We start from the raw sequence: 143654 nt of genomic DNA on the forward strand, positions 1-143654 counted from the left end.
TTAATAAGGTCACTAAGCTGACTCGGTGTCCCATTATTACTGAGGACTGGGGACAATGGTACATCAAGAGACAGAGGTGGGATACCCTGGTCAGGTGGAGTAAACAGCCTACCCCTCCCAGTGCTTGTAAACTCAGGACTAGCAGCCACTCTACTCCCAGGAGCTGACTGTACCAATGGTGTAAATGCATGGACACCCCTCCCTCTACCCACACTAACCACACCAAAATCCCCAGCATAACTCATCTTATGGACTTGAGAGTCTTCCATGGCTCAATAGAGAACTAAACTACAATGTAATTTACTGCATACAAATACAAAAAAAATGCAATAAACAAATTCCCTCAAAACATGCAAATAAACGCCAATACAATTATCTAGTGAATATGCTACATTCACCTTCACTATTTACAGTATACATTCACTTATAGCAAACCATCAACAAGTGCGCATGCGCGGGTCGCGCATCTCCTCCACATGCACAGCTCCGGTGGTCAGCTTGAGCTAACCAGTCGGCAGGTCGCGGCACCAGTTTGTAGCGTGGTTCGTTCTGCGTTGTGTAATTCTTAATGAAGACGCTGCCACAACTGATGGTCTGCTCGTTGAAATCTTTTTATTTGCCCTGCACACGAAGAGACAACACACACGTTACCCTTGGTGCAGTCACAGCTCTCCGGCACCTTGCTAGCCGAGGGTCAGGCAAAAGAGCGCCAAAAGAAATTAACAGGTGCTGCGTGCACACACTCGCTGCACAACAGCATATACAAGTAAAACTATACAGAACATAATTCTGACAAAATAAAAGACATACCTGCACACGAAGAGACAACACACACGTTACCCTTGGTGCAGTCACAGCTCTCCGGCACCTGCGCGAGCACATGTACACTCACTCAACCACTGTCGCAAGTACTTAGAAGTTACAACAGATACCCCAGTCAGTGAGCTCTGTGAAACTTGTTAACATAAATTCCTACACTGTCCACACTATAACAAACGTATGGTTGCAAAACAGTAAATTGTATAACCTTATGACGGTTTTATATTAAACAGTTTCGGAGCCAAGGACAACATACCTTGCTAGCCGAGGGTCAGGCAAAAGAGAACGATAAAGTGGTATGGGGATACAGATAACCCGCGATGGGCCAAACCAAAATATACAAAACTTTTACAATCACTTGTATGTACAATATTGGTATGAAAAAGTGTTTGTACACCAAATAAAAACATTAGCTATGCAGCTGTAATTAAATAAAAAAATACACTGAATTATTATTATTATTATTAGATTATTAACATCCCCTCTTGACCTGGCCTATTTGAATTGGTCCTTGTGTGCAATTTGGTGCGTAATCTAGGGGAACAACATCACACTGCTACATGTGCATGCAGGACATGTGGCCCAGGGGCCCTGATTCATTCTTACGCAGATATCAAATTAACATGGCATAAGTCAGGACAAAATGTCTAAAATTGCAGGAAATTAGCTTTAAAACTGCAAACATTTCTCTCCACCACATGGAAAAATGGGTAGAATTGCAGGGAAATAGCTGTAAAACGGCAAAACATTTATCTCTCTGCCCCATGGCAAAATGGGTAGAAATTCAGAAAGCTTGCTTTAAAAATGCAAATGTCCTCTACGCCCCATGGCAAAATGTGTAGAATTACAGAAAATTAACTTGAAAACTTATCTCCAGCGTCAAGAGGGGGGTCACTTAAATGTTTTGCCGTGAAGTGGGGGCCCCCCCCAACCAAATCTCACTCACAGTGTGTAAAGTACTATACTAATATTCTGTCTGTATTCCTCATCATGTCCGCTCTGTCTCCATTCTCACTGTCTACTGGTCTGAATGAAATATTCTACCTTCTAACAGATGTGGGATGCTGTGGCATGCAGTTTCACCTCTAAGGAATCAACAGACAACCAGTTGCCGTCATGAGAAGAGCTGTAATAACTACACAAAAGAAAAAGCACTATTTTTCCCGGGTGACTCGTCTTCACCCTGTTATCATCCCCTCTAAGTGTACCTCTACACCAACTTTTCACATGCTGACTGACTGAGCAGAGGAAGGATTTGTAATGCTATTCTGACTGCAAAATGTTTTCTGTCCTCTCAAACCCCCCCCCCCCCCCCCCCCCCCATTAACAGGATACTCAGGATGAAGTGGAACTGGAAAAGTGGTCTGCAGTGACGGTTCTCTCTCTCTCTCCCTCTATCTCTCTCTCCCTCGCCGCTATTTGACAGTGCTGAAGGATTTGAAGAGTGGTAACAGGCACAGGAGGTTGGTGGAACCTTAATTGGGGAGGACAGACGAGCTCGTGGTAACGGCTGGAGCAGAATAAGTAGAATGGTATCAAACACATCGAACACATGGTTTCCATGGTTTCAATTTGCGCCCTTCTAGCCATTACTATGAGCCGTCCTCCCTTCAGCAGCCTCCACTGGTAACAGGGCCGACCAGGTAGTCTGACTGTGTCTGACTGATATAAACAGTAAGTGATGCAGACAGCAAGAGGTAGAGATTAAACTTTGGACACACATTTTGAAGTTACTATATATCTGGGAATTGAAAAACATTCTAGAGTGTTGACAGTTTCCAGTAGCACAGTCTCCATCATTGGGAAATGGAAGCAATCTGGAACTACCGAGACTCTGCCTAGAGCTGTCCGTCTGACCAAACCGAGCAACCGGGCAGGAAGGAACTTGGTCGGGGAGGTGACCAAGAACCCAATGACCACTCTGACAGAACTACAGAGTTCCTTGGCTGAGATGGAAGAACATGCCAGATGTCTCTACAGCACTTTACCAATCTGGGCTTTATGGGAGAGTGAGCAGATGGAAGCCACTCCTGAGAAAAGAGGCACTTGACAGCACACCTGGAGTTTGCAAAAAGGCATGTGAAAGACAGAGCATAATGCAAAAGATGATGTGGTCTGATGAGACAAAAATGTAACTCTTTGGCCTGAATGCAAATCTCATCACCTGTCGAACACCATCCCTACCGTGAAGCAGGTTGGTGGCAGCATCATGCTATGGGGATGCTTTTCAGCGGCAGGGACTGGGAGACTAGTAAGGATAGAGAGAACAATGAATGGAGCCAAATTCTTGATGAGAATCTACTTCAGAGGTCAAACAACCTTGGACTGGGGTGGAATATTTACATTGAAACAGGACAATGACCCCAATCACACAGCCAAAGCAACACTGGAATGACCTCAGAACAAGAATGTGACGGTCCTTGAGTGGCCCAGCTAAAGTCCAGACTTGAATCCCATAACAAATCTGCGGAAGGATTTGGAGATTGCTGTTCGCTGCTACTTTCCATCTAATTTAACAGAGCTTGAAAAAAAAAATCTGCAAGAAAGAGTGGGAGAGAATTCCCAAGTCCAGATGTGCAAAGCTGATACAGACATTCCCAAAACGGCTCAAAGCTGTAATTGCTGCCAAAGGTGCCACTACAAAGTATTGATTCAGGCGTGTGAATACTTATGTATTCAATTTTCAATAACATGTTTTCACTTTTTCATTATGGGGCATTGTGTGTAAATGGGTGAGAAAAATGTATTAAATTGGGGGGAAAAAAGTCGATTTAATCGGTTTAGAATTCAGGCTGTAATGCAACAAAATGTGGAATACGTCAAGGTGTATGAATACTTTGTGATGGCACTGTGTCATTGCAGAACCTGACCAAAAAGGACTTACACTGCCGCCTAGTGGACAAAGATGAAAACTGCTTGACAAAAATGACAAATCTTGAGATAAAACGCTTTATTGAGGGCCCATTTTTTTTTTTTTTAAACGTTTAATTCTCTAATCAAATTTTTTTGCAATCCAGGATCAGATCAATCTGTCTGATTTTGAGGCGATTTCTCTGAAAATAATGGGATAGGATTATTTTGATTCAGATCACAACAATATCAAGATCACAGAACACTGGTTTTCAGTGCTTTGAACACATTTCCATCTAATGGACATCTTGTGCTACTACTTCTACACTGTCAATGGGAAACAGAGATGAGTGAAATACATGAAAGTACCTAAATAATAATAACAAAAATATTATTTACATATCAGTAAGTACATGAATTAATTTGACATTTCTCAATATAACAACTGACCAGCTACCTATACTGTGGTAAATGTAACGTAATGAACCTTTGGTTTTCAGAAAATGTAATAATGCAGATTTTCACCATCAAAACACCTTTGAAAAATGAAAAAATTAAATGTAATCCTCAAGGTCAGAATGGATTACCAAACCAAATCCCTATCGAGAGGATCAGAATCGAATTTTTCAGTTTTGAAAATACTAATTCTAACATTTAATCCTATCTGATCAGATAACTTTAGAAAAACTGGGCCCTAGGGTATGAGTGTGCCCAGCCTATACCCTGTACTCATCTAACAGTGGTTCCCAACCCTGGTCCTCCAGTACCCCCAACAATACACATTTTTATTGTAACCCTGAACAAGCACACCTGATTTAACTTGTCAACTAATCATCAAGCCCTCAATGATCTGAATGAGATGTGTTTGTCCAGGACTACAAGAACAATGTGAACTGTTGGGGGTACTGGAGGACTGGAGTTGGGCTGTTGGGGGTACTGGAGGACTGGAGTTGGGCTGTTGGGGGTACTGGAGGACTGGAGTTGAGCTGTTGGGAGGACTGGAGTTGGGCTGTTGGGGGTACTGGAGGACTAAGGTTGGGCTGTTGGGGGTACTGGAGGACTAGAGTTGGGCTGTTGGGGGTATTTGAGGACTGGAGTTGGGCTGTTGGGGGTATTTGAGGACTGGAGTTGGGCTGTTGGGGGTACTGGAGGACTGGAGTTGGGCTGTTGGGGGTATTTGAGGACTGGAGTTGGACTGTTGGGGGTATTTGAGGACTGGAGTTGGGCTGTTGGGGGTACTGGAGGACTGGAGTTGGACTGTTAGGGGTACTGGAGGACTGGAGTTGGGCTGTTGGGGGTACTGGAGGACTGGAGTTGGCCTGTTGGGGGTACTGGAGGACTGGAGTTGGGCTGTTGGGGGTACTGGAGGACTGGAGTTGGACTGTTGGTGGTACTGGAGGACTGGAGTTGGACTGTTGGGGGTACTGGAGGACTGGAGTTGGGCTGTTGGGGGGTACTGGAGGACTGGATTTGGACTGTTGGGGGTACTGGAGTTGGACTGGAGTTGGACTGTTGGGGGTACTGGAGTTGGACTGGAGTTGGACTGTTGGGGGTATTGGAGGACTGGAGTTGGACTGTTGGGGGTACTGGAGGACTGGAGTTGGACTGTTGGGGGTACTGGAGGACTGGAGTTGGACTGTTGGGGGTACTGGAGGACTGGAGTTGGGCTGTTGGGGGTACTGGAGGACAGGAGTTGGACTGTTGGGGGTACTGGAGGACTGGAGTTGGACTGTTGGGGGTACTGGAGGACTGGAGTTGGACTGTTGGGGGTACTGGAGGACTGGAGTTGGGCTGTTGGGGGTACTGGAGGACAGGAGTTGGACTGTTGGGGGTACTGGAGGACAGGAGTTGGACTGTTGGGGGTACTGGAGGACGGGAGTTGGGCTGTTGGGGGTACTGGAGGACTGGAGTTGGGCTGTTGGGGGTACAGGAGTTGTGAAACAGTGCAGTAAAAGACCAATGAGATGTCATGGTTATTCTCAAACTGAGTCCATAGCTGTCAACAAGAAACAACCAGTAGCCTGACTAATTGACATATTCCTTCAGCATTGAATGTAGGCTGTGCTGTCCAGAGCTTGTATTGAGGCACTATATTCATCTTTTCAGTGGAGTTATTCTTCAGATACTAATATATAGCCAAACACTGAGCCAACGTGTGAACATAACCAGACAGATACAAACCCCCAGCTAGACTGAACAGAAAACAGACATACAGACCTGTGTTGGGTGAGTCTGATACACAAGCTATGTACATGTGGCAGGGTTTTACTCATTGTAATATGGCATGTGCTCTGACTCCATCAAGTGGTGAAGATGAAACTTGAAACTTCCATAAAAGCTATCGGTGATAATCGTGGCGAGTATGGACAATTCATTTAAAAATGTCTCTTTCTTCAGATTATATTTGGATATTCATATTGACTACAGGTCTAACTGTGCAATTCAAAAAGTCATGTAAGTAACGTAACCTTCAAAATGGTGGGAACTTTTATCCACGCATTTTGTGAACCATTCAAGAGTTTGCCGGCATCTAATGTATGCATACTATTGTTACATACTGTATTGATACTGAGACGTTTCTGTCATATGGCCATCGACCACCTCAAAGCAGGGATTGGATGTGTCCCAACCCAGCCTGACCCACCCCAGATTAACAGAGGCACCCTGGACCCTGTCAACATCCTACATAACATGCATTAGCCTGGTACCAGATCTGTTGTCTCCTTCTATAGCCTGGTCCCAGATCTGTTGTCTCCTCTTATAGCATGGTCCCAGATCTGTTGTCTCCTTCTATAGCCTGGTACCAGATCTGTTGTCTCCTTCTATAGCATGGTCCCAGATCTGTTGTCTCCTCCTATAGCCTGGTCCCAGATCTGTTGTCTCCTTCTATAGCATGGTCCCAGATCTGTTGTCTCCTTCTATAGCCTGGTCCCAGATCTGTTGTCTCCTCTTATAGCATGGTCCCAGATCTGTTGTCTCCTTCTATAGCCTGGTCCCAGATCTGTTGTCTCCTTCTATAGCCTGGTCCCAGATCTGTTGTCTCCTCCTATAGCCTGGTCCCAGATCTGTTGTCTCCTTCTATAGCCTGGTCCCAGATCGGTTGTCTCCTCCTATAGCCTGGTCCCAGATCTGTTGTCTCCTCCTATAGCCTGGTCCCAGATCTGTTGTCTCCTTCTATAGCCTGGTCCCAGATCTGTTGTCTCTTCTTATAGCCTGGTCCCAGATCTGTTTTCTCCTTCTATAGCCTGGTCCCAGATCTGTTTTCTCCTTCTATAGCCTGGTCCCAGATCTGATGTCTCCTCCTATAGCCTGGTCCCAGATCTGTTGTCTCCTCCTATAGCCTGGTTCCAGATCAGATTGTGTTTTTGCCAACTCCACTATCATTATCACACATGACAGTTCCATATGGAGTTGCCCAGTGAGCGGAATCAGACTGGCACCCAGGCTAAGGATGCAGCTGGCAGTCAAAGAATCATCACCATGCGTCCAATGGGCAGAGCCCCTCACCATGTGTGAAGCACAGAGGCTGCAGTGTAGGCCCCTCTATTGTCTTGAGCAGCCATATACAGTCGGCTAGGAACGGCGAGAATGTGTCCTTGAACATTGATATTTGTCTTTCTCAACTCTCGCTGAGTCTACATTGTCTCAGTTTGTGAAAATGTCTTCTGAATTTATCACAGTTTAATATGGATCTTATGACTAAATGTCTGTGAAATCTACCCCCAGTGTTGTGTTCAGTCTGAGGGGAAAGGTGGAGTATGCAATGGAGTGATTGGATGAAAGGACACCATATGGCAATGGTGGAGATAAACAGGTGGGGAGTGTCCGAGGGCCTCTCTGCAATTCAACAGGCATAACTAGTTCATCTTTATCGTTCTGGGCAGGCTACACGCCCCCCCCCCCCCCCTCCCCCCCCTTTGAAGAAACCCTGTTGCCACTTCATATCGACATTGACTCATCTGCATAATCTCCCTACGGCTATTCAAAATCCTGATTTTCATCCATTACATAATTGCCTCTTTTCACCTCGTCATAATGCAGCTTAATATACAGCGGGGTCTGAAGTGATTGACACCCTTTATAAAGATGAGAAATAATGTATAAAATAAATACATTCAAATACTGAGCTATATTGTAAGTAAAAACAATTGGGAAATTATATTATTTTATAATAATATATTTGCTTAGAGAATATGATTTTGTTTAACCAAGTATTATTTTTTTATTTGTTTTAAAGGTAAGGGTCAAAATTGACACCATTAAATATTCTTATAAATAAAGTAGTTAAAAGTTTAGTATTTGGTCCCATATTCATAGCACACAGTGTCTACATCAAGCTTGTGTCTTTACAAACTTGTTGGTTGCATTTGCAGTTTGTTTTGGTTGTGTTTGAGATTATTTTAGGGCCCAATAAAAATAAATGGTAAATAATGTATCGTGACATTTTGGTGTCACTTTTATTATAAATAAGAATAGAATATATTTCTAAACACTTTTACATGAATGTGGAGGCTACCACGATTACAGATGATCCTGAATGAATCGTGAATAATGATGAGTGAGAAAGTTACAGAGGGCTAAAGATTCCACCCTTGAGACATGCTAACATCTCACCATTACCAATAACAGGGGACGTTAGCATGTCTTGGAGGTATGACCTTTTGACCCTCTGTAACTTTCTCACTCATCATTATTCACGGTTCATTCAGGATCATCTGAAATGACACCATATAGTATTTAATAACCACTCGTTTTTACTGGCCACAAAATAATATCAAACAAAAAGTAAACTGCAAATGCACCCAACAAGTTTGTAGAGTCACAAGCTTGATGTAGTCACTGTATGCTAGTGTAACAGATGTAACTTTACGTCGTCCCCTCGCCCCAACACGGGCGCGAACCAGGGAACCTCTGCACACATCAACAACGGTCGCCCACGAAGCATTGTTACCCATCACTCCACAAAGGCCGTGGCCCTTGCAGAGCAAGGGGCAACCCTACTTAATGTCTCAGAGCAAGTGACGTAACTGATTGAAATGCTACTAGCGCGTACCCGCTAACTAGCTAGCCATTTCACATCCGTTACACTAGGAATATGGGGATGAAATACTAAACTTTTGACTAGTTCACTTATAAGAATCTTCAGAGGTGGCAATAATGTTGACCACTACCTTTTTTGAGAAAAACTATTATTACTTGTTAAACAAAATCCATTTCTCTGAGCAATTATTACTATAAAATAATATCATTTCCCCAGTATTTGAATAATTGATTTTATAGTCATTATCTTTATCAAGGGTGTCAATAATTTCAGACTGTTTTTCCTATCAGTGTGGAATCAGCAGTGTTACTCTGGGAACTGGTGCTGCGGCCCCTCCTACTACGTGGTATGAATATTTCATGTTGTGTCAGGATGTATGGAGGAGGATGAGATGGGCAGATCAATAGCCACCTCCCTTCCTCTTGCCCACACCCTTCTGAAACACACATGCAATATCAGACGCAGCTCTGGACTCGCTAATAGAGAGACATAGACACTGGCACGTGCAGCTTCTGGAACCAGCACACCCTGCTCTAAGGTAAGACATACTCTCCATTACATCTGTACATATATTAAATGTATATCATATTACATATGCTACGTCTATTAGCTTATGTGGAAAGCTAGCCCATGAGCCTAATATCAGTGATATGATATCCCTGAATGCCGTCATTCAACCCCCAGTGGGGTGGTCTTCAGGGAAACCGACGTCGTTAACAAATTGGTTGAGCGCGCAATCTGTGTCAGTATTATCTATCACGGTCCATATGCCACCCATTTACTTGGACGATAAAGCCAGTTACTTGTAGTACCACAGCAGGCTGGCTGTTAGACAGCGTTACCCCAAAAGAGTGAGGACATTTTAGGAGGGGATATTACTAATAGAATGGAATATAACGAGACACTTTCTCTCCCTGGGTGGTGATTGATTACATCTAACATGATACCTCTAGGAGGAGAAAGGAAGGGCTGGATTCACAGCGAGTGGTAGAAGGGGCAAATAGAGAGAATGAAGGAGGGGTAGAAGGGGGGGATAAACAGAATGGAGGATGGTAGAAGGAGGACAGACAGAATGAAGCAGGGGTAGAAGGGGGATAGACAGAATGAAGGAGGGGTAGAAGGGGGATAGACAGAATGAAGGATGGTAGAAGGGGGATAGACAGAATGAAGGAGGGGTAGAAGGGGGATAGACAGAATGAAGGAGGGGTAGAAGGGGCAAATAGAGAGAATGAAGGAGGGGTAGAAGGGGGATAGACAGAATGAAGGATGGTAGAAGGGGGATAGACAGAATGAAGGAGGGGTAGAAGGGGGATAGACAGAATGAAGGAGGGGTAGAAGGGGAATAGACAGAATGAAGGATGGGTAGAAGGGGGATAGACAGAATGGAGGATGGTAGAAGGGGGATAGACAGAATGAAGGATGGTAGAAGGGGGATAGACAGAATGAAGGATGGGTAGAAGGGGATAGACAGAATGAAGGAGGGGTAGAAGGGGGATAGACAGAATGAAGGAGGGGTAGAAGGGGGATAGACAGAATGAAGGAGGGGTAGAAGGGGGGATAGACAGAATGGAAGATGGTAGAAGGGGGATAGACAGAATGAAGGAGGGGTAGAAGGGGGATAGACAGAATGAAGGAGGGGTAGAAGGGGGATAGACAGAATGAAGGAGGGGTAGAAGGGGAATAGACAGAATGAAGGAGGGGTAGAAGGGGGATAGACAGAATGGAGGATGGTAGAAGGGGGATAGACAGAATGAAGGAGGGGTAGAAGGGGGATAGACAGAATGAAGGAGGGGTAGAAGGGGATAGACAGAATGAAGGAGGGGTAGAAGGGGGATAGACAGAATGAAGGATGGTAGAAGGGGGATAGACAGAATGAAGGAGGGGTAGAAGGGGGATAGACAGAATGAAGGAGGGGTAGAAGGGGATAGACAGAATGAAGGAGGGGTAGAAGGGGGGATAGACAGAATGGAAGATGGTAGAAGGGGGATAGACAGAATGGAGGAGGGGTAGAAGGGGATAGACAGAATGAAGGAGGGGTAGAAGGGGGATAGACAGAATGGAGGAGGGGTAGAAGGGGATAGACAGAATGAAGGAGGGGTAGAGGGGGATAGACAGAATGAAGGAGGGGTAGAGGGGGATAGACAGAATGGAGGAGGGGTAGAAGGGGATAGACAGAATGGAGGATGGTAGAAGGGGAATAGACAGAATGAAGGAGGGGTAGAAGGGGATAGACAGAATGAAGGAGGGGTAGAAGGGGGATAGACAGAATGAAGGAGGGGTAGAGGGGGATAGACAGAATGAAGGAGGGGTAGAAGGGGGATAGACAGAATGGAGGATGGTAGAAGGGGGGATAGACAGAATGGAGGATGGTAGAAGGGGGGATAGACAGAATGGAGGATGGTAGAAGGGGAATAGACAGAATGAAGGAGGGGTAGAAGGGGGATAGACAGAATGAAGGAGGGGTAGAGGGGGATAGACAGAATGAAGGAGGGGTAGAAGGGGGATAGACAGAATGGAGGATGGTAGAAGGGGGGATAGACAGAATGGAGGATGGTAGAAGGGGGGATAGACAGAATGGAAGATGGTAGAAGGGGGGATAGACAGAATGGAAGATGGTAGAAGGGGGGATAGACAGAATGGAAGATGGTAGAAGGGGGGATAGACAGAATGGAGGATGGTAGAAGGGGGGATAGACAGAATGGAAGATGGTAGAAGGGGGGATAGACAGAATGGAAGATGGTAGAAGGGGGGATAGACAGAATGGAAGATGGTAGAAGGGGGATAGACAGAATGAAGGAGGGGTAGAAGGGGGATAGACAGAATGAAGGAGGGGTAGAAGGGGGATAGACAGAATGAAGGATGGGTAGAAGGGGGATAGACAGAATGGAGGATGGTAGAAGGGGGATAGACAGAATGAAGGAGGGGTAGAAGGGGGATAGACAGAATGAAGGAGGGGTAGAAGGGGGGATAGACAGAATGAAGGAGGGGTAGAAGGGGGATAGACAGAATGAAGGAGGGGTAGAAGGGGGATAGACAGAATGAAGGAGGGGTAGAAGGGGGGATAGACAGAATGAAGGAGGGGTAGAAGGGGGATAGACAGAATGAAGGAGGGGTAGAAGGGGGGATAGACAGAATGGAAGATGGTAGAAGGGGGGATAGACAGAATGGAAGATGGTAGAAGGGGGATAGACAGAATGAAGGAGGGGTAGAAGGGGGATAGACAGAATGAAGGAGGGGTAGAAGGGGGATAGACAGAATGAAGGATGGGTAGAAGGGGGATAGACAGAATGGAGGATGGTAGAAGGGGAATAGACAGAATGAAGGAGGGGTAGAAGGGGGATAGACAGAATGAAGGAGGGGTACAAGGGGGATAGACAGAATGGAGGATGGTAGAAGGGGGATAGACAGAATGAAGGAGGGGTAGAAGGGGGATAGACAGAATGAAGGAGGGGTAGAAGGGGGATAGACAGAATGAAGGAGGGGTAGAAGGGGAATAGACAGAATGAAGGAGGGGTAGAAGGGGGATAGACAGAATGAAGGAGGGGTAGAAGGGGGATAGACAGAATGAAGGAGGGGTAGAGGGGGATAGACAGAATGAAGGATGGTAGAAGGGGGGGATAGAGAGAGAAGGATGGTAAAGGGGACAACAAAGACCAAGCCCAATAGTACATAGAGGATCTGAGGAGCAGACATGAGGGATCACTCAGCTAGGCAGAGACACCAACACCCATCCATGAACCTCTTAGAACCAGCTGCCCTTCACAACCCACCTACATACACATACAGACAGCGGTAGCAATCTTAAAACTCCGAGGACATGAGTCATGTTCCATTCTAAGGCGTGTCCATACTCATAGCCATTCTGATAGCAACATATTGATACTAACTACTGTCTTATTTACAGCTCTCTTTCTCCATTTACAGCCATCATGTCTGACAAACCCAACATGAGGGAAATCTCCAGCTTTGACAAGACTAAGCTGAAGAAGACGGAGACCAGAGTTAAGAACCCATTGCCAACCAAAGAAAGTGAGTGAATCTTGTTAATCTAGCTGTGTGATGAATGTACTTGAGCCAGGGCTCAGCCCTGTGAGGCGTGCCATTGGCTGCTAGACGGATCACTCTTCATACTGGCATCTCTCCCTAGCAAAATGACCAGGCAACAACCAAAAAATGGGACATTATCTCTCATCCATGTAAGGGCAACTGTGTGTGTGTTCAGGGGGGAGGGTATTCTGTAAATTAGGAGACCATCTCCCCCTGTTTGGGACAGGGTACAGTACAAGTTGTCTTTTACAAGGAATCTGTGGTTAACGATTTTGGTTAATCTGTTACATATTTGCATTTCTGTTGTCAATCAACCTATTATACATACATTTTACATGGTGACAGTGATGAGTCAACATTTGTGCTTCAACTCAAGAGCTGCAATCTGTGAAAGTGACCTTCTGAGTCAGGGTGTGTCAGCCATCTCACTCAACCATTTTGCCTTAAGGGAGGATGAGAGAAGTTCATTGTATCATCCGTATCATTCAATAATGGAAATGAAATGTTTATTATTCATGAATATCAGAGATGTCTGTCTTCATTGCAAAGGGTTCAACATTTGCTTTGTTTCTCTGTTGTAGCAATCGATGAAGAGAGGAAGCGAGAGCCATCGCATTGACCAGAGTTTCAGACAAGCTACTTTAATTTGATTATCTGACCTGTCTGCCAAGAACCACCACTACAACGAGACCTAGACTTATCACACTGGTGCTCAACAAAATTAAAAAATACTAAAGCAGGGGTATTAGGATTGGCTGTTACAGTCAGAGTAGCAGGAGTTTTCAAACACTTATGGCTCAATTTGTTTTGTATGTCTCTCTGGCTACGTTCACAGAGGCAGCCCAATTCAAATCTTATTTTCACCAATCAGATCAGCTCTGAAAAATATCTGTGTTGCTGCCAGTGTAAACACCGCCTTAGTCCGAGTAATAAAGATGACATCGAGAAAAAAAAAAAGTTTGTTTTTCTTACATTGTCATGTTTTAACAGGATGTGTCCTCAAATTAAAGTACACTACAGGCCTAAAGATCAAAACCAGTATATTTTCCTCTTCAGATGTAGTCTTCTACATTTCCCAGAACCTCAGATTAGCAGCTGCAGCTCAATAAACATGGAATAGTGGCTAGCCTGTGTGCCATTCAGTGTCTGCTCTCTTGTCAACTTGTTAGGCTTGATAATGGAGTAGGTAAAAGCACAAACAGATCTGGGACCAGGCTATTGGAGACAACAGATCTGGGACCAGGCTATTGGAGACAACAGATCTGGGGACCAGACTATTGGAGACAACAGATCTGGGACCATGCTATTGGAGACAACAGATCTGGGACCAGGCTATTGGAAACAACAGATCTGGGACCAGGCTATTGGAGACAACAGATCTGAGACCAGGCTATTGGAGACAACAGATCTGGGGACCAGACTATTGGAGACAACAGATCTGGGACCATGCTATTGGAGACAACAGATCTGGGACCAGGCTATTGGAAACAACAGATCTGGGACCAGGCTATTGGAGACAACAGATCTGAGACCAGGCTATTGGAGACAACAGATCTGGGACCATGCTATTGGAGACAACAGATCTGGGACCAGGCTATTGGAAACAACAGATCTGGGACCAGGCTATTGGAGACAACAGATCTGGGACCAGGCTGAGAATAAAATTCCCACAAGTTTTTCTGCACCGTGAAAGAACATGAGGTGTATTGGTTTGCTCTAACTGTTGTGGAACGGTTAGTACCCAACGACAAGTTTCCCCCAAAATGTTATTGAACAGACTGAGGTACGTTTGCTGGGTGTGGCTTGAAGCAATGAGTGACATTTTGGGTCTTTTTATTAGGATCCCCATTAGCTGCTGCTTTTCCTGGGGTCCACACAAAACATAACAAGATATTTAGACAACACTTAAAGGGCAGTGGTTATGCTAACCATGTTCCCCACCACATTGTTCAATTGGTCATTCAGTACCGTACTGTTGCAGTTCAATTGAACATTCCAGAAAATAAAAATGTATAGAATGCCACTATGTTCAATACAATTGATCTAGTCTGTATAATATGTGAGACGCTTCACAGGCAATTTGTCACTGGATAGTGTAGAACAAACACAACTATGGACCCCAACACCAGTTCCACTTCATTTTTTTCCATTGTGCCCTTCTAATCAGGGACAGATTTAGACCTGGTACTCCAGTTGTGCAATTAAATCAATTATTACAGAACACTAACAGGTGGGAATTTAGGATTAGAGGTAATTCCCGTTGTAGACTTTTTTTTGTTGCTCCAAGACACCTCCAAGACACTCAACGAATTTTAACACACTGCGTCTGCCATTGCAAATCAATACCGTCCACGTCGCCTACATGTAAGTTGTGTGTTCGTTTTGCAATGTGTACAGCTTCATTTACATAGGCAGCCCAAATATGATTTTAAATATTTTATTGGTGTTTTGACTGATAAGAGCAGACCTTTTGCCAATTGGGCAAAAGATCAAAATTGGGCTGTCGGTGTAAACCCAGCCATAAAATGAAAGCATTATGTTCAAAAATACCTAATTAACTTAAATATGCCAAAACGTGTCAGCAACCTCAGTTGGAAAAGCGTAAATATTTTACAAGAGGATTTTAAATTAGCCATTTGATGAACACTAAGACAGTCTCCATAAGTTATGCATTAAAACAGAGATGGACACAAATTATAAACGAAAATGTTTATTTCTAACAATTTGCCAAAGACACTGGTGGAATGAAATTCCAGAGGGGCTGCAACCCCCTTGCAATATTTTAAGCATCAACTAGATGTATAAATGCCACTTAACACAGGTCAAAATTAAAATGAATCCAAAATATATTGGTTGCTTCCATCTACAAGCAGACATTTTCTAGAGACAATCTTTAATGAAATCAGATAAATCCCTTTTACATGATCGCCAATCCTACACCGAATTCCTTGTTGAAAGTCCTGTTGTCACTTGCAGTCAGAAAATAAAGTAATCTAGAAACCAGAAAAAAATTACTCAAAATTGCTTTATTTCAAAAGCTCTGACAGCTTCCGATGCTCATGTAAATCCAGTCGACATGTAAAATACCATACAATACATTAGATTCAAAGGTACCAAAAAGTACAGTAAAAATTACACTTCCATCTCTGGAAATGTGAAAAAAAAAAAAAAAAAGATAAAATAAAAAAAAAACTTGGAAAAGTGACATTTGCTTCCCCAGTTCCTCAGATGGTCTGTACAAGTGGAGTTCAAGTCTGTCATCCCAAAGGAAGGAATGAAGTCCTGCACACTGCCGCACCCCAGTCTCAAATCTGGATTACTTGAGTCCTTTAAGAGAGGAGAAAAAGGGAATTGTTGCCACACCACTTATGACACGACCCCACCACCCTGCATCAGAGCAAAGAGCTAGAGCAACAAGCATGCAAGAAGGGGATGATTAGGAAGCCAATGCTGCTGGTTAGATCGGTCATAGCATAGCATTAAGGGAAACGGCAGACATTTTGTTAAAATTTGCTGTGCATCTTTAAGCAGATCGTCTCCCATCTCCCGCTCTAGAACATTGTTTTGAACATGGTCCACCGCAACATCAACCCTTAATGATCCAGTAGTGTAGTTGTAGGGGTGCATCTTTGATGCAGATTATGCTGACAAATTTGAGGGTTTGAGGTTGTGTACTTTTAAACAAAGTTTCCTGTCCCCAACAGAACGGTATTTTCTAAATCCAATTGATGAACAGTGGATAATTTCATTCTAATCCACAATAGCCTTTCCCCTGGGCCAGACTAAATCGTGGCAAGGAATTGTTGGCATCAATGCCACAAATCTAACAGCTATATATAGGACCACAATGTTACAAGGCACTAAAATGCATACCTGCACTACATGAGATCAGTATGGCTTGTAGCTACCCTGGTGACCTCCACGTCTTGGAGTTTTCCCATAGCTTGTATTGCCCTGGTCTGCAGGAATAGAGAGAGAGGACTGAGTGCTTCTGTGCAAAGACAAGTCATATAAATCAGGTAGGCGCTTGCCAGAGGTCTGTATACTCACTGTAGTCATAGCCACCTCCATAGCCACCTCCGTAGTATCCAGCAGAGTAGTCATAGTTGCCGTAAGCGCCATAGTTTCCATAGGCCTGCTGCCCACCATAACCATAACCCTGGTTGCCATAGCCCTGGTTGCCATAGCCCTGGCTGCCATAGCCCTGGTTCCAGTAGTTATTATAACCCTGGTTGCCATACTGGTTTTGGCCTGAGGGAAACAAAATGTGGTTCCAAGTCAGACAAAGACTAAATAGTTTCACAACAAAAATTAAATAGATATTGATAGTCCAGAGATGCCAATTAGAAATCCAATTTCTCAGATCCTTCCCTGCCTTGAGTACCACACCCATCTTGCAGCCTTAGACCTGAATGTCTTCCTGCAGGTAGAACCAATTGCACACAGACCTTCTCTATGCCCAAAAAACGTCAGTGTTGAGTTAATACTCACCACCACGGCTCCTGCCTCCCCGGCCTCCTCCATAGCTGCCCCCACCACGGCCTCCAAACTGCTGCTGCTGCTGGTACACCTCTTTGGGCTGGGCGATTTTGATCTCACACTGGGATGACAAACAGAGAATGTTTAATTATACAGATGCTGCAAAGATAAATCACAGCATGGAGTACAAACATGCTAGGGCTATTTAGACAAGTCACATCTTAAGTTGAAGCATTGATTTTAGCTTAAAGCTCACACTGGACCCCCCCCATCTGTCAGAGGACACCGAATGTCAATACAATTCATTTAAAACTTAATTCTGAAATTCAAATAAGAAAATGTGTTCAAATTGATGAACCGAAGCATTCTAGTAATTTAACACCATGCAAACAGGTCTGAAACGCTTGCATGCAACATGAAAATGTCAGTGAGGATTAGAGCTGGGCGATATGGCAAAAATATTATATCACAGTATTTATATATATATATATAAATAGGGTATTTTTAGTTTTTGAATAAAAAAGTTATACATTTTCTTTATGAGTAGTGAATGATCCTAGGGTGGCAACACATACATTCTAAGTGGTTTAAAGGAGTCTCTTCATTCTGATTGTTTTATACTGTTCAATTCAACCAGAATAGATTTCAGCACTTATCCTTTCTAGGGTCCCAGGGTGCTTTATGAGTAGTGAGTGATCCCAGGGTGCTTTATGAGTAGTGAGTGATCCCAGGGTGCTTTATGAGTAGTGAGTGATCCCAGGGTGCTTTATGAGTAGTGAGTGATCCCAGGGTGCTTTATGAGTAGTGAGTGATCCCAGGGTGCTTTATGAGTAGTGAGTGATCCCAGGGTGCTTTATGAGTAGTGAGTGATCCCAGGGTGCTTTATGAGTAGTGAGTGATCCCAGGGTGCTTTATGAGTAGTGAGTGATCCCAGGGTGCTTTATGAGTAGTGAGTGATCCCAGGGTGCTTTATGAGTAGTGAGTGATCCTAGGGTGGAAACATACAGTCTAAGTGGTTTCAATGAGGCTCGCCATTCTGATTGTTTTATACGGTTCAATTCACCTTCAACCAAAACAAATTTCAGCACTTTTATAATTTCTGCATTTCCTACACTCAATTGCAGTGGTGGAAAAAGAAACCAATTGCCATACTTGAGTAAAAGTAAAGATATGTTAACAGAAAATTACTCAAGAAAAAGTCACCCAGTAAAATACTTCAGTAAAAGTATGAAAGTATTTGGTTATATTAAATTCCTTATATTAAGCAAACCAAATAGCCAGGGGCACACTCCAACAGACATAATTTACAACAAAAAAAAAGTGTGTTTAGTGAGTCCTCCAGATCAGAGGCAGTAGATGACCAGGGATGTTCTCTTCACAAGTGTGTTAATTGGACCATTTCTGTCCCGCTAAGCATTCAAAATGTAACAAGTACTTTTGGGTGTCAGGGAAAATGTATGGAGTAAGAAGTACAGTATTTTTTAGGAAGGTAGTGAAGTAAAAGTTGTCAAAAATAGTAAAGTACAGATATCCCAAAAAGTATGTAATTAAAAGTATTTTTACACCACTGCTCAGTTGAGAATTTCCACACTGCCATTTAGGGCTGCGCGATATGGGCAAATAATCTAGGACTTATTTTTAACCAAATGTTGCAACTGCGATTTGACGCAAGCGTCTCGTGGTTGAGAAACATCAAATGCACTCCTTGAGTGACAGGGGGCGGGGCTAGGTCTGTGTGGAAAGTGGCACAGAGAAAGAGCAGAGAGATGCCCCAAGTAGCAAAGTAAACTATACAAATTGACATTACACATGGCATATCACATTTAACAAACCCAAACATTCAAATACCGGTATATCATAAAATATGGTATACCGCCCAGCCCTAGTGCTGATACATTATTTCAAGCCAGGGTGCGTGACAATTTCCCAAAGCATTTCAGCAGGGAATGAAGACTATGCATGAACAAAGTTTCAATTAAACAAGTTAGCATTTCACACATAAAGGATGCTTAGCCAAATTGATATAGGATGCACCCAGCATGCACATGTCCACCAACAGTAAGTAGAAAAATAAAGACATATACATACAAGACCTTCCTTTCCATCTGTTACTTTAGTTCCACACACATTGTGGAACTTTTTCTCAAGGCATTTCTTAACAGTGGACTCTTCTTTGAACGTGATGAAGATAAAACCCCTCCTTTTTTTGAATTTGGGGTCCACTGGGAGTTCGATGGATTCAATCTAAAAAAAATAAAATAAAAGTTTGAAGAGAGACAAATTAATAAAACACACTGGGAAAATCCATAGCTACTGAAACACAGGAGGGTCATGCAGAGGTCATCATAGAACGATAGAAGGACAGTGACAAACCTCCCCAAAGGTTCCAAAGTATTCTCTGATGGTCTCCTCTGTGGCTTCTGGATTTAGACCACCAACAAAGATCTTCTTGGCTGGTTCCTTCTTCATTGCCATAGCCTTCTTTGGGTCTATCTGTCGTCCATCTAGCCTGTGTTCTTTCTGCTCAAGAACCTTCAAGATTGCCCCCAACAACAAAAAATAAATAATTGTCTACAAAGCCCAACTTCCACAAATGTAAGATATCAAAATCATGTCACCTTTCCCATGGAACACACACCTTGTCTACACTTGCTGCCGCTTGGAACAAGATGAACCCAAACCCGCGTGACCTTCCTGTGTTTGAGTCCATCTTGATGGTACAATCTGTCACCTCTCCAAATTTGGAGAAGTAGTCTTTCAGGTCTTTTTTGCTAGTGTCCCAGCTAAGTCCACCAACAAACATTTTGCTGCAGAGAAACACAGATCAGTAAGGACCGAAGACAAAGCTCATGAACTGACAACTGAGCAGCCACTTAAATTTCATTCAAGTTCAGGGGGCACACATTGTGGCTTACAAACTTGTACAGGCCAATAAAACTGGGAGTTCCCACAGCGGTTGTATCACTGCAACTCAAAACACCGATTGCATAAGTGTAACAATGCAAGCCAGTTGAAGCCCATCCCCCAAATGGGCTGGGCATGGCGCCAAGACTAAACAAAAGATATAGTCGTATTATAACAACGTTTGTGAACCAATCATACATAAACTTACCCAGCGTCATCCTCGCCTTTGCTTGCATTTATCTGTCCCCCCTCTGCCGCTCCGTTCTGAGCGTCCACTTCCTCCACAGCAGCCTCTTCCTCACAACTCTGTTCTTCTTGTTCCTCCGCCTCGGGCTGTAATGTGGATTCTTCTGCTCCATTCAGTTCTTCGGCTTCGTTTCCATTTTCGGAGGTCTCCATTAATTGCTGTTCAGCGTCGTCAGACATAGTGATCACCTACCATGGGGATAAAGGAAACGCTAGCTGGCTGTTGTTGTAGACAATCGTGCACATTCTAACGCAGGCCATAAGGCTAACCGGCTTCTCTGGCTAGTTAGCGTGTACCATTGATAGCACAATCACTTTGAGCCAACGTTTTTGATTTATATTCGAATTACTACATACGCAGTGATGCAAACTGTACAGAAACAATTCAAACGCCAGCAAAAAAACAAAACAGCTTAACAGATCTAGCTAGCAATTCAGCTAACTAACGTAGTTGGTTATTCTGTTAGTGTTCGCGGCCTGCCAGTGGTGCCTGACTTGACAAATCTAGTTAGTAATAGCTAACGTTAAGGTAATTATTTAGCTAACTTGATGGCGGGTGACATAAATCGTTGAATCACATAACGCAATACGTGAGCGGTAAACAAATACAAATGGCGCTTACCGTTTAAAATTTAGCAAGGTCCCGGAGGCTGCTTTTCAAGATGGATACTCTCCGACTCGGCGAGCTAACTCGTGGCAATCTTTATACTACCGGAAGAGAGCGCTCCTGTAAGAAGTAATTCAAGATTGGGTATCTAACGTTGTCATCATGATAAGTGTTTTCCTATTGGCTTCTTTGCAAAAAAGGGGCCACCTACTTACCGCAACTCACACGAGATGTTCCTCCTGGCAGCAAACCTAAATATTTCTTCCGGGAAGCTCCCAAACCTTCAAAACCCACAACATTGACCGTTCGATAGCCAATGGGCTCTCAGCAACGCTTCCACCGCCGCATCCAAGGAGAAGCTCACAATAGATCCACATAGCACTTTGGGGGCGATAAAACAATGGTAGCATATTCATTTAATGAAGGACCAACATTTGAATAAACTTAATTTTATTGAATTACTCCGCGACATCGTGTTGAGATTGACCAATCGAAGTTGACTATAGTTTCCACACCCTACTGGATTGACTGTTGATTTATATCGCTACCTGGCTGATCTCGGCCGGCAGTCTGCTGCATCCAAAGCGGCAAAGTAGCTAGCTACCGGCTGCGTCGCAAGACTGCAGAAATTCAGCCAGCTCCGATTGACTGACAGATAGCGAGCTAAATAAAATTAATGCTATATGTAAACTGACAAACTAGCTAACGAATTGGATTATAAATATAATTGCCGGTTCTAGATACAAAAACTACAGTTATGCTGGTGATGGACTGTCTCTTCCCACTTTGTCTGTATAGTTGCATTTTGTCCTGCTAAAGTTACCATGTCCCCCAAGGCAAGTGGTCAGGGCCGCGCCTTGACTTTCTGCCTCCCTAGGCGAGACCAAAAAATACCGCCCCTGCAAAAGTAGAATAGTCCCAGTAAGCAAAATCACGTTGAAAAGACTAAAGACTAAGATCACGTTGAAAAGTCTAAAATACGTATTTTCTAGATGTTGAAATTAGATCCAATTAGGTTCTGAATGAAAGGTGAAAAGACATATTTTTCCGGATGTTGAAAAGGCATTAAAGACATTGAAAAATACGTATTTTCCGGACGATGAAATCAGGTACATTTTCGGTTCTGAATGAAAGTTGAAAATGTAACTTAAATGTAATGTAATTTATAAACGTCTATGTTTGGCTGGTCCAGACCGCACCAAATCTGAACCAAACATAGACGTCTATGATAGGTTTGGATTTGGTCGGACCAAAAATCAATGTCCATGGATGTGATAATCAAAACCAATCCTAATGAGAGGCTGCCTAATGAGAGACTGCCTAATCCTGCCTAATGAGCGGGCCCGGCTAATCCTGCCTAATGAGCGGGCCAGCTGAACAAGTGGTTCATAACAATGATGTTCATCTATTTTTAATAAATCTGAATTGTTGATTATCAGTTCATATGGCTTGAGTTGTCTCCTAGTAATAAACTTCCTGGTTGAGGTGTTGAAAATATGAATACATTGAAGGCCCAGTGCAGTCAAAAATGTGATTTTCCTGTACTTCATATATATATATATATATATATATATATATATATATATATATATATATATATATCCACACTGAGGTTGGAATAATACTGTGCAATTGTGAAAATTATGAAAATGCCCTTTTAGTGTCAGAGCTGTTTGAAAAGACGGCCTGAAATTTCAGCCTGTTTTGGTGGGATGGAGGTTTGGGTCTGCCTGGTGTAGAGCCATCTCCACCATTGGCTCCTAACTATAATGGCAAACAAGGAATAATAATTACTTCCTAATTTGGCCAGAACTCTTATTCATTGTACAGCAGGTTTGCAAGTCACAAAAATAAATACAATTACATTGTAGTATTGATAAATACTTCATTACCTCTTTCTCTAGCCAAGCGTGTCCCTCTCCAACTCCCCCTCCTAGTTAACCTTCTCTGTTGTTTATTATTTTGTTGTCATGGAGGACTAATTGGGCTGATTGCTTCGAGTTGAAAAATAAACGCTGCTCTCGTAGAACGGCATGCTTTGAGCACTACAGAGAGTGCTAAATGCCATATGCTGAATTTGCTACAGGCCTATTGTTTACATTTTTGTTGGTGACACTTTCAATATCTTGGTAATTTACAGCCGTTTAAGTCTATCAAAAGTGTGCCAGTTTGCACATGTCTATTAGGCCTATGAATAAAAAAAATTAAGCACAAATTAGATTGAGCAACAAAGCCAAACTTGTGGTCTTCTTAAATGAAACTTGTTTTTGACAGTATGTGGAGCACAATATTACGGAGGAGTTTAGAAGGGAGGAAGTCCTCAACCTTTTATTCCATAGGCTGGGATCCACACTATGCAGCTGTTGTAAGAGTGAATTTTACACGGTCTTGTCCACTAGTCGCAAAAACAACGAATGATAGGCAGTTTAAACTTATTTAATTCAACCATTGTTGAGTTAAAATAAACATACATTTGTGAACAGCCATCCACAACAATCCAAAAAGCGCAAATAGCTACATGAGAGAACAGCAGGGTGATTCACATCAATGCGCTATGTAGATATCAATAATAAGTGAAATACGTATCGCCCGTAGACTACACCACTGATGTCATTCTTACCCCAAGATTTTATACAAGTTGGATAATCATTAGACGTCGACAGCAGTCGCACCATTGGAAGACGTAGCTTGGACAATATCCTATAAAAGCCTATTCCTGCTCCTTTCCAGCGATCCATCAAACGCATCATAGTGTCATCATAGTGGTCTCTGACTTGTGGTCAGACTTGCTCAGGTGGAAAACTTAAACTTGTGCCTTTTTCAATGCTTATTTGAATGTCAAGAAAACAGAAATGTGGCCCAGATTTTTTCCCCCACAAACATCCGTTCTGAAATTACAAGTAATCCTTTTTAATTATTATCTATTTTTTCAAAAGTATCTGTAATCAGATTACAATATTTTTGCTGGTACTTTAATGGATTACAGCTAAAAAAAAATGTAATCCGTTACATGTAACCGTTACTTCCTAACCCTGCCCCTTATGACCCCAAATTTACTGCATTGGTATCAGAAGTGCCATGGCACTATGGTGTGATAAAAGTGTCTGCTAAATGAATAATGTTATGTGGAAATGAACACTTGCAAAGCACACTGGGTATTATTCTAATGATATCCAACCCCAAACAAGGCCAACACAAATTATTTGGACAGTAAGCATTTGAGCCAGTGGGTACTGAGGGAACATAGGGCTGAGGGGAACATAGGGATGAGGAGGAACATAGGGCTGAGGGGGACCATAGGGTGGACCCAGGTCGAAACCACCATGCCAATGATAAAACTTTAGCTCTATTTCTGTATCTGAAAACAAGCAATTCTACTCGTAAACATATCTAATCCGCTAACTAGCTTGCTTAGTTTACATGTAGCGTGGTGGCATTTAGCTTGCTAGGGTTAGGGTTAGTGGCACTGCGGCAGGCAGACTGCTACTCCTCGAACTGTAACGAATGTCGTCGGGAGAAGAAGAAGAGGACCAAAGTGCAGCGTGGTACGTGTCCATAATACTTTTAATAAATACAAACACTGAACAAAAGCACGGCAAACGAACAGTTCTGCAAGGTGCAATACACAAAACAGAAAACAACTACCCACAAACACAGGTGGGAAAAGGCTACCTAAGTATTGTTCTCAATTAGAGACAACGATAGACAGCTGCCTCTGATTGGGAACCATACCAGGCCAAACACATAGAAATACAAAACATAGAACAACATAGAACATCAGACATAGAATGCCCACCCAAACTCACGCCCTGACCAACCAAAATAGAGACATAAAAAAGGAACTAAGGTCAGGGCATGACATGAACGCGGCGGTGAAAGCGTGGCTATCGAACGGCCAATGGCGTGAGGCGTGGTTCTTGATGGCTTGGGAGCTTCCCCGAAGGAATATTTTGGTTCTCTGCATTCCTGCTGGGATGAAATCAAATTGATTTTGCCACAACAGCAAATTGAAACATTGTAGCCAGCAAAGTAACATTATCAAATACATTTTTAAAGTTAATTTACTTGATAATTTTCTCCTCTATTTATTAGCTATTTTTACATTCATGATTTAGCCAATCCCTGTTGACGTACAATACATGTTGAATTTGTTTATTTGTTAAATAAATGTTTGAATTTATAATGTCAATGCTGTGTTGTAACCATCTGACACTGAGTGAGGTGCGATGTGTCATACAATTGAAGTAGGAAGTTTACATACACTTAGGTTGGAATTATTAAAACTAATTTTACAACCACTTCGCAAATTTCTTGTTCACAAATAAAGTCGGTGAGGACATCTACTTTGTGCATGACACAAGTAATTTTTGCAAAAATTGTTTACAGAGACAGATTATTTCACTTATAATTCACTGTATCACAGATCCAGTGGGTCAGAAGTTTACATACACTAAGTTGACTGTGCCTTTAAACAGCTTGGAAAATCCCAGAAAATGATGTCATGGCTTTAGAACCTTCTGATAGGCTAATTGACATAATTTGAGTCAATTGGAGGTGTACCTGTGGATGTATTTCAAGGCCTACGCCTGAAGGTACCACATTCATCTGTACAAACAATAGTACGTAAGTATAAACACCATGGGACCACGCAACCATCATACCGCTCAGGAAGGAGATGCGTTGTCTCCTAGAGATGAACGTACTTTGGTGCAAAAAGTGCAAATCAATCCCAGAACAACAGCAAAGGACCTTGTGAAGATGGTGGAGGAATCAGGTACAAAAGTATCTATATCCACAGTTAAACCAGTCCTATATCGACGTAACCTGAAAGGCTGCTCAGCAAGTAAGAATCCACTGCTCCAAAACTGCCATAAAAAAAGCCAGACTACGGTTTGCAACTGCACATGGGGACAAAGATTGTACTTTTTGGAGAAATGTTCTCTGATCTGATGAAACAAAAATAGAACTGTTTGGCCATAATGACCATCGTTATGTTTGGAGTAAAAAGGGGGAGGCTTGCAAGCCGAAGAACACCACCCCATCCGTGAAACACGGGGGTGGCAGCATCATGTTGTGGGGGTGCTTTGCTGCAGGAGGAACTGGTGCACTTCACAAAATAGATGGCATCATGAGGCAGGAAAATTATGTGGATATAATGAAGCAACATCTCAAGACATCAGTCAGGAAGTTAAAGCTTGGTCGCAAATAGGTCTTCCAAATGCACAATGACCCCAAGCATACTTCCAAAGTTGTGGCAAAATAGGTTACCGAACACAAAGTCAAGGTATTGGAGAGGCCATCACAAAGCCCTGACCTCAATCCTATAGAAAATGTGTGGGCAGAACTGAAAAAGCATGTGCGAGCAAGGAGGCCTACAAACCTGACTCAGTTAAACCAGCTCTGTCAGGAGGAATGGGACAAAATTCACCCAACTTATTGTGGGAAGCTACCTGAAATGTTTGACCCAAGTTAAACAATTTAAAGGCAATGCTACCAAATACTAATTGAGTGTATGTAAACTTCTGACCCACTGGGAATGTGATGAAAGAAATAAAAGCTGAAATAAATCATTCTCTCTACCATTATTTTGACATTTCACATTCTTAAAATAGTGGTGATCCTAACTGACCCAAGACAGGGAATTTTTACTAGGATTAAATGTCAGGAATTTAGCTCTTCCCCTGTGAGATCTACTGTAAATTGCTATCCGGGCACCAGGTGGCGCCATTTATTACTTTATCGTTTTGAATCCACCCTGAACTTCAAGTACTGGTTGTAAAAAAAAAAAAAAAAAAACTTTTTTTATATCATTCTGGTTGGTTAGGAGTGGAACAGTACCATTATGAGAAACACGTGGGATAGCAGCATCTCGAATGTTGGTAGAAATAGATGACCTCTTAACAGCTTCGCTTATTATTCAGGTGATGGAGGGTACCAAGCTCATTAATAGCTAGAGCCCAGAACTCAGGGATATTAAAGCCCCATTCAGTCTCCACACAGCCAGTAATACCAGTATACTGTCAGGACAGACATTACGTGTACCTAATATCTGCTCAGAACACAAGCAGCCTTCCTAATGGTAGACTACAGTCACATCCTGCAAAATTAATAGGCATATTCAAAAGTTTCTCTGTTAAACTCTCAGAAAATTATTGTAATGTATTTAATTCCTGCTCAGTTTCAACTGAACTGTTCTACAGCCAAGTGCTGGTCATTTATGAACATTTGAACATCTTGGCCATGTTCTGTTATAATCTCCACCCGGCACAGCCAGAAAAGGACTGGCCACCCCTCATAGCCTGGTTCCTCTCTAGGTTTCTTCCTAGGTTTTGGCATTTCTAGGGAGTTTTTCCTAGCCACTGTGCTTCAACACCTGCATTGCTTGCTGTTTGGGGTTTTAGGCTGGGTTTCTGTACAGCACTTTGAGATACCAGCTGATGTGCGAAGGGCTATATAAATACATTTGATTTGATTTGTTGCTCTCTGAATAACTGCATGTATTGTTTTCCTGATGAAACATGGCTATTTCAAGTGAATATGATTAGACTGAAAAAAGTGTGCAACATAGGCTCAAAGAGCACTGGGCAAGACAAGACTTTAAATACACCAAATGTTTTACTTTGATAGAAACACACACATATTTACACTTAACAAAAATATAATTGCAACATGTAAAGTGTTGGTCCCATGTTTCATGAGCTGAAATAAAAAAATCACCAGACATTTTCCATGCGCACAAAAAGCTTATTTCTCTCAAATTTTGTGCACACATTTGTTTACATCCCTGTTAGTGAGCATTTCTCCTTTGCCAAGATAACCCATCCACCTGACAGGTGTGGCATACGAAGAAGCTGATTAAACAGAATGATCATTACACAGGTGTACCTTGTGCTGGGGAAAACATGGAGTATTTCTGTCTGTAATAAAGCTCTTTTGTTGGGAAAAACTAATTCTGATTGGCTGGGCCTAGCTTCCCAGTGGGTGGGCCTGGCTGCCAAGTGAGTGGGCCTATGGCCTCCAAGGCCCACCCATGGCTGCACCCCTGCCCAGTCATGTGAAATACATAGATTACTGCCTAATTCATTTATTTCAATTTACCGATTTCCTTATATGTAACTCAGTAAAAATCTTTTCAATTGTTGCATGTTGCTTTTATATTTTTGTTCAGTGTACATATACTCAACAGCAACTAAACTCCACATTTCTTTGCCAAATGGTCATTATTCTAATCATTTTGCAGTTATTTTAATAGGTGGATTGACCAAGCTAGAAAAAAGTGAGAATTAGCAGGGGATTCCCTTGCACACTGTGAGGTGGAGTGGAGAAGCCTCCATCTCAAACCCAGGACCTCCTGCTACAGCCCAGCCTCAGGCCCCCTACCGTCCTCATTAGCAAGAAGCAGCTGGCTGCTGGGTGGGTCGAGGGAAGCTTGGGCCTGGGGAGGGAGAGGGAAGCTTGGGCCTGGGGAGGGAGAGGGAAGCTTGGGCCTGGGGAGGGAGAGGTCAACCTGGAACGTCCTAACAAAATGGATGGGTTGACAGATTCATCCGCTGGTCTTAAATGTTTTTTTTTCAATTGTTGCTGGTTTGTTCCCCAGAGAATTCAGTTGTTCAGAGGCAGGTATGGTTTAGGACACTACAAGGACCATTATTATTTTTTAGATAAAAAAAAAAAAAACTTTATTTAACTTGGTAAGTCAGTTAAGAACAAATTCTCACTTAAAATGACGGCCTACCGGTGAACAGTGGGTTAACTGCCTTGTTCATGGGGCAGAACAACAGGTTTTTACCTTGTCAGCTCGGGGATTCGATCTAGCCACATTTCAGTTACTGGCCCAACGCTCTTAAGCACTAGCTAACTGCCACCCCAATTAAGGTTGTGTGAGATAAAAACATTGATGTGGTCAGACAAAAAGACAGTAATTATAAAATGGTGTACATTTTTTTGTAATAAAAGGCACATCATTTAACAACAGTTCTGTGTACGATGGATCACAACTCATTTTCTTTGGATCAGTGTGCAGCTTTGGAATCGTTCTATATGATTTTTTTTTTACCAGTTCCATTATTTTCTCGTATAGAGTGGTCTGGGGTACCACAGTCAGTCACCCGAACTCTCAGTTTGGTCACATACCAAACAACATCTAATGTAAAATATCTTCCTCTAGCCTGAGTGTCCTCCAAGGATCCCAGTTTCACCTCAGCAATCTGTGGAGCCTGCCATAGCACTAAACTGAGTAGGAGGATGTACTGGATCACACACCCCTGAAACACACAGAGAGAGGTACAGTAAGATAGAGACCCAGGGAAACAGTATCAGACATGAAAAAGTTTTCTGTCTGGAACACAAAGGCAACTACTAGACGGTATCATGCATGTGAAACAATTGCTTTGCAGATGACTGATGTGAGTAATACAGGTCGGAAATCATAGAGAGAGATGACAGAAAAGCTTATCAGGAAGGAAGGAACCAACTCTTATCTCCTGAGATGGTGGGTCTTCTATCACGACTCATAAACACAGGCCCACAGACTGAAGAGGATTGTGAGGTATCTGAGATACTACACTTACAAGATACTAAACTTAAAACACAATGTTGCCTTTGTCTGTGGAGGGAGCCTTGCCCTCTCACTGTCTGTTTCCCTTTTAACCTAATCAAGGACCTGTACTGATTGTGTGTGTGTGTGTGTCTGTGTTGTCTATCCGGGTGTGAGGAAGAGCAGTTTCTGAGAGGAAGCGTGTTGGGATGATTCAGAGGAGTTATGAAGGGGACAAAGAGAGCCTCTGTCCAGGCATGGCCTTGAGTAAGCATCACGATCATGTGTCATGACTCTGTTCGGCACCAACGCTAGCGAACACAACGACCAAACACACTCCAAGAGCTAGTCCACTGCCAGCCTCAAACCCGCATGTGCACACGTACACACACGCACACACTTATTTGGCTTTGCATCATACTTCCAGAACATTAAAAAAGGTAGGATGTAGAACTGTATGGCATATAACAACCCAAATAGTATCAAATCTAACCTTGGCGCCAAGAATCAAATCTCACGTGCCAGTAACAAGACATTTATTTAATCGTATCACAAGAGACTAACTCAAACCTACCCCTCACAGTGCTGGCATGTTTAGTCGAAAAACATACAAGCAGAACATACATCAACCATATACCCATATGAAACCATACATCAACCATATGAAACCATACATCAACCATATGAAACCATACATCAACCATATGAAGCCATACATCAACCATATGAAGCCATACATCAACCATATGAAGCCATACATCAACCATATGAAGCCATACATCAACCATATGAAGCCATACATCAACCATATGAAGCCATACATCAACCATATGAAGCCATACATCAACCATATACCCAAATGAAACCATACATCAACCATATGAAGCCATACATCAACCATATGAAGCCATACATCAACCATATGAAGCCATACATCAACCATATGAAGCCATACATCAACCATATGAAGCCATACATCAACCATATGAAGCCATACATCAACCATATGAAGCCATACATCAACCATATACCCAAATGAAACCATACATCAACCATATGAAGCCATACATCAACCATATGAAGCCATACATCAACCATATGAAGCCATACATCAACCATATACCCATATGAAACCATACATCACTATAGTACCTGCAGTGAGTAGCTCTGCGTTCTTCCTGTCCTTTGTGATGTAGAGGGCTGTCATGAGGAAGAAGAGCCCACCCAGGACCCCTACGAAAGGGCAGAGCAGGAAACTGTACTCCAGACTACGGAAACTCCACGTATGAGAGTCAGGCTGGTATGTACGCAGAGCGTCTGAGATCTACAGACCGATAGGGGCATGAAAAGAGGCAGTAGTCACAGGGGCCTGACACGATTCCATATTCAATTTAGTCAAATCAATGATAATTTAATGAGAACATTTTTTTAAATTGAAATTGACCTCAACCTTGATGATCACTGGTTACTGACGTACACACGCACGCAGGTTAGCGTTTTTTGTCATGAATGTTGTTCTGGAGGCAGAACTTCTGAGTGGTCACTAGCTGGCATAGCCACAAAGTCATCAAATCTGATTTTTGACCTAACCCTAACCACACTGCTAACCCTACTGACTAACCCTTACCTTAAATTAAGACCAAAAAGCTCATTTTTGTTTTCATGATTTCTTACAATATAGCCAATTTTGACTTTGCAGCTGGCCCATCTAGCAAAAATCGCTCAGTTCTGCCTCAAGGACAAGACTCATCCCAATAAATGTCAATCTGCGACATACACACCATACTGTAGGCCTAAGAGTTTTGATTCAACCATGAATGACAGTCTTACAGCTCCTATCAGGTAAGGGCTTCCGGCATCTCCTAGGAGATGACAGACCATGATTTGCAGAGCTTCAGCTGTAGCTCTCCTGGTTGGCACCACCACATACTGAGAAAAGAAGGAATACATCCAGGTGAACTCATTAACTTATAAATACACTGCAATATATATATATATATATGAGGCTTTGTCACATAAGTAGAATCAAGAACTAGCTTGCTCAAGTCAATTCTTTGGCTGCAGGGTTGGAAAGGTATATAGACTTTGTCACACAGGAACATATGCCTAACTCACTGAGACTGTTGGGTTAATGTAATGTCCCATCTGAAGAGTCAAAAGATATCAGTGAATCAAACTCACCAGTAGGATATCAGCTAGAACGGCCCAGTTCAGTGACAATAGAGTCTCCCCAATGCCGATGAACACCTGAGCAGAATGAGACATTTACAGGTATCCAAAACAACATCTGGTCAACGTAACATTTGTTCAAAAGCATTTTGGCAGCTCCTAGTGAGAGCAGGACCTCAATCAAATTCATTTCTGAAGTATTTTGTCCATCAGCACTTGTCACAAAGTGATTTTTTACAGTGCCCTGGCAACCCCAAAGAGCAAGCAGAATAAGCTAAAGAGCTGAGGTCATACATAAGTGGCAGGGATGCTTGTAGACGCCAGTACGATGGCGCCGAAGAAGCAGGGGGCGGAGCTGAGCATGCCCACAGCACAGATGAGGGGGTCTGCGTTGGGCACCCTGTCCCTCAGTCTCCTGGAGATGGTGCTGCCCAACGAAACACCCAAAATACCCGTCACCACCGTCACCACCCCGAAGATGTAACTGGACAGAAAGATTTTTTTAAAACAGTTGAAACATGTAACTAAAGTGTTATTGTTTTAAGGAATTCAAGCGAAGAGAATGAAAAGGTCAGAGTTCAGGCAACAACAAAAAAAGGCTTTCATTCATTTGTTCATTCATTTATTTGTTCATACCTGTCGGAGGTGTCGCAGGGTGGCTGGATGCCCTGAGTGACCCGAGCTCGGCTCAGGAAGGTGGGTGTCCAGAAGGCCAGAGCTCCAGTCAGAAAAGCCATGGCAGTAACTCCCAGAGACGACCACACAAAACTCTTACTGCATGGAGAAACAAACAGAGATATTAAACAAACAGCATTCACTAAGTTGGTGAGTTATATTTTGGAGAATGTTTCACAGCTTTGTCATTCTATTTTTTATTTTAAAAATAATTTTATACATTTGACATGTTATGGAAAATTCCATAAAATCCTGAAAGTTTCCAAAATTCCAGTAGTTTACTGGTAAACTTTGAAAGTTACCAGTAATATACCCTTCCCTTGTAACCCTACTGCATGGGGCTAGGGGCCTCCCACCAACTGTTTTTGTTTTTGTTTAAAGGAACTCAGTCGGGGTCTTAACTTAGTTAGACAAAGGTGTAATTTTGAAACGTGGTTGTGCATCAGCAGTTTTCCTCTTGTTGTGTCAGTCACTGCCAGTCACTCAATTAGCCATGTCAGTCACTGCCAGTCACTCAATTAGCCATGTCAGTCACTGCCAGTCACTCAATTAGCCATGTCAGTCACTGCCAGTCACTCAATTAGCCATGTCGGTCACTGCCAGTCACTCAATTAGCCATGTCGGTCACTGCCAGTCACTCAATTAGCCATGTCAGTCACTGCCAGTCACTCAATTAGCCATGTCAGTCACTGCCAGTCACTCAATTAGCCATGTCAGTCACTGCCAGTCACTCAATTAGCCATGTCAGTCACTGCCAGTCACTCAATTAGCCATGTCAGTCACTGCCAGTCACTCAATTAGCCATGTCAGTCACTGCCAGTCACTCAATTAGTCATGTCAGTCACTGCCAGTCACTCAATTAGCCATGTCAGTCACTGCCAGTCACTCAATTAGCCATGTCAGTCACTGCCAGTCACTCAATTAGCCATGTCAGTCACTGCCAGTCACTCAATTAGCCATGTCAGTCACTGCCAGTCACTCAATTAGCCATGTCAGTCACTGACAGTCACTCAATTAGCTATGTCAGTCACTGACAGTCACTCAATTAGCCCATGTCAGCTAAAATGTTTTAGATTGCGAGGCAAGTTAGTCTAGCCAGCTATCTAAACCTGGTAGTAATCCTGGCTGAATTACCGACCGGGCAGGCAGGCCCCAGACCTCCTGAGGGCCCCCATTGATTTTGTTAGTCCCTCCCATCATATTAACATGGCATAAATCATAGCAAAATGTGTATAATTGCTGGAAATAATCTTAAAACTGCAAAATGTGAAAATACACTACATGACCAAAAGTATGTGGACACCTGCTTGTCAAACATCTCATTCCAAAATCATGGGCATTAATATGGAGTTGGTTCCCCCTTTGCTGCTATACAGCCTCCACTCTTCTGGGAAGGCTTTCTGCAGAGACTTGATTCCATTCAGCCACAAACGCATTAGTGAGGTCGGGCACTGATGTTAGGCGTTTAGGCCTGACTTGCAGTCGGCATTCCGATTCATCCCAAACGTGTTAGATGGGGTTGAGGTCAGGGCTCTGTGCAGGCCAGTCAAGTTCTTCCACACCAATCTCAACAAACCATTTCTGTATGGACCTCGTTTTATGCACGGGTGCATTGTCATGCTGAAACGGGAAAGGGCCTTGCCCAAACTGTTGCCACAAAGTTGGAAGCACAGAATTGTCTAGAATGTCATTGTATGCTGTAGCAGCATTGTATGATTTCCCTTCATTACCCTTGGTTCGGCTTAACCCGAACCATGAAAAACAGCCCCAGACCATTATTCCTCCTCCACCGAACTTTACAGTTGGCACTATGCATTCGGCCAAATAGCATTCTCTTGGCATCCGCCAAACATAGATTCATCCTTCAGACCGCCAGATGGTGAAGTATGATGCAACACTCCAGCGAACGCGTTTCCACTGCTCCAGAGTCCAATCGATGCGAGTTTTAAATCACTCCAGCTGTAGCTTGGTATTGCGCATGGTGATCTTAGGCTTGTGTGTGGCTGCTCGGCCATGGCAACACACAATTGGCCCATTGTCGTCCGGGTTAGGGTTTGGCCGGGATAGGCTGTCATTGTAAATAAGAATTTGTTCTTAACTGACTTGCTTAGTCAAATAAAGGTTAAATAAAAAATACAAACCACTTCGCGGCTAAGCCGTTGTTTCTCCTAGATATTTCCACTTCACAATAACAGCACTTACAGTTGACCAGGGCAGCTTTAGCAGGGCAGAAATTTTACGAACTGGCTTGTTGGAAAGGTGGCATCCTATGACAGTCACTGAGCTCCTCCTCCATTCTGCTGCCAATATTTGTCTATGAGGATTGCATGACTGTGTGCTCGATTTTATACACCTGTCAGCAACGGGTGTGGCTGAAATAGCTGAATCCACTAATTTGAAGGAGTGTCCACATACTTTTGTATATACAGTGTAGCTGTAAAATTGCTATTTTCTCTCTCCACCGCCAAGAGAGGGGTCACTAAATGTTTTGCCCACGTGGTGTGTAGGCCCTGAAAAGGCTACTGCCGGCCCTGAGTCGGAGACACAGTATTCAATCAAGGAGACAAGATGCATTATGTGTTCTCATTTTGTCCCACTTTTTCAGAAGGTACTTGACGTCCTCCAGGTAAGAGGTGTGCTCTATGGTACTTCCTCCATGGGCGTCAGAGGCCCCTCGTGGGGGGTTGGGGCACAACACAGCCAGCAGGAGCAGACCCAGGGAACCCAGGATGGGATTGAGCTGAGACAGACAGATGGACAGACAGAGATAGCGACAGACAGACAGACAGGGAGAACGGCAGACAATTATGAGTCATCAAACCAGAGAGAATGTCTACTGCTCTTGCTCTCTGTCGCCAGGCAACAGGACTCAGGAGGGATGACATGATTTCATCTGCTTCTTCAGATAGTACTACTACTGTCCGATCTCAAATTACATTATTTCGTGACAGACCCTGCTTGTGAACAGCTGCAAGAACACATCAGGGGTCTAAACATTATGCCGATCCTGTGGGAAAAGTTTTGTCTGTTACAAAACGTTTCGCATCAGAAACCGTTCACTCCAAATGGAAAACGCAAACAAAAGTTTCTATTGAACAAATTAAGGTATTTGTTGGTCCCGCCCCGTTTCATTCCGTTTGGTTCTTACACGGTAAATGGTTTTCGGAATGAATACACACCTGATGAAATACTGAGAAGATAAATGTGCCACGGTGTGTGGATTAGAGGTGTGTTATAAAGATGTGGTGTCCCAACATGGGAACTGGAGGTATGCTGCTTAATTTCAATAGAATACGTTGTGTTTCTGGGACTTACCCGTAAGGCCCAACGCCAGTCTCCAGTGGCATTGGCAACAGAGGATCCTATTATGTATCCCAGACCACTGAAAAACACAAACAGGAGGACATTGACATTGGAATGTGAACTAGCCTAATGCCCAAAAGAAATGCTAGTGCCCAACGTTCTGTTTGGTTGCAGAGAGACTTATTTTAGACTTTGTTTGCTTTCTTTCTCCAGTGTGATTCCCCTTGCCTGGGACTTGATTATTTTGCTATTTTGCAAAACCACTAGAGCAAGATACAGTGCACACTTCACATGCATGAGTCTGAATTCTCCCCTATTCCACGTGGATCTGGTCAAATGTTGTAGTGCACTAAATAGGAACAGGGTGCTATAGTAGTGCACTATATAGGGAATAGGATGCTATAGTAGTGCATTAAATAGGGAATAGGGTGCTATAATAGTGCACTAAATAGGGAATAGGGTGCCATTTCAGCCACACTCCATTGGTAGTGTGTTGAGGGCACCATGAGGATTATTTTTTTTTTTTTTATTATTACTTTAAAAAAAAAAAAATATCCCATTTTCTCCCCAATTTTCGTGGTATCCAATCGCTAGTAATTACTACCTTGTCTCATTGCTACAACTCCCGTACGGGCTCGGGAGAGACGAAGGTCGAAAGCCATGCGTCCTCCGAAGCACAACCCAACCAGCCGTACTGCTTCTTAACACAGCGCGCCTCCAACCCGGAAGCCAGCCGCACCAATGTGTCGGAGGAAACAACGTGTACCTGGCCCCCTTGGCTGGCGCGCACTGCGCCCGGCCCGCCACAGGAGTCGCTGGAGCGCGATGAGACAAGGATATCCCTACCGGCCAAACCCTCCCTACCCCGGACGACGCTATGCCAATTGTGCGTCGCCCCACGGACCTCCCGGTCGCGGCCGGCTGCGACAGAGCCTGGGCGCGAACCCAGAGACTCTGGTGGCGCAGTTAGCACTGCGATGCAGTGCCCTAGACCACTGCGCCACCCGGGAGGCCCCACCATGAGGATTATTAAGCTACGGTGTGGAATCTGACCTTCCAACAGGGATGAAGATGTAGAAGGCAGAGATCATGACGGTCCTCTTGGCTCCAGAGAACAGGTCTCCTATGATGGTAGGGGCGATGGTGGAGTAGCTGGCCTCTCCTGTCCCCACCAGGGCTCTCAACAGCACCAGCAGCCAGAAATACTGACAATGCAACAATACTGAAACTTTACCAGTCCATTCCAGGGGTGAACGACTGCCCCCTCTCAGTGAAGCCATGAAGATAAAAGACCAACCACTCCACAAATGTCTTATTAACAAACTAAAGTTTTGGCATGTCGGTTAGGACATCTACTTTGTGCATGACGCAAGTAATTTTTCCAACAATTGTTTACAGACATTTCACTTATAATTCACTGTATCACAATACCACTGGGTCAGAAGTTTACATGCACTAAGTTGACTGTGCCTTTAAACAGCTTGGAAAATTCCAGAAAATGATGTCATGGCTTTAGAACCTTCTGATAGGCTAATTGACATCATTTGAGTCAATTGGAGGTGTACCTGTGGATGTATTTCAAGGCCTACCTTCAAACTTAGTGCCGCCTGGGAGCAATTTCCAAATGCCTGAAGATACCACGTTCATCTGTACAAACAATAGTACGCAAGTATAACACTATGGGAACACGTAGCTGTCATACTGCTCAGGAAGGAGCTGTTCTGTCTCCTAGAGATGAACGTACCTTGGTGCGAAAAGTGCAAATCAATCCCAGAACAACTGCACAGGACCTTGTGAAGATGCTGGAGGAAACAGGTACAGAAGCATCTATATCCACAGTAAAACAAGTCCTATATGGACATAACCTGAAAGGCCGCTCAGCAAGGAAGAATCCACTGCTCCAAAACCGCCATAAAAAAGCCAGACTACGGTTTGCAACTGCACATGGGGACAAAGATCTTACTTTTTGGAGAAATGTCCTCTGGTCTGATGAAACATAAATACAACTGTTTGGCCATAATGACCATTGTTATGTTTGGAGGAAAAAGGGGGAGGCTTGCAAGCCGAAGAACACCATCCCAACCGTGAAGCACGGGGGTGGCAGCATCATGTTGTGGGGGTGCTTCGCTGCAGGAGGGACTGGTGCTCTTCACAAAATAGATGGAATCATGAGGCAGAAAAATTATGTGGATATATTGAAGCAACATCTCAAGACATCAGTCAGGAAGTTAAAGCTTGGTCGCAAATGGGTCTTCCAAATGGACAATGACCCCAAGCATACTTCCAAAGTTGTGGCAAAATGACATAAGGACAACAAAGTCAAGGTATTGGAGTGGCCATCACAAAACCCTGACCTCAATTTTATAGAAAATGTGTGGGCAGAACTGAAAAAGCGTCTGCAAGCAAGGAGACCTGCAAACCTGACTCAGTTACACCAGCTCTGTCAGGAGGAATGGGACAAAATTCACCCAACTTATTGTGGGAAGCTTGTGGAAGGCTAAATCAAATTTATTTTTAAGCCCTTCTTACATCAGCTGATATCTCAAAGTGCTGTACAGAAACCCAGCCTAAAACCCCAAACAGCAAGCAATGCAGGTGTAGAAGCACGATGGCTAGGAAAAACTCCCTAGAAAGGCCAGAACCTAGGAAGAAACCTAGAGAGGAACCAGGCTATGAGGGGTGGCTACTCTAAACGTTTGATCCAAGTTAAACAATTTAAAGGCAATGCTACTAAATACTAATTGAGTGTATGTAAACTTCTGACCCACTGGGAATGTGATGAAAGAAATAAAAGCTAAAATAAATCATTCTCTCTACCATTATTTTGACATTTCACATTCTTAAAATAGTGAAATAGTGAAAAAAGTCATTCTCTCTACTATTATTCTGACATTTCACATTCTTAAAATAAAGTGGTGATCCTAACTGACCTAAGACAGGGAATTTTTACTCGGATTAAATGTCATGAATTGTTAAAAACTGAGTTTAAATGTTTTTGGCTAAGGTGTATGTAAAGGTGTGTCGAGCCTGACTGATCTACAAATCACCTTGCATCATAAATAACTACTAAATATTATTTGTAGATCATTCAGTCACAATTTACCCATGATACACCACGATTTTGATGCTCTCGAACACGGCCAATGTTTTACTTACCGATTCTGTGACAAAAGAGCTGCCCAGAGTCATCACCACCCACACACTCAGCCCGCCAATCATGATGAACTTCCTGTTGTAGCGGTCGCCAAGGTACCCAAAGATTGGAGCCAAAATAATGAAACTGCAGATGAAAACTGTAAACGCATTAACAATTTAAGTGTGTTTACAGTTTGCAATATCATGAGACAGGATTATTCCTGTGAGAAGTAGAAACCTAAGTATTGGTGGAAGTCGAAGGCTTATTGTTGTCCATTAGTTTACTTCAACTAGGGTTAAGGGGGAAATAATAAAGAAGGAAAATACACAGTACTAGTCAAAAGTTTGGACACCTACTCATTCAAGGGTTTTTCCTTTAAAAAAAAAATAATAATTCTACATTGTAGAATAACAGTGAAGACATCACAACTATGAAATAACACATTTGGAACCATGTAGTAACCAAAAAAGTGCTAAACAAGTCAAAATATGTTTTATATTTGAGATTCTTCAAAGTAGCCACCCTTTGCGCAGTCTTGGCATTCTCTCAACCAGCTTCATGAGGTAATCACCTGGAACGCATTTCAATTAACAGGTGTGCCTTGTTAACAGTTAATTTGTGGAATTTATTTCCTTCTTAATACGTTTGAGCCAATCAGCTGTGTTGTGTCAAGGTAGGGGTGGTATACAGAAGATAGCTCTACTTGGTAAAATACCAAGTCCATATTATGGCAAGAACAGCTTAAATAAGCAAAGAGAAACGACAGTCCATCATTACATTAAAGACATGAAGGTCAGTCAATACGGACCATTTCAAGAACTTTGAAAGTGCAGTTGCAAAAACCATCAAGTGCTATGATGAAACTGTCTCTCATGAGGACCGCCACAGAAAAGGAAGACCCAGAGTTACCTCTGCTGCAGAGGATAAGTTCATTAGATATACCAGCCTCAGAAATTGTAGCCCAAATAAATGCTTCACAGAGTTCAAGTAACAGACACATCTCAACATGGGGTTCCCGAGAGGCACAGCGGTCTAAGGCACCACATCTCACTGCTAGAGACATCACTACAAACCCTGGTTCGATTCCAGGCTGTATCACAACCATCCGTGATTGGGAGTCCCATAGGGCGGCGCACAATTGGCCCAGCGTCGTCTGGGTTAGGGCTTGGCTGGGGTAGGCCGTCATTGTAAATAAGAATTTGTTCTTAAAACTGACATGCCTAATTAAAATAAAGGTTACATAAAAAACTGTTCAGAGGAGACTGTGTGAATCAGGCCTTCATGGTCAAATTTCTGCAAAGAAACCACTACTAAAGGACACCAATAATAAGAAGAGACTTGCTTAGGCCAAGAAACACAAGCAATGGACATTAGACCGGTGGAAATCTGTCCTTTGGTTTGATGAGTCCAAATTTGAGATTTTTGGTTCCAACCGCCGTGTCTTTGTGAGACGCAGCGTAGGTGAACAGATGATCTCCACGTGTGGTTTCCACCATGAGGCATGGAGGAGGAGGTGTGATGGTGCTTTGCTGGTGACACTGTCTGTGATTTATTTAGAATTCAAGGCACACTTAACCAGCATGGCTACTACAGCATTCTGCAGTCATACGCCATCCCATCTGGTTTGTGCTTAGTGGGACTATCATTTGTTTTTCAACAGGACAATGACCCAACACCCCTCCAGGCTGTGTAAGGGCTATTTGACCAAGAAGGAGAGTGATGGAGTGTCACGATCGTCTTGACGTGAATGAGAGGACCAAGGCGCAACATGACTTGAATACATCTTCTTTTTATTTCAACGACGAAGATGAACACGTAACACTTATACAAACTAACAAAAACAACAAACGATCGTGAAACTTAAAACGCAAGTGCACACACACACTACTTACGTACGACATATACAATGACTCACAAACAGCTAAAGCCTATGATCGCCTTAAATATGGTTCCCAATTAGAGACAACAGAAACCAGCTGTCTCTAATTGAGAACCCATTCAGGCAACCATAGACTCTCCTAGAAAACTCCACACAACATAGACACAGCTAGATACATACACTCAACACAAACCCATACACTACCACCAACACCCCCTCTACCATATAATACCCCAAACACACACATACCCCATGTCACACCCTGACCTAACTAAAATAATAAAGAAAACAAATAATACTAAGGCCAGGGCGTGACATGGAGTGCTGCATCAGATGACCTGGCCTCAACGATCGCCCGACCTCAACCCAATTGAGATGGTTTTGGATGAGTTGGACCGCAGAGTGAAGGAAAAGCAGCCAACTAGTGTTCAGCATATGTGGGAACTCCTTCAAGACTGTTGGAAAAGTATTCCAGGTGAAGCTGGTTGAAAGAATGCCAAGAGTGTGCAAAGCTGTCATCAAGGCAAAGGGTTGCTACTTTGAAGAATCGCAAATATTAAATATAGTTTGATTTAACACTTTTTTGGTTACTACATGATTCAATGTGTTAATTCATAGTTTTTATGTCTTGACCATTATTTTTACAATGTACAAAATAGTAAAAAGAAAAACCCTTGAATGAGTAGATGTGTCCAAACTTTTGTCTGGTACTGTATGTACAGAAAAATAAATATATGGGGATTGGAAATGATGCCAACTATTACATTGATAGAAACCACAATATGCAATATTACAGTTTATCTAACCCCTAAAAAATGTTAAATTAAAATGATGTTTCACAGTATGCAACATCATGAAACTGGATGATTCATTTTGTCGGAGTGAGGAACTGAGTGAGTAGTAAAGCATACTACTATCTCCTCATGAAGGCATTCAAAACAAAATGCCTGCCATCATGACACTACAGTTTTATTTACCAGTAACTGCAGCCACAATGCAAGAAAAATGTTTATGTTGATAATAAAATACACCACAGTCAGGAAAGCATCGTTAAAACTTTTGACAAATACTGCTGCACTATGCTTCTGACTGAAAAGCCTAGGGGTGAAAACAAAAGGGTCTCTGAGATAGTCTAATGTTGTTGCCTAAATCAGCTTGTATTGGTTAAGTCTACCTCAGTGCTGCGTCTCCACAATGCCTTCATTATATGGCCCAGTCAGTGTTAGAGTAAGAGGTGCTCTGTTATCCGACACTCGTCCTGGTCCACAGGACCAGATGGTCATTAGGATTCAGTCGGAGGCAGATAAAGTATGAATGTCGCCAAAATACTTGATCTCAGTGAAGAACGCTGGACAATATGTTACATGTGACGACGCAGAACTAAAATGGACATGATTAGGAGATGTGGTAAAAACACACATGTATAGACCCTTCAGAACGTATTCACACCCCTTGACTTATTCCACATTTTGTTGTGTTACAGCCTGAATTCAACATGGATTACATAGATTTTTTTTCTATCACCCATCTACACATAATACACCATAAAGTGAAAACATGTTTTTAGACATTATTGCTAATTTATTGAAAATGAAATACAGAAATATCTCATTTACATAAGTATTCACACCCCTGAGTTAATACTTTGTAGAAGCACCTTTACAGCTGTGAGTCTTTTTGGGTAAGTCTGTAAGAGATTTCCAACACCTGACCTGTGTTCGAATACCCATACTAACATACTGTATACTACATACAATTAGTTAATTTTAGTATAGCACTTAACCGGTCTACCGGAAGTTGATGCCGTTGCTATGCAACTTCTTGCTAGCGTGTTAGCATAACAAATTACTAGCTAGACATCGTATGACTTCATTAACAATGTCCATTGATAACGCACAACGACTATACCACTTCGCTAAGCTAAGAAAGACACGAATAATCAAGTTAATAAACGTTGGGTAGTTAGCATATAGGTAGCTAGCTAATATAATGGTACATACAAGCAACAGCTGTAATGATATACTATGCAGTTCCTAAAGCTAGCATAGCTAACAAATTGTCAGCCAACGTAACATGAAACGTACAGTAACATATTTGGAAAGTCATTACTTTTTTTATTACATTGCGCAACATTTTATAAACATTTGTCATAATTAGTTAAAGCAATGTATTTGTATCCAATCTCGCCGGATTTCGACTGCATATTGTAATGACCTGACGAGATCATAAAAGAACAACTGTCCAGACAGAGGCTTGAGTTTACGAATGGACGGTTTATTAAACCAACTTTACACAGGCTACTGTTTGGCCGTAGCCCACGCCAAATAAATGAAAGATAACCCACAAACCAATCGTGACCTTCTCTTGTGAAGCCCAGACGTAAGAGAGAGAACAAAGGCAAAACCTGGTCTTAACTTCCAATGCTCCATCCCCCTGCCCAACCCCCCTCCACGCCACTCCGCCAACCACCAGGATGCCCGGCATCAGAACATTCCAGGCATTCCCGTGATTGGCAGATAGCAGGTTGACTGACATGTCGGACCCCGCGAACACAACCACCTACTAGCCTAACACATAACACACAGCTGTCTGTGCGGGTCGCTACAATATTTTCCGCCATTTTCTTCAAATCTGAAAAGGTTGTGAAGCCACGCCCATCTTCTGGAGAATTGCATTATGGACCCTAAAAGCACAGAAATAGTGTCCACTGCTTGTATACTTCAAATGTTGGCATTTAATCCTAGTAAAAATCCCCTGTCTTGGGTCAGTTAGGATCACCACTTTATTTGAAGAATGTGAAATGTCAGAATAATAGTAGAGAGAATGATTTATTTCAGCTTTTATTTCTTTCATCACATTCCCAGTGGGTCAGAAGTAGGTCAATTAGTATTTGGTAACATTGCCTTTAAATTAGATGATGCCATCTATTTTGTGAAGAGCACGAGTCCCTCCTGCAGTGAAGCACCCCCAAAACATGATGCTGCCACCACCGTGCTTCACGGTTGGGATGGTGTTCTTCGAATTGCAAGCCTCCACCTTTTTCCTCCAAGCATAATGATGGCCATTATGGCCAAACAGATCTATTTATGTCTCATCAGACCAGAGGACATTTCTCCAAGAAGTACAATCTTTGTTCCCATGTGCAGATGCAAACCGTAGTCTGGCATTTTTATGGCGGTTTTGGAGCAGTGGCTGAGCAGCCTTTCAGGTTATGTTTATATAGGACTCGTTTTACTGTGGATAAAGATACTTTTGTACCTGTTTCCTCCATCATCTTCATAAGGTCCTTTGCTGTTGTTCTGAGATTGATTTGCACTTTTTGCACCAAAGTACATTCATCTCTAGGAGACAGAACGTGTCTCTTTCCTGAGCGGTATGCCAGCTGCGTGGTCCCATGGTGTTCATATTTGTGTACCATTGTTTGTATACAGTTGTGGCCAAAAGTTTTGAGAATGACACAAATATTAATTTTCACAAAGTCTGCTGCCTCAGTTTGAATGATGGCAATTTGCATATACTCCAGAAATATATGAAGATGGATAAGATGAATTGCAATTAATTGCAAAGTCCCTCTTTGCCATGCAAATTAACTGAATCCCACAAAAACATTTCCACTACATTTCACTCATGTCAGTGAATCTCTCGTTAACACAGGTGTGAGTGTTGACGAGGACAAGGCTGGAGATCACACTGTCATGCTGATTGAGTTCGAATAACAGATTGGAAGCTTCAAAAGGAGGGTGGTGCTTGGAATCATTGTTCTTCCTCTGTCAACCTTGGTTACCTGCAAGGAAACATGTGCCGTCATCATTGCTTTGCACAAAAAGGGCTTCACAGGCAAGGATATTGCTGCCAGTAAGATTGCACCTAAATCAACCATTTATCAGATCATCAAGAACTTCAAGGAGAGTGGTTCAATTTTTGTGAAGAAGGCTTCAGGGCACCCAAGAAAGTCCAGCAAGCGCCAGGACAGTCTCCTAAAGTTGATTCAGCTGCAGGATCGGGGCACCACCAGTACAGAGCTTGCTCAGGAATGGCAGCAGGCAGGTGTGAGTGCATCTGCACGCACAGTCAGGCAAAGACTTTTGGAGGATGGCCTGGTGTCAAGAATGGCACCAAAGAAGCCACTTCTCTCCAGGAAAAACATCAGGGACAGACTGATATTCTGCAAAAGGTACAGGGATTGGACTGCTGAGGACTGGGGTGAAGTCATTTTCTCTGATGAATCGCCTTTCCGATTGTTTGGGGCATCCGGAAAAAAGCTTGTCTGGAGAAGACAAGGTGAGCGCTACCATCAGTCCTGTGTCATGCCAACAGTAAAGCATCCTGAGACCATTCATGTGTGGGGTTGCTTTTCAGCCAAGGGAGTGGGCTCACTCACAATTTTGCCTAAGAACACAGCCATGAATAAAGAATGGTACCAGCACATCCTCCGGGTGCAACTTCTCCTAACCATCCAGGAACAGTTTGGTGACAAACATTCCGCTTCGCTCCACAGGTAGTATCACATTTCACTTCATTTCATTACAGTACAACGGTTTGATTTGTTTGATCTTAGCTAGCTACATAGCCGTCTTTGTATCAAAGATAATTTGTATAGTTTAGAGCAATTATCTAGGTTAGCTAGCCAGCTATTTTCGTCCTTTTAACGTAACGTAACGTAATCAACACTGCTAGCTAGCCAGCTAGCCACCGAATAGCAGCACTGTAGAAACTATTACATTCAACGGAACAACGGAACGACTTGATTAGTGTAGTGTTAGCTAGCTACATAGTTGTCTTTGCTGTCTTTGTATCTAAGATAACTGTGGAGTCTAGAGTAATTTCGGTTAGCTAGCCAGCTATTTTCGCCCGCCGCGTTGCCGTTCTCCTACCTAGTCAACACTGCTAGTCAACACTGCTAACACTGCTAACACTGCTAGCTAGCCAACTTCTACCGAATAGCAGCACTGTAGAAACTATTACACTACAACGGAACGATTTGATTAGTGTAGTGTTAGCTAGCTAGTGTTAGCTAGCTACATAGTTGTCTTTGCTGTCCTTGTATCTAAGACAATTGCGTAGTTTAGACTAATTATCTAGCCAGTTATCGGGGTCACCTAGCCAGCTATCGAGGTTACCTAGCCAGCTACACTTTCAAACAAAGTCAACAACGCAGCCACTGCTAGCTAGCCTACCTCAGCAGTACTGTATCATTTTAATCATTTTAGTCAATAAGATTTTTGCAACGTAAGCTTAACTTTCTGAACATTCGAGACGTGTAGTCCACTTGTCATTCCAATCTCCTTTGCATTAGCGTAGCCTCTTCTGTAGCCGGTCAACTATGTGTCTGTCTATCCCTGTTCTCTCCTCTCTGCACAGACCATACAAACGCTTCACACCGCGTGGCTGCGGCCACCCTAACCTGGTGGTCCCAGCGCGCACGACCCACGTGGAGTTCCAGGTCTCCGGCAGCCTCTGGAACTGCCGATCTGCGGCCAACAAGGCAGAGTTCATCTCAGCCTATGCTTCCCTCCAGTCCCTCGACTTCTTGGCACTGACAGAAACATGGATCACCACAGATAACACTGCTACTCCTACTGCTCTCTCTTCGTCTGCCCACGTGTTCTCGCACACCCCGAGAGCTTCTGGTCAGCGGGGTGGTGGCACCGGGATCCTCATCTCTCCCAAGTGGTCATTCTCTCTTTCTCCCCTTACCCATCTGTCTATCGCCTCCTTTGAATTCCATGCTGTCACAGTTACCAGCCCTTTCAAGCTTAACATCCTTATCATTTATCGCCCTCCAGGTTCCCTCGGAGAGTTCATCAATGAGCTTGATGCCTTGATAAGCTCCTTTCCTGAGGACGGCTCACCTCTCACAGTTCTGGGTGACTTTAACCTCCCCACGTCTACCTTTGACTCATTCCTCTCTGCCTCCTTCTTTCCACTCCTCTCCTCTTTTGACCTCACCCTCTCACCTTCCCCCCCTACTCACAAGGCAGGCAATACGCTTGACCTCATCTTTACTAGATGCTGTTCTTCCACTAACCTCATTGCAACTCCCCTCCAAGTCTCCGACCACTACCTTGTATCCTTTTCCCTCTCGCTCTCATCCAACACTTCCCACACTGCCCCTACTCGGATGGTATCGCGCCGTCCCAACCTTCGCTCTCTCTCCCCCGCTACTCTCTCCTCTTCCATCCTATCATCTCTTCCCTCTGCTCAAACCTTCTCCAACCTATCTCCTGATTCTGCCTCCTCAACCCTCCTCTCCTCCCTTTCTGCATCCTTTGACTCTCTATGTCCCCTATCCTCCAGGCCGGCTCGGTCCTCCCCTCCCGCTCCGTGGCTCGACGACTCATTGCGAGCTCACAGAACAGGGCTCCGGGCAGCCGAGCGGAAATGGAGGAAAACTCGCCTCCCTGCGGACCTGGCATCCTTTCACTCCCTCCTCTCTACATTTTCCTCTTCTGTCTCTGCTGCTAAAGCCACTTTCTACCACTCTAAATTCCAAGCATCTGCCTCTAACCCTAGGAAGCTCTTTGCCACCTTCTCCTCCCTCCTGAATCCTCCTCCCCCCCCCCCTCCTCCCTCTCTGCAGATGACTTCGTCAACCATTTTGAAAAGAAGGTCGACGACATCCGATCCTCGTTTGCTAAGTCAAACGACACCGCTGGTTCTGCTCACACTGCCCTACCCTGTGCTCTGACCTCTTTCTCCCCTCTCTCTCCAGATGAAATCTCGCGTCTTGTGACGGCCGGCCGCCCAACAACTTGCCCGCTTGACCCTATCCCCTCCTCTCTTCTCCAGACCATTTCCGGAGACCTTCTCCCTTACCTCACCTCGCTCATCAACTCATCCTTGACCGCTGGCTACGTCCCTTCCGTCTTCAAGAGAGCGAGAGTTGCACCCCTTCTGAAAAAACCTACACTCGATCCCTCCGATGTCAACAACTACAGACCAGTATCCCTTCTTTCTTTTCTCTCCAAAACTCTTGAACGTGCCGTCCTTGGCCAGCTCTCCTGCTATCTCTCTCAGAATGACCTTCTTGATCCAAATCAGTCAGGTTTCAAGACTAGTCATTCAACTGAGACTGCTCTTCTCTGTATCACGGAGGCGCTCCGCACTGCTAAAGCTAACTCTCTCTCCTCTGCTGTCATCCTTCTAGACCTATCGGCTGCCATCGATACTGTGAACCATCAGATCCTCCTCTCCACCCTCTCCGAGTTGGGCATCTCCGGCGCGGCCCACGCTTGGATTGCGTCCTACCTGACAGGTCGCTCCTACCAGGTGGCGTGGCGAGAATCTGTCTCCTCACCACGTGCTCTCACCACTGGTGTCCCCCAGGGCTCTGTTCTAGGCCCTCTCCTATTCTCGCTATACACCAAGTCACTTGGCTCTGTCATAACCTCACATGGTCTCTCCTATCATTGCTATGCAGACGACACACAATTAATCTTCTCCTTTCCCCCTTCTGATGACCAGGTGGCGAATCGCATCTCTGCATGTCTGGCAGACATATCAGTGTGGATGATGGATCACCACCTCAAGCTGAACCTCGGCAAGACGGAGCTGCTCTTCCTCCCGGGGAAGGACTGCCCATTCCATGATCTCGCCATCACGGTTGACAACTCCATTGTGTCCTCCTCCCAGAGCGCTAAGAACCTTGGCGTGATCCTGGACAACACCCTGTCGTTCTCAACTAACATCAAGGCGGTGGCCCGTTCCTGTAGGTTCATGCTCTACAACATTCGCAGAGTACGACCCTGCCTCACACAGGAAGCGGCGCAGGTCCTAATCCAGGCACTTGTCATCTCCCGTCTGGATTACTGCAACTCGCTGTTGGCTGGGCTCCCTGCCTGTGCCATTAAACCCCTACAACTCATCCAGAACGCCGCAGCCCGTCTGGTGTTCAACCTTCCCAAGTTCTCCCACGTCACCCAGCTCCTCCGCTCTCTCCACTGGCTTCCAGTTGAAGCTCGCATCCGCTACAAGACCATGGTGCTTGCCTACGGAGCTGTGAGGGGAACGGCACCTCAGTACCTTCAGGCTCTGATCAGGCCCTACACCCAAACAAGGGCACTGCGTTCATCCACCTCTGGCCTGCTCGCCTCCCTACCACTGAGGAAGTACAGTTCCCGCTCAGCCCAGTCAAAACTGTTCGCTGCTCTGGCCCCCCAATGGTGGAACAAACTCCCTCACGACGCCAGGACAGCGGAGTCAATCACCACCTTCCGGAGACACCTGAAACCCCACCTCTTTAAGGAATACCTAGGATAGGATAAAGTAATCCATCTGACCCCCCCCCCCCCCACCCCTTAAAAGATTTAGATGCACTATTGTAAAGTGGCTGTTCCACTGGATGTCATAAGGTGAATGCGCCAATTTGTAAGTCGCTCTGGATAAGAGCGTCTGCTAAATGACTTAAATGTAAATGTAAATGTAAAACAATGCATTTTCCAGCATGATGGAGCAACTTGCAATAAGGCAAAAGTGATAACTAAGTGACTCGGGGAACAAAACATTGATATTTTGGGTCCATGGCCAGGAAACTCCCCAGACCTTAATCCCATTGAGAATTTGTGGTCAATCCTCAAGAGGCGGGTGGACAAACAAAAACTCCACAAATTCTGACAAACTCCAAGCATTGACTATGCAAGAATGGGAGGCCATCAGGATGTGGCTCAGAAGTTAATTGACAGCATGCCAGGGCGGATTGCAGAGGTCTTGAAAAAGAAGGGTCAACACTGCAAATATTGACTCTTTGCATCAACTTCATGTAATTGTCAATAAAAGCCTTTGACACTTATGAAATGTTTGTAATTATACATAGGTATTCCATAGTAACATCTGACAAAAATATCTAAAGACACTGAGGCTGCAGACTTTGTGAAAATGAATATTTGTGTCATTCTCAAAACTTTTGGCCATGACTATAGATGAACGTGGTACCTTCAGGCGTTTGGAATTTACTCCCAATGATGAACCAGACTTGTGGAGGTTTAGACCTTGTGGAGGTCTTGGCTGATTTCTTTTGATTTTCCAATGATGTCAAGCAAAGAGCCACCGAGTATGAAGGTAGGCCTTGAAATACATCCACAGGTACACCTCCAATTGACTCAAATTATGTAAAGTAGCCCCAGAAGCTTCTAAAGCCATGACATAATTTTCTGGAATTTTCCAAGCTTTTTCAAGGCACAGTCAACTTAGTGTATGTAAACTTCTGACCCACTGGAATTGTGATACAGTGAATTATAAGTGAAATTTTATAATTATAAGTCTGTAAACAATTGTTGGAAAAATTACTTGTGTCATTCACAAAGTAGATGTTCTAACCGACTTATCAAAACTATAATTTGTTAACAAGAAATTTGTGGAGTGGTTGAAAAACTAGTTTTAATGACTCCAACCTAAGTGTATGTAAACTTCCGACTTCAACTGTATATCCATGCTATGACCAATAAGCATACTACATAGTCAATTTACATAAAAAATAGTACGGTTAGTGCGAGTATTCGAACCCAACATTTTCCCTTCAAGCTCTGTCCAATTGGTTATTGATCATTGCTAGAGAACCATTTTAAGGTCTTTCCATATATTTTCAAGTTGATTTAAGTCAAAACTGTAACTCGGCCACTCAGGAACATTCACTGTCTTCTTGGTAAAGCAACTCCAGTGTAGATTTGGCCTTATATTTTAGGTTATTGTACTGCTGAAAGATGAATTCATCTCCTAGTGTCTGGTGGAAATTAGACTGAACCAGGTTTTCCTCTAGGATTCCGTATATTTTTTTATCCTGAAAAACTCCCCAGTCCTTAACGATTACAAGCATACCCATAACATGATGCAGCCACCACTACGCTTGAAAATAGCGAGAGTACATTTACATTTAAGTCATTTAGCAGACGCTCTTATCCGGAGCGACTTACATTTTTTACCTTTTTTATTTAACTAGGCAAGTCAGTTAAGAACAAACTCTTATTTTCAATGACGGCCTCCAATGAGAGGTCTTCATGGTGCCGCTGCTTGGTGGTGCCCCTTGCTTAGTGGTGTTGCAGACTCAGGGGCCTTTCAGAACAGGTGTACATATACTGAGATCATGTGAAAGATCATGTGAGTAAGTAATTTTCTCATTTCATATTACCAATTTGGACAATTTTGTGTATGTCCATTACATGAAGTCCAAATAAAAATCAATTTAAATTACAGGTTGAAATGCAACAAAAAAACGCAAAGGAGGATGAATACTTTAGCAAGGCACTGTATTATGAGTCCATGCAACTTATTATGTGAGTTGTTATGAACATTTTTACTCTAGAACTTATTTAGGCTTGCCATAACAAAGGGGTGGAATACTTATTAACTCAAGACATTTCAGTTTTTCGTTTTTAATTAATTTGTAAAAATGTACAATTTGACATGATGGGGTATTTTGTGTAGGCCAGTAACCAAAAATTCTCAATGTTTCAATCCATTTTAAATTCAAGTTGTAACACAACAACATGTGGAGAAAGTCAAGTCGTGTGAATAGCTTCTGAAGGCACTGTAAAATCAGATAATCTGAGATGGTATCAATGCCTATTGCACAGGAAGTGAAGTAATCGTTAATCTATTTTCTTCCTGTCTTCCTGTAATGTGAGGGTATCTGTAGTCTGCACCTTCAGCATAATGTGTTTGTGGTTGTAAACACATTAACAGAAAAGGGTGTGAAGTGAATGTACATTTGAATCATCATATACCTGTTTGTAGTAGTCCAGACGTGCTGTCAGTTATATCAAAGAACTTCTGGATACTGAGAAGGACCCCTGTGAGATAAAAAGAGAAACAGTATTTCATTAGTTAGTACAAAAGGGACCCTCCAATACTTATCAGCATCAGAAATGCCCAGTGGTGACCTGTCATTCAGGGCAGGTAAGGCAGCTCCAAAATGCAGGTGTTTCAGCCTAGCTCAGTGCTTTTTGTGATGGTGGGGCAGCCCTTGGAAAATAAGGAGCTTAGGTGTTGGTAATGTGCTCTAATAATTTGGTCTATTTATCCCTCTTAATTTCCCCTACTGTTTTGACTTGGTGGTGCACATGTAGCCTATAACCTGTTTTAGAGAAATGTAATCATTGAATTTTGTAAGAGCTTTCATTGTCTGCGTATAAGCCCCCTTTATTTATCATTTGTTCAGCCATATCAGCTATGTTTTTTCAAAAGGCAGTAAATGAGGCTGAATTAACTGTTCCATTGCCAGACAAGGCTCCGCTGACAGCCAGGTGTAGCAGTGGTAAGATGTTGGGACTGCTGTTGGGACAGCTTTATGTAGGCCCTAACAGTTTGTGGGCACCGTTTGTCACTGTTGTAGTGCAATTAATGTTTAGTGTTGTGTTTCTACACCTGCATTACTAGCTGTTTGGGGTTTTAGGCTGGGTTTCTGTACAGCACTTCGAGATATTAGCTGATGTACGAAGGGCTATATAAAATAAACTTGATTGAACTTGATTGATTGATTGTGTTTTGGCTTTGCTGGCATGCCTCCCACTTTATTACATTGTTTTGCCCCACCAAGATTTACATGCTAAAATCGCCACTGGAAATGCCCATGCATTATCTAAAACAAAACTAACTGCAATGCATCCAACAAGTTTATAGAGTCACAAGCTTGATGTAGGTTAGTGGCAGGAAACTTAGCAGTTGTGAGCGTTTTGGTCAGTAAGCGAAAGGTTGCTGGTTCGAATCCCTGATGTGCCATTGTGCAAGCGCTTGACTGAAAAGTGGCCAGTGCCACCACAAAAAGCGGACGTTGCAAGCTTGACTGCAGGGGTTAGCTGTTTTCAAGAGAAGTGCTGAAAGACTCTCACCTGCGATTGTGTATCGGTCCATGTAATTGATTAAGTTGACATAACAGAGCACAGCTACTGTTATATAGGAGCGTCGTGGAGAGAGGACTGTTGTCTCCACTGTGGATGGTTCATCAGTAGGAAGGCTGTCAGCTATGGAACCGTAGCGTGTGGAAGTTTCATTGGAACCTGAACTCAGACGAGTCTTCTCTCCATCCTGCAGAGACATCACTGACCCATTCGTCTCCATGGCTCCCAACCCTGAGATCTGAACAAGGAAGGTAACATATGAAGAGGGTGACACAACCGGAGGGGTGGGACAAACTGGATCAACTCCCAAATTCATATATGGAGCTATAGATACAACTGCATGTATTGCAGATTGCACTTTTAAGGTGGACATACAGCCTCTGACTAAGAGTGACATGCTCCTCAGAGTTCCGGTGATGAGAGACTATTGTTGTATCACATTTATTCATAGATACCACTGGTAAAAATCAAGAGTGTGTATGTGACGTCTACAGGTTTGAGTCTAGCTAATCTCAGGTAACCCAGGCCGTATGTCCCCTCCCCTTCAAAAATTCGAAAGATGCTAACACCTGTGAAATCATGATTTGTCCAAATAACCAGTGACGGAAAAACCCAAACACCGGAACCAATGCTGCTCATTAGCACACACATCCCGTTCCTTCCTGACAAATTCTACGGTACCAGTTATGTTTAAGTAGATCTGTCCACGAGGAATTAGTCTACCATACTCTGGCCCTCAAACATAAATTTAAGATGAAATCTCAGTCATAATTGAGTTAATGGGAATAGACTGAGAAAGTAAACAACAACATCTAGGAGACTGATTCAGGGGGCGTGGCTTCTCATTATGCCCTGATTACTTTACAATTTGTATGATATATAATATGTTATGAATTGCAATTCATACAATATGTTACGATTACAATTTGTTTGTCGCTAACATTAGCTAGGTTGCTAACGCTAATGTTAGCTAGCTCTAGGGGTTAAGGTTAGGAGTTAGGTTAAAGGGTTAAGGTAAGGGTTAGCCAACATGCTAAGTAGTTGCAAAGTAGCTAAAAAGTAGGTAGTAAGTAGTTGTAAAGTTGCTAATTAGCTAAAATGCTAAATATGTCCGTGATGAGATTCGAACTCGCCAGCTTTGGGTTGCTAGATGTTCGTCTGACCAACCACTTCTTATGTAACCATACAATTAAGCAATAAGGCCCAGTGGGTGTAGTGTATGGCAAATATACCACGGCTAAGGGCTGTTCTTATGCATGATGCAAAGCGGAATGCCTGGATACAGCCCTTAGCCGTGGTATATTGGCCATATATAAACAAACCCCGAGGTACCTTATTGCTATTATAAACTGTTAACCAAAGTAATTAGAATGGTAAAAATATACCTGATATACTACAGCTTTTTAGCCAATCAGCATTCAGGGCTCGAACCACCCAGTTTATGATACGTAACATATCATACTAATTTGAGTATACCGGATTTACGTTTACTATGTTATGTGTAGTCTATGGGACCAGTCTGATCCACTCTATTTAACCACCCTAAAGTAACCTTCCATGAACGTTTACTATGTTACGTCTAGTCTATGAGACCAGGCTGCAGTCTCTGGTCATCCTTTAAGAGGGCAGTGCACAGACCTTTCAGGGGTCAGGTGCTCAAAATGAAAGACGCTCTATAATTCAATTCAATTCAATTCAATTCAAGGGGCTTTATTGGCATGGGAAACATGTGTTAACATTGCCAAAGCAAATGAGGTAGACAATACACAAAAGTGAAACAAACAAAACGAATTAACAGTAAACATTACACATACAGAAGTTTCAAAACAATAAAGACATTACGAGTGTCATATTAAATATATACAGTGTTGTAACAATGTACAAATGGTTAAAGCACACAAGTTAAAATAAGTAAGCATAAATATGAGTTGTATTTACAATGGTGTTTGTTTTTCACTGGTTGCCCTTTTCTTGTGGCAACAGGTCACAAATCTTGCTGCTGTGATGTCACACTGTGGTATTTCACCCAGTAGATATGGGAGTTTATCAAAATTGGATTTGTTTTCGAATTCTTTGTGGATCTGTGTGATCTGAGGGAAATATGTGTCTCTAATATGGTCATACATTGGGCAGGAGGTTAGAAAGTGCAGCTCGGTTTCCACCTCATTTTGTGGGCAGTGTGCACATAGCCTGTCTTCTCTTGAGAGCCATGTCTGCCTACGGCGGCCTTTCTCAATAGCAAGGCTATGCTCACTGAGTCTGTACATAGTCAAAGCTTTCCTTAAGTTTGGGTCAGTCACAGTGGTCAGGTATTCTGCCACTGTGTACTCTCTGTTTAGGGCCAAATAGCATTCTAGTTTGCTCTGTTTTTTTGTTAATTCTTTCCAATGTGTCAAGTAATTATCTTTTTGTTTTCTCATGATTTGGTTGGGTCTAATTGTGCTGTTGTCCTGGGGCTTTGTGGGGTGTGTTTGTGAACAGAGCCCTAGGACCAGCTTGCTTAGGGGACTCTTCTCCAGGTTCCTGCGCATATCAGCCAACCAGACCGTATATTGATGAAGATGTATGCTAAATCAAGTGAAATCAAGTGTTATGCAAATGTTATGCTGCTGTGGCAGTACTGTTGATATTTAAAGTAGGTTGCTAGCTACACACACTCGACCGGTGAACGCATCTCTCAAGCCATGCATGTTTGGATAACGGTGCAATCTCCATACATGGCAAACTTCTACAGGGCAGATCAACCAGTGCAACCAACGGACGGGGTGGGGGGTGGCGAACTTGACAATGACTTGTGGGCAGTGGGTTCCAAACAACAATTACAAAAAATGTATACAAAAAAATACTTGGAGGGAAATTACACCACCTCCCACCCAAAAGGGCACTTTGAAGACTGGAAGGACAAAGAGGCATGTGCTCTGGCGAAGCCGGTTGACTCACCTTACTTGTAGAGAAACGCCAATGTCATCCTCCTCTCTTTCATGTTGACAAAACGGTCTATCTTGCTCGCTAGCCTAACTTCCATTCATGGGCAATGTAAGCGAGTTAACATAAGCTTTCTACATTTAGCTTCTGGACATATCCTCTCAGGCCAGGGGCACAACAATGTATGAATTAATGGTTGGATCAGAATCATGTTATAATCACTGGCCAGTACAGAGAATGAAGTAAAACCACAAGTCCAAATCCCTATCTCCATACATGGCTAATTTAGGAAAGGGACAATTTTAGCTAGCCAGCCACCGGAGTACAACAACACAACGAGATGTAACAATTCAAGTTGTTTCTGTCAACGACGTATGCTCTGAAAGCGATTTGATAGGAGAGACGCCAAATAAACTTCCCTTGACTTTTTTTTATTTTCGCCAGGACCATTTACAGTTGAGTTTGCTCAGTTCAGCTCAATGCTGATTGGCACATTTTTATACTTTTTTTGTCAAGACAGTATCAGATAGATGGCCCACATGTAGAGAGAAAGAGGGGCGCTGTTTAGCTCGCTATAATGCTTTCTCCTATGAGATACTTTACCCTGCCTTCATGTACATATCTACCTCAAATACCTTATTATTATCTATCCTGATGCCTAGTCACTTTACCCTGCCTTCATGTACATATCTACCTCAAATACCTTATTATTATCTATCCTGATGCCTAGTCACTTTACCTTGCCTTCATGTACATATCTACCTCAAATACCTTATTATTATCTATCCTGATGCCCAGTCACTTTACCCTGCCTTCATCCTCAAATACATCTTACTCCTGCACATTGATCTCAAATCAAATCAAATTATTAGTCACGTGTCGAATACAACAGCTGTAGACCTTACAGTGAAATGCTTACTTACGAGCCCCTAACCAACAATGCAATTTAAATAAAATGAATAGAATAAATAAATAAATGCGAATAAGAATAAGAAATGAAAGTAACAAGTAATTAAAGACCAGCAGTAAAATAACAATAGCGAGACTATATACAGTAGGGTACCGGTACAGAGTCAATGTGCGGGGGCACCGGTTAGTCGAGGTAATATGTACATGTAGGTAGAGATATTAAAGTGACTATGCATAGATGATAACAACAGGGGGGCAATGCAAACAGTCTGGGTAGCCATTTGATTAGATGTTCAGAAGCCTTATGGCTTGGGGGTAGAAGCTGTTTAGAAGCCTCTTGGACCTAGACTTGGCGCTCCGGTACCGCTTGCCGTGCAGTAGCAGAGAGAACAGTCTATGACTGACATCGCCTGGTATAGAGGTCTGGGATGGCAGGAAGCTTTGCCCCAGTGATGTACTGGGCCATACTCACTACCCTCTGTAGTGCCGTGTGGTCAGTTGCCATACCAGGCAGTGATGCAACCAGTCAGGATGCTCTCGATGGTGCAGCTGTAGAACCTTTTGAGGATCTGAGGACCCATGCCAAATCTTTTGGTTTCCTGAGGGGGAATAGGCTTTGTCGTGCCCTCTTCACGACTGTCTTGGTGTGTTTGGACCATGTTAGTTTGTTGTTGATGTGGACACCAAGGAACTTGAAGCTCTCAACCTGCTCCACTACAGCCCCGTCGATGAGAATGGGGGTGTGCTCGGTCCTGCTTTTCCTGTAGTCCACAATCATCTCCTTTGTCTTGATCACGTTGAGGGAGAGGTTGTTGTCCTGGCACCACACGGCCAGGTCTCTGACCTCTTCCCTATAGGCTGTCTCATCGTTGTCGGTGATCAGGCCTACCACTGTTGTGTCAACGGTAAACTTAATGATGGTGTTGGAGTCGTGCCTGGCCATGCAGTCATCTGTGAACAGGGAGTACAGGAGGGGGCTGAGCACGCACCCCTGAGTGGCTCCAGTGTTGAGGATCAGCGTGGTGGATGTGTTGTTACCTACCCTCACCATCTGGGGGCGGCCCCTCAGGAAGTCCATCATCCAGTTGCAGAGGGAGGTGTTTAGACCCAGGGTCCTTAGCTTATTGATGAGGGCACTATAGTGTTGAACGCTGAGCTGTAGTCAATGAACAGCATTCTCACATAGGTGTTTATTTTGCCCTGGTGGGAAAGGGCAGTGTGGAGTGCAATGGAGACTGCATCATCTGCAGATTTGTTAGGGAGGTATGCAAATTGGAGTGGGGTTTAGGGTTTCTGGGATAATGGTGTTGATGTAGTCATGACCTTCCTTTCAAAGAACTTCATGGCTACAGACGTGAGTGCTACGGAGCGGTAGTCATTTAGGCAGGTTACCTTAGTGTTCTTGGGCACAGGGACTATGGTGGTCTGCTTAAAACATGTTGGTATTATAGACTCGAACCGAGAGAGGTTGAAAATGTCAGTGAAGACACTTGCCAGTTGGTCAGTGCATGCCTGTCTGGCGGACGGCTCTGAAGGCTCATGGCAGACGGGCGGCTTTGCAGGCTCAGTACAGACGGGCGGCTTTGCAGGCTCAGTACAGACGGGCGGCTTTGCAGGCTCAGTACAGACGGGCGGCTTTGAAGGCTCAGTACAGACGGACAGTTCAGACGGCGTTGGGCAGACGGGCAGTTCAGGCGCCGTTGGGCAGACGGGCAGTTCAGACGGCGTTGGGCAGACGGGCAGTTCAGACGGCGTTGGGCAGACGGGCAGTTCAGACGGCGTTGGGCAGACGGGCAGTTCAGGCGCCGCTGGGCAGACGGGCAGTTCAGGCGCCGCTGGGCAGACGGGCAGTTCAGGCGCCGCTGGGCAGACGGGCAGTTCAGGCGCCGCTGGGCAGACGGCAGACTCTGGCCGGCTGAGACGCACTGTAGGCCTGGTGCGTGGTGCCGGAACTGGAGGTACCGGGCTAAGGACACGCACATTCAGGCTAGTGCGGGGAGCAGCAACAGGACTTACAGGACTCTGGAGGCGCACAGGAGGCTTGGTGCGTGGTGTAGGCACTGGTGGTAATGGGCTGGAGACACGCACCATAGGGCTAGTGCGTGGAAGAGGAACAGGGCTTTGGAGACGCACAGGAAGCCTGGTGCGTGGTGTAGGCACTGGTGGTACTGGGCTGGAGACACGCACCTCAAGGCTAGTGCGGGGAGCAGGAACAGTGCGTACAGGGCTCTGGAGACGCACATTAGGCCTAGTGCGTGGTGCCGGGAACTGGTGGTACCGGGCTGGGGACACCCATCTCAGGGCTAGTGCGGGGAGAAGGAACAGGGCATACTGGACCCTGGAGACGCACATTAGGCCTAGTGCCGGAACTGGTGGTACCGGGCTGGGGACACGCATCTCAGGGCTAGTGCGGGAAGCAGGAACAGGACACACCGGGTTGTGAAGGTGTACTGGAGACCTGGTGTGTATAGCCGGCATCAAATCTTCCGGAAATGTAACACAAGTTTCAGGCTGAGTACGAGGAACTGACACAGGTGGCATCGGACAGCTAACACGCTCCTCAGGAAGAATGCCATGCATACTCTGCCAAACCAACAACTCTCTCTCTTCACTCTCCTCCAATTTCGTCAACAACTCCTCGAATGTCTCATAATCTCCCCTTCGTTCACTCTCCTCCAATCTGTCCAATAACTCCTCGACAATCTCAGACTCACCCCTCAACTTCGCCGACTGCTCCAAGTGCCCCCCCCCCCCCCCCCCCCCAAGATTTTTTTGGGGCTGTCTCTCGGGCTTCCTACCGTGTCGCCGTGCTGCCTCCATCTCTGCCTTAGGGCGGTGATATTCCCCTGGCTGTGCCCAGGGTCCTCTCCCGTCTAGGATTTCCTCCCACATCCAGGAGTCTTGACATCGCTGCTGCTGCTTTTTACCACGCTGCTTGGTCCTGGTTTGGTGGTTAATTCTGTCACGATCGTCATAATAAGCGGACCAAGGCGCAGCGTGAGAGACATACATCTTCCTTTTATTAGACGAAGACGTAACACGAAACACTCTTACAAAAACTAACAAAACAATAAACGACCGTGAAGCTATAAACGAAAGTGCACACACAAGCTACTAACGTTCAACATAGACAATTACCCACAAACACCTAAAGCCTATGGCTGCCTTAAATATGGCTCCCAATCAGAGACAACAATAAACAGCTGTCTCTGATTGAGAACCAAACCAGGCAACCATAGACTTTCCTAAACCTCTCTACTGAACACAACCCCATACACTATACAACACCCCCTAAACAATACACACACCCTCAACTAGACAAAACACACAAACATCCCCCATGTCACACCCTGACCTAACTAAACTAATAAAGAAAATCAATATAACAAAGGCCAGGGTGTGACAATGTTACTATTTTTATTTGGATTATTCTTTTTTAACTCAGCATCGTTAGGAAGGGCTTAGACCCGTTGTATTTGGCTCATGTGACAAATAAAATGTTTCACCGCCCCCCAAAAATGTCATTGGACACTTCTATTTTAATCAATGCCAAAATATGTTAAATCTTGTTTGAGGAAGCACTGCAAATCACCCTTGTGATACAGACCAATCAGAATAGTGGGAACTAATTTTAAAACGCTGTAAACCGGATAAATGTGGTTGTTAGATGAAGAGGAAGGAAGAAGAGTTTAGCAATCGTCTACAATGTGTCTCAACGTACAATAGTATTTGGCTGCATCAACGTTCTACAGATACACCAGCCTCCTCCTCCTGGGTTTCTGGCAAAGAAGCAACCATAGTTGCATCACTATGTCATTCAGGACACAAGGTGTGTTGTTAAACATGCAATTTATGTTGTAACAATGGTGGCCAGAGTTCAAAACGGTTTATGTTTATCAAAACTGTTTATGTTTAACTTTCCTGTGTTTGTTATAGACTTTTCTGGGCTGATAACCTCTGAATATAGTAGGAGATCTGATTGATGGGATGTCCTCTGTGTTTCAAGCTATTGATGTAGAGCATGTAAACAGAAGGCTCTGTTAGGCCTAATGGTAGGATGTACTTAGAACTCGATTCAATCTAAAATGGTATTCAAAAGAATCTGGGGCAAGATATAATTGTTTGAATCTTGTTGTCCTCGACGTATCAGCTATTTCAACACCTCAGTGATTTGCAAATAATATACATTGACATTTTACTAATATTGACATAGTTCACTAACATCATACCGTGTGTTATAAATATGCAATGTAAATCACACATTGTTATGCTTTTTAAAATGATAGTTGCAGTAGTTGTTTACGTCAACAGTAGCAGTAAAGTCTGAGAGAATCTGTCAGGTCAATCCCAACAATACAGCAATTATGTGTGCAGCTTCTTCTTCCCAGAGCAACATACTACAATACAATGTCATTGTTCAGACATAAACACACCAACAACTGGGCAGTGGTGGAAAAAGTATCCAATTGTCCTACTTGAGTAAAAGTAAAGATACCTTAATAGAAAATGACTCAAGTAAAAGTGAAAGTCACCCAGTAAAATACTACTTGAGTAAAAGTCTAAAAGTATTTTGTTTTAAATATACTTAAGTATCAGCAGTAAATGTAATTGCTCCAATATACTTAAGTATCAAAAGTAAAATTTCAAGTGTAAATCATTTCAAATTCCTTATATTAAGCAAACCAGACGGCACATTTTTCTTGTGTTTGTATTTTACGGATAGCCAGAGGCACACTCCAACAGTAGCAGTTAAGTGAGTCCACCAGATCAGAGGCAGTACTACCGCCTCTGATCTGGTGGACTCACTAAACAGAGAATATCCCTGGTCATCCCTACTGCCTCTGATCTGGTGGACTCACTAAACAGAGAATATCCCTGGTCATCCCTATTGCCTCTGATCTGGTGGACTCACTAAACAGAGAATATCCCTGGCATCCCTACTGCCTCTGATCTGGAGAACTCACTAAACAGAGAATATCCCTGGTCACCCCTACTGCCTCTGATCTGGTGGACTCACTAAACAGAGAATATCTCTGGTCATCCCTACTGCCTCTGATCTGGTGGACTCACTAAACAGAGAACATTCCTGGCCATCCTACTGCGGGATGACCAGGGATGTTCTCTGTTTAGTGAGTCCACCAGATCAGAGGCAGTAGGGGTGACCAGGGATATTCTCTTGACAACTGCAAGAATTGGACCATTTTCCTGTTCTGCTAAGCATTAAAAATGTAACGACCACTACTGGTTGTCAGTGAAAATGTATGGAGTAAAAAGTACATTATTTTTCTTTAGGAATGTAGTGAAGTAAAAGTAAAAATTGTAAAAAAATATAAATAGTAGTAGTACCCTAAAAAAACTACGTAAGTAGTACTTTAAAGTATTTTTACTTAAGTACTTTACACCATTGCAACTGGGTATGTTTTTTAAACATGATATAGCCTACACACACGGACATGGGTTCTGTAGTTAGAATATAACTTACTTTTGAGTTTGCTTGACATGACAGGTCAAAAACGCAGTTGTAGAACTCAGCGTAATGGCAACGTCAACAGTAGGCTACTTTAACCCATACGAACAGACTGAATTAAAAATAAATCAAATTGATCTTACATTTTGGTTAATGAAGTCTTGAAATCTTGAACAGGTCATTCCATGTTGTTTCTAGTGATGATGGGAAGTCACCGTGTGTGTCTCCGAAGCTGAGACAGAGAGCATGCAGGAAATCCTCCTCAGGCTCAAACGGTTATATGCTACTGGGATATTAAGTTAACAGTTAGCACAGGGGCCAGCCCCCTCTGGGTTGGGCATATGCAATCACACAGTTCTTCACTGTGATGCAATGTTGAAAACGAGCCAATGGCCACTTTGGAAACGAAACCCATTGCTATCTCTTACTGCACTCTACATACAATACTAAATGTTTGGATCCAACAGCTCAATCAATTATCTATTACCATGAGCCAAATACAAGGTAATTTTGAAGTACAAAAAAGCCTGTTGTCATTCAACTGGCTTATAATGGTTTAGGCTACTTCAACATATAAGTCGAGTGGACTAGTTGTGCATTCAAAATGTTAGGATTTCAAAGCCCTCAAAATACAGAATGGACTTGGAGCAAACACTAAGTGACACAACAGAATTTGGGATACCTTTTCACAGCCCAGATATCCTAACTGATTGAACTTTATATATCCTGCAAAGCAGTTACCAGGACAACATAACAGGCCATTATGCAACTTTGAAATGAAATAACACAGAGAGACAGTGCTGCTGTTTGTCTGTAGCCTTTGGACACAACCGTGAAGTTGTCGAAATTATATTGCATGTTGTTCACAACAATAAGCCTGGATAATGTGTGATGCCTCGTCTAAATTTCGATTTGGCAGTCAGTTAAATGTCTTGCACTCAAACAATATCCTTCATTGCCTTCTACTATATAAAAAAAAATATATTACCTTACCAAAAAGACTATTAGAACCACCCTTGTCTCTGCCACCTGCAAAATCTTGTTCATTATTTGTCTGTCTTTTTAACACTTTTGGCTGTAGAGGAGTAAAGAAACCTGATCTGTTCTGGAAAATGGTAGCTGTCTGTTTAACACCAGTATATCATGTCCCCTCTGTCCCCGCTTTTTCTAATCATACCTACAGTACAGTCAAGTGTGACAATGTATCATGCACTTACCCAAGCTTGTTTGAGAGATATGATCACTGACCTGCATCTTCTCCTCCATCTACTGGTGAAAATAGATGCATTGCATTTCTGGGTACTCTAATCCTGGGCTCTGTGGACAGACATACAAGAGGGATAAGAAAATGCTTGTATTAATGCACCTTTATGAAGAGGACTGGCCAGCCATCAGAGCATGGTTCCTCTCTAGGTTTCTTCCCTCTCTGGAGTTTTCCCTAGTCAATTGCTCCTGCGTTGTTTGTTCTTAAGGGTTTTAGGCTGGGTATCTGTAAAGTACTTTGTGACAACTGCTGATATAAAAAAGGCTCTATAAAATACATTTGATTGATTGGCTAGAAAAGTAAAACAGTGAATTCTCAGTTACAAAATTACTAAAATGCTTGATAATCAAGGTGAAATAAAGATGTGTAACATCTAAATAAACTACAATTACCGCATGCCCATTTAGAGAAACAGTATAATCAAAACCGACCAAAGTTAATTACATGATTCCGGTTTACTAGTTTGAAACAGGTTTAGGCCTACAGTAAAACATATTGACTAAGTTGTACACAAATATCCCAGTTGTCACTTTCTAAAGTGCTACAGTGTTTTCACAGAGCTTATAGTCGCTGACTGATTTTTAAAAAATTAAAAAGGTTGCTGAAAATGTGTTAGGAGGGCCCTCTCAATAAACTGCTTAGTCCTAAAAGCCATCAAAACCTGGACAAACACGACATGAATACTTACATTTGAAAGTTATTATTGCAGATTAATCAGTGTGGTCATCGGAATGGAACCCATGGTTGTGGTCCTGATGTATGGAGGATCAAACCTGCCATATTTATAAATAAATACATGCACCCATAAATACATGAATAAATAAATGCACATATAAATAGATACATAAGTAAATGAATGCACACATAAATACATCATTAATTATTTCAATAAAAATCAAATTTTCATTCATTTATATTATTTCTTAATTTATTTATATATGTATTTATTCCTCTAATATGATAATGAGGGGGTGTCAAGCTAACGTATATGGGTGGTATCTAACACACCATTGGGTAGACCCCATTCCTGCAGTCAAATGACCAAATCGCCCCCTAGTGGCCTCATGGGTGGAATGATATTCATATTTTTCATAATTTCATAATTAATCAGCATAAAAAATTGAAACATCTGGTGTTTCTATATCAAACGTTTTGTTATATTTAAGTCTTCTGTTTTTGCTTTGTCATTATGGGTATTGTGTGTATATTGATGAGGGGGGGGGGGACTATTTAATCCGTTTTAGAATAAGGCTGTAACATTGCAAAATGTGGAAAAAGTCAAGGGGTCTGAATACTTTCCGAATGCACTGTATGTCTTAACGGTGAATGTGGTACAAGAGTTGATGTTATTAGATGGGTTACATCCTGCCTGGAGCTCATACTGGCTTCTAACTCTATTGCATCTATGTGTGAATGTAATGTAATGAATGATTCTACTGTTGGAAGTGATCATTTCCCAATTTCGTGTACCCTAAACTTTGATGTTACTATTCCAGATTTTTATTTAACCTTTATTTAACTAGGCAAGTCAGTTAAGAACAAATTCTTATTTAAAATGATGGCCTAGGAACAGTGGGTTAACTGCCTTGTTCAGGGGCAGAACGGCAGATTTTTACCTTGTCAGCTCGGGGATTCGATTTAGCAACCTTTCGGTTACTGGACCAACGCTCTAACCACTAGGCTACCGCCCCTACACTCTAACCACTAGGCTACCTGCCGCCCCTACACTCTAACCACTAGGCTACCTGCCGCCCCTACACTCTAACCACTAGGCTACCTGCCGCCCCCCAGATAGAGTACCATTTAGAAGATGGTGATTTCATAAAGCAGACTGGGAAAAGTTTGGTGAGCATTACTTAAAGTCTGTTGGACAGTTTGTCTTTAGAGAGGCCGGGTTGATGTGCTGCTTTCTGTGACCTCTGATTTTGAGTGCTGCGAATGTATATGTGCCAGTGAGTGAAGTGGGTGAGAAAAGGAAGGTGGTTCCTTGGTGGACTGAAGAGTGCACTGTGGCTATACGAGAACTAAATAAGGTTTACAGAGTGTTGCGTGCAAATATGACTTCTGAGAATCTAGTTGATTTTCAAAGGAAGAGAGCTTTAGTACGTAGGGTCATTAAGTCTGTCAAGAGAAATGCATGGAGACAGTTCTGCTCTACAATAGGCAAGGGTACTGAGCTGGGGGATGTATGCTCTATGTTGAAGAAGAGGACTGGAAGATGCTCGACTTCCAGTTTTGGTTATGGATAAAAAAATGTCCGGGATCTGATAAAGAAAAAACTGACTTGTTGGGGGAGACATTTGCTAGGATACATGGTGAGGTGACTTTGGACGATGTATATAAGCAATGCAGGTGTGAGATTTTAAATGCTTATGTTAATGTGTATAAGAAAAGGGATACTGTTGACTCTTCTTTGGTTGCTGGTTTTACCATACATGAGATGTGTTCAGCCTTAATAGGCTGTGGATATACAGCCCTTAGGTCGTGATCAGTTGTGCTACGCAATGTTTAAGCATCTACCTGATGAGGTCATACATGTTCCCCTTGGATTATTTAATAAGATTTGGAGTGAGGGGGGTTATATCTTGTGGTTGGAAACATGCAGTAATATTACCTTATGTAAAGCCTGGTAAGAACTCTTCATGGTGCTGATAGTTATAGACCAATAGCACTGACCTCTAACTTGTGTAAACTGATGGAAAAGATTACGGTCAACAGATTGTCATATTTCCTGGAACATGAAGGTTTATTGAGTCAATGTATAAGTGGATTCCATAAAGGTAGATCTACTTTGGATGCATTAGTAAAGATAGATCTACATTGGATGCATTAGTAAAGGTGAGTAATGAAGTTGAAAAAAACTCTGGTCATGAAAGAAGTAATGGCTACTGTCTTTTTTGACATTGAAAAGGCTTATGACACTATATGGAGAGAAGACCTACTGATTAAGATGGAAAGACTTGGTATTGGTGGGAGATTATATAACTGGGTTTTGGCCTTCTTATTTAAATCGCAATTTTCGAGTTAAAATAGGATCCATTTTATCTGATGTCTATGGAGTAGACAATGGTATTCCTCAAGGCAGTGCTATCAGTCCTACTTTGTTCAACATTATGATTAATGATGTGGTTTTGAATGTAGGTAGGGGAATTGAGGCTTCCCTATATGCTGCTGATGGTGCAATTTGGAAGAGGGGAAGGAATATATCTAATGTGATCAAATCTATTCAATAAACTATAGTGGGTGTTGAAAGATGGTTTATTGACTGGGGTTTTAAATTGTCAGTGGCGAAGTCTTGTTCTATGTTCTTCACAAAGAAGAAAGTTACTGATAATATACAGTTGTTTCTGTATGGACAGCCTATGGGGAGGCTTTCTAAGTATAAATATTTGAGTCTATGGTTCAATGAGTGATTTACACGGAAAATCATGAAATAAATGTTCAAACATAGTGTAAGAAGGTGGTGAATCTTATGCGCTTTGTCTCTGGTTATGAACGGGGTGATGATAAACAGTCGTGGATGGATATTTAAAGAGCTCTGATCAGGACGACAATTTATCATGGGTGTATAGTTAATGGAACAAACGGTGAAGAAATGGCTTCACAGGCTGGACAAAATCCAGTATATAGCCTTAAGGATATATGTTGATGCATTTAAATCAATGTCTGTATGTGCCTACTAGTGGAGACAGGTGAGATGCCTTTGGATATTATATATTTTTTTAATACCTTTATTTAACCAGGTAGGCCAGATGAGAACAAGTTCTCATTTACAACTGCGACCGGGCCAAGATAAAGCAAAGCAGTGCGGCAAAAACAACAACACAGAGTTACACATAAACAAACGTACAGTCAATAACACAATAGAAAAATCTATGTACAGTGTGTGCAAATGTAGAAGATTAGGGAGGTAAGGTAATAAATAGGCCACGGAGGTGAAATAATTACAATTTAGCATTAACACTGGAGTGATAGATGTGCAGATGATGATGTGCAAGTAGAGATACTGGGGTGCAAAAGAGCAAGAAGATAAATAACAATATGGGGATGAGGTAGTTGGGTGTGCTCTTTACAGATTGGCTGTGTACAGTGATCAGTAAGCTGCTCTGACAGCTGATGCTTAAAGTTAGAGAGGGAGATATAAGTCTCCAGCTTCAGTAAGCTGCAATTCGTTCCAGTCAATGGCAGCAGCGAACTGGAAGGAAAGGCGGCCAAAGTAAGTGTTGGCTTTGGGGATGACCAGTGAAATACACCTGCTGGAGTGCGTGCTACGGGTGGGTGTTGCTATGGTGACCAGTGAGCTGAGATAAGGCGGGTCTTTACCTAGCAAAGATTTATAGATGACCTGGAGCCAGTGGGTTTGGCGGCGAATATGTAGTGAGTGTAACCGATGTGAAATGGCTAGCTAGTTAGCGGTGGTGCGCTAATAGCGTTTAAATCGGTGATGTCACTCGCTCTGAGACCTTGAAGTAGTTGTTCCCCTTGCCCTGCAAGGGCTGCAGCTTTTGTGGAGCGATGGGTAATGATTGCTTCGAGGGTGGCTGCTGTCGATGTGTGCAGAGGGTTCCTGGTTCGAGCTCAGGTAGGGGCGAGGAGAGGGACGGAAGCTATACTGTTACACGAGGACCAGCCAACGAGAGCATAAAGGTCGCAGTGGTGGGTAGTATGTGGGGCTTTGGTGACAAAATGGATGGCACTGTGATAGCAAACTAGATGTAGTCTGAGTAGAGTGTTGGAGGCTATTTTGTAAATGACATCGCCGAAGTCAAGGATCAGTAGGATAGTCAGTTTTACGAGGGTATGTTTTGCGACATGACTGAAGGAGGCTTTGTTGCGAAATAGGAAGCCGATTCTAGATTTAATTTTGGATTGGAGATGCTTAATGTGAGTATGGAAAGAGAGTTTACAGTCTTGCCAGAAACCTAGGTATTTATAGTTGTCCACATATTCTAACTCAGAACCGTCCAGAATAGTGATGCTAGTCGGGCAGGCGGCTGCGGGCAGCAATCATTAGCATTTAAAAGCAGTTGGAGGCCACGGAGGCAGTGTTGTATGGCATTGAAGCTCGTTTGGAGATTTGTTAACAAAGAAGGGCCAGATGTATACAGAATGGTGTCGTCTGCGTAGAGGTGGATCAGAGAAATACCAGCAGCGAGAGCGACATCATTGATATATACAGAGGAATGAGTCGGCCCAAGAAATGAACCCTGTGGCACCCCCATAGAGACTGCCAGAGGTCCGGACAACAGGCGCTCCGATTTGACACACTGAACTCTGTCTGAGAAGTAGTTGGTGAACCAGGCGAGGCAGTCATTTGAGAATCCAAGGCTGTTAGAATTATAGTATGCTCAGATTCTCTGTCTGGATTAAATAGTTGATCATCTGGTAAATCTAATAGGTGTGATCTACTATTGGAGGTATTAATGTTATTATGGAGAATTGAGAGAATATGTGTATTAGTGAGATTCTGCTGGGTCCCAGCAGATTTGGGTGTGGAAGGGAATGAAACTGTAGACCAGTTAGCTAAAAGAGCTTTGAAACAAGATATAATTGATATTAATGTTCCACTGAGCAGAGGTGAGGACAAATGTAAGATCAGAGCAATTTTGATAGATGTGTGGCAGAAGAGATGGGACTCTGAGCCCAAGGGCCAGCATTTATATGTCTCACATAGAAAGGTGGACAAAGATTGAAAGGTCAGATTAGGAAGGAAGAGGTGTTGTTTGCTCGATTGCGCTTAGGACATTTTACATTGAACATGTCATTACATCTGGTTGGCAGCATGTGAATGGTTTGTGTCTGGAGTGTATGCTCGATGAAATATAGCATGTGTTGCTATATTGTTGTAAGTATTGTATAATTACAGTATGTTGCAGAGAGGGAAAGTGTAGGATCATTGAGGTTGGAAGGGTTTTTTGGGGTGGGGGAGGGTCTATTAGAAGTTAGAAGGGCTCTTTATTACTTTCTTATAAGTACTAAATTAGGTAGGAGGATTTATAAATTATTATTATTATTTTCAAGCAAAGTGTAAGCGAGTTATACTCCAGTAAAGTAGGTGGCGGTAATGTAACATGTATTGGATGCCAACCGCCGTTAAACCTAATCAAAGAAGATGAAGAAGAAGAATTGTAAACCGTGATTGATCACACACTCCAGCACAGTAGGTGGTGGCATGCACCTTTAACGTTTGTTTGCGTACTGCTGTTATATCGAAGAAGAAGAACTGCACCGGCGCTGTCGTTATTTATTGAAAATAAATAGCTAGCTAATTCTCTCTCCTCGCAATATTAACATTTGTCATTTTGTAATCCAAGTTGTAAAAACATGACGGAGCCTCAGGCAGCACTGTTACTCAGGAGACAGCTGGCAGGTAATTTATAAACTGGTGGCTAACGTCAACTAATTTAACGTTACCTAGTTATAAACGTTATTTTTCGCTTGTCGGGTTGCTATGTTAGCTAACGTTAGCTAATCCATCTCATTTGGCCCACTTGCGGCACATGTAATCTTTGTTTCGGCTTTTACTTTATCGATCTAGCTACTATCGTGTATATGGTGTGAGATGTGACATCTTGGCATACTTCGTTTTGATAGTTGAATATAGCGAGTCAAATAAAATATGTGGTCTAAGCCCCCTGTTGTACCAACGTTACTAGCCAACAAGCTAAATCTAACGTTACAGTTGGCAGTAATTTAGCTAGCATTGCTACAATATTTTCTATCTTTCAACCAAGTTTGGGGTAATATTTAGTCGTTCGGTGGCTAGCCATCCAAATGTATGTTGGGGGTAACGTCCACGTTGTTTAAAGATAAAATTGTTATTGTGGACGCGAAATGGTTCAACTTTAGCTAGCTAACTAGATAGCAAGCTAAACGTAACGTGTAATATACTATCCCTTTGTTTTGAACGTGATGTCGATTGCTAGCTAACGTTAGCAGACACACGTCAACTGCCAGTTGGTGGTCATTGGACAACTGTCAGCTTGATTTTAAATTAAGCAAAGGCCGTGCAGGAGTTTAACTGAACCAGCCGTTATTTTTCCCTTCATGCAGAACAAATTGTCTCTTGACTGTAAGGCAGCATAATGTCTAGTCAACTAGGCATGGCATAATCCCTGCACACCACCGATTTCCATGATTAGCGGCTCGCTAACTACCTCAAATAACCGAGGTGCCAGGTGTACGTTCAGAAATGTACCTAGCTAGCCTAATATGGTTGTATCTGTCAAACTTAAAATGACCTATTCAGAGTGATAGATACCATGTTATATCGTTCGATTTTTTTTATGTTGAAGGGGGATATGAAATCAATTGTGTACAATAGCCCATGATTTCACCATGATATCTTATTTCAATTTTCATACACATGTAAAAGTTAGACATGCATAAACAAACACTGCTGCTCCTAGCCAAGTAAAATTAAACTCCACGATGTACTTGACTTCAACGAAGTTGAGCGGAGACGAGTGTGTGGACTGTATCTCCGACTACATCGAGTCGCCTAAGGTCGAAACTTAAACCCTTACCGTGTACATATGTTGGTACTCCGTAGCGGTGTGCCTTAATTTGTTTGCTGTACAACCACCGTCTGTTTCCTCGTATCGACTGACAGCGACTGGATGTAGTCTGAGGGACACTGTATCGTTGAGTTTTACTTGGCTATGCTGCACCTTGCCAAGGTTTCTCAGCTGAGGGAGAACAGTTCAGTCTAAAGCCCCATGTGGCTGTGTTCCAGAGGCCTTCGCTGGCCCTAAACATGATCGCCAGGGTTGCTGTTCAAAGGGGATGTACTACTTCAGAACGTACACTACCAGTCAAAAGTTTGAACACAACTACTCATTCAAGGGTTTTGCTTTGGGCTATTTTCTACAAATATTAAAAATAATAGTGAAGACATAAAAACAATCAACACAACGAACCATGTAGTAACCAAAAAAAAGTCTTAAATCAAACTATATGTATATTTGAGATTCTTCAAAGTAGCCACCCTTTGCCTTGATGACAGCTTTGCACACACTTGACATTCTCTCAACCAGCTTCACGAGGAATGCTTTTCCAGCAGTCTTGAAGTAGTTCCCACATATGCTGAGCACTTGTTGACTGCTTTTCCTTCACTCTGTGGTCCAACTCATCCCAAACCATCTCAATTGAGTTGAGATCGGGTGATTGCGGATGCAATCTGATGCAGCACTCATCACTCTCCTTCTTGGGCAAATAGCCCTTACACAACCTGCAGGTGTGTTGGGTCATTGTCCTGTTGAAAAACAAATGATAGTCCCACTAAGCACAAACCAGATGAGATGGCGTATGACTGCAGAATGCTGTAGTAGCCATGCTGGTTAAGTGTGCCTTGAATTCTAAATAAATCACAGACCGTGTCACCAGCAAAGCACCATCACACCTTCTCCTTCATGTATCATGGTGGAAACCACACATGTGGAGATCATCCATTCACCTACTCTGCATCTCACAAAGACACAGCGGTTGGAACCAAAAATCTCAATTGGACTCCTCAAACCAAAGGACAGATTTCCACCGGTCTAATGTTCATTGCTTGTCCTTTTAGTAGTTGTGTTTTTTTTGCACCAATTTGACCATTAAGGCCTGATTCACAGAGTTTCCTCTGAACAGTTGATGTGTCTTACTTGAACTCTGAAGCATTTATTTGGGCTGCAATCTGAGTTGTATTTAACTGAATGAACTTATCCTCCAGCAGAGGTAACTCTGGGTCTTCCTTTCCTGTGGCGGTCCTCATGAGTCAGTTTCATCATAGCGCTTGATGGTTTTTGCGACTTCACTTGAAGAAACTTTAAAAGTTCTTAATGTTTCACATTGACTGACCTTCATGTCTTAAAGTAATGATGGACTGTTGTTTCTCTTTGCTTATTTGAGCTGTTCTTGCCATAATATGGACTTGGTCTGTTTCCAAATAGGCCTCCTGTATACCACCCCTACCTTGTCACAACACAACTGATTGGCTCAAACGCATTAAGAAGGGAATAAATTCCACAAATGAACAAGGGGCACCTGTTAATTGAGATGCTTTCCAGGTGACTACCTCATGAAGCTGGTTGAGAGAATGCCAAGAGTGTGCAAAGCTGTCATCAAGGCAAATGGTGGCTATTTTGCAGAATCTCAAATACAAAATGTATTTTATTTAACACTTTTGGGTTACTACATGATTCCATATCTGTTATTTCATAGTTTTGATGTCTTCACTATTATTCTATAATGTAGAAAATAGTAAAAATAAAGATAAACCCTTGAATGAGTAGGTGTTTCCAAACTTTTGACAAGTACTGTATATACACCCTGGATTGCTGATGCTATGTATTGGCTGTTGATTGGCTTTGAAGCCACCAGTCAGCCATAGTGTGTAGATGTTAATAAATGCATTACTATAGCTTAAAAAAAATGGAGTGCCAGGATGGCTGCCACTTTGGCTTCAATACAGCGCCCCCTATCAGTCCACGATTTATACACATCATTGGTACTACATCAGTTTCCCTTTGTCTCCTCGCTCACCCCCATTAACAGCAGTAGTCGTAGTCACTCACCACCATTAACAGCAGTCGTAGTAATAGTCGCTCACCCCCCAGTAACAGCAGTCGTAGTAATAGTCGCCCACCCCCCCAGTAACAGCAGTCGTAGTAATAGTCGCTCACCCCCCCTAGTAACAGCAGTCGTAGTAATAGTCGCCCACCCCGACAGTAACAGCAGTCGTAGTAATAGTCGCCCACCCCGACAGTAACAGCAGTCGTAGTAATAGTCGCCCACCCCCCCAGTAACAGCAGTCGTAGTAATAGTCGCCCACCCCCCCAGTAACAGCAGTCGTAGTAATAGTCGCCCACCCCCCAGTAACGGCATTCGTAGTAATAGTCGCCCACCCCCCAGTAACGGCATTCGTAGTAATAGTCGCCCACCCCCCAGTAACAGCAGTCGTAGTAATAGTCGCCCACCCCCCCAGTAACAGCAGTCGTAGTAATAGTCGCCCACCCCCCCAGTAACAGCACTCGTAGTAATAGTCGCCCACCCCCCCAGTAACAGCAGTCGTAGTAATAGTCACCCACCCCCCCCAGTAACAGCAGTGGTCACTGTTTACTGCTCTGCTTTGAGGTGAAGGTGGAGCTGAATAAGCCCTGATCAAGTTAGTGTTTATGAATAATTGCTGTATTTAGAATGCTTGACTAGTTACTTACACAATAAGAGGTGTGTTATTGGACCCATTTTAATATGCCCTCATTAGGTTGACTTCACTGTTGAGATGGTTGTTTCGTGAGGAAATGAAATAGTTGAAATCCACATACCAAGTTGAGTCTTTTAGGACCAGAGCCCAGGATGTGTCAGATGGGTACAGTTGTTTGACTGTGCTGGTGTTTCAGCACAGTAGGAGACGGGTTGCCACAGCAACAGCACATCTAAACCACGGTGAACTTTTGAGTTCAGTTTAAACTGCTACTTAGGAAGCTGTTTATTTGGTTTAATGGGCACTTTATAGGGATATCACTTTATATATATATATATATATATATAAAAAAAAAAAAATAGGGTTAAGGATGATTTGTGGAATATAAGATTTATGTTCACAGAGGAACATTTTCAGTCTGAGAAGGCTGACTCCAGCATTTCCACATACTGATTAGTGAGATGGATGTCTCACTTTATTGATTGGATAGAGTTGAAAAGTCAAACATCACCGTAGGACGGCACTGTCAAACATCACCGTAGGACGGCACTGTCAAACATCACCGTAGGACGGCACTGTCAAACATCACCGTAGGACGGCACTGTCAAACATCACCGTAGGACGGCACTGTCAAACATCACCGTAGGACGGCACTGTCAAACATCACCGTAGGACAACACTGTCAAACATCACCGTAGGACGGCACTGTCAAACATCACCGTAGAACAACACTGTCAAACATCACCGTAGGACGGCACTGTCAAACATCACCGTAGAACAACACTGTCAAACATCACCGTAGAACAACACTGTCAAACATCACCGTAGGACGGCACTGTCAAACATCACCGTAGGACGGCACTGTCAAACATCACCGTAGGACGGCACTGTCAAACATCACCGTAGGACGGCACTGTCAAACATCACCGTAGAACAACACTGTCAAACATCACCGTAGAACGGCACTGTCAAACATCACCGTAGGACGGCACTGTCAAACATCACCGTAGGACGGCACTGTCAAACATCCCCGTAGAACGGCACTGTCAAACATCACCGTAGGACGGCACTGTCAAATATCACCGTAGAACGGCACTGTCAAACATCACCGTAGAACAACATTGTCAAACATCACCGTAGAAAAACACTGTCAAACATCACCGTAGAACAACACTGTCAAACATCACCGTAGAACTGCACTGTCAAACATCACCGTAGAACGGCACTGTCAAACATCACCGTAGAACGGCACTGTCAAACATCACCGTAGAACGGCACTGTCAAACATCACCGTAGAACGGCACTGTCAAACATCACCGTAGGACGGCACTGTCAAACATCACCGTAGGACGGCACTGTCAAACATCACCGTAGGACGGCACTGTCAAACATCACCGTAGGACGGCACTGTCAAACATCACCGTAGGACGGCACTGTCAAACATCACCGTAGGACGGCACTGTCAAACATCACCGTAGGACGGCACTGTCAAACATCACCGTAGGACGGCACTGTCAAATATCACCGTAGAACGGCACTGTCAAACATCACCGTAGAACAACACTGTCAAACATCACCGTAGAAAAACACTGTCAAACATCACCGTAGAAAAACACTGTCAAACATCACCGTAGAACTGCACTGTCAAACATCACCGTAGAACTGCACTGTCAAACATCACCGTAGAACAGCACTGTCAAACATCACCGTAGAACTGCACTGTCAAACATCGCCGTAGAACGGCACTGTCAAACATCGCCGTAGAACGGCACTGTCAAACATCGCCGTAGGACGGCACTGTCAAACATCGCCGTAGGACGGCACTGTCAAACATCACCGTAGGACGGCACTGTCAAACATCACCGTAGGACGGCACTGTCAAACATCACCGTAGGACGGCACTGTCAAACATCACCGTAGGACGGCACTGTCAAACATCACCGTAGGACGGCACTGTCAAACATCACCGTAAGACGGCACTGTCAAACATCACCGTAGGACGGCACTGTCAAACATCACCGTAAGACGGCACTGTCAAACATCACCGTAGGACGGCACTGTCAAACATCACCGTAGGACGGCACTGTCAAACATCACCGTAGGACGGCACTGTCAAACATCACCGTAGGACGGCACTGTCAAACATCACCGTAGGACGGCACTGTCAAACATCACCGTAGGACCGCACTGTCAAACATCACCGTAGGACGGCACTGTCAAACATCACCGTAGGACGGCACTGTCAAATATCACCGTAGGACGGCACTGTCAAATATCACCGTAGGACGGCACTGTCAAACATCACCGTAGGACGGCACTGTCAAACATCACCGTAGGACGGCACTGTCAAACATCACCGTAGACACTGTCAAACATCACCGTAGACACTGTCAAACATCACCGTAGACACTGTCAAACATCACCGTAGAGACACTACTATTTTTTGTTGTTGTGTATTTCAGATGGAAAAAACTGTTCATGTTTTCTCTTGATTTCCCAGAGCTGAATAAGAACCCAGTGGAGGGATTCTCAGCAGGTTTGATAGATGATAACGACCTCTACAGATGGGAAGTCTTAATAATCGGCCCACCAGACACATGCTAGTAAGTCTGCCAGCCCGGTTCCACTCTGATTTTGCTGTGTTGATGAGTCAGCTGGGGAGTATTTGGATGTGGGGATGTATTTTAGTGGTACGCGGTTCAGCTATTGCTAATAACCCATCTGTCATCTCTGGTTCAATCTCGATGCAAAGACGTTTAGGGACCAGGGAGAAAATGCAGCAGGCTTAACTCCCCATAACCATGGGGACTGCGGGTTATGAGTCAACCCGAGCACCACTAATGTATTTGTCATGTACAACAGTTGTCTGTCAAAATTTCTGGATCTTACCAACCCCTGCTATTTGACCATAACGACAGGCATTTCTCTCTGCCCTACTGTTCACAGTGAAGGTGGTGTGTTCAAAGCACATCTCACATTTCCCAAAGACTACCCTCTCAGGCCACCTAAAATGACATTTATCACAGATATATGGCACCCTAATGGTACGTATGGGTCAATTGTACTGGGTATGTTTTTCGTTTTTTTCTTAGAAGTGTTAGTACCTTTTTTTGGGGGGGGGGGGGGTCTGTTTTACTGTTTGGGAAATGTCAGCTATCCCTCTGGAGGATCAGTTGTGTTTCTCAGTAAAGTAAAGATTTTTTGGGGAATGCACCAAAATCCTTGTTTTACACACACACACAAATAAATGGATGTGTTCTATTGAAACCTTTTCATGTAACAAGTCTAATTTCATGTCTCTTGTCCTGTTTGCAGTTGACAAGAACGGTGACGTATGTATATCTATTTTACACGAGCCTGGTGAGGATAAGTACGGCTATGAGAAGCCTGAGGAGCGTTGGCTACCCATCCACACAGTGGAAACCATCATGATTAGTGTTATCTCTATGTTGGCAGACCCGAACGGAGACTCGCCTGCCAATGTCGACGCTGCAGTGAGTCTCATTTTCACCTGAGGGGCCAAATCACTGGTTTAAGCTCACACGGATTAGTTCTTTATACGTAGACAATCAGGGGATTGTTGTTTGGGACAAAAGGAGTAAATGGTGATTTCTATTCTGTCTCTTTAGTGCACAGAATTCTGAATATATTCTGAATGTTCCAGGTTCTCAAACATCAAATGTGCCTTTTTGTGGAGAGCAGAACTGTGGCATCTTTTAACTGAAATGTTTTTGCACCTTTGATTTCCCCTGCAGAAAGAGTGGAGGGAAGACCGACACGGGGAATTCAAAAGAAAAGTGGCCCGTTGTGTAAGAAAGAGCCAAGAGACTGCCTTTGAGTGAATTTTATCAAGCTGCTTCTAGCTTCACTTTTTCAGGGTAAGAATAGTGGACTTTGGTCTTTTACAAGCCATGTCTTGTAATTTTGAAGAGGTCCCAATGCTATTATACTGCATCTCTGAGTCACTTATCCAACTATTCAGACTGTGTTCATACCTGTTGGATTTTCTGAAAGACACTATACTGGACGTGTATTACAGTATATCAATATGTTCTAAGTTTCAAGATCTTGTCTTCCACAGGTCTCCAATTTGAGAAACAACATGGCACTGTTTTCCTGCACTCTACCACCCGATTGCCAGGCTCGTCTTCATTGCATTTGGCAGAAACCGTCTGGCAACAATAGGCTGCAATAGGACTTAACAGCTGTTACCACATGCTGACCGAAAACCGCCACGCAAGTGCCAACTCAAAAACAACAAAACAGAAGATGAATAACACGTTTTTTGAAGTCTATGAACTTTTCAGGAAGAGATTGTAAAGACCTGTATATAGCACAGACCTACAACTGGATAATATATCAACTGTTCCTACCCATCCAGCAAGACACATAGTACCAAATAAGTAGTCCTTCTGTAGGTAGAATTTGAGCCCTGTAAGTTATTGAAGTTTTTAGTCCTCTTCCCCATTCAACATCCACTCTAGTGTGTATTAGTATAGGTATGTTACAGGTTGCTTTGATGGACAGGAAGCCTTGAAGAAGGCAGAATGGTAAGAATGCGTTGCTGTTGTAGAATCCCACTGTGGGAGAACAGCGGCGTTTGGTTCTAGAATGATCGGAGGATCAGGCCAAAATGGCAGAGGGTGCACTAAAATAGACACGTCATGTAGCATGCTTGTCATGATGGGTCCTTCACCCTTAGCACTTCAGGAAAATTTGCTGTAAGTCACCGTTTAAAAAAATATATAAGGTTATAGAGGCAAGTCTTTTATTTTGGATTTTAACACCATTACCCCCTACCGGGGTGGACATGTACCCCGAATTGATCACATACCCCATTTGTTAAGTTCTGGTGTGTTTCTTTGGAGATGAACATGGCCGTTACAAGTCATGCATTCACAAATTGAGCTCATAGTTAGGTTTTTAATTATACATTTTTCAAAAGTGCCTCCTATTAAATTGCTTGGCAATTGCACCCTGTATTGAACCAGAGTTAGTTTCAGAGAAGTCAGAGAAATTGTTAACTGCTTAAGTGTTATTTTATAACCCTTCACACCAGTACAATGTATAATCAAAAATATTGGTAACCATTTGGTGTAGCAATAACCTTCCCCAGGTGTGTGGTGTACGGTCTTATATTTGTTTTAATATTCTGATGAGATTTAGGGTGGCGTGGGGAGCTATTTCTCCTAGATTCACCTTGATGAAGCAGATTAATTTACAACGCTTGATTTCCTTTGTGTGGTGTCCTAGGTAGGATTTGTTATGCATGCTTTAACATTAGGTTTCCATGCTGGTAGTGTCTGGGTTTTGATTTAAAATGTATGTTTGTGCCATGTTTTATTTTCCCTTCTTCTCCCTGAACCTCGATTTCCCCTGGTGTATTATTTTATTCTGGCTCTGATGGACTATTGCAGTTTACTTGCCTAATGTACAAAGACAAAATACTGATGTATATTTTTCATGTTATGAAAATTGTCACCTTGTGTAGTGAGTTATTTTAAAATATGATTCCCTTCCAATAATTGTTGGGGTGTTTTCTTTTAATGAAAATCCTATGTACAATGTTTTGTCATATTATCAGACATGTACTTCTTTGTTACACACATGATCTTACTGCCTAGCATGTTCTCATGTGTATCATGTGGTGTCTGAATCCCTAGGTCAGGGTATCCCAAACTTGGTCCCCCCCCCCCCCCCAGTTCTAAACAGCTGATTCAGGACAGAGTTTGGGAAACCCTGCCTGAGGTGAAACATGTATTCATGTAGTGTATGTGGACACCTGCTCGACAAACATCTCATTCAGAAATCATGGCCATTAATATGGAGTTGGTCCACCCCATTTGCTGCTATAACAGCCTCCACTCTTCTGGGAAGGCTTTCCACTAGATGTGGAAAATTGCTGCGAGGACTTGCTTCCATTCAGCCACAAGAGCATTAGTGAAGTTGGCACTGATGTTGGGCGATTAGGCCTGCCTCGCATTCGGAAACTCCAATTCATCCCAAAGGTTTTCGATGGAGTTGAGGTCAGGGCTCTGTGTAGGCCAGTCAAGTTCTTCTACATCAATCTCGACAAACCAATTCTGCATGGACCTTGCTTTGTTGATGGGGGGCATTGTTATGCTTAAATAGGAAAAAGACCTTCCCCAAACTGTTGCCACAAAGTTGGAAGAACAGAATTGTTTAGAATGTTAAGATCTTCCTTCACTTGAACTAAGGGGCCTAGCCAAACCATGAAGAACAGGTCCAAACCATTATTCCTCCTCCACCAAACTTTACAGTTTGCACTATGTATTCGGGCAGGTAGCGCTCTCCTGGCATCTGCCAAACCCAGATTTGTTTGTCGGACTGCCAGATGGTGAAGTGTGATTCATCACTCCAGAGAATGCGTTTCTACTGTTCCAGAGTCCAATGGTGGCAAGCCTTACACCACTCCAGCCGACGCTTGCCATTGCGCATGGTGATTTTGGACTTGTGTGTGGCTGCTCGGCCATGGAAACCCAATTCACGAAGCTCCATATTAACAGTTCTTGTGCTGACATTGCCTCCAATGTAGTGAGTTTTGCTACTGAGTACAGATGATTTTTACGAGCTTCAGCATTCGGCGATCCCGTTCTGTGAGCTTGTGTGGCCTACCACTTCGCAGCTGAGCCGTTGTTGCTCCTAGATGTTTCCACTTCACAATAACAGCACTTACAGTTGACCAGGGCAGTTCTAGCAGGGCAGACATTTGACGAACTGACTATGATGGTGCCACGTTGAAAGTCACAGCTCTTCAGCTAGGCCGTTCTACTGCCAATGTTTGTCTACGGAGATTGCATGGCGGTGTGCTCAATTTTATACATCTATCAGCAACAGGTGTGGCTGAAATAGCCGAATCCACTAATTTGAAGGGGTGTCTACATACTTTTGTATATATAGTGTATCATGTAGTTCTCACACAACACATTAAGCTAGATTTAGCAAGTATCCATGACTCATTGTTATCCATTAACAATTGAATACTGTCACTTGGCACAAAGGTGTGAATAGTGTGTGTGTGTGTGTTAGTAGTTTCTCATATTCAGAAGAAAGCCAAGTGGCACTTTTACACACCATGTGAGGTGTTGTGATTGCCACAGACTTATTCACTTTCCCCACATGAACTGCTGGCCAGGCAGAGATCTCAGAAAAGCAGGTTTCAGGGATCTGTGCCAAGAACAGGCTCCAGTCTAGACAATGCAAGGACCACTTAACCTTATGCCCAGCAAATGTCTCACGCTTTTCAACCAATCACAAATTATTATGAAGATCATTCGTAATAACATGTAGGTATAGCTAAACACAAGTACCTAATGCATGCATTCCCATAAATCTGAACAAGTGGAATTGATCTGAAACAATATGCAAGGTATATTTACGATGTCAATGCAGATTTGTATTATTTCACAATGCATATCAGTCAAAGATGCCAGTTACTTTTTAAGGCAACTTTGGAAAGATGCTGGTACACCTGTCGAATAGAGAATTTACTGTCACCGCCCACTTTCGGCTTTGTGATCTCGCGATAGCAAACCAAAAGCCACGGAACCATCATGGCTGAAGGTATGTGACTGATTTGTTGAATATTTTTACGCCCTTTCTTTATTAGAATCGAATTAAATGCATTATTTGAATGGCTATACTGTATTTGATTGAATTGGGATTTGTAATGTTATAAAACATAGACGACTGTCTCCCCTTCGTCTTGTACAGTTAGTTGCTAATTTTCACTTGCAACTAACTAGCTAGTCGGGTTCTACTATATCTATGGTCGGGTGGCATGTTGTTGTGTTGGGCGGAGAAGGCAACTAACGTTGGCTAGTTTAGCAGGCTAGCCACTTAATTCGCCGGGTGGTTGGACTCAATGAACGGGATTGGTAACTAAAGAAAGCAGAATTTGCTAACGCAGAATGCATAAGGAAGGTGATTATTACACGCGATCATTTAGCTAACGTTAGTATTTTTGTTGATTTAGTAACTTAACAAATCGACCGAGGACGGGTTCATTTTTATGATGAGCATTACGTTACAATGTACCGTTAGTTAGCCAGCTCGCTAGCTAACTTTGGCTACAGTACCATGCTAGATAGTTAAATTAAACATTGTAACCAAATGCAAAATTGCTGTTGTGTTATTGAGCACGTATTTTTATTGTAACTAGCGAAAATGTTTGGGTATTTGACGGGTGTGATATATCAATTTGGCTTCAGTCAAGATGAATTGGTTACTCGGCAACAAATGTGCTTGCTTTGACAGCACGGTCAGTGTCTCGATCATGTGTTGTTTAGATGTGACTACAGCCAGTTTAAACATTTTTACATTCAGCTGTGTGTGGTTGCAACCTCATCGAAGAGTGAATGTAGAGTTGGCCTACAGTACTAGCTTGCTACTCGGTATAAATTATAATGATATACCAGTTGGTGTGTGTGCTGCCTTTTAACTGTTGCACGCATTGATTTCGTTTAGTATTTCCCAAATGTTTTAAAGTCAGTCAATCATTTATCACTAGCTAGATTGCATAAGCTTGTCACTCTTCCATTGTGGTCCCAAGTGCTGTGGACACTTAGAGAAAGCTATATTTTTATTGGTCCTATAAAGTTTTTATTTTAAAGATGTCTTAAAGTGCTGAGTTGGAAGGTAAGAAGCTTATAACATGCACAACATTGGTAATCATATCCTCCCTTTTCAAAATGAATGGAACATTGTGAATGAAGTGTGACAATAAGTTGCACTGTGGTAATATATGTGACTCAGAAACAGTTTTTCGTTAAACAGCTCAGCCTATCTTGCTGTTGCAGCAGTGATCCTTTCCTGTGGCCGTTGGTCAGGTGGTACTGGCAGCCGTCCCTTCCCCATGACAATAGCCCAATGACTGTATATGAAGCTGTAGCCAGTCAGCTAGTTAACCCTCTGACCCGTGGGAGGGCAAAGTTATGTGCTGTCTCAGCATTCAGTCTTCACTCAAATGTAAGCAGAAATGGGAAGGAAATGGGAGCGGGAAGTTATGTGCAGTCCTGGGTTGAGTGGGCTCTGACACGTAATAAGCCTGAAAGAGAAACATCCCCAGGAACCTGCCTTGAGAAATACTAGGCATCCTTGAAACAATACAACCCTGATTTGGGTTACTATAGCAAGAGAAAATTAGACGGGTTGTTTTTACTGTTTGGTTGCACAAGGTCTATTTTTGTTAATTTCATAATCTGAACAAACAACACAAAGCATTGTGAGCCAGAATGTGCTTAATGCAACTCTAATCAAGCATAAGGCCTAGCTCTTTACTAGTTTCCTTGTTCTCTTCACCTCCTCCGTTTGCCTCTCTACCTCTCCCCTCACTCCGTCTCTTCCCTCTCTCTGTGACAGAGGAGGTGGCCAAGCTGCAGAAGCACCTAGCCCTGCTGAGGCAGGAGTATGTGAAGATGCAGCAGAAGCTGGCTGACACAGAGAGGCGATGTGCCGTGCTGGCTGCTCAAACCTCTGGCCAGGGCTCCACCAACACCTTCGGAACCGGGGCAGGAGACACCTTCATCAGCCGTCTGCTGGACATCGTGGCCCAGCTCTACCAGCAGAACCAGTACAGGTGAGGGGGACAGGAGGGGAGAGGTGTGATATAATGAATGCAGCAACATGTGCTGTTGCCGTGGTTACAGTCAGAAAGAGGACCTGCTGGTTTCCCCCCCCCCTCCTTTTTCTTGATGTGGAAAAGCCAAGAAAAGGAAAAATTGCACTTGATGTGATATTCATTGTTTTATTAATTGATGTCATATTCATTGTTCAATGACACCCCAATGATCAATTATTTCCAGTGGTTATACCAAGGTCTTAGATTCTATGATTCACAGCTTTCTACAGAAATCCTGGGGAAATATATGCAATACCTAGTTACTGTAGTTATGGACATGGGCTATATTCTTTCTCACTTATGTTGTGACTGTTGCCGTGTTTGTAGTGATCTGAAGGTGAGGGTTGGAGAGATGACACTCAACGCTCACAAGTTTGTACTGGCTGCTCGCAGTGATGCCTGGAGCCTGGCCAACCTGGCCTCCACCTCAGAACTGGACCTGTCTGGTGAGTTGAGCACCCTCCCTGCTGTCACATTACCGGTCACAATGCACCAGCATGTACCCCCCCCAAAAAAAGATGGGTTCACTGTTTTCACAGTTTTTGGAAAATGTGCTACAAACTGTCTTCCAACAACTGCATTAAAAGCAGTTTATTGATAGTGTAGCTATAGTTAAGTAAAGTTATATTTCATTCCACTCTGGGTCGTTAACACTGTCTTCGACCATGCTGGGTGTTCCAGATGCCAAACCGGAGGTTGCCATGGCAATGTTGCGCTGGGCCTATACAGACAACCTGGAGCTCAGCGAGGACGATGCCTTCCTCATCGACCTGATGAAGCTGGCCAACCGCTTCCAACTGCACCTGCTTCGAGAGAGGTAGGCAGGGGCTGCCTGACACACACACTGTCCGTGTTTGAGAGAATCAGTTCTGCCCAGTCGCTGATGACCTTGCCTCGTAGATGACAACTCGTTACGGTTTGTAGATTAGTTGGTGACTGCACTGTTACCGACTGTCATCTAAAACAGTCCCTCTATGCTCTTTGTGTTTTCCTATCCTCTAGGCTATGAATGCAGTGTACAATATCTTTCATTGACATCAATGTCCTCAAATATTGCTTTTGTTCTCTTGGAAAAGGTGTGAGAAAGGGGTGATGTCATCGGTGAACGTGAGAAACTGTATCCGGTTCTACCAGACGGCTGAGGAGCTGGATGCCACAACCCTCATGAACTACTGTGGAGAGATCATCGCCAGCCACTGGGTGAGTCTCCGCTGTTCAACTGACTGTCCGCTGTTCAACTGACTGTCCGCTGTTCAACTGACTGTCCGCTGTTCAACTGACTGTCCGCTGTTCAACTGACTGTCCGCTGTTCAACTGACTGTCCGCTGTTCAACTGACTGTCCGCTGTTCAACTGACTGTCCGCTGTTCAACTGACTGTTCACTGTTATTAGCTAGCTAGCTAATAAATGTACTGAGTAAGAGCAAACGTAGCTAGCTAATACAGCCTGATAATACCAGTGATGGTGTAGACCTAAATCAGCATGTTGTTTGTGCAACAGTATCTTCCAAATCAAAGAAGAATATGTTAGCTATATGAATGAGGTAGATAAGAGAACATGCAATGTAGCCAAAGCTTATAGAGTCCCTTCGGAATCACTTATCAACACTTTAGTTCCTACCCTGTCACATTAACTCGTCCCTGGCATTTTAATTCGTTGTCATCTCAAACAACACTGTATTCAAAGTGCCCACTATTATATACTAACTATGTAATTAGAATAGTCATTCTATTTCCATGATGCCAACATTTTTGCTCTAATTCGCAAGTCAAATCGCAGTTGCAACATTTGGTTAAAAAGAAGTCCTAGATTATTTGCCCATATCGTGCAGCCCTACGTGGCAGTGTAGAAATTATCTCAATTGAGCAGTGGTGTAAAGTACTTAAGTAAAAATACTTTTTTTTTTATATATCTGTACTTTACTATTTATTTTTTACTATTTTACTTTTTTTATACTTTTACTTCACTGCATTCCTAAAGACAATACAGTACTTTTTACTCCATACATTTTCCCTGACACCTAACAGTACTCGTTACATTTTGAATGCTTAGCAGGACAGGAAAATTGTCCAATTCACACACTTGTCAAGAGAACATCCCTGGTCATTTACTGCCTCTGATCTGGAGGACTCACTAAACACACACGCTTTGTTTGTAAATGATGTCTGAGTGTTGGAGTGTGCCCCTGGCTATCCGTAATGATGTCTGAGTGTTGGAGTGTGCCCCTGGCTATCCGTAAATAAAAAGAGAATGGTGCTGTCTGGTTTGCTTAATATAAGGAATTTGATATTTATACTTTTGATACTTAAGTACATTTTATCAATTACATTTACTTTTGATACTTAAGTATATTCAAAACCAAATACTTTTAGACTTTTACTCAAGTAGTATTTTACTGGGTGACTTTTTCTTGAGTAATTTTCTGTTAACGTATCTTTACTTTTACTCAAGTATGGCAATTGGTTACTTTTTACACCACTGCAATTGAGTGTAGGAAATGCAGAAATTATAAAAGTGCTGAAATTTGTTTTGGTTGAAGGTGAATTGAACCGTATAAAACAATCAGAATGGCGAGCCTCATTGAAACCACTTAGAATGTATGTTTCCACCCTAGGATCACTCACTACTCATAAAGCACCCTAGGATCACTCACTACTCATAAAGCACCCTAGGATCACTCACTACTCATAAAGCACCCTAGGATCACTCACTACTCATAAAGCACCCTGGGATCACGCACTACTCATAAAGCACCCTGGGATCACTCACTACTCATAAAGCACCCTAGGACCACTCACTACTCATGAAGCACCCTAGGACCACTCACTACTCATGAAGCACCCTAGGATCACTCACTACTCATGAAGCACCCTAGGATCACTCACTACTCATAAAGCACCCTGGGATCACTCACTACTCATAAAGCACCCTAGGATCACTCACTACTCATAAAGCACCCTAGGATCACTCACTACTCATAAAGCACCCTGGGATCACTCACTACTCATAAAGCACCCTGGGATCACTCACTACTCATAAAGCACCCTGGGATCACTCACTACTCATAAAGCACCCTGGGATCACTCACTACTCATAAAGCACCCTGGGATCACTCACTACTCATAAAGCACCCTGGGATCACTCACTACTCATAAAGCACCCTAGGACCACTCACTACTCATAAAGCACCCTAGGACCACTCACTACTCATAAAGCACCCTAGGATCACTCACTACTGATAAAGCACCCTAGGATCACTCACTACTCATAAAGCACCCTGGGATCACTCACTACTCATATAGCAAATGTAGAGCTTTTATTATTCAAAAACAAAAAATCCTGTCAAATATCGGCCATTTTTTTTGTATTTAAAAAAAATAGTGTGATATAATATTTTGGCTATATCGCCCAGCCCTACTTTCACCTGGTCTATGTCATGGAAAGAGCATGTGTTCAGAATGTTTAGTGCACTGTGTATATATCTTTATAAAAAATTTCCATCATATTTTGGGCCACTGCTGCTAAATGAATATAGGATAAACACTACACTGACTATCCCAACTGTAGACAGGATTATACTGTCATCATAACTGTCCTTTACCTTGTCTAAAGATAAATAGATTTTAAAACGCCTTCAATGGAATTGATTAATAATTTGATCAATCGAATTGATCAATAATCTATCAGTTGTACCCAACAGCTGAATCTCGAGATGGTATCAGTACGTTCCCCATGGAAACAAGTAATCTGTTCTGTATCCATTTGTCTAGTCTCTGGGGGTAATATACCGTGTCTTTTTAGTCCTGAGCCCAGACTGGAGTTATCTCTCTTTTCTCTCGCCCTGCGTGTCAAGAAAACCCATCCTTTTATAACCTCGTAAATCCCTTCGCTCGTCTTCCGGAGCCCTGTGATTCTCAAGGTTATGTTTATGACTAGTACTCAGGAAATGACTGGTCATCTTCAGCCACCTGACTGACTGACCGACCGACCGACTGCTTTTAGTGCTGATGCTCAATCTGTTGTGTCATTCTACCTTTATTACTCGGGCATAGACTTTGATTAGAGGTTTGGAGTGAGGAGGAGATGGATCTCATTTCAATAGGAATACAATTTCACACCTTGGAAGTGTTTTCATTAAAGACAGACAACTAGTGCAATGTTCTAAATGCCTGTATCGCAAAAATCTAGGTTTTTATAATTTTTTTATGTTTTTATACGTGTTTTTGTCTCGTCTCCTTCATTCCTTCTGTGCTGTGACACCAAGCCCCTCCTCATGTGCTGTGTGCCCTGTGCACATTCCCACACCAAGCCCCTCCTCATGTGCTGTGTGCCCTGTGCACATTCCCACACCAAGCCCCTCCTCATGTGCTGTGTGCCCTGTGCACATTCCCACACCAAGCCCCTCATGTGCTGTGTGCCCTGTGCACATTCCCACACCAAGCCCCTCCATGTGCTGTGTGCCCTGTGCACATTCCCACACCAAGCCCCTCCTCATGTGCTGTGTGCCCTGTGCACATTCCCACACCAAGCCCCTCCTCATGTGCTGTGTGCCCTGTGCACATTCCCACACCAAGCCCCTCCTCATGTGCTGTGTGCCCTGTGCACATTCCCACACCAAGCCCCTCATGTGCTGTGTGCCCTGTGCACATTCCCACACCAAGCCCCTCCTCATGTGCTGTGTGCCCTGTGCACATTCCCACACCAAGCCCCTCCTCATGTGCTGTGTGCCCTGTGCACATTCCCACACCAAGCCCCTCCTTCCATGCTGTGTGCCCTGTGCACATTCCCACACCAAGCCCCTCCTTCTATGCTGTGTGCCCTGTGCACATTCCAACACCACCACCAAGCCCCTCCTTCTATGCTGTGTGCCCTGTGCACCTCCCCACACCACCACCAAGCCCCCCCTTCCATGCTGTGTGCCCTGTGCACATTCCAACACCACCACCAAGCCCCTCCTTCCATGCTGTGTGCCCTGTGCACATTCCAACACCACCACCAAGCCCCTCCTTCCATGCTGTGTGCCCTGTGCACCTTCCAACACCACCACCAAGCCCCTCCTTCCATGCTGTGTGCCCTGTGCACATTCCAACACCACCACCAAGCCCCTCCTTCCATGCTGTGTGCCCTGTGCACATTCCAACACCACCACCAAGCCCCTCCTTCCATGCTGTGTGCCCTGTGCACATTCCAACACCACCACCAAGCCCCTCCTTCCATGCTGTGTGCCCTGTGCACATTCCAACACCACCACCAAGCCCCTCCTTCCATGCTGTGTGCCCTGTGCACATTCCAACACCACCACCAAGCCCCTCCTTCCATGCTGTGTGCCCTGTGCACATTCCAACACCACCACCAAGCCCCTCCTTCCATGCTGTGTGCCCTGTGCACATTCCAACACCACCACCAAGCCCCTCCTTCCATGCTGTGTGCCCTGTGCACCTTCCAACACCACCACCAAGCCCCTCCTTCCATGCTGTGTGCCCTGTGCACCTTCCAACACCACCACCAAGCCCCTCCTTCCATGCTGTGTGCCCTGTGCACCTTCCAACACCACCACCAAGCCCCTCCTTCCATGCTGTGTGCCCTGTGCACCTTCCAACACCACCACCAAGCCCCTCCTTCCATGCTGTGTGCCCTGTGCACCTTCCAACACCACCACCAAGCCCCTCCCCCTGCCGTTCACAACAACAAAGACAAAACATAATCTGTTCCTCTCTGACAATAAGCCGTTTCAACTCGCTATTTGCACTTGAGGTTATGTCCATCATCATCCTACGAGCACGGAAACACACTGAGATGTTATTTTACTATAATAGAGTCGTACTTTGTAACGATACCCTTTTTTTGTTTCAATTCCCCAAAATGTACAACAGCGCCGACCCTACTAAAACGGCGGTATCAGTCAACATGATTGTGAATATTTTATGCTCCGTTTCTGTTGCGCGCGGCGTTGAGTTGCCACGTACCGCTAGCAGCGTTTTAGACCAACACCGTCGTGTTCTAGTTGTCTCGTCTGTGTTTTTATAAATGTGCAATGAGCATAACTAATACATTTTATATAAGGAACTGACAAGTCGTTCTCATTCTGAGAAATAAGCAGTTTATCCAAGTAGGCCACTTGATTTCAACATCGTTGTTGTGCAAACAGTCGGAGACGAGGGTGTATTCATAACACTTCTAGTTAGTTAGCTAGAAAATAGATAATTGGCTGAACTTGAGATGTATAAAGATTAGCTGGCTAGCAGGTGGGCTTGTGCTTGAGAGATTGTTTATGAGAGCTGTGTATATTTTCTATAAGGCCTGCTACAGGAAGTTAGTCGTTATTAGTGAATGTTCATGGTTCTGGTTACATCTGTATCAAAAAACTGCATTTTCACCATCTTGAAAGCCAAGATCAGTGAGTATTGCAAAAAAAAAAAAAGCAGGTTAAACTATTTTGATTAAATTATTAGTGCGTCTTAGAGTTTATAGGCTTATATTTAATCTCGGTATAATTTTACATTATTCCAGACTCTTTGAAATGCAGTGTATTGACCTTTTAATTGTTCAACAAAGTGTATTTAGAGAACTGTTATAAAATAAATCGAGAGATATTAAGTGTATATATATATATATATCTCGTGAATCGCCTATAAGTTTGAAAAAATCTAGATATGGAATTTTGTCCATTTTGAACTTAAGGAAAATATAAAGAAATTAAGTATTGAAACAAAACCCACATCTACCTGTCTTAATATAACACCATCTAGAAGTATTATATGGGACAAGACCCCTCCTTAAGACCACTTTTTAATGGGAATGTCTGTTCTAGAAATCATATTTCTATAACCTAGATGACGGAGCATTTTTTTTAAAATATATCTTTGTCTCGACAGGATGACCTGAGGAAAGAGGACTTCAGCACTATGAGTGCTCCGCTCCTCTACAAGATGATCAAGTCTAAAACGGAGTTCCCACTTCACAAAGCCATCAAGGTCGAGAGGGAAGATGTGGTCTTCCTCTACCTCATTGAGATGGACTCGCAGGTGAGCGACACCTACGCACGTTCGCCTCGGGAGGCCACCCTGAAGTATGTTCAGTGTAACAGGTTTCACTGAAGACCAACGTCCTGTTATCTCATCTGGAGCAGGGCCTGTATTCAGAGTCTGTTGGGCGCTGATGACAGATCAGTGTTGCTAACTAGACGGTCTTCTTTTTACACGTCTTTCTATCTACACGGAACAAAAAATATTACATGCAACAATTTCAAAGATTTGACTTGAGTTACAGTTCATATGAGGAAATCAGTCAATTGAAATAAATGAGTTAGGCCCTAATCTCTGGATTTCACATGACTGGGAATACAGATATTCGTCAGTTGGTCAAAGATACCTTAAACAAAACAAAAAAAAGTAAGGGCGTGGATCAGAAAACCAGTCAGTATCTGGTGTGACCACCATTTGCCTCATGCAACGCGACACGTCTCCTTCGTATAGAGTTGGTCAGGCTGTTGATTGTGGAATGTTGTCCCACTCCTCTTCAATGGCTGTGTAAAGTTGCTGGATATTGGCGGGAACTGGAACACGTTGTCATTACACGTCGATCCAGAGCATCCCAAACATGCTCAATAGGTGACATGTCTGGAGAGTATGCAAGCCATGGAAGATCTGGGACATTTTCAGCTTCCAGGAATTGTTTACAGATCCTTGCGACATGGGGCCGTGCATTATCATGCTGAAACATGAGGTGATGGCAGCGAATGAATGGCACGACAATGGGCCTCAGGATCTTGTCACAGTTTCTCTGTGCATTCAAAGTGCCATTGTCAGGTCAAGACCCTGGTGAGGACAACACACAATCATATGAGCTTCCCTGAGACGGTTTCTGACAGTTTGTGCAGAATATCTTTGGTTGTTTGAACCAACAGTTTCGTCATCTGTCCGAGTGGCTGGTCTCAGATGATCCCACAGGTGACGAAGCCGGATGTGGCGGTCCTGGGCTGGCGTGGTTACATGTGGTCTGTGGTTGTGACGCCGGTTGGACGTACTGCCAAATTCTCTAAAACAATGCTGAAGGAGGCTTATGGTAGAGAGATGAACATTAAATTCTCTAGCAACATTTCTAGTGGACATTGCTACAGTCGGCATGCCAATTGCACACATCCTCAACTTGAGACATCTTTGACATTGTGTTGTGTGACAAAACTACACATTTTACAGTGGCCTTTTATTGTCCCCAACACAAGGCGCACCTGTGTAATGATCATGCTGTTTAATCGGCTTCTTGATATGTCACACCTGTCAGGTGGATTGATTATATTGGCAAAGGAGAAATGCTCACTAAAGGGATGTAAACAAATTTGTGCACAAAATTTAAGCGAATGGAACATTTCTGGGATATTTTATTTCCGTTCATGAAACATGGGACCAACACTTTACATGTTGCGTTGATATTTTTGTTCAGTGTAGAGTGGAATACATGTTCTTCTATTCTCCACTTGCCTAGTTGCCTGGGAAGCTAAATGAACTGGACAACAATGGGGACTTGGCCATGGACCTGGCTCTGTCTGGTAAACTAGAGAGTATCGCCACAACACTGGTCAACAACAAGGCAGATGTGGACATGGTGGACCAGAGTGGTTGGAGTCTTCTGCACAAAGCCATCCAAAGAGGTAAGGGGCGCCGCACATTCCCTACAGTATGTCATGTACTATATTGCTTCAGGCTCAACGCTGGGCTGGAGACAATAACACAACTCTCCCTATCAACGCTCAACGCTGGGCTAGAGACAATAACACAACTCTCCTTATGAACGCTGGGCTAGAGACAATAACACAACCCTCCCTATGAACGCTGGGCTAGAGACAATAACACAACCCTCCTTATGAACGCTGGGCTAGAGGCAATAACACAACCCTCCCTATGAACGCTGGGCTGGAGACAATAACACAACTCTCCTTATGAACGCTCAACGCTGGGCTAGAGACAATAACACAACCCTCCTTATGAACGCTGGGCTAGAGACAATAACACAACCCTCCTTATGAACGCTGGGCTAGAGACAATAACACAACCCTCCTTATGAACGCTGGGCTAGAGACAATAACACAACCCTCCTTATGAACGCTCAACGCTGGGCTAGAGACAATAACACAACTCTCCTTAGGAACGCTGGGCTAGAGACAATAACACAACCCTCCCTATGAACGCTGGGCTAGAGACAATAACACAACCCTCCTTATGAACGCTGGGCTAGAGACAATAACACAACCCTCCTTATGAACGCTGGGCTAGAGACAATAACACAACCCTCCTTATGAACGCTGGGCTAGAGACAATAACACAACCCTCCCTATGAACGCTGGGCTAGAGACAATAACACAACCCTCCTTATGAACGCTGGGCTAGAGACAATAACACAACCCTCCTTATGAACGCTGGGCTAGAGACAATAACACAACCCTCCTTATGAACGCTCAACGCTGGGCTAGAGACAATAACACAACTCTCCTTATGAACGCTGGGCTAGAGACAATAACACAACCCTCCTTATGAACGCTGGGCTAGAGACAATAACACAACCCTCCCTATGAACGCTGGGCTAGAGACAATAACACAACCCTCCTTATGAACGCTCAACGCTGGGCTGGAGACAATAACACAACCCTCCTTATGAACGCTGGGCTAGAGGCAATAACACAACCCTCCCTATGAACGCTGGGCTAGAGACAATAACACAACCCTCCCTATGAACGCTCAACGCTGGGCTAGAGACAATAACACAACCCTCCCTATGAACGCTGGGCTAGAGACAATAACACAACCCTCCTTATGAACGCTCAACGCTGGGCTAGAGACAATAACACAACCCTCCTTATGAACGCTCAACGCTGGGCTAGAGACAATAACACAACCCTCCCTATGAACGCTGGGCTAGAGACAATAACACAACCCTCCTTATGAACGCTCAACGCTGGGCTAGAGACAATAACACAACCCTCCTTATGAACGCTCAACGCTGGGCTAGAGACAATAACACAACTCTCCTTATGAACGCTGGGCTAGAGACAATAACACAACCCTCCCTATGAACACTGGGCTAGAGACAATAACACAACCCTCCCTATGAACGCTGGGCTAGAGACAATAACACAACCCTCCTTATGAACGCTGGGCTAGAGACAATAACACAACCCTCCCTATGAACGCTGGGCTAGAGACAATAACACAACCCTCCTTATGAACGCTGGGCTAGAGACAATAACACAACTCTCCCTATGAACGCTCAACGCTGGGCTAGAGACAATAACACAACCCTCCTTATGAACGCTGGGCTAGAGACAATAACACAACCCTCCTTATGAACGCTGGGCTAGAGACAATAACACAACCCTCCTTATGAACGCTGGGCTAGAGACAATAACACAACCCTCCTTATGAACGCTCAACGCTGGGCTAGAGACAATAACACAACCCTCCTTATGAACGCTGGGCTAGAGACAATAACACAACCCTCCTTATGAACGCTGGGCTAGAGACAATAACACAACCCTCCTTATGAACGCTGGGCTAGAGACAATAACACAACCCTCCTTATGAACGCTGGGCTAGAGACAATAACACAACTCTCCTTATGAACGCTCAACGCTGGGCTAGAGACAATAACACAACCCTCCTTATGAACGCTGGGCTAGAGACAATAACCCAACCCTCCTTATGAACGCTCAACGCTGGGCTAGAGACAATAACACAACCCTCCTTATGAACGCTCAACGCTGGGCTAGAGACAATAACACAACTCTCCTTATGAACGCTCAACGCTGGGCTAGAGACAATAACACAACTCTCCTTATGAACGCTGGGCTAGAGACAATAACACAACCCTCCCTATGAACGCTGGGCTAGAGACAATAACACAACCCTCCCTATGAACGCTGGGCTAGAGACAATAACACAACCCTCCTTATGAACGCTGGGCTAGAGACAATAACACAACCCTCCCTATGAACGCTGGGCTAGAGACAATAACACAACCCTCCTTATGAACGCTGGGCTAGAGACAATAACACAACCCTCCTTATGAACGCTGGGCTAGAGACAATAACACAACTCTCCCTATGAACGCTCAACGCTGGGCTAGAGACAATAACACAACCCTCCTTATGAACGCTGGGCTAGAGACAATAACACAACCCTCCTTATGAACGCTGGGCTAGAGACAATAACACAACCCTCCTTATGAACGCTGGGCTAGAGACAATAACACAACCCTCCTTATGAACGCTCAACGCTGGGCTAGAGACAATAACACAACCCTCCTTATGAACACTGGGCTAGAGACAATAACACAACCCTCCTTATGAACACTGGGCTGGAGACAATAACACAACCCTCCTTATGAACGCTGGGCTAGAGACAATAACCCAACCCTCCTTATGAACGCTGGGCTAGAGACAATAACACAACCCTCCTTATGAACGCTGGGCTAGAGACAATAACACAACTCTCCTTATGAACGCTCAACACTGGGCTAGAGACAATAACACAACTCTCCTTATGAACGCTCAACGCTGGGCTAGAGACAATAACACAACCCTACTTATGAACGCTGGGCTAGAGACAATAACCCAACCCTCCTTATGAACGCTCAACGCTGGGCTAGAGACAATAACACAACCCTCCCTATGAACGCTGGGCTAGAGACAATAACACAACCCTCCCTATGAACGCTGGGCTAGAGACAATAACACAACCCTCCTTATGAACGCTGGGCTAGAGACAATAACACAACCCTCCCTATGAACGCTGGGCTAGAGACAATAACACAACCCTCCTTATGAACGCTCAACACTGGGCTAGAGACAATAACACAACCCTCCTTATGAACGCTGGGCTAGAGACAATAACACAACCCTATCAACGCTCAACACTGGGCTAGAGATAAAGCGTGTTGAGGGTAAGGCTCACCCCAGTGTGTGTTCTGATTCTCCACACGTGCGCCCTAAAGCAACTGCGCCACAGGCGGCTGGTGGAACCTAAATTGTGGAGTACGGGCTCATAGTAGTGGCTGGAGTGGAATAGTATTAAACACATGGTTTCCTTGTGTTTGATACCATTCCATTCACTTCATTCCAGTCTTAATTATGAGCCTTCCTTCCCTCACCAGCCTCCTGTGATCTTTACATAACCAGTCATTGAATGGAGATGTAGATCATGTTTCCCCCTCCACTCATCCCTTTCTTCTCTCCCTCCGCCCCCACAGGTGATGAGTTTGCCTCCACTTTCCTGATCCGCCACTCGGCCCAGGTGAACGCGGCCACGGTCGGGGCGGTGGAGACCCCCCTGCACCTGGTGTGTTCCTTCAGTCCCAGGAAGCACTCTGGGGACGTGATGAGTGGCATGGCCCACATCGCAGAGGTTCTGCTCAAGACCGGGGCCAACCCCAACATGCAGAACAGCAAGGGGAGGTGGGTAGTCTGGAAAGGACCTCCCGGGTGGCGCAGTGGTCTAGGGCACTGCATCGCAGTGCTAGCTGCGCCACCAGAGTCTCTGGGTTCGCGCCCAGGCTCTGTCGCAGCCGGCCGCAACCGGGATGTCCGTGGGGTGACGCACAATTGGCATAGCGTCGTCCGGGTTAGGGAGGGTTTGGCCGGTAGGGATATCCTTGTCTCAGTATGTAAATGTAATAAAATGTATGCACTCTACTGTAAGTCGCTCTGGATAAGAGCGTCTGCTAAATGACTAAAATGTAAATGTAGTCATCCTGATTTAAATGACCTCACCTGGTGTGATATATAACAAAAGTCTATTAAAATCACTGTTTATGATTTTGATTGTTCTTTAACTTGAAATCGGGCCTCTAATCTTTATAGAGCATCTGCCACTGGTTCCACAGGGGTTAAAGTTCTCTTCTGTCATATGGATTCTTTAATTTGATTTTCAATGTTGAAAAGGACTGGAATTGTATTAAACTGCGAGTTTGACCATGTACAAAATAAATCCCCTTTCCCTAAAAGCATGATGGTCAGGACATCTGACATGAAATGAGAGGTTAACCTGGCCCCAGACAATGGATCTGAGATCGACTTAAGTTTCAGTCATGGTAGTTAGTCTGCTTTAACCCCTGCTGAATGCTTTGATCAGTTTGTGTGTGAGTTACCTGAGTTTTATTTTTCTTCTAATTGTCCCAATACTATGGCGCTATGTATTGTTTTTGTTTCCCAGAACTCCTTTGCATGAAGCGGTGGTGTCGGGGAACGAGCCTGTGTTCAACCAGCTCCTACAGTGCAAACAGTGAGTTAAAACAGGAATCCCTTTACTAAACACTAAGCCATTGACCTGACTTTATAAACACCCTGAGTAGCTGCCTCTACTTCCTGGTGTAATATTGTCACCTGTCCCCCTTTTCCTCCTGTGCCTCTCTCCTCAGGTTGGACCTGGAACTGAAGGACCATGAGGGTAGTACAGCTCTGTGGCTGGCCCTGCAGTACATCACCGTGTCCTCTGACCCCAACGTTAACCCCTTCGAGGACGATGCTCTGGTGGTGGAGAACGGAACATCGTTTGATGAAAACAGCTTTGCAGCCCAGCTCATCCAGAGAGGCAGTAACCCAGACGCACCAGACACCGCCACAGGTACTGTTCCAAAACTTTAAAAGTGTTTATTTAACTAGGCAAGTCAGTTAAGAACAAATTCTTATTTAAAATGATGGCCTAACAAAAGGCAAAAGGTCTCCTGCGGGGACGGGTGCCTGGGATTATTAAAATATATATATATATATATATATATATATATATATATATATATATATAAATAAATATAGGACAAAACAAACATCACAACATAGAGAGACTGTAAAGATTTGGAAGATCTTTCTTGCTAAAAAAGGTTATAACCATAAAAGTTAACATCAATATTCAAAACACTCTTTCTTAACCACCTCTCAGTAATGACCAACACATCTGGATTGCAGCTGTGAACCCACACTTTCAATTGATCCATTTTAGGTAATAAGCTTCTAGTGTTAAAACGTGCAGAAAACCCAGGCTTTTACGAGAGCAGAAATCAGTGAAGCAGGTATCAGAGCACAAGTCAGAATTGGGGCTAACAACAGTAGATGGGCCAGGGTGTACATTCACATTTCCAGATATCATCAACAATAATACAATCAAGGCACGGCAGAGGACAGAGAGAGGTCTGCAGTGTTGATTTATGACATCTGAATGTGCATCAGATGGCAACAAGATCATATTGTACAGCAATTTCATCAGGTAACATGAATACAAAGCCGGCGAGAGGTGGTTAGAATAGGATGGGAGGCCAAAAGTCTGTGTAACCAATAGAGAGGTAATGTGGGAACAAACCTAGTCAGTCCCACGGTTGGGTAAAGAAAGTTTGTAGTCAACAAAGTATTCAGGAGTCATGAGGAAAATTGCGCAAGAAAAAACTAAAATGTATAACGACTTGGTGCTAGCCATTGTAAGTTCAGAGTCACTCGCCCCAACAGTGCGTGTGTGCTGGAGGCAAGCCAAAGCTCGGGAAAGAGCGTTGAGTGTGGTGGAGGTACCTGTACCAAACGGGCTAGGGCAGACGGTGAACAGATCGCCAGGTGGAATCCAAGCAGCAGTGCAGCAGGCAATGGGAGTAGGTGTCACATCCACTTGGGAGAAGCTTATATTTCTGGAGTCAGATTTCTTGTAGAAAATGCCAGTGAATGATCTCTGAACAGCAGGAGGCGGCTTCAGAGGACGCTTCAAAGACCCCTGACACTTGTTGGGTCCAGAGGACTTTTACTTCACACCTTTAGTGCTGATTGAATTTGTATCTGGCTCAGTTCCAGGTTGGAATAGTGTCCTCAGGTCTCTGCTGTTTGTTGGCTAGAGCACCCGCCGTACATCTTGGAAAAATAAAACCTTGGAAGCAGCAATCGCTCTAGATCAAAACTTCAAACCTACAACCTCATTTTTACCAAATTAACCGGAGAGAAGGCCATGCTGTGGAGGGTAGCATCCTGAAAAATCTATGTTTATCTATCTTTTTGTAAAAAAAACATGTTAAAAGATGTTAGAGTTCACATTAAGCTGTGTCTCTCTCTGAGGGGGGGGCGTTTATATATGTCGACCTGAGAATACAATACAGAAATGTCTAATTGAAGGGAACACACTAAATGTCTACATGTTTATGAATGATTTGTAAATTGGATGAATGATACAACAATGGAACGGGCTCTCGAGTGGCGCAGCGGTCTAAAGCCCTGCATCTCAGTGCAAGAGGCGTCACTACAGTCCCTGGTTGGAATCCAGGCTGTATCACATCCGGCCATGATTGGGAGTCCCATAGGGCGGCGCAACAATTGGCCCAGCGTCGTCCAGGTTTGGCTGGTGTAGGCCGTCATTGTAAATAAGAATTTGTTCTTAACTGACTTGCCTAGTTAAATAAATAAATGCAAAATGTATAAACAATAGGGAGACCAGTACACTACTATATTTACTATCTTTGTTATTCTTACTCTTTTTCTGTCTTCTTCCTTTTCTCCATCCATCCCTCCTCAGAGAACTGTCTACTGCAGAGGGCAGCAGGTGCAGGCAGTGAGGCTGCCGCCCTCTTCCTGGCCACACATGGGGCAAAGGTCAACCATGCCAACAAATGGGTACGTTACGTTGTCCTGCAACATCACGTGATGCAGCACAGCTCTGCTAGTTGATCACAAATGACTACTTCAGACACTACAGTGCAATTGGGAATCATAAAGTCTACTGCTTCAAACTGTACTGCATCACAAAGTACTTCTTCAAACTGTACTGCATCACAAAGTACTTCTTCAAACTGTACTGCATCACAAAGTACTGCTTCATACAAGCTGTAACCCTCCTCTATCCTCCTCTGTCTCTGGTTGTCTCTGTCTCAACTCTGTATATCTCTTTCTACCCCCCCCTCTAACTCCTCTCCTCCCCCACAGGGTGAAACCCCTCTCCACACGGCGTGTCGCTGTGGTCTGGCGGGCCTGACGGCAGAGCTGCTCCAACAGGGAGCTAACCCTAACCTGCAGACCCAGAAGGCCCTCCCCGATGAGGCCCAGGGGGTGTCCCTACAGAGCCCCCTCCACATGGCCATTGCACACAACCATCCTGATGTGGTGTCAGTCATCCTGGAGCAGAAAGGTGTGTTAGTTAGTGGACAGTAGGCAGCATCTCCATGTTAATAAGACCAGGGGATGGATGGATGAATAAACATGATTTATCCCCGGAGGGAAGTTGGATTTGTTACCTGCTTACTGACAATGTAATTTCCTGGTGTTTCCAGCCAATGCTCTTCATGCCACCAACAACCTGCAGATCATCCCAGATTTCAGCCTCCTAGACTCCATGGACCAGACGGTGTTGGGCCTAGCCCTCTGGACAGGTAGGCTTCATTAACACTACACTCATATCAGATAGGTAGCTACTAGGTACGTCAGTGTGGAATATCTGGCCGGTGCTCTCACACTTGACATGCTTTAAAACATGCCTTGTAATGAAGGGCACACACCACCTCTTCCTTTTCCTCCAGTCTGGCATGCCATGGATATTAAATTGTATTTGTCACATGCGCCGAATACAACGGGTGTGGACCTTACAGTGAAATTCTTACAAGCCCTTAACCAACAATGCAGTTTTAAGAAAACATTTTTAAAAAGTATAATTAAATTTAAAGCGTGGCAGTAAAATAACAATAGCGAGGCTATATACAGGGGGCACCAGTTAGTCGAGGTAATATGTAGGTAGTGTAGAGGTAGACCGATTAATCGGCAAGGCCGATTTAATTAGGGCCGATTCCAAGTTTTCATAACAATCGGTAATCAGCATTTTTGGATGCCGATTACATTGCACTCCACGAGGATACTGCTTGGCAGGCTGACTACCTGTTACGCGAGTGCAGCAAGGAGTCAAGGTAAGGTGCCAGCTAGCATTAAACATATCTTATAAAAAACAATCAATCTTAACATAATCACTAGTTAACTACACATGGTTGATGATATTACTATTTTAACTAGCTTGTCCTGCGTTGCAAATAATCAATGTGGTGCCTGTTAATTTATCATTGAATCACAGCCTACTTCGCCAAAAGGGTGATGATTTAACAAAAGCGCATTCGCGAAAAAAGCACAATCGTTGCACGAATGTACCTAACCATAAACATCAATGCCTTTCTTAAAATAAATACACAAAAGTATATATTTTTAAACCTGCATATTTAATTAAAATAAATTCATGTTAGCAGGCAATATTAACTAGGGAAATTGTGTCACTTCTCTTGCGTTCATTGCACGTAGAGTCAGGGTATATGCAACAGTATGGGCTCGTTGCGAACTAATTTGCCTGAATTTTACATAGTTATGACCTAACATTGAAGGTTGTGCAATGTAACAGCAATATTTACACTTACGGTTGCCACCCGTTAGATAAAATTTGGAACGGTTCCGTATTTCACTGAAAGAATAAACGTTTTGTTTTCTAAATGATAGTTTCCGGATTTGACCATATTAATGATCAAAGGCTCGTATTTCTGTGTTTATTATAATTAAGTCTATGATTTGATAGAGCAGTCTGACTGAGCGGTGGTAGGCAGCAACAGGCTCGTAAGCATTCATTCAAACTTAACTGAGTTTGCCAGCAGCTCTTAAACAACGCTGTGCTTCAAGCCTATCAACTCCTGAGATTAGGCTGTTAATACTATAGCGCCTATTAGAACATACAATAGTCAAAGGTACATGAAATACAAATGCTATAGAGAGAAATAGTCGACGCGTCATAATTCCTTAAGTTTTAGGTTGTAGTTATTAAACTGGGAATATTGAAGAACTGGGAATATTGAACCACCAGCTTTCATATGTTCTCATGTTCTGAGCAAGGAACTTAAACGTTAGCTTTTTTACATGGCACATATTGCACTTTTACTTTTTTATTTTTTAAACCAAATTGAGCATGTTTCATTATTTATTTGAGACTAAATAGATTTTATTTATGTAATTATATTAAGTTAATATAAGTGTTCCTTGTTCATTCAGTATTGTTGTAATTGTCATTATTACATATATACACACACACACACACACACACACACACAGTTGAAGTTGGACGTTTACATACACATCAGCCAAATACATTTAAACCCAGTTTTTCACAATGCCTGACATTTAATCCTAGTAAAAAATCCCTGTTTTAGGTCAGTTAGGATCACCACTATATTTTAAGAATGTGAAATGTCAGAATAATAGTAGAGAGAATGATTTATTTCAGCTTTTATTTCTTTCATCACATTCCCAGTGGGTCAGAAGTTTACATACACTCAATTAGTATTTGGTAGCATTGCCTTTAAATTGTTGAACTTGGGTCAAATGTTTCAAGTAACCTTCCACAAGCTTCCCACACTAAGTTGGGTGAATTTTGTCCCAAGTCAGGTTTGTAGGCCTCCTTGCTCTCACACAAGCTTTTTCAGTTCTGCCCACAAATTTTCTATAGGATTGAGGTCAGGGCTTTGTGATGGCCATTCCAATACCTTGACATTGTTGTCCTTAAGCCATTTTGCCACAACTTTGGAAGTATGCTTGGGGTCATTGTCCATTTGGAAGACCCATTTGCGACCAAGCTTTAACTTCCTGACTGATGTCTTGAGATGTTGCTTCAATATATCCACATAATTTTCCTCTCTCATAATGCCATCTATTTTGTGAAGTGCACCAGTCCCTCCTGCAGCAAAGCACCCACACAACATGATGCTGCCACCCCCGTACTTCACGGTTGGGATGGTGTTCTTCGGCTTGAAAGCATCCCCCTTTTTCCTCCAAACATAACAATGGTCATTATGGCCAAACAGTTCTATTTTTGTTTCATAAGACCAGAGGAAATTTCTCCAAAAAGTATGATCTTTGTCCCCATGTGCAGTTGCAAACCGTAGTCTGGCTTTTTTATGGCGGTTTTGGAGCAGTGGCTTCTTCCTTGTTGAGCCTTGTTCCTTGTTTTAGGTTATGTTTATATAGGACTTGTTTACTGTGGATATAGATATTTTTGTACCTGTTTCCTCCAGCATCTTCACAAGGTCCTTTGCTGTTGTTCTGGGATTGATTTGCACTTTCCACACCAAGGTACGTTCATCTCTAGGAGACAGAATGCGTCTCCTTCCTGAGCGGTATGACGGCTGCGTAGTCCCATGGTGTTTATACTTGCGTACTATTGTTTGTACAGATGAACATGGTACCTTCAGGCGTTTGGAAATTGCTCCCAAAGATGAACCAGACTTGTGGAGGTCTACAATTTTTGTTTCTGAGGTCTTGGCTGATTTATTTTGATTTTCCCATGATGTCAAGCAAAGAGGCACTGAGTTAGAAGGTAGGCCTCTAAATACATCCACAGGTACACCTCCAATTGACTCAAATTATGTCAATTAGCCTATCAAAAGCTTCTAAAGCCATGACATCATTTTCTGGAATTTTCCAAGCTGTTTAAAGGCACAGTAAACTTAGTGTATGTAAACTTCTGACCCACTGGAATTGTGATACAGTGAAATAATCTGTCTGTAAACAATTGTTGGAAAAATTACTTGTGTCATGCACAAAGTAGTTGTCCTAACTGATTTGCAAAATTTTAGTTTGTTAACAAGACATTTGTGGAGTGGTTGAAAAACTAGTTTTAATGACTCCAACCTTAGTGGATGTAAACTTCCGACTTCAACTGTGTGTATACATAAAAAATCGTCCGATTTAAACGGTATCGGCTTTTTTTGGTCCTCCAATAATCGGTATCGGTATTGAAAAATCTTATTTGGTCGACACCTAGTAGGTAAAGTTATTAAAGTGACTATGCGTAGTAGATAATAAAAAGAGTAGCAGCAGTGTAAAAGGGGGAGGGGTGTCAATGCAAATATTCTGGGTGGCCATTTGATTAGCTGTTCAGGAGTCATATGGCTTGGGTGTAGAAGCTGTTTAGAAGCCTCTTGGACCTAGACTTGGCGCTCCGGTATCGCTTGCCATGCGGTAACAGAGAGAACGGTCTATGACTAGGGTGGCTGGAGTCTTTGACATTTTTTAGGGCCTTCCTCTGACACCGCCTGGTATAGAGGTCCTGGATGGCAGGAAGCTTGGCCCCAGTGAAGTATTGGGCCGTACGCATTACCCTCTGTAGTGCCTTGTGGTCGGAGGCCGAGCAGTTGCCATATCAGGTAGTGATGTAACCAGTCAGGATGCTCTCGATGGTGCAGCTGTAGAACCTTCTGAGATTCTGAGGACCCATGCCAAATCTTTTCGGTCTCCTGAGGGGGAATAGGTTTTGTCATGCCCTCTTCACGACTGTCTTGGTGTGCTTGGACCATGTTAGTTTGTTGGTGATGTGGACACCAAGGAACTTGAAGCCTCGTTGATGAGATACCTCCTCTGTTTGGCTGGCTATGTGCAGCCAAAGGTTTTCTAGTCATGATAGTTCAACTCCGAGCCATGTATTTAGTATGAATATAAATGTATGGCTCTGTTCCAACCTAAAAAAGTCCATAGATGTAGTCCATACTGAATTCTAGCAGAAGCTCCCCTTCCAAGCTTTGCCTGTGCTTTGCCCCCAAACCTGCTCGTCTTGGACTCTGCTCGTCTTGGACTCTGCTCGTCTTGGACGCTGCTCCTCTTGGATAGATCCAGATACACAACAACAGTTGTGAAGTCAAGCATCTGGATTTTTAAAGGGTAGTTTGGTCTCACTGAATCCACAGCATTTACAGTCTGCCTGTTTGTGTCTCTCGTCTGTCCCTTTAGGTATGCACACCATAGCAGCCCAGCTCCTGGGTTCTGGGGCATCCATCAACAACACCATGTCCAACGGTCAGACCCTGCTCCACATGGCCATCCACAGACAGGACAGCAGGAGTGCTCTGTTTCTCCTGGAACACCAGGCTGACATCAACGTCAGGTAAATAAGTCACAGATCAGGACCAGCAGCAGGACCATCATAAACCAGCAGATGCATTTTTCAATTCTTTATTTTCCCTACAGGGGGATTTAATTTTGCATCTGTTTTAAAAGTCATATGACATAAACAACAGTGTAGTCTCATAAACAACAGTGTAGTCTCTGAATTATACAATAATGCGGAGATATACAGTAGCAGGGATTTTTCTGCCATTGTAATCCTTGGGTGGGCCACCTAAGTGTTTTTTTCGGGTTGCTAAGTCAAAACTTTTTTCTGACATAATTTTTCGGAATGGAAAAAAACGCTTTCAGTGTGAATTTAAATGACTAAAACGAGATATGAAGTATGTAGAAAAGATAATGGACCTATATATTTTTTTTAATAATATAATCTTTGACAACTAACAATCAACAAAATAAAAGCGAGACAGTCGGGAGAATAGAAAAATCCAAAAACAATGAACTTAGCAGTATGTTTGAGCAAAAGAACCCAGCGTTAGCCATGGCAAAATGCATAGAATAGCCTTTAAAACATTTACTCTCAGCTGCATTGCAAAAATGTGTAGATTTATTTGTGTTAACCAACCTCCAGACGAGCTTCAATGCCATACAACTCTCCTTCCGTGGCCTCCAATTGCTCTTAAATGCAAGTAAAACTAAATGCATGCTCTTCAACCGATAGCTGCCCGCCCATCCAGCATCACTACTCTGGACGGTTCTGACTTAGAATATGCGGACAACTACAAATACCTAGGTGTCTGGCTAGACTGTAAACTCTCCTTCCAGACTCGCATTAAACATCTCCAATCCAAAATTAAATCGAGAATCGGCTTCCTATTTCGCAACAAAGCATCCTTCACTCATGCTGCCAAACATTCCCTCGTAAAACTGACTATCCTACCGATCCTTGACTTCGCCGATGTCATTTACAGAATAGCATCCAAAACTCTACTCAGCAAATTGGATGCAGTCTATCACAGTGTCATCCGTTTTGTCACCAAAGCCCCATATGCTACCCACCACTGCGACCTGTATGCTCTCGTTGGCTGGCCCTCGCTTCATATTCATCGCCAAACCCACTGGCTCCAGGTCATCTATAAGTCTTTGCTAGGTAAAGCCCCACCTTATCTCAGCTCACTGGTCACCATAGCAGCACTCACCTGTAGCACGCGCTCCAGCAGGTATATTTCATTGGTCACCCCCAAAGCCAATTCCTCTTTTGGCCGCCTTTCCTTCCAGGTCTCTGCTGCCAATGAGTGGAATTAATTGCAAAAATCACTGAAGCTGGAGACTCATATCTCCCTCACTAGCTTTAAGCACCAGCTGTCAGAGCAACTCACAGATCACTGCACCTGTACATAGCCCATCAGTAAATAGCCCATCCAACTACCTCATCCCCATACTGTTATTTTTGCTCCTTTGCACCCTAGTATATCTACTTGCACATTCATCTTCTGCACATCTATCACTCCAGTGTTTAATTGCTAAATTGTAATTATTTTGCCACTATGGCCTATTTATTGCTTCCTTCCCTATCTTTCCTCATTTGCACACATTGTATATAGACTTTTTTATTTATTGTATTATTGACTGTATGTTTGTTTATTCCATGTGTAACTCTGTTGTTGTTTGTGTCACACTGCTTTGCTTCATCTTGGCCAGGTCACAGTTGTAAATGAGAACAAGTTATAAAAAAAAAAAACATTTATTTGGCCACACTGACGGGCCAACCGGGATCATTGTCACGTCCACCACTTAAGCCTATTTTTGGTCCAGAAAAAAACCTTGCGGAAACACAAGTCATAGGTGATTTGACCTGATATGCCCTGTAGTGTTACACATTGGATAAATATCCCTGTGAGTATAAGTAAGCAGGAGGTGTATAAAATGTGTCTCGCTCTCTGCAGGACCCAGGAGGGAGAGACGGCGCTGCAGCTGGCCATCAGTAATCAGCTTCCCCTGGTGGTGGACGCCATCTGCACGCGGGGGGCGGACATGTCCGTGGTGGACAAGAGGGGACACCCCCCTCTGTGGCTGGCCCTGGAGAATGGCCTCGAGGACATCGCCTCCACACTGGTGAGACCTGAGGATAGGAGGGGGAAGAAGGGCCGGTAGAGGAAGGGTGGTGGAGGTTGTGGTAATGGGAGCCTACAGATGAATGTAAATAAGTGACCATGGAATACTATGATAGTTGTATGTGAGAGCCTTTGACTCAGTTAGTCAGGAGTCAGGTCGGGTTTGACTGGGATCTGTTCCACAGTTGTTGAATATGTTGTCTGCTTGTCCCTGCCTCTGTAGGTCCGACACGGTTGTGACGCCACCAGTTGGAGCTCTGGTCCCTCAGGCTGTCAGCAGACCCTCCTCCACAGGGCTGTGGATGAGAACAACGAGGTCACCGCTTGCTTCCTCATCCGCAGGTCCGTCTAATCACACTCAACCCTCCTTTATCAAATTAACATCTTTTTTTATTATGGACAGTGTCGCCGATGTGCCTCACTTTCTAACGCACTCATCCCTTTCCATGGACTCACTGCAAATTCTTGTTTGGCTGTTTAGCAGAGTTTGGGTCTGGTTGATAATCCGGCTCAGATGTTGTTTTGCTGCTAATTCAAACAGTTTCTTTACTTTCATTGTCATCTATAGAGTTTGGCCAACTTTTCCACTAGCCGCTCGCCATGTTAGCACCTTTTTAACGTTCCATTTATCAATTCTTTATTCATGGTAAGAGTGATAATTCTCCAGATTACAGTTTAATCTAGTTTAGGAATCTATCTTGGTTTAATCTAGTTCAGGAATCCATCTTGGTTTAATCTAGTTCAGGAATCCATCTTGGTTTAATCTAGTTCAGGAATCTATCTTGGTTTAATCTAGTTCAGGAATCTATCTTGGTTTAATCTAGTTCAGGAATCTATCTTGGTTTAATCTAGTTCAGGAATCTATCTTGGTTTAATCTAGTTCAGGAATCTATCTTGGTTTAATCTAGTTCAGGAATCCATCTTGGTTTAATCTAGTTCAGGAATCCATCTTGGTTTAATCTAGTTCAGGAATCTATCTTGGTTTAATCTAGTTCAGGAATCCATCTTGTTTCGGAAAGAGTCTGCAAGAGGGAGGTGGTCCCGTGTGGCTCAGTTAGTAAAGCATGGCTCTTGCAACGCCAGGGTTGTGGGTTCGATTCCCACTGTACAAAGCTGTCCCAGCCCACACAACCTCTTGGCATAGTGCTGATATGTGGGTCTAGTCTAACCCTGTGTGTGTCTGTAGTCGTTGTGATGTGAACAGCCCGCGGCGTCCAGGCCCTAACGGGGAGGGGGGTGAGGAGGCCAGGGACGGACAGTCACCCCTCCACCTGGCAGGCAGCTGGGGGCTGGAGGAGGTGGTACAGTGCCTTCTGGAGTTTGGAGCCAACGTCAACACACAGGTACGTCTCGCTCGCTTACTTAGGACTTTTACTCCTCCTTGGCCAACAGCTTTTCAACATATCCAGTCTCACTGACTGTCACTCCACGGGTCAGTTTCACCAGTTTCACCAGGCAGTCACTTCCTCTAAGCACAGTCATCTCACACGGTCATCCCTGTGATAGATTCCTCCACTCAGAGTTGTGATTTAAAAGCATGATTAACTGTTGAGTGAGGAGCATCTCCTGTCCGAGCCCGTTCCTTGTGGCTAATATGAGCTGTGTAACCCAGGACGCAGAGGGCCGAGCTTCAATCCACGTTGCCATTAGCAACCAGCACAGCGTCATCATTCAGCTGCTCATCTCCCACCCGGACATCCGTCTGAACGTACGTGACCGCCAGGGCATGACCCCCTTCGCCTGCGCCATGACCCACAAGAACAACAAGGCTGCAGAAGCCATCCTCAAGAGAGAGCCAGGGGCTGCCGAACAGGTGAGACACACACACACACACACACACACACACTGCTTCCTCTCTTGGCCCATTTACTACAGTGTTCTCCATCTGACACTGTTTATATGAACCAAAACTTCTCCCAAATCCTTCACTCTCTTTTTCTCCACTCAGGTGGACAACAAAGGGCGTAACTTCCTGCACGTGGCGGTGCAAAACTCTGACATCGAGAGTGTTCTGTTCCTGATCAGTGTCCAGGCCAACGTGAACTCCCGGGTGCAGGACGCCGCCAAGCAGACCCCTCTACATCTAGCTGTTCATGCTGGCTCCGAAATGATCGTCCGTAACCTGGTAATGACACCCTGCTTCCTCATCTGGAGCTGAAAGGGTTTCTCACCAGTGACTGGGTAACACTAGGGCTGGGAGTTGCTAGGGACCTTACGATACCATCGTATCGGCCCCTGCGTATCACGATACGTAGGGGCCGATACGATATGTATTGTGATTCTCACCATTCTATATGTATTGCGATCTGATGTTCCAAACATATTGCTCACTATATATTTGCTGCAAAGAGAAGAGAGAGCTTTGAGAAAATGAGGTTTTGATCGGTAATTGAAATAAAAGTAGTGAAAATATGTTGTCTCACACAAGCTATAGGAGCTATAGGATGAAAAATACTGGGGTTTTGGTGCAGGTACAGCAGACTAGTGCTAGCTAACGCTACATAGCAAAAAAACGATAATCGTATTCAAAAGTATCGATATAATATTGCAATATGTAACTATGGATTTTTCACACATCACTAAGTAACATTGTTCTAGTTGTACAGTGGTTGCTCCACTCAACGTTTTGTGAGTATGCTGCGGGACTTACAGGTCATTTGTGGATTAGTACGGTACCCTGCGTCACCACTTCATTGTTCCAGACCACCACAAGGGGGTGTTAGAGCACTGACTATGCTTTTGGGTCCTACTGTGTATCTAACTGACAATGAATGGGTGACATAAACCTAAATAGAAACTGATAATTGTGCACGACTTCAGTATTACTTACTAAAACTGTTGTTGCACTAAGGTTTTATTTTTTTAGGATTATTTTGCTCTTACTGTAGTACTGTAGGCCACTCCCGGCCGTTCACGTTGTACAGCGCCTGAGTGGGGAAACAGTCTAAGACACTGCATAGCAGTGCACGCTGTGTTGCTACAGATGCTGGTTCAATACCCGTGCCGGCCGTGACTGGGAGACCCATGAGATGACTAGGTTTTTGGTTTCTCTCCCTCTAAAAACAGAAATAAATAATTCTAAATAACAAACTGGTTTTATTTACAAGTTAGTAACAATGTCTCACCCCATGTTCAAGAATGGCTTTTTTCTCCCTCATTTTACGTTATTTGAAAACAAAAGAATCTCCCAAATATATATATATATATATATATGTATATATTTTTTAAACAAAGCGATTATTATTAATTTACAATTGTATAAAAGCTCCTTGGATATTCTCACAGATATATTATTAACCCTGTTATTAGCAGGAGTGGAGTGGAGCACAATGGGATTGCCTTGAGGTTCTCCAGCTGTATCCACTGAAAGCACGTGAGGTTCAAGGCACGAGGGCAGGGGGCACAGGATAGGCCGCAGGAGCAACGCACAGAAGACCCACTTAGCCCATGGGGAAGGGAGGAGGAGGAAAGGGGAGGGGAGTGGACCGCCACACTGGGTAGCACAGAACAACACTTTAAGGGGCATTGCACTAATAATGGCATTGACTAGGGAAACGTTCCCGCTGTTCTTAGTGCCAGTCTGGACATTCAAATTAAAACAATGTAACTAATAGTGGCATCTTCATGCTTACATTAATAAAATAATGATAAACATACTCTTTCAAAATGCCAATGTTTATTTAGTTATGGATCCATAACGAATTACTATGGGAATAAATATCAATGAATTACAGATATATTGGAACAAAGTTGTCTAATGAAGGTAACAAATTGTTACTTAATGGAAAATACTCTTTCAAACACACATGGTCACGTTGTACAGCGCCATTATGGCTAGTAGCAGGTAGCTGGACAATAGACTTGCCTAGAAGGAGAATTCTATTGTCAAATGTATTTTTTAGTTAAGCTGGTTGTATCACAACTGGCTGTGACTGGTTGCTATTTCAACTTAAATCCACCAGAAAAAGAAAAAAAACAAATAATACAACAAAGTATTATGTATCACATCCAACTGTGATTGGGAGTCCCATAGGGCAGTGCACAATTGGCCCAGCGTATCTCTCCCTCTAAAAACATAAATGTTTTGGTCTTTATTCAGATTACAATCGCTCACTTTCATTTTTTTGAAAACGAAATGACCTCCAAAATATTGTTATATATTAAAAATATCGTTACAAAAAATCGTTATATATTAAGTTGATGGCACAGTCATATAGACCGGTACCTACATAAGGCTGAGTGACTCACTCATTCATGGCTTTGGATCAAAAATAAATAAGTACCAACATTCTTTCTGATAGTCTTTTAATAAAGAAATGTTTTGGTTATCCTGACCTGGACACCATGTACATTATTATAATATCCCATTATGGGCTACTAGCAAGACAATATACCTTTACCAACACCTCTCTGTGTTTTGATACTTTGTAGATGGGGCCTCCCCAGTGGCGCAGCTGTCTAAGTCAGTGCAATGCAAAATGCGTTGCTACAGATGCAGGTTTGATACATGTGCCGCCACCGGGAGACCCATGAGGCGGCTTTTGGTTTTAATTTAGAATCCTCCAATTCTCTATATGTAATTATTGTTGGAGAGTCACATCATATTTTTCAATATACTGTAGGCCTACCGTAGGCGACATGAGTCTCATTAGTGATGAGTAATGTGCTGTTAAAAGTGGTGTAGGTCTTATTTATTTAAAGAGCACATTGAAGTTAGAAGCAATAGCCTATTTTAGCATCGTTTCGCGCTGCTCTGAGACAAGCATGGGGACTGGTCTTGATAAATCAATGAGATTGTTATTTTCACTGAATCTCCTTTTGGGTATCGGTTAGACTACAATTAGGGTGTAGAAATGTTATGCTCTTAGTGTGATTATACCCCGATGAAGACAGCTTGGCTGTCGAAATGTTGGATATTACATTTTGCATCTGAGCTCCTAGAGTGTGCGGCTCTCCTTTATTTTCAAGTTTTCTACTCCGCTAATCAGCACCTCGCCTAAATAAGTGTGCGTTTATTTTTCTTCTAGAATGCTTTTAGTGTAACCTTTATTTAACTAGGCAAGTCAGTTAAGAACAAATTCTTATTTACAAGGACAGCCTACTCCTTCCTCCCCATCGGGGAATTGAACCCCGGTCTCCCACGTGCCCGCATGACACGTGGATTCTTTAGCTAAATAGCCAAGTACTGTAGCCTACTCCTTACCGTCACGTTGTACAGCGCCATATGTTCCATTCCATCCTAACGGAAACCCAGGGTTTTACATTTTTCTTGGAATAGAAACACTAATATTAAACAAATGAATTAAGCAACATTTCTTAAAATCAGTCCCATATACTATGTTCTTACAAAAAAGGTTTTTAAATTCTCTAGTACAACCACTATTGAAGGCTATCAAATGCTTCTCAAAGATGCCCTCTGGTGGTCAAACTAGCACTAACTAGCATTAATGCTACCAGTGGTTGGCATATGATTCTGCAGCACCATGCAAGCTGTTTCTGCAACTTTTAAAGGACGAACCACTGTAGCTGTTCTTCTGTCAGGATAGCTGACTGTCTGTGGGCTCTTTTAACAAACATAACGGTGGACTTCTGGTGCTCTCACGTGGCGCTATAGCTCCGTGAGTGACAGTAATATTTTTTGCTATTATCACAGCGGGAATCATGGGTAAAATAGCTGGCGGTGGCGCGAAAGGGCTGTTATATATATATTTTTTTTTTAAATAAGCTGTAGGTGTAACGAGGGCTCGACCACCTTCTGGTCAATCAACGTGCTCCATGAATACGGCGCGTAGTGGTCTCAAGTTGGTTGTTTTTGACGGTCGTTGTATTGCCATCAACTCCAATGTCTTAGAGCCACACGTCTGTCTGGGACTTAGCAGCGGTGTTCAGATGGTCAGATGGTGAAGCGTTTAACATGACCCGGAACCACGTTAATATCCTCTTATGAGATACGCAACTATAAAAGAGAGAACCTGGAACGCAACGTGAGTGTGTGTGTGTGTGTGAGACTGGTGTCTGACTCTAGTATGTCCACTGCAGCTGCTGGCCGGGGCCAAAGTGAATGAGCTGACCAAACACAGACAGACCGCTCTACACCTGGCAGCCCAGCAGGATCTGGCTACTATCTGCTCTGTGCTGCTGGAAAACGGAGTGGACTTCACCGCTGTGGATGAGAATGGCAACAACGGTACAGGGCCCGGTTTCCCAAAATCTTTTTTATGGCTAAGTTCATCGTTAGAACCTTTTTGAAGGAGCATCGTTAAATCTCAGAGCTGTTTGCCAAAACCATCGTTATTAACGTTGCACTTGAAAAGGCTTGTAATTTAACGACTGACTCAGACCACTCGTAGAACAGATACGTGTGTCATTAGGTGCTTTTTTTTTTTGTCTTCAGCGTCACTTTTATACACACACGATCTCCGCTAAACACAACATTAAGATGTTTCTGTCTTTCTGTGACCTCTGACTTCAGAACGAATGACTACAAATACAAAAGTTGGTCAGTGTCTTTGCGATTGTTACAAACAAGCCAATGACATGAACATGTTTCAAATGAACCAAGAGGACTATTAAAAGATAAACACTGTGCAGGCTACATAGATCTATATATTGAAATACATTTCATATTCATTCAATTGAGTTTTATTTAGCTCTTTGTACGCTACTATAATTTTTGTCTCAATATATTTAATGATGTATAACGTGATCAATGATGTGTCAAATCTTAAAATAAGCCGCTTCAATATTTGCAGCCGTAGGTGATAATATCTCTCTAGGAGCTGATCTGTCGTCAGTATTGTAGAATAATTCTAATATTAAGGTAAGATTAGAAAGGGAGAAAGCTGATCTGAGAGCAGTGCTTCTTTCCATCCTATCAGTATCGACACATGCCTCAACGACGCACTATGCGAACCTTCTGTCCGCGTGGCGTTTTGGGAAACAAATGTTACATCTTCGAGCGTTGTAGGAAAGATGCCTTGTTAAAATAAGTTCCGTCACTATTGGGAAACCAGGCCCTAAGCCGTAATGTTAGAAGGGGCTGTTTCAAGCCACAGAACTACCCTCCTTACAATGATTCTTTACTACTTAACTGTCCTCAACTCTGCTGCACAATTACCCATGCTGAAAGAAAACCAGAACAGCAGGATATAATATCACGCGGCTACATGGTTTGATTTCAAAACAAGCACATCCACTCACTGGATGTGCTCACCTGACTTTTCAGTGCGATAGAATCCTCCTCCGACGCACTCTGCCTAAAAAAAAAAAAAAATCACAGACAGTCTTGCATAGTTAGATTTGTTTTGCATTGAAAGGGGGCTGATTATTAGGTTGATTCAATCACAATTCCCATAGTAGTATAATAATAATTCCCCGTTTCAGTAGTGGGAAACGTTGATAGTGTTAACAAAGAAACATTCCTGATTTATCAGTTCAGCACCCCTAATCTGTTGTTTAGGATACTAATCTGTTGCTTAGGATACTAATCTGTTGTTTAGGATACTAATCTGTTGTTTAGGATACTTGCCTGACAAATATGAGCCTTTTCAACTCTAGCGTACATCAAGTTGTCTCGCGCTACAGAAACGGGAGATGTGATGGGCTTCTGCCCCTTTGGGCTGTTCTGGCTTACTGACTTTAAAAAAAAACTCCTTTTCCCTGTTTTTCTCACGGTTTTGTTTTCTCTTGTTCTGTCCGTCCTCAGCTCTGCACCTGGCCGTAATGCAGGGTCGGCTTAATAATGTGCGAGCCCTTCTCACAGAGTCCAACATCGACGCCGAGGCCTTCAATCTCCGGTACGCTCCTGTTCTCATAACTTCAGCCATGATGCTGCTCTTAATGGCCATTACACAAAAGGTTTATTGTGTTTTTATTGACTGAACACTTGTCTGTTTTGTTAGGGGCCAGTCACCGATGCACGTCCTGGGGCAATATGGGAAAGAGAATGCGGCGGCCATCTTTGAGCTTTTCTTGGAGTGTATGCCTGAGTACCCTCTGGACAAAGTGGACAATGAAGGGAACACGGGTAGGTAGGAGAGCAGGGTTCTGCTTCAATCTCTATCTGACTGATTGGATTAAGGCCCCTTTGGGTTTAATGTTTCTGTGCTGACTAACAACTTGCTTAGTTAGTCTCAAATGTTTGACCCGTATAAGCCATTATAATGATATTTATTTATTCTCTTTATCTAACCAGGTAAATTATTTGGGAGCACAATCTCTCTTATCTCAAATATACTAAATGAAAGGAACCAAGAGGTATATGTTCTAGAGAATAACATCAATTATATTTTTTGTTCCTCAGTTCTGTTGCTGGCCTACATGAAGGGCAATGCTAACCTGTGTCGTGCCATCGTGAGGTCCGGTGCACGTATGGGCCTCAACAACAACCAGGGAATCAACATCTTCAACTACCAAGTAGCCACCAAGCAGCTGCTCTTCCGCCTCCTAGGTTAGACGCTCGGTCCGTGTACACACCTGGAATAGATCTGCTGTTGGCGTTACGTACAGTAGTTCAGTGTAGAGGTCCTACAGTACAATAGTTCACATTAGGTCACCTGCTTTGACATATCAGTTAGGTATAGAGAAGAGTTGGATCCTTGGAATAATCCTGATTTTATTGACCCTCGGTCAGTACATTTTGAATAGGTATTTTTAAGAGGATGGTGGGGCCATTCATCACTATGTGTTTTGTGTGTTTTTAGATATGTTGTCCAAAGAGCCTCCGTGGTGTGATGGGTCAAACTGTTATGAATGTGCTGCCAAGTTTGGAGTCACCACAAGGAAACATCACTGGTAAGTACCGGAAAAACAGTTTCTTAATGAAGACTGCTTTAGTCCTTCGAGAGAAGTGAAATTGTTAGTTCCAAGTCCTGTTGTCTTTGACAAGTTATTATATCAGACCTTACTCACCAAACGTTCTCTCTGCTCGTCTTTCTCGCCCTTCTCCCTCTTCTTCCTCCCTGGCCCCCTCTTGTCCTCCCTCGTCTCACCCCAGCCGTCACTGCGGCCGCTTGCTCTGCCATAAGTGTTCTATAAAGGAGATCCCCATCATTAAGTTTGACCTGAACAAGCCTGTGAGGGTCTGTGATGTTTGCTTCGACGTGCTGACTCTGGGTGGGGTGTCCTAATGCAGTGGACAGCCTGCTCCTCCATCCTTCTCTCCCTCCATCTTCCCACCACCCTGACACCATAGGCTGGGCAACAACAGGAGATCGGGCGACACGGCAGTGGCAGCCAGGGCTAGTTATTGGACAGAGTTACAGACAGACCACAACCTCTGTACTATTCATTCCAGTCTATCAAAACATGTTAGCTAATGTTCCAACAGGACTTAAGAAGTAGAATATAAAAACATTATACATGTTTTTTTTAATCAAATTAATCAAGTAGTGAAAATTGGATCAAATGAAAGTAGCTTGCTTGGCTCAATGACTCCTGGGCTGGTTGGGGCAATGTTAATTATATTGTCATGATTTGACCCGATATCATTCATCAGGTGTTTGAAGGAATCTTGAAAATCAGTGATGAATGTGTGATGGTGTCAGATTGAGTCAGTGATGAACGTGTATTGGTGTCAGATTGAGTCAGGGATGAACGGTGTCAGATTGAGTCAGTGATGAACGTGTATTGGTGTCAGATTGAGTCAGGGATGAACGTGTATTGGTGTCAGATTGAGTCAGGGATGAACGGTGTCAGATTGAATCAGTGATGAACGTGTATTGGTGTCAGATTGAATCAGTGATGAACGTGTATTGGTGTCAGATTGAATCATGAGAATCAGTGATGAACATGTGATGGTGTTAGAGCCCTAACCCTGGTCTCGGTTGAGAGCAGACCAACAGATGAACAGCATGTGAGCAGCAGCAGCCTCACTGGCCTTCTCATCAAAGTAATCCGTCGCTGCACTGTGCAGTGAGACAGGAAACAGCAGCCTCACTGGCCTACTCATCAAAGTAATCCGTCGCTGCACTGTGCAGTGAGACAGGAAACAGCAGCCTCACTGGCCTTCTCATCAAAGTAATCCGTCGCTGCACTGTGCAGTGAGACAGGAAACAGCAGCCTCACTGGCCTTCTCATCAAAGTAATCCGTCGCTGCACTGTGCAGTGAGACAGGAAACAGCAGCCTCACTGGCCTTCTCATCAAAGTAATCCGTCGCTGCACTGTGCAGTGAGACAGGAAACAGCAGCCTCACTGGCCTTCTCATCAAAGTAATCCGTCGCTGCACTGTGCAGTGAGACAGGAAACAGCAGCCGAGCTGGCTGCCCTCTTAAGACCTGCCCTGCGTTACAATCAGCTGACCTTTGTCCCGAAATGTGCACTTGTTCACTTCCCTTCATGGATTTAAAATTGAAAAGGACTGCTATAAGAAATGTTAATTTGCTGTATTTTCTCTTTACTGTTGGCTGTGTGGCTGGTTCTATATGAACTAGAGACGGGTTGGTTGGATTTTAAGGGAATGGAGTTGAGACTATTTTTCATATACAAAAAAGACATCTATTTGAATTAAATGATTAAAATGTTCATGAAACACTAATTGGGTTAAATATATTGCTTAATTAACTCTCAATACTTAGTGAGATCTCTGCGGGAGATTTATATTCACATGATTTGAAATGTAACGGCATAAAACAACCTCCATACGTGTTTGTAGACCACGTGGTAAAGAGATTTAGAGCATCAGTAAGTGGGACTAGGCACTCAAACTATCACGTGAGGTCAATGCATTTTCTATCAGGACTGGAAAGGATGAGAATATCTTTACCATTGAGGATTTGTTAGTCACAAATGCTAAATAATTCTTGCTTTGAAATTTTACTTATAAAATACCTATTATGCTTACGCATGTCATTTAATTTGTAGCCTATAATTTTGTATTATCTTATAATCATTGTGAATTGTGTCTGTTTCCCAGACCACCAAAGTGTACATTCCAATTCCATGTAATCTGGGTCTTTAGTAAAGTCTTCTTGTTGTTTGGGGGGGGGGGGGGGTTGTTATATGTAACATGCTCCAATTGGTATTGCCTCAAGTGTTGTCTTGACCTGCCAGGCTAGTTTCCCAGACCCAGATGAGTCCAGGACAACAAAATCAAAAAAGCACTTTCAATGAACATGTTCAGGCCTTTAGTCCAGAAATAGGTTTGATAATCTGCGTCCAGGAAACCAGCCTGTATGTTTTAATGCGTCTGGATTTCAAAACCTAACAGGTGCACTTTATCAAAGATCACATGACATTTCTGACATTAGGGGAGAGAATGTGAGAGGAGTTGGTGACCGTTGGTCCGTCAGTGGTCCACTATAAGCATTGTTAAATTGTACAGAAATGTATAATATTTTTGACCACTACAACTGTTTTGTACTTAATGCAGTTTGTGCTCTTTTTTTTTGTCACTGTGACAAAACTGAAATGTTTGCCTCTGTTAATCTTTTCTGAACATTGTGTTCTCTCTATGCTCAGACATCTAGCCCATTTCTTCCTTCCGTGTCCTTTTTAGAGAAAAGGGAGGACGACTTTTCATAAAGTTAATCAAAAATAAAACACAGAATCTTGTTTTTTTTTACTCTATTTTTCATACAAAACAACAACAAAAAACGTATTTCCAAGATGATGTTTCAGTAGAACTTCCTGGTACACGTCTGTCCTTATTGTCTCCACCACAACTTCATATCCCATCTGACAATTACCAAAACACGTATGTAACATCAATTTAATTTTTCTATGTACAGATATAGTAGTAAACATTTCCCTTCTATTCCTAGTTATTAGAGTGTCCAGTATTTGTGCACTTGCAATTAGTTGGCATACTGCACATTAATTACACAGAACTTAAAAATGTACATGCATAAAGAACTAAACAGAAACGAATCAATGTAGGTTATTTTCAAACTGGCATAAATCAAATACCCAGCAATTCTGATTAGGACACCTTGGGAAAGTCCCTGAGTTGTAAATAACAGTATATAAGCCATTCTATAGTCCTTGTGCAAGAGGCTCAGCCTTCCCAGAGCCTCCTATTGCCTACCCCCCGCCCTTTACTCTCTGACAGGACATGAGTCAGCGTGAGGGGGGCAGTCCTCATACTCCTGAATGTTAGGGTTTTCCAGTGTGGAGGAATTCTGGACACACACACAGCGAGAGCGGCCCGAGCCAGGAGAGAACAGCTTCCTGGGTACGCCGGCCCAGTCTCTCTGCACTCCACCACTAAGGAGAAAAGAACACACAAATCAGAGGTTCATGCTTAAAAACACAGTTCATTCCCTAATAATACTTCCAGACACTCTCTGTAATGCAGCCTTCCCCAAAACTCAGTGCACGTTTAGTTTTTTGCCCAAACTACACAGCTGATTAAAGCTTGATTACTTGAATCAGCTGTAGTGCTAGGGGGGGGGGGGGGACTAAACGTGGGAAACACTGCTATAATGGCTGTGAATATTCTATCCAGTCTGTTTTATAGCAGGCAACAATACATATTTATATGTTAGCACCCCCAAGTGTATAATATGTTTCAGTCTGGGAACGTTTGACCTGCACAAGTTGCTCCACCACCACATAGGCTAGTAAATACAATGGGCGTGTTTGAGCGCATCAAATCCATGGTGCATTGTGACCGATCTACAAAAATAATAAATGAGCAGTTACTCATGATGCAAGGTGATTCGTAGAGTCGCAGGCTGCAATGTCGAACAAGCCCAATGTTTCTCTGTGTACCATGATGTCAGTACCTCTTGGTCGAACACCAGACCCGTCCTCTCCTGTCAGCGCTCCACTCTGAGTTGCAGGCTGGGAGGTGTTGCTTCTCAGCCTGGGCTTGGTCCTTGAGTCTCTGCCCCTGCTCCAGGGCTGCCTCCACCTGTAGCAGGGCCTCGGTGGGCTCTCCACTCTCACTGTAGAACCGTCCCACCAGTCTGCCTGTAGCACAGGGGACTTTAATCTCACACTAATGGATTTACCTTCATTATACTGTCAATGGATTCTCTGTATATGCCTGTATATGCTAATGTCTAAGTGAAAATACATTACACATTTTTTTATGAAGTCCCTTGTAGACTAAACCATATCACGGGCATGGATCGTTTCCCCATTCTGAGAAAGTATGTATTTAAAAGGTTTAGTCTGCAAGGGAATTTATACCGAAAAAAAAGTGTATAATGTATTTTCAGTTGTATAATGTATTGAACAGGTACTGGGTGCAATAATATCAACCGTGTGACAAATGTTCATTGATCAAATGGACCACGGATCCTCACGTAAAGATACCCTGGCCTGGCATGCAGTCATTGGGCTCATTTGAGTGGTAAGTCAAAAGTAACCGAATGTAGACGAAAGTAGAGGGAGTGAAGTCGGGGAAGCTACACTTTGGAAGGCTTGACAAAAGTGATCCGCTGGAACACACTCATTGTATGATACGGACCTACAGGCGTGTAGTCCTTGTGATAGAAGGCCAGCCAGTCATACAGGGACACCACCTGAGCAGGGGACAGACTCGACACGTCATCTGTCAGACCAGTATCTGTGAAGTCCCCAGTGACAAAAGCCAGAGAAGCGTCTTTACCTTAAACAGGGGGAATAGAAAGCAGCATAAAATGTATTCACATGTCTGACAAAATCTGTGTCTCTTATTTTTAAGTGTATGGAATGTTATATAATCTACAGGCATGTTCACAATTAAGAGATCCGCTGTTAAGGACCCTGGCACGTAGATTTAAAACAATTTTTAAAAAATCACCTGCAAAGAAACTATAACCACCACCAGGACCATAATGCTTCATCCCCTTTTCTACATCGAACACCTGTCCTAAAATGGCCAGATAAAGGCCCTTGCTGTCCTCCTCTCCGCTATACAGCGATAACTCATCTTTGATTATGAGACGCGCAGGTGGAACTGTCGATTGAGGTGCAGCGCCAGTAATGTTGGCCCAGTCCTGACGCAGTATTAGTATTGCCACTAATACAAAAATAAACGAAATGATAAACCCTCGCATTATGTCTATGGCTATTATTCCTTGTTATTTGCCGTTACTCTTTGACCAATGTTCAGTCATTGACAAAATGTATCACCGATTCTGTTGTTTTGTTTTTCCGGGTATGCATTTCATTACACAGCACATGCTCACATCCGTGCAGATATACGAACTTCTTCTTCTTCTGTATTTTTTTTTTTTTTTTTAAGATGGCGGTTGGCAACGAAAAAGGGAATTACCGCCAACAACCGGACTGGAGTGTAAATCAAATTAACCTGCCAAATAACCCTTCACTTATTAAAAAATACAATACAAAATTAAATCCACCACCCCATTCCACTACTTTGACCCTCTACACCAGGCCAACAGCCTGGGAGGACGGGACACTACCATTCAACACTCCCTGTAACTGCTCTGCAGCAAAATATTGTAAACCCAAGTAATTCTCTGCAGCTGCCACCACATCACCTATTTTCTATGATTTTACAATCCATTTCTGCGGTACAGATGATAACCATGACAATGAACGCTAAAAAGCCATCCTTACTGAAGCATATTTCATTCGTATGTCTGCTATTTATACTTCTGATCCCCAGCAACATGAGCACCTCTGCAGTTAACTCATACCGCTTATTTGGGGCGGCAGGTAGCCTAGTGGTTAGAGCGTTGGACTAATATCTGCAAGATTACAAGATTGAATCCCTGAGCTGACAAGGTAAAAATCTGTTGTCCTGCCCCTGAACAAGGCATTTAACCCACTGTTTCTAGGCCGTCATTGAAATTTAGAATTTGTTCTTAACTGACTTGCCTAGTTAAATAAAGGTAAAAAAAATGTTTTTTACTGAAACGACACATACCTTTGTCCCTCCTCCTGCACACTTCTCATATCTAAGAATCTCCTTCCTACACACAGATGCAAAATAAACATACGCTTGACACCTCTCTTACCAAGGCCCTTCTCCCCAGATTGCTCAATTTGGCCGGGCGGCCAGCTCTCGGAAGAGTCTTGGTGGTTCCAAACTTCTTCCATTTAAGAATGATGGAGGCCACTGTGTTCTCGGAGACCTTCAATGCTGCAGACATTTATTTGTACCCTTCCCCAGATCTGTGTCTCGGAGCTCTACGGACAATTCCTTTGACCTCATGGCTTGGTTTTTGCTCTGACATGCACTGTCAACTCTGGGACCTTATATAATCAATGGAAACAGGATGCACCTTAGCTCAGTTTCAAGTCTCATAGCACAGGGTCTGAATACATATGTAAATAAGGTATTTCCATTTTTAAAATGTTAATACATTTTCTTCGTTATTATGGGGTATTGTGTGTAGATTTATGAGGATTTGTATTTATTTAATCAATTTAAGAATAAGTCTGTAACGTAACAAAATGTGGAAAAAGTTAAGGGGTCTGAATACTTTCCGAATGCACTGTAGATGGAAAAGGTAGCGAGATACCCCATTCGCTCTTTTTTTCTGGTTCAGTGATAGTCAATGAACTTAGTAGACCAGACCCAGGCCCTATTGCATTGGTATCTATGGGAGACCCACCCCATTAAGAAGACTGGAACTGAAAATGTTTTTCAATGGTAAACAGTCTGAGTGAACTATCATCTATCCACCATTTTTGGTTTGGATTGGTGTCAAATGGACAAAGAGCGCCCATTCAGCAATTGCACATTATAATCATTAGTGAATCTGAGATTTTTTGTTCTGAACAATCTCTTTGTACTACAGCTATATCATGAATATTTTAATTTTATAGTTACATCAAATATTTTTGTCCATATGCATCTGCTCTAGCAATCCTTAATCCGTTTATTATTGGGCCTAGAATGTAATGAGTTCACCATGGCTGATCGGTCAAAGCCAATGATGTATTTAAACCCTGGATTGCTGATGCTATGTATTGGCCAATGAGAGGCTATGAAGCCACCGGTCGGCCATTTTGGTACTCCCCAGTAGGAGCAGTCCTCCATAGGAATGAATGGAATTCTACTGTATTTCAATTCAATGTTTCAAGGACAACATTACATTTATTGCTTTTTGTTGTTGTTGTTTTTGTAGTGGGGACAGAAACATTAGTAATCTCATCAAATGTATATTTCAAGGAAAATGTTTTTATATATTTTTTTTTTTACCTGTTTAGCTCACGTAATATAATTTACAAGTTTGCATTAAGGGTTTTCATAATATAATAAACATGTCAAAACGAATGTAGACATTAATAAATGCATTTAAATAGCTTCCAATAATGTTTTATAACGGTGATGGAGTGCAAAGGTGGAGGCATGGTGGCTTCAACACCTCGCCCTTTATTAGACATCTAATGTATATATATATATATATATATATATCATCCCAATCATTGGTAAATGAATGGGTTGTAACACCAAAAATAATTCAATGATGAAGCCTTTATGTGCTTGTTTTGATTACATAAATGCTTCAAAATTCCCAAAAGGTGATGAAGGTTCTCATAGAACAAAACGTAGGCTATAAGATCTCCTAAGCCTGTGTTTACCACAGACCTTATTTTCTGCATTTGTCCAAAACCTCTCCAAAAATCAATAGGAGGGAAGAGGCGAGGAAGAGAGGGTGTGATTTGGGTGGGCATTCTATGTTTTGTATTTCTTTGTTTTGGCCGGGTATGGTTCTCCATCAGGGACAGCTGTCTATCGTTGTCTCTGATTGGGAACCATACTTAGGTAGCTTTTTCCCACATGGTTTTTGTGGGTAGTTAATTTCTGTTTAGTGTTTTCACCTTACAGGACTGTTTCGGTTATTCTCGTGTTTATTTTTGTTCTAGTGTTCAGTTTTACTAAAACAAGCATGAACACTTACCACGCTGCGCTTTGGTCCGATGATTCCTCTTCTTCAGACGACGAATACCGTTACACTTCTCCAGCATGAGGCGTTTTGTCGTTTATTTCGCTTACCAAGTGAAGAGTTTTTGTATGGAGTTCAATATGCAGGTTTCCATTGACCCAGGTTTATTCGACAAAAGTAATTGAAGAAGTAAAAAAACACTGTAACGTGTAGGCCTAATGGAAACGGCAGATAGGCTATAGGATAAATGTTTTCGAAAGATCAACAACATTTTTATCCGTTCTACAGGGGTGGATTTTTCTTTTATCGAACTTTCGTTATTGCCACAAATGACATGGAAACGGAGTTTTTTGAATAAATGATAATCGCCGAATAATTGTGAAGGTACGCGGGGCACTTGATGTCAACACGGAGCCGGACAGTAACCACGTTTCCATCCACAGTTGTCATGCCAGTGAAGTTATAACGTGCAGTTTATTATGCTACAGATAAAATAAGTTAGGATGAACTTGGTTGGTGAAAGTGCACGGTGATCTTGATGCTTCTTTACAATAAATATCGAGGGGTTTTGGAAACAAATAAAAAATATATTCTAGCTCTTATCCATAATAATGACATCGCGTAGACTAGTTTACCCGCACTGTATATGTCAAAACCAAAGTAGTCACTTCTGCTATTTAAAGCAACAGTTTTGGGAGAAAATTATCCGTAGAGTTGTAAATACAATGAAAACACATTGAATTTTATATTTTTATTAGGTACATGAAAACTTAAGCGAAAAAGTACAGTTTGTGTGCACTACGTCATCACGCACAGATTTCTATCTGCAACACGGCAGTTTGGTGGAAACAACACTGGTGCGAAAATGCGAATAACAATGGAAGTGGTTGAAGTGTTTCTTTCACCCATGTAGGCAAATTGCGCATAACAATGTTGTCGACAGCCTGTATGCCCTCCCATCCATCTGTTTCATGTATCTGGAGCCAGTGAAAGACACCATGGATAGAATGAAATAAGTGACTATTTACTCGATTACATATTTGCCATATTGTAATAGTTCTCGCGTGCCAACGTACCGCCATGTTTAGTGCCACTGTGAAACGTACACTCCTGTAGATGTGTAATAATGGGATAGTGATACTTTCCAGCCAAACAGAAAAGCAAGGCAAAGCAATTCAGGCATTATTGAAAGTCAGGAAAGACCTTGTTCTGCAAAGAAACATTAATTTTAAGAGTGAACGGTTAGGTGGAGAATATCGAACCTCTCTGAAATTAAAATGGAATGGCCTTCCCTTCAGCAAAATATATTTCACCTAAACCCTCCTTGAACGCTTGAAAAAAAAAATGGTGACCCTCCACTCTACCCCAAATAATAATTAAAACATAAAAAAATGTACAGCAGAGAACATGTCTACCATTTACCCTCACTTCTTGGACAGACCAGAGCCTTAGATATATAGTTTTACAAACCGTTCTTCATCCTGTAAGCATTAGCTTCTATGGCAACGCAGGAGTGTTGGTATCACACAGGGCTGCGTGAGAGAAGGCTGTGGGTTCGCAGACCGTCGTGGACAAGAGTAGGGGTGGAAACATCTGCTTTATAGAAAAGGCATTGCATGAATCTATCAATGTCTTTCCAGGGTATTTTACACTTTGTTTCTAGAAAAAAGCTTTGCGGACCAAAGCGCTTTTATACATCACTTTATATAATCTGATCGGTTTTATTTTATTTAAAATCTTATGGTAACAAGGGCCTGTTCTTCTTGCCATTTTCTTTAATAAAAAAAAAGTAGGCATGTGTCATACCCTCTCAATTCGAGTCTTGGTTTGAATTTAACAGCCCTTCACTGACACAGCCATATGTTGATCTTATCTAGGGTGGCAGGACCGGACCTGACGAACACAACTTTCCTCCAATTTTATTGAGGTGGAATTTCTTCATTTAACCAGGCAAGAACACATTTCTATTTACAATGATGCAGCCTAGATTCGAAACAGGTATTGCAGAGACACCTCTCTGTACTAAGATGCAGTTTCTTAGACCACCGTGCAACTCGGAGGCCCAACCTTTTCCTGCTGAAAGTGAGCCGCTGTTGTTGGAAAGTCAAAACTGTCCCAACTCTTTGGAGCAGCTCGCGTTGCTCATCAGCCACTTTGTCCTCAAGAAGGCTCCACCTTGAGGCCATCTTACTCTGTTTCGGAGAAAGAATCCCCTCTCGGCAGGCACACTGGAAACGAAGATAATCAACATCTCCTCCAATGTCGCCCAGTCGGGATACACTTAGCTGAAGTCTGTGATGAGGACATGGCGTTTTTTTTGAGTGAGTAACAATATAAACACATCCGACACTAATCTCCAAGAAACTCGAGGATTTATTATCCAATGAAGAATTTGCCTTTGAAGTTGGAGCACATCAACTGGTATTTACATCGATAAAATAAGAAGCAAATTTTGCAATGGATTTTTTTCTTCCCCTTGGTTCAATTTGGCAAGCAACAATTTTATTTATCGGCGTTTTATTCGATTTTTTTGGGGGGGGGGGGGGGGGCTCTGATGTGTGCTCTCATAAAAGCTCACACGCACACATATGTACACTCACATACATGTACTCATGCACACACACAGACCTGCCCCCCCAGTGTGGTGAAGGTTAACGTAGCTTCTGCAACACAGACCTGGCCCTCCAGTGTGGTGAAGGTTAACGTAGCTTCTGTCACATAGACCTGGCCCTCCAGTGTGGTGAAGGTTAATGTAGCTTCTGTCACATAGACCTGGCCCTCCAGTGTGGTGAATGTTAACGTAGCTTCTGTCATATATAGCTGGCCTCCCAGTCTGTGGGATAAATAGGTTCATCCCACCTGTTCACCTGCTAGGCACATTCCAGGGCCAGGGCTCAAGGCTGGGAGAGGCACGTCTGCCATCTGTCACCCAGCACAGCACCTGGCCCCTGTCACCTAGCAAGTACACTAATATTATCTCTAGCTTGATGGTGGGGAGAGAGAGGAAGGGAGAGGTGGGAGGTGTAGAGAAAGAAAGATGTAGAGTGGATGAAAAGACAGATGGAGAAAGTGGGAGAGAGCAAGGGAGAAAGTGGGAGAGAGGGGAAGAGAGCAAGGGAGAAAGTGGGAGAGAAAGTGGGAGAGAGATGGAGAAAGTGGGAGAGAGGGGAAGAGAGCAAGGGAGAGAGTGGGAGAGAGATGGAGAAAAGTGGGAGAGAGGGGAAGATAGAGGGAGAAAGTGGGAGAGAGATGGAGAAAGAGGGAGAGAGGGGAAGAGAGCAAGGGAGAAAGTGGGAGAGAGGGGAGAAAGATGGAGAAAGAGAGTGCCTGAAACCTTGGATGGGTGGGTGGGCGACCAGCTGCTCTTTAACCTGACTTGAATTGCATGTGCAGCCAAACAGAACAGGATCCACTCAACTTAAAGTCACATAACTTCAGTTGGTCACGCCTACATTGACTTCTGACAAATGGAATCATTTTAACATGAGCTGTCACGCTATCTGGCGTGAGACAAACTATCACATTCACTTATTTAAACCTGAGCAACCTGACTGACTATAAAGGCTCTAGATTAGACCAGCTCCCTCTCTTCTCCCCACTGAATGAATGTACCTCAGGCTGTCAATCAAACATTGAAATTACATCTGTGGGCCTGTCACAAAGATGGGTCTCCACTGCTGGCTGCAGGGGAGATGAGGGGAAATTAGTCTGTCTGGGTGTCTGGTCTGGACTTACAACTGTGTGTGTGTGTGCGTGTGTGGGGTTATAACTAATGTGGATGTGTTGATGTTTTCCTGAGGTGGTAGTGAGACTCTGGGAGTGTTATTCTAGTAGCAGGGGGGCAGTAGTGTTATTCTAGCAGCAGGGGGGCAGTAGTGTTATTCTAGCAGCAGGGGGGCAGTAGTGTTATTCTAGCAGCAGGGGGGCAGTAGTGTTATTCTAGCAGCAGGGGGGGGCAGTAGTGTTATTCTAGCAGCAGGGGGGGCAGTAGTGTTATTCTAGCAGCAGGGGGGCAGCAGTGTTATTCTAGCAGCAGGAGGGGAGTAGTGTTATTCTAGCAGCAGGGGGGGGAGTAGTGTTATTCTAGCAGCAGGGGGGGGCAGTAGTGTTATTCTAGCAGCAGGGGGGCAGTAGTGTTATTCTAGCAGCAGGGGGGCAGTAGTGTTATTCTAGCAGCAGGGGGGGGAGTAGTGTTATTCTAGCAGCAGGGGGGGCAGTAGTGTTATTCTAGCAGCAGGGGGGCAGTAGTGCTACTCTAGCAGCAGGGGGGGCAGTAGCGTTATTCTAGCAGCAGGGGGACAGTAGCGTTATTCTAGCAGCAGGGGGACAGTAGTGTTATTCTAGCAGCAGGGGGGCAGTAGTGTTACTCTAGCAGCAGGGGGGGGGCAGTAGTGTTATTCTAGCAGCAGGGGGGGGGCAGTAGTGTTATTCTAGCAGCAGGGGGGGGCAGTAGTGTTATTCTAGCAGCAGGGGGGGGGCAGTAGTGTTATTCTAGCAGCAGGGGGGGGCAGTAGTGTTATTCTAGCAGCAGGGGGGGCAGTAGTGTTATTCTAGCAGCAGGGGGGGGCAGTAGTGTTATTCTAGCAGCAGGGGGGCAGTAGTGTTATTCTAGCAGCAGGGGGGGGGGTAGTGTTATTCTAGCAGCAGGGGGGGCGGTAGTATTATTCTAGCAGCAGGGGGGCGGTAGTATTATTCTAGCAGCAGGGGGGCGGTAGTGTTATTCTAGCAGCAGGGGGGCAGTAGTGTTATTCTAGCAGCAGGGGGGGCAGTAGTGTTATTCTAGCAGCAGGGGGGGGCAGTAGTGTTATTCTAGCAGCAGGGTGGGCAGTAGTGTTATTCTAGCAGCAGGGGGGGCAGTAGTGTTATTCTAGCAGCAGGGGGGGCAGTAGTGTTATTCTAGCAGCAGGGGGGGGCAGTAGTGTTATTCTAGCAGCAGGGGGGGCAGTAGTGTTATTCTAGCAGCAGGGGGGGCAGTAGTGTTATTCTAGCAGCAGGGGGGGCAGTAGTGTTATTCTAGCAGCAGGGGGGCAGTAGTGTTATTCTAGCAGCAGGGGGGCAGTAGTGTTATTCTAGCAGCAGGGGGGGCAGTAGTGTTATTCTAGCAGCAGGGGGGGGCAGTAGTGTTATTCTAGCAGCAGGGGGGCAGTAGTGTTATTCTAGCAGCAGGGGGGGCAGTAGTGTTATTCTAGCAGCAGGGGGGGGCAGTAGTGTTATTCTAGCAGCAGGGGGGGGCAGTAGTGTTATTCTAGCAGCAGGGGGGGGCAGTAGTGTTATTCTAGCAGCAGGGGGGGCAGTAGTGTTATTCTAGCAGCAGGGGGGGCAGTAGTGTTATTCTAGCAGCAGGGGGGGGGGGCAGTAGTGTTATTCTAGCAGCAGGGGGGGGGCAGTAGTGTTATTCTAGCAGCAGGGGGGGGCAGTAGTGTTATTCTAGCAGCAGGGTGGGAGTAGTGTTATTCTAGCAGCAGGAGGGGGGGGGCAGTAGTGTTATTCTAGCAGCAGGGGGGGGGCAGTAGTGTTATTCTAGCAGCAGGGGGGGGGCAGTAGTGTTATTCTAGCAGCAGGGGGGGGGGGCAGTAGTGTTATTCTAGCAGCAGGGGGCAGTAGTGTTATTCTAGCAGCAGGGGGGCAGTAGTGTTATTCTAGCAGCGGGGGGGGGGCAGTAGTGTTATTCTAGCAGCGGGGGGGGCAGTAGTGTTATTCTAGCAGCGGGGGGGGCAGTAGTGTTATTCTAGCAGCAGGGGGGGCAGTAGTGTTATTCTAGCAGCAGGGGGGGCAGTAGTGTTATTCTAGCAGGGGGAGGGAGGCAGTAGTGTTATTCTAGCAGGGGGAGGGAGGCAGTAGTGTTATTCTAGCAGCGGGGGGGCAGTAGTGTTATTCTAGCAGCGGGGGGGCAGTAGTGTTATTCTAGCAGCATGGGGGGGGGTAGTGTTATTCTAGCAGCAGGGGGGGCAGTAGTGTTATTCTAGCAGCAGGGGGCCAGTAGTGTTATTCTAGCAGCAGGGGGCCAGTAGTGTTATTCTAGCAGCAGGGGGCCAGTAGTGTTATTCTAGCAGCAGGGGGGCAGTAGTGTTATTCTAGCAGCAGGGGGGGCAGTAGTGTTATTCTAGCAGCAGGGGGACAGTAGTGTTATTCTAGTAGCAGGGGGACAGTAGTGTTATTCTAGCAGCAGGGGGGCAGTAGTGTTATTCTAGCAGCAGGGGGGGGGGGGCAGTAGTGTTATTCTAGCAGCAGGGGGGGCAGTAGTGTTATTCTAGTAGCAGGGGGACAGTAGTGTTATTCTAGCAGCAGGGGGGCAGTAGTGTTATTCTAGCAGCAGGGGGGCAGTAGTGTTATTCTAGCAGCAGGGGGGGGCAGTAGTGTTATTCTAGCAGCAGGGGGGTGCAGTAGTGTTATTCTAGCAGCAGGGGGGGCAGTAGTGTTATTCTAGTAGCAGGGGGGCAGTAGTGTTATTCTAGTAGCAGGGGGGGAGTAGTGTTATTCTAGCAGCAGGGGGAGGGGGGCAGTAGTGTTACTCTAGCAGCAGGGGGGCAGTAGTGTTATTCTAGCAGCAGGGGGGGGGGAGTAGTGTTATTCTAGCAGCAGGGGGAGGGGGGCAGTAGTGTTATTCTAGCAGCAGGGGGGCAGTAGTGTTATTCTAGCAGCAGGGGGGCAGTAGTGTTATTCTAGCAGCAGGGGGGCAGTAGTGTTATTCTAGCAGCAGGGGGGGGGGGGGGAGTAGTGTTATTCTAGCAGCAGGGGGAGGGGGGCAGTAGTGTTATTCTAGCAGCAGGGGGGCAGTAGTGTTATTCTAGCAGCAGGGGGGGGAGTAGTGTTATTCTAGCAGCAGGGGGGGCAGTAGTGTTATTCTAGCAGCAGGGGGGGCAGTAGTGTTATTCTAGCAGCAGGGGGGCAGTAGTGTTATTCTAGCAGCAGGGGGGCAGTAGTGTTATTCTAGCAGCAGGGGGAGGGGGACAGTAGTGTTATTCTAGCAGCAGGGGGGGGAGTAGTGTTATTCTAGCAGCAGGGGGGGGCAGTAGTGTTATTCTAGCAGCAGGGGGGGCAGTAGTGTTATTCTAGCAGCAGGGGGGGCAGTAGTGTTATTCTAGCAGCAGGGGGGGCAGTAGTGTTATTCTAGCAGCAGGGGGGCAGTAGTGTTATTCTAGCAGCAGGGGGGGCAGTAGTGTTATTCTAGCAGCAGGGGGGGGCAGTAGTGTTATTCTAGCAGCAGGGGGGCAGTAGTGTTATTCTAGCAGCAGGGGGGGGCAGTAGTGTTATTCTAGCAGCAGGGGGGGCAGTAGTGTTATTCTAGCAGCAGGGGGCAGTAGTGTTATTCTAGCAGCAGGGGGGCAGTAGTGTTATTCTAGCAGCAGGGGGCAGTAGTGTTATTCTAGCAGCAGGGGGGGAGTAGTGTTATTCTAGTAGCAGGGGGGCAGTAGTGTTATTCTAGCAGCAGGGGCAGGGGGGCAGTAGTGTTATTCTAGCAGCAGGGGGGGGCAGTAGTGTTACTGTAGCAGCAGGGGGACAGTAGTGTTATTCTAGTAGCAGGGGGGCAGTAGTGTTATTCTAGCAGCAGGGGGGGGGGGGTAGTGTTATTCTAGCAGCAGGGGGGGGGGGGGCAGTAGTGTTATTCTAGTAGCAGGGGGGGGGCAGTAGTGTTATTCTAGCAGCAGGGGGACAGTAGTGTTATTCTAGCAGCAGGGGGGGCAGTAGTGTTATTCTAGTAGCAGGGGGACAGTAGTGTTATCCTAGCAGCAGGGGGAGGGGGGCAGTAGTGTTATTCTAGTAGCAGGGGGGGCAGTAGTGTTATTCTAGCAGCAGGGGGAGGGGGGCAGTAGTGTTATTGTCACGCCCTGGCCTTAATATTCTTTGTTTTCTTTATTATTTTAGTTAGGTCAGGGGGTGACATGGGGAATGTTTATGTTTTGTTGGTTTTGGGTGTTGTTTATGGTAAAAGGGGTTGTGTATAGTATATGGGTTTGTGTGGAGTACATGTTTCTAGTGTTGTCTATGTATGTTTAGTTGTCTAGGAGAGTCTATGGTTGCCTGAATGAGTTCCCAATTAGAGACAGCTGATTTCGGTTGTCTCTGATTGGGAGCCTTATTTAGGGTAGCCATAGGCTCTCATTGGTTGTGGGTAATTGTCTATGTAAGAACGTTAGTAGCCTGTATGTTTGTGCACAACGTTTGTAGCTTCACGGTCGTTTTGTTATTTTGTTGTTTTGTTAAAGTGTTTTTGTGTCGTGTTCATCTTTGTGTTTTAATAAAAGAAGATGGCTTATTTTCCAACTGCTGCATTTTGGTCCGTAAATCCCCCACACGATCGTGACAGTTATTCTAGCAGCAGGGGGGGCAGTAGTGTTATTCTAGCAGCAGGGGGAGGGGGGCAGTAGTGTTATTCTAGCAGCAGGGGGGCAGTAGTGTTATTCTAGCAGCAGGGGGGCAGTAGTGTTATTCTAGCAGCAGGGGGGCAGTAGTGTTATTCTAGCAGCAGGGGGGCAGTAGTGTTATTCTAGCAGCAGGGGGGCAGTAGTGTTATTCTAGCAGCAGGGGGGCAGTAGTGTTATTCTAGCAGCAGGGGGGCAGTAGTGTTATTCTAGCAGCAGGGGGGGCAGTAGTGTTACTCTAGCATCAGGGGGGGCAGTAGTGTTATTCTAGCCGCAGGGGGGGCAGTAGTGTTACTCTAGCATCAGGGGGGCAGTAGTGTTATTCTAGCCGCATGGGGGCAGTAGTGTTACTCTAGCAGCAGGGGGGGGGGGGGGGAGTAGTGTTATTCTAGCAGCAGGGGGGGCAGTAGTGTTAATCTAGCAGCAGGGGGGGGTAGTGTTACTCTAGCAGCGGGGGGGGCAGTAGTGTTATTCTAGCAGCAGGGGGGGGCAGTAGTGTTATTCTAGCAGCAGGGGGGGGGGGAGTAGTGTTATTCTAGCAGCAGGGGGGGCAGTAGTGTTATTCTAGCCGCAGGGGGGGCAGTAGTGTTACTCTAGCATCAGGGGGGCAGTAGTGTTATTATAGCCGCAGGGGGGGCAGTAGTGTTACTCTAGCAGCAGGGGGGGGGTAGTGTTACTCTAGCAGCAGGGGGGGGGCAGTAGTGTTATTCTAGCAGCAGGGGGAGGGGGGCAGTAGTGTTAGTCTAGCAGCAGGGGGGCAGTAGTGTTATTCTAGCCGCAGGGGGGCAGTAGTGTTATTCTAGCAGCAGGGGGGGCAGTAGTGTTACTCTAGCATCAGGGGGGCAGTAGTGTTATTCTAGCCGCAGGGGGGGCAGTAGTGTTACTCTAGCATCAGGGGGGCAGTAGTGTTATTCTAGCCGCATGGGGGCAGTAGTGTTACTCTAGCAGCAGGGGGGGGGGGGGGGGGGAGTAGTGTTATTCTAGCAGCAGGGGGGGCAGTAGTGTTACTCTAGCAGCAGGGGGGGGGGTAGTGTTACTCTAGCAGCGGGGGGGGCAGTAGTGTTATTCTAGCAGCAGGGGGGGGCAGTAGTGTTATTCTAGCAGCAGGGGGGGGGGGGGAGTAGTGTTATTCTAGCAGCAGGGGGGGCAGTAGTGTTATTCTAGCCGCAGGGGGGGCAGTAGTGTTACTCTAGCATCAGGGGGGCAGTAGTGTTATTATAGCCGCAGGGGGGGCGGTAGTGTTACTCTAGCAGCAGGGGGGGGGGTAGTGTTACTCTAGCAGCAGGGGGGGGGCAGTAGTGTTATTCTAGCAGCAGGGGGGGCAGTAGTGTTATTCTAGCAGCAGGGGGGGCAGTAGTGCTATTCTAGCAGCAGGGGGGGCAGTAGTGTTATTCTAGCAGCAGCGGGGCAGTAGTGTTATTCTAGCAGCAGGGGGAGGGGGGCAGTAGTGTTATTCTAGCAGCAGGGGGGGCAGTAGTGTTACTCTAGCAGCAGCGGGGGCAGTAGTGTTATTCTAGCAGCAGGGGTGGGCAGTAGTGTTATTCTAGCAGCAGGGGGGGGCAGTAGTGTTACTCTAGCAGCAGGGGGGGGCAGTAGTGTTACTCTAGCAGCAGGGGGGGCAGTAGTGTTATTCTAGCAGCAGGGGGGGCAGTAGTGTTATTCTAGCAGCAGGGGGGCAGTAGTGTTATTCTAGCAGCAGGGGGGGCAGTAGTGTTATTCTAGTAGCAGGGGGAGGGGGGCAGTAGTGTTACTCTAGCAACAGGGGGGGCAGTAGTGTTACTCTAGCAACAGGGGGGGCAGTAGTGTTACTCTAGCAGCAGGGGGGCAGTAGTGTTACTCTAGCAGCAAGGGGGGCAGTAGTGTTATTCTAGTAGCAGGGGGGGGCAGTAGTGTTATTCTAGCAGCAGGGGGGCAGTAGTGTAATTCTAGTAGCAGGGGGGCAGTAGTGTTATTCTAGTAGCAGTGGGGGCAGTAGTGTTATTCTAGTAGCAGGGGGGGGGGCAGTAGTGTTATTCTAGCAGCAGTGGGGGCAGTAGTGTTATTCTAGCAGCGGGGGGGGGGGGTAGTGTTATTCTAGCAGCAGGGGGGCAGTCGTGTTATTCTAGCAGCAGGGGGGGGGGGCAGTAGTGTTATCCAAGCAGCAGGGGGGGCAGTAGTGTTATCCTAGCAGCAGGGGGGGCAGTAGTGTTATCCTAGCAGCAGGGGGGGCAGTAGTGTTATCCTAGCAGCAGGGGGGTGTTACGCACGCCTCTGAGAAGAGGGAACGCAACTCCCTGCTACAACTCAACTCTCTGAAGTGCAAGAGGTATGGACTGTAGGTGCGAGTAAGGATGACACAAAAGCAGAATTTACCGTTTACTAGAATTTATTTTCTTACACGGTAATATGGGGAAAAGGGGCTGGACGGAACCAAAGCAAAGAAAGTAAATATCAAAGTTCCCCCTCTCCTATCTAACCTGCCTACCCACTTAACTTACCTAACTTAGCACCACCTGGTGCCCTAACCAAAATACAGGGGGTGGTCCGCCCAGGTCTTACCTAGTGTGCCTAGACAGTAAATATACTACGGGTATATGTATGCCCTCGGGCCTCTTGCCTAAGCACTCCCAAAGTGCCTTCTCCTTCCCCCCTGGGAACAAATGAAACAGAGTAATTATTAATGATTTCACAAACACTCAAACACAGAACATAGAAAAACTGCTACCAACAACAACATTACATACCACACTTTCTGATACACAACCCACACTATATCACAATCTAATTTTTCTCTCTCTCAATCTCCAAATCTCTCCTCTCTCAATCTCCAAATCTCTACTCCAAATCTCATCTCCTCTCTCTCCTCTCTCTCCTGGGCAGAACACTGGCTTTTATCTTCAGGTGGCAATGGTGATTAGAGTCAGCTGCTTCTTGACGAGGGGGCGGGGTCAGCTCCAATCACCAATTAGCCTGGGGTTGACCAATCAGCTGGTTGGGGAGTACTTCAGGAAGCCATCTCCTGAAACACACACTCAAATACAAAACAGAACACAGAAACTGGGGAACGTAACACGCCCACCACAAAAATTGCAAACATACAGTTTGTAATAACAAAAACCAACGCTTCCCCAGTTAGTAAACCCGTGATAGAGCGTCAGCAACCACATTCGCTGAGCCCTTCACATAGGCTATCTGTACATTATATCCTTGTACAATCAGAGCCCACCGCATAAGGCGGCGGTTCTGATTGTACATTTGCTTTAAGAACACTAAAGGATTATGGTCCGTGAAGACCATTACAGGAAAGGCACTGGATCCCACATATACTTCAAAGAACTGTAAGGCTAGCAATAAAGCTAGTGTCTCTTGTTCAATTGTGGAGTACCTTGACTGACACGAGTTGAACTTACGGGAAAAGAAACTGACGGGCCGATCCACTCCGTCTTCATCTTCCTGTAAGAGAACCGCACCCACCCCCACTATACTAGCGTCAACCTCCAACTTAAAAGGTTTGTCAAAGTTGGGGGCGGCAAGCACTGGGGCACTACAAAGTAGCGCTTTAGCGGACTCAAAAGCATGGTTACAGTCCTTGGACCACCTAAATGGTACCTTGGGACTAAGCAGAGATGAAAGGGGAGCTACTACCGTCGAGAAATTCTTACAGAATGTACGATAGTACCCTACCATCCCTAGGAATCTGCGCAACTGGCGTCGAGTCGTGGGAGCAGGAAAAGCAACAATTGCCTCCACCTTGCCAGTTACTGGGCGCACTTGACCTCGTCCCACTTGTTTCCCTAAGTAAGTCACCGTAGCCTTCCCAAACTCACACTTGGCCAAATTGAGGGTTAAAGAAGCATTCTCCAACCGCTGAAACACACTTTTCAAAGTGGAGAGATGATCAGACCAAGTAGACGAATGTATCACCACATCATCAAGGTATGCAGTACAATTTGGCACATCTGCAAACACAATGTTAACTAGACGCTGAAAAGTAGCAGGTGCATTACACATGCCAAAGGGCATCACAGTGTATTGTACAAAGTTATCAGGCGTAACAAAAGCCGATATGTCAGAAGCTCTAGAGGTCAGAGGCACCTGCCAATAACCTTTTAACAAATCTAACTTACTAACGTAAGCAGCAGAGCCAATTCTATCAATGCAGTCATCTAATCGAGGTAGAGGAAAAGAATCAGACTTTGTAACTGCATTTACTCGACGATAGTCCGTGCATAAGCGGGACGTACCGTCAGGCTTAGGAACAAGAATACATGGGGAACTCCAGGAGCTGTTACTGGGTTTTGCCATGTCATTCTGGAATAAATAAGCTACCTCACTTTTCATTACCTCCCTTTTCTTTGTATTAACCCGGTACGGATGCTGACGTATAGGAGCAGCATTCCCTACATCCACGTCATGTTCCAAGATGGACGTGCGACTTGGAACGTCCTGAAACACACTGAGAAAACTGTTTATCAATAGGATAAGGTCCTTAGTTTGATCGTTATCCAAATGTTCCATTTGAGAGGGTAACTTCTTCAGCATCTCTGAATTACATAGGCGTTCACACTGCTGTAACGTATGGCGTAACTCCAACCCATCCTCCTTATCCTCCTCTAGGTCCCAGCCAGGCTTCAGCACCACCGCAGCCACACTGGAGACGGCGGGCTGGACCGGCTTACTTGAGGAGCTGTGTGGAGAGTCACGTACATAATATTCTTTTAGCATGTTAACATGACACACACGGGAAGAACGCCTTCGATCTGGGGTCTTTATCACATAGTTTGTGTCACTGAGTTTCTTTTCCACCAAATATGGTCCAGAAAAACGTGCTGACAGAGATGAGCCAGGAATTGGCAACAAAACTAAAACTTGATCCCCTGGTGCAAAAGAACGGCCAACAGCCTTTGTCATAATGCACCTTCATGCGTTTTTGCGAAGAGGAAAGAGACTTTTGGGCTAACGCACATGCGGCGTGCAGTCTCTCCCGCATTTTACTGACATAATCCAACACATTTTTAGGGGCGCTACTGGGTGTAGGAGATAAGATTTGCTCCTTCAACACTTTCAGCGGACCCCTTGGGGTATGTCCAAACACAAGGTCAGCAGGGCTAAACCCTAAGGACTCTTGTATCGTTTCCCTAATAGCAAATAGGACAAAGGGCACCCCCTCATCCCAATCGGTACTGGTATCCATACAATACTTGCGTAGCATTGCCTTCAGCGTCTGATGCCAGCGTTCGAGAGCCCCTTGACTCTCTGGATGATACGGACTTGAGCCCTTTAGCTGTTCTTCCATCAGTATCTTGGGCAAAGGATCCTTTCTTGGGAGGAATCGTCTTTTGGTGGAAAGCTGTCCTCTTGCCATGTGGAAATGCCAACTGCGTTCGGGATGAACTGAAAGCGTGCCCACATCAAAGTGGGCTTGATGCTGAGCAGCTTTTGGAGTCGTACCGGAGCCAGCTTCTAGCTCCAGTTGTCGGATCCTCACCTCCTTGTCGGCTTCTATTTTCCTAATTTCAAGATCAAAATGCATCTGTCTCTCCTTATCTTTTTGCTCCATTTCTAACCGGGCCAGCCTCACCTTCAGCCTAGCGGTCCCGTCTGAACGACCTGAAGCAGAAGATAAAGGATCGAATCGAGGCAATGTAAAGGGGGTACGAGCAACCCCTTCCTCCGCCCTGTCCTCCGACTTGGCATCGGAAAGTCTACCCATCTCCTCTCCTTTCAATGAGAGAATTCTTTCTCTTACTAATCCCTCCCTGACTAGCACCAAAAGCTCAGCCTTTAGGGCTTTCTCAGGGATAACAAATCCATAATGGTCAGCTATAGCTATAAGGTCTACTTTTCGAAACCTCACCAAACAATCAATAGAGGGCGCATCAATGAACTTGGAGATGGCTGAGGCAGCCATCTTGTACACAACAATTTACTGAACACAAACTAAACCAGTCATCCAAACTCACAACCTACCATCACACCTCAATCACTAACCACAGAGAGCTCAGTGCAGCAGGGTCCGGTGGGTTTAATGGGATCCCGGATGAGCCCCCATTATGTTACGCACGCCTCTGAGAAGAGGGAACGCAACTCCCTGCTACAACTCAACTCTCTGAAGTGCAAGAGGTATGGACTGTAGGTGCGAGTAAGGATGACACAAAAGCAGAATTTACCGTTTACTAGAATTTATTTTCTTACACGGTAATATGGGGAAAAGGGGCTGGACGGAACCAAAGCAAAGAAAGTAAATATCAAAGTTCCCCCTCTCCTATCTAACCTGCCTACCCACTTAACTTACCTAACTTAGCACCACCTGGTGCCCTAACCAAAATACAGGGGGTGGTCCGCCCAGGTCTTACCTAGTGTGCCTAGACAGTAAATATACTACGGGTATATGTATGCCCTCGGGCCTCTTGCCTAAGCACTCCCAAAGTGCCTTCTCCTTCCCCCCTGGGAACAAATGAAACAGAGTAATTATTAATGATTTCACAAACACTCAAACACAGAACATAGAAAAACTGCTACCAACAACAACATTACATACCACACTTTCTGATACACAACCCACACTATATCACAATCTAATTTTTCTCTCTCTCAATCTCCAAATCTCTCCTCTCTCAATCTCCAAATCTCTACTCCAAATCTCATCTCCTCTCTCTCCTCTCTCTCCTGGGCAGAACACTGGCTTTTATCTTCAGGTGGCAATGGTGATTAGAGTCAGCTGCTTCTTGACGAGGGGGCGGGGTCAGCTCCAATCACCAATTAGCCTGGGGTTGACCAATCAGCTGGTTGGGGAGTACTTCAGGAAGCCATCTCCTGAAACACACACTCAAATACAAAACAGAACACAGAAACTGGGGAACGTAACACGCCCACCACAAAAATTGCAAACATACAGTTTGTAATAACAAAAACCAACGCTTCCCCAGTTAGTAAACCCGTGATAGAGCGTCAGCAACCACATTCGCTGAGCCCTTCACATAGGCTATCTGTACATTATATCCTTGTACAATCAGAGCCCACCGCATAAGGCGGCGGTTCTGATTGTACATTTGCTTTAAGAACACTAAAGGATTATGGTCCGTGAAGACCATTACAGGAAAGGCACTGGATCCCACATATACTTCAAAGAACTGTAAGGCTAGCAATAAAGCTAGTGTCTCTTGTTCAATTGTGGAGTACCTTGACTGACACGAGTTGAACTTACGGGAAAAGAAACTGACGGGCCGATCCACTCCGTCTTCATCTTCCTGTAAGAGAACCGCACCCACCCCCACTATACTAGCGTCAACCTCCAACTTAAAAGGTTTGTCAAAGTTGGGGGCGGCAAGCACTGGGGCACTACAAAGTAGCGCTTTAGCGGACTCAAAAGCATGGTTACAGTCCTTGGACCACCTAAATGGTACCTTGGGACTAAGCAGAGATGAAAGGGGAGCTACTACCGTCGAGAAATTCTTACAGAATGTACGATAGTACCCTACCATCCCTAGGAATCTGCGCAACTGGCGTCGAGTCGTGGGAGCAGGAAAAGCAACAATTGCCTCCACCTTGCCAGTTACTGGGCGCACTTGACCTCGTCCCACTTGTTTCCCTAAGTAAGTCACCGTAGCCTTCCCAAACTCACACTTGGCCAAATTGAGGGTTAAAGAAGCATTCTCCAACCGCTGAAACACACTTTTCAAAGTGGAGAGATGATCAGACCAAGTAGACGAATGTATCACCACATCATCAAGGTATGCAGTACAATTTGGCACATCTGCAAACACAATGTTAACTAGACGCTGAAAAGTAGCAGGTGCATTACACATGCCAAAGGGCATCACAGTGTATTGTACAAAGTTATCAGGCGTAACAAAAGCCGATATGTCAGAAGCTCTAGAGGTCAGAGGCACCTGCCAATAACCTTTTAACAAATCTAACTTACTAACGTAAGCAGCAGAGCCAATTCTATCAATGCAGTCATCTAATCGAGGTAGAGGAAAAGAATCAGACTTTGTAACTGCATTTACTCGACGATAGTCCGTGCATAAGCGGGACGTACCGTCAGGCTTAGGAACAAGAATACATGGGGAACTCCAGGAGCTGTTACTGGGTTTTGCCATGTCATTCTGGAATAAATAAGCTACCTCACTTTTCATTACCTCCCTTTTCTTTGTATTAACCCGGTACGGATGCTGACGTATAGGAGCAGCATTCCCTACATCCACGTCATGTTCCAAGATGGACGTGCGACTTGGAACGTCCTGAAACACACTGAGAAAACTGTTTATCAATAGGATAAGGTCCTTAGTTTGATCGTTATCCAAATGTTCCATTTGAGAGGGTAACTTCTTCAGCATCTCTGAATTACATAGGCGTTCACACTGCTGTAACGTATGGCGTAACTCCAACCCATCCTCCTTATCCTCCTCTAGGTCCCAGCCAGGCTTCAGCACCACCGCAGCCACACTGGAGACGGCGGGCTGGACCGGCTTACTTGAGGAGCTGTGTGGAGAGTCACGTACATAATATTCTTTTAGCATGTTAACATGACACACACGGGAAGAACGCCTTCGATCTGGGGTCTTTATCACATAGTTTGTGTCACTGAGTTTCTTTTCCACCAAATATGGTCCAGAAAAACGTGCTGACAGAGATGAGCCAGGAATTGGCAACAAAACTAAAACTTGATCCCCTGGTGCAAAAGAACGGCCAACAGCCTTTGTCATAATGCACCTTCATGCGTTTTTGCGAAGAGGAAAGAGACTTTTGGGCTAACGCACATGCGGCGTGCAGTCTCTCCCGCATTTTACTGACATAATCCAACACATTTTTAGGGGCGCTACTGGGTGTAGGAGATAAGATTTGCTCCTTCAACACTTTCAGCGGACCCCTTGGGGTATGTCCAAACACAAGGTCAGCAGGGCTAAACCCTAAGGACTCTTGTATCGTTTCCCTAATAGCAAATAGGACAAAGGGCACCCCCTCATCCCAATCGGTACTGGTATCCATACAATACTTGCGTAGCATTGCCTTCAGCGTCTGATGCCAGCGTTCGAGAGCCCCTTGACTCTCTGGATGATACGGACTTGAGACCTTGAGCTGTTCTTCCATCAGTATCTTGGGCAAAGGATCCTTTCTTGGGAGGAATCGTCTTTTGGTGGAAAGCTGTCCTCTTGCCATGTGGAAATGCCAACTGCGTTCGGGATGAACTGAAAGCGTGCCCACATCAAAGTGGGCTTGATGCTGAGCAGCTTTTGGAGTCGTACCGGAGCCAGCTTCTAGCTCCAGTTGTCGGATCCTCACCTCCTTGTCGGCTTCTATTTTCCTAATTTCAAGATCAAAATGCATCTGTCTCTCCTTATCTTTTTGCTCCATTTCTAACCGGGCCAGCCTCACCTTCAGCCTAGCGGTCCCGTCTGAACGACCTGAAGCAGAAGATAAAGGATCGAATCGAGGCAATGTAAAGGGGGTACGAGCAACCCCTTCCTCCGCCCTGTCCTCCGACTTGGCATCGGAAAGTCTACCCATCTCCTCTCCTTTCAATGAGAGAATTCTTTCTCTTACTAATCCCTCCCTGACTAGCACCAAAAGCTCAGCCTTTAGGGCTTTCTCAGGGATAACAAATCCATAATGGTCAGCTATAGCTATAAGGTCTACTTTTCGAAACCTCACCAAACAATCAATAGAGGGCGCATCAATGAACTTGGAGATGGCTGAGGCAGCCATCTTGTACACAACAATTTACTGAACACAAACTAAACCAGTCATCCAAACTCACAACCTACCATCACACCTCAATCACTAACCACAGAGAGCTCAGTGCAGCAGGGTCCGGTGGGTTTAATGGGATCCCGGATGAGCCCCCATTATGTTACGCACGCCTCTGAGAAGAGGGAACGCAACTCCCTGCTACAACTCAACTCTCTGAAGTGCAAGAGGTATGGACTGTAGGTGCGAGTAAGGATGACACAAAAGCAGAATTTACCGTTTACTAGAATTTATTTTCTTACACGGTAATATGGGGAAAAGGGGCTGGACGGAACCAAAGCAAAGAAAGTAAATATCAAAGTTCCCCCTCTCCTATCTAACCTGCCTACCCACTTAACTTAGCACCACCTGGTGCCCTAACCAAAATACAGGGGGTGGTCCGCCCAGGTCTTACCTAGTGTGCCTAGACAGTAAATATACTACGGGTATATGTATGCCCTCGGGCCTCTTGCCTAAGCACTCCCAAAGTGCCTTCTCCTTCCCCCCTGGGAACAAATGAAACAGAGTAATTATTAATGATTTCACAAACACTCAAACACAGAACATAGAAAAACTGCTACCAACAACAACATTACATACCACACTTTCTGATACACAACCCACACTATATCACAATCTAATTTTTCTCTCTCTCAATCTCCAAATCTCTCCTCTCTCAATCTCCAAATCTCTACTCCAAATCTCATCTCCTCTCTCTCCTCTCTCTCCTGGGCAGAACACTGGCTTTTATCTTCAGGTGGCAATGGTGATTAGAGTCAGCTGCTTCTTGACGAGGGGGCGGGGTCAGCTCCAATCACCAATTAGCCTGGGGTTGACCAATCAGCTGGTTGGGGAGTACTTCAGGAAGCCATCTCCTGAAACACACACTCAAATACAAAACAGAACACAGAAACTGGGGAACGTAACACGCCCACCACAAAAATTGCAAACATACAGTTTGTAATAACAAAAACCAACGCTTCCCCAGTTAGTAAACCCGTGATAGAGCGTCAGCAACCACATTCGCTGAGCCCTTCACATAGGCTATCTGTACATTATATCCTTGTACAATCAGAGCCCACCGCATAAGGCGGCGGTTCTGATTGTACATTTGCTTTAAGAACACTAAAGGATTATGGTCCGTGAAGACCATTACAGGAAAGGCACTGGATCCCACATATACTTCAAAGAACTGTAAGGCTAGCAATAAAGCTAGTGTCTCTTGTTCAATTGTGGAGTACCTTGACTGACACGAGTTGAACTTACGGGAAAAGAAACTGACGGGCCGATCCACTCCGTCTTCATCTTCCTGTAAGAGAACCGCACCCACCCCCACTATACTAGCGTCAACCTCCAACTTAAAAGGTTTGTCAAAGTTGGGGGCGGCAAGCACTGGGGCACTACAAAGTAGCGCTTTAGCGGACTCAAAAGCATGGTTACAGTCCTTGGACCACCTAAATGGTACCTTGGGACTAAGCAGAGATGAAAGGGGAGCTACTACCGTCGAGAAATTCTTACAGAATGTACGATAGTACCCTACCATCCCTAGGAATCTGCGCAACTGGCGTCGAGTCGTGGGAGCAGGAAAAGCAACAATTGCCTCCACCTTGCCAGTTACTGGGCGCACTTGACCTCGTCCCACTTGTTTCCCTAAGTAAGTCACCGTAGCCTTCCCAAACTCACACTTGGCCAAATTGAGGGTTAAAGAAGCATTCTCCAACCGCTGAAACACACTTTTCAAAGTGGAGAGATGATCAGACCAAGTAGACGAATGTATCACCACATCATCAAGGTATGCAGTACAATTTGGCACATCTGCAAACACAATGTTAACTAGACGCTGAAAAGTAGCAGGTGCATTACACATGCCAAAGGGCATCACAGTGTATTGTACAAAGTTATCAGGCGTAACAAAAGCCGATATGTCAGAAGCTCTAGAGGTCAGAGGCACCTGCCAATAACCTTTTAACAAATCTAACTTACTAACGTAAGCAGCAGAGCCAATTCTATCAATGCAGTCATCTAATCGAGGTAGAGGAAAAGAATCAGACTTTGTAACTGCATTTACTCGACGATAGTCCGTGCATAAGCGGGACGTACCGTCAGGCTTAGGAACAAGAATACATGGGGAACTCCAGGAGCTGTTACTGGGTTTTGCCATGTCATTCTGGAATAAATAAGCTACCTCACTTTTCATTACCTCCCTTTTCTTTGTATTAACCCGGTACGGATGCTGACGTATAGGAGCAGCATTCCCTACATCCACGTCATGTTCCAAGATGGACGTGCGACTTGGAACGTCCTGAAACACACTGAGAAAACTGTTTATCAATAGGATAAGGTCCTTAGTTTGATCGTTATCCAAATGTTCCATTTGAGAGGGTAACTTCTTCAGCATCTCTGAATTACATAGGCGTTCACACTGCTGTAACGTATGGCGTAACTCCAACCCATCCTCCTTATCCTCCTCTAGGTCCCAGCCAGGCTTCAGCACCACCGCAGCCACACTGGAGACGGCGGGCTGGACCGGCTTACTTGAGGAGCTGTGTGGAGAGTCACGTACATAATATTCTTTTAGCATGTTAACATGACACACACGGGAAGAACGCCTTCGATCTGGGGTCTTTATCACATAGTTTGTGTCACTGAGTTTCTTTTCCACCAAATATGGTCCAGAAAAACGTGCTGACAGATGAGCCAGGAATTGGCAACAAAACTAAAACTTGATCCCCTGGTGCAAAAGAACGGCCAACAGCCTTTGTCATAATGCACCTTCATGCGTTTTTGCGAAGAGGAAAGAGACTTTTGGGCTAACGCACATGCGGCGTGCAGTCTCTCCCGCATTTTACTGACATAATCCAACACATTTTTAGGGGCGCTACTGGGTGTAGGAGATAAG

At 44.0% G+C, this 143654-nt stretch overlaps 6 protein-coding genes and 1 long non-coding RNA gene across 13 annotated transcripts; 3 read left to right on the forward strand and 4 right to left on the reverse strand.

The window, feature by feature from the left end:
* Nucleotides 1-9108: 9108 nt before the first annotated feature.
* On the forward strand, nt 9109-13879 carry LOC129867973 (thymosin beta-11-like). Of its 2 annotated transcripts, none has more exons than XM_055941501.1 (3): nt 9109-9248; nt 12635-12739; nt 13339-13879. In XM_055941501.1, the coding sequence occupies exons 2-3, from the start codon at nt 12640-12642 to the stop codon at nt 13374-13376; spliced, it is 138 nt and encodes a 45-aa protein (XP_055797476.1). In that variant the 5' UTR covers nt 9109-9248; nt 12635-12639; the 3' UTR covers nt 13377-13879. The 2 variants fall into 2 exon arrangements, with proteins under 2 accessions (XP_055797476.1, XP_055797475.1); XM_055941500.1 differs by having other exon boundaries at nt 9112-9248; nt 12615-12739.
* Nucleotides 13880-15451: 1572 nt separating this feature from the next.
* Nucleotides 15452-21113, reverse strand: LOC129867971 (heterogeneous nuclear ribonucleoprotein A/B-like). Of its 2 annotated transcripts, XM_055941498.1 has the most exons (9): nt 21009-21113; nt 20349-20575; nt 19875-20043; nt 19610-19768; nt 19325-19480; nt 17249-17357; nt 16808-17008; nt 16631-16716; nt 15452-16084 (listed from the first exon to the last, which is right to left on the reverse strand). In XM_055941498.1, exons 2-8 carry the CDS (start codon nt 20564-20566, stop codon nt 16646-16648), a joined length of 1083 nt encoding a protein of 360 aa, XP_055797473.1. In that variant the 5' UTR covers nt 20567-20575; nt 21009-21113; the 3' UTR covers nt 15452-16084; nt 16631-16645. The 2 variants fall into 2 exon arrangements, with proteins under 2 accessions (XP_055797473.1, XP_055797474.1); XM_055941499.1 differs by lacking the exon at nt 16631-16716.
* Nucleotides 21114-24539: 3426 nt separating this feature from the next.
* spns3 (SPNS lysolipid transporter 3, sphingosine-1-phosphate (putative)) lies at nt 24540-62093 on the reverse strand. 3 transcript variants are annotated; one of them, XM_055941503.1, is made up of 13 exons: nt 61967-62093; nt 52514-52760; nt 51410-51475; nt 38833-38969; nt 36730-36881; nt 35689-35755; nt 34971-35113; nt 32335-32472; nt 31993-32182; nt 31711-31776; nt 31360-31458; nt 30682-30853; nt 24540-29257 (listed from the first exon to the last, which is right to left on the reverse strand). In XM_055941503.1, the coding sequence occupies exons 1-13, from the start codon at nt 62003-62005 to the stop codon at nt 29193-29195; spliced, it is 1581 nt and encodes a 526-aa protein (XP_055797478.1). In that variant the 5' UTR covers nt 62006-62093; the 3' UTR covers nt 24540-29192. The 3 variants fall into 3 exon arrangements, with proteins under 3 accessions (XP_055797478.1, XP_055797479.1, XP_055797480.1); XM_055941504.1 differs by lacking the exon at nt 61967-62093 and adding an exon at nt 55463-55818; XM_055941505.1 differs by lacking the exon at nt 61967-62093 and having other exon boundaries at nt 38833-38956; nt 52514-52536.
* Nucleotides 62094-63047: 954 nt separating this feature from the next.
* LOC129867976 (uncharacterized) lies at nt 63048-70848 on the reverse strand. The gene is made up of 3 exons (XR_008761697.1): nt 70614-70848; nt 63776-63860; nt 63048-63140 (listed from the first exon to the last, which is right to left on the reverse strand). It is a non-coding gene; the product is annotated as an uncharacterized LOC129867976 (long non-coding RNA).
* Nucleotides 69254-78798, forward strand: LOC129867975 (ubiquitin-conjugating enzyme E2 G1-like). The gene is made up of 6 exons (XM_055941506.1): nt 69254-69457; nt 75774-75876; nt 76220-76317; nt 76589-76767; nt 77029-77151; nt 77355-78798. The coding sequence occupies exons 1-5, from the start codon at nt 69412-69414 to the stop codon at nt 77113-77115; spliced, it is 513 nt and encodes a 170-aa protein (XP_055797481.1). The 5' UTR covers nt 69254-69411; the 3' UTR covers nt 77116-77151; nt 77355-78798.
* A 1985-nt stretch (nt 78799-80783) lies between these two features.
* On the forward strand, nt 80784-117447 carry ankfy1 (ankyrin repeat and FYVE domain containing 1). Of its 3 annotated transcripts, none has more exons than XM_055941508.1 (25): nt 80784-80857; nt 82655-82871; nt 83241-83359; nt 83595-83730; nt 83990-84113; nt 89789-89938; nt 91398-91563; nt 95154-95358; nt 96116-96184; nt 96321-96526; nt 98444-98541; nt 98851-99052; nt 99195-99293; nt 103669-103822; nt 105729-105897; nt 106120-106238; nt 107083-107239; nt 107509-107709; nt 107845-108021; nt 111936-112083; nt 113602-113692; nt 113798-113922; nt 114199-114345; nt 114599-114689; nt 114892-117447. In XM_055941508.1, exons 1-25 carry the CDS (start codon nt 80848-80850, stop codon nt 115022-115024), a joined length of 3513 nt encoding a protein of 1170 aa, XP_055797483.1. In that variant the 5' UTR covers nt 80784-80847; the 3' UTR covers nt 115025-117447. The 3 variants fall into 3 exon arrangements, with proteins under 3 accessions (XP_055797483.1, XP_055797482.1, XP_055797484.1); XM_055941507.1 differs by lacking the exon at nt 80784-80857 and adding an exon at nt 80915-81217; XM_055941509.1 differs by lacking the exons at nt 80784-80857; nt 82655-82871; nt 83241-83359; nt 83595-83730; nt 83990-84113 and adding an exon at nt 88903-89310.
* On the reverse strand, nt 117443-120031 carry LOC129867978 (neuferricin). Its single transcript, XM_055941510.1, has 4 exons — nt 119624-120031; nt 119309-119449; nt 118620-118806; nt 117443-118098 (listed from the first exon to the last, which is right to left on the reverse strand). Exons 1-4 carry the CDS (start codon nt 119877-119879, stop codon nt 117930-117932), a joined length of 753 nt encoding a protein of 250 aa, XP_055797485.1. The 5' UTR covers nt 119880-120031; the 3' UTR covers nt 117443-117929.
* Nucleotides 120032-143654: the final 23623 nt, after the last annotated feature.

This window comes from Salvelinus fontinalis, chromosome 13 (assembly GCF_029448725.1).
Source record: "Salvelinus fontinalis isolate EN_2023a chromosome 13, ASM2944872v1, whole genome shotgun sequence".
NCBI classification, from domain to species: Eukaryota; Metazoa; Chordata; class Actinopteri; order Salmoniformes; family Salmonidae; genus Salvelinus; species Salvelinus fontinalis.

What these genes read in the sequence shown, in the direction of transcription:
- LOC129867973 (XM_055941501.1), top strand. Translation starts at nt 12,640, where the DNA reads ATGTCTGACAAACCCAACATGAGGGAAATCTCCAGCTTTGACAAGACT. An exon ending in CCCATTGCCAACCAAAGAAA is followed by an intron (nt 12,740 to 13,338) that starts GTGAGTGAATCT and finishes TCTCTGTTGTAG; the next exon opens with CAATCGATGAAGAGAGGAAG.
- spns3 (XM_055941503.1), bottom strand. Translation starts at nt 62,005, where the DNA reads ATGACCTGTTCAAGATTTCAAGACTTCATTAACCAAAAT. An exon ending in AAGACTTCATTAACCAAAAT is followed by an intron (nt 52,761 to 61,966) that starts GTAAGATCAATT and finishes TTCCTTGTTCAG; the next exon opens with ATCTCAGGGTTGGGAGCCAT. An exon ending in GTCAAGTACCTTCTGAAAAA is followed by an intron (nt 32,473 to 34,970) that starts GTGGGACAAAAT and finishes TTCTCCATGCAG; the next exon opens with TAAGAGTTTTGTGTGGTCGT.
- LOC129867971 (XM_055941498.1), bottom strand. Translation starts at nt 20,566, where the DNA reads ATGTCTGACGACGCTGAACAGCAATTAATGGAGACCTCCGAAAATGGA. An exon ending in AAAGGCGAGGATGACGCTGG is followed by an intron (nt 20,044 to 20,348) that starts GTAAGTTTATGT and finishes GTTTCTCTGCAG; the next exon opens with CAAAATGTTTGTTGGTGGAC. An exon ending in CAGATGGAAAGGAAGGTCTT is followed by an intron (nt 17,358 to 19,324) that starts GTATGTATATGT and finishes TTGTCATCCCAG; the next exon opens with TGTGAGATCAAAATCGCCCA.
- LOC129867978 (XM_055941510.1), bottom strand. Translation starts at nt 119,879, where the DNA reads ATGCGAGGGTTTATCATTTCGTTTATTTTTGTATTAGTGGCAATACTA. An exon ending in TGGTTATAGTTTCTTTGCAG is followed by an intron (nt 119,450 to 119,623) that starts GTGATTTTTTAA and finishes CCCCTGTTTAAG; the next exon opens with GTAAAGACGCTTCTCTGGCT. An exon ending in CAAGGACTACACGCCTGTAG is followed by an intron (nt 118,807 to 119,308) that starts GTCCGTATCATA and finishes CCTGTGCTACAG; the next exon opens with GCAGACTGGTGGGACGGTTC.
- LOC129867975 (XM_055941506.1), top strand. Translation starts at nt 69,412, where the DNA reads ATGACGGAGCCTCAGGCAGCACTGTTACTCAGGAGACAGCTGGCAG. An exon ending in ACTCAGGAGACAGCTGGCAG is followed by an intron (nt 69,458 to 75,773) that starts GTAATTTATAAA and finishes TTGATTTCCCAG; the next exon opens with AGCTGAATAAGAACCCAGTG. An exon ending in GGCCCACCAGACACATGCTA is followed by an intron (nt 75,877 to 76,219) that starts GTAAGTCTGCCA and finishes TACTGTTCACAG; the next exon opens with TGAAGGTGGTGTGTTCAAAG.
- ankfy1 (XM_055941507.1), top strand. An exon ending in TCATTGAGATGGACTCGCAG is followed by an intron (nt 89,939 to 91,397) that starts GTGAGCGACACC and finishes CCACTTGCCTAG; the next exon opens with TTGCCTGGGAAGCTAAATGA. An exon ending in ATGCAGAACAGCAAGGGGAG is followed by an intron (nt 95,359 to 96,115) that starts GTGGGTAGTCTG and finishes TTTGTTTCCCAG; the next exon opens with AACTCCTTTGCATGAAGCGG.